This window comes from Rhinoraja longicauda, chromosome 2 (assembly GCF_053455715.1).
Source record: "Rhinoraja longicauda isolate Sanriku21f chromosome 2, sRhiLon1.1, whole genome shotgun sequence".
Lineage (NCBI taxonomy): Eukaryota > Metazoa > Chordata > Chondrichthyes > Rajiformes > Arhynchobatidae > Rhinoraja > Rhinoraja longicauda.
This window is the reverse complement of record NC_135954.1, coordinates 13,442,682-13,586,860: the sequence shown is the minus strand read 5'-3', so window position 1 is coordinate 13,586,860 and position 144,179 is coordinate 13,442,682. Positions and strand designations below refer to the sequence as shown.

Sequence of the window (144,179 nt, the reverse complement as noted above, 5' to 3'; positions counted from 1 at the left end):
ACAGTAAACAATTAAGAATAAAGCATAAAACATTAAAACATTAAGAGTACAACATTACAGTTTAAACATGTGAGTGAAACAAACCAAAGCAAAAAGAGACTAGTGAGGAGAAGGTGCCTGACAGATCTTTTGTCCCAGGATGATAATGTTAAATACTTGAGGGCATACAGTAGCTATAACACAAAGTTTAAAGGAGATGTGCAGGCCAAGTCTTTTTATACGAATAATGCAGATGCCTGGAACGCAGTGCCAGGGGTGGTGGTGGAAGCAGATATGATTAATCTTCTGAAATTTTGCTTGACTAATCTTCTGGATTTTTTTGAGGATGTGACAAGTAAAATGGATGAAGGAGAGCCAGTGGATGTAGCGTATCTGGACTTTCAGAAAGCCTTTCATAAGGACGCACACAGGAGATTAGTGGGCAAAATTAGAGCACATGGTATTGGGGGTAGGGTATTGACATGGGTAGAGAATTGGTTGGCAGACAGGAAACAAAGAGTAGGAATAAACGGGTCCCTGGTAGAATGGCAGGTAGTGGCGAGCGGAGTGCCGCAAGGCTCGGTGCTGGGGCCGCAACTATTTACAATATATATTAATGATTTAGATGATGGGAATAAAAGTAACACAGGCAAATTTGCAGATGACACAAAGCTGGGTGGCAGTGTGAACTGTGAAGAGGATGTTAGGAGGTTGCAGGGTGACTTGGACAGGTTGAGTGAGTGGGCAGATGCATGATATATGCAGTATAATGTAGATAAATGTGAGGTTATTCACTTTGGCGGCAATGTCAAGGAGGCAGATTATTATTTCAATTATGTCAGATTAGGAAAAAGGGAAGTGCAACAGGATCTGGTGTCCTTGTACACCAGTCACTGAAAGTAAAGGTACAGCAGGCAGTGAAGAAAGCTAATGGCATGTTGCCCTTCATAATGAGAGGATTTGAGTATAGGTGTAAAGAGTTCCTTCTGCAGTTGTACAGGGCCCTGGTGAGACCACATCAGCAGTATTGTGTGCAGTTTTGGTCTCCTAATTTGAGGCAGGACATCCTTGTAATTGAGGCAGTGCAGCGTAGGTTCATGAGGTTAATCCCTGGGATGGCGGGACTGTCATATGAGGAAAGAGTGGAAAGACTGGGCTTGTATTCACTGGAATTTAGCAGGATGAGAGGGGATCTAAGAGAAACACATAAAATTATAAAAGGACTGGGCAAGCTAGATGCAGGAAAAATGGTTCCTGAGTTGGGGGAGTCCAGAACCAGGGGCCACAGTCTAAGAATAAAGGGGAGGCCATTTAAAACTGAGATGAGAAAAAACTTTTTCACCCAGAGAGTTATGAATTTGTGGAATTTTCTGCCACAGAAGGCAGAAGAGACCAATTCACTGGATGAATTTAAAAGAGAGTTAGATAGAGCTCTGGATGAATTTCAAAGAGAGTTAGATAGAGAGTTAGATAAGGGGCTAGCGGAATCAAGGGATATAGGGAGAAGGCAGGCACGGGTTACTGATTGTGGATGATCAGCCATGATGACAATGAATGGTGGTGCTGGCTCGAAGGGCCAAATGGCCTCCTCCTGCCCCTATTTTCTATGTTTCTATGTTTCTATGATAGAGGCATTTATGAGGCATTTAGATTGATACCTGAATATGTAGGGAATGGAGAGATTTGGATCATGTCAGGCAGAACGGATATGCTTAAGTAGGCATCATGTTCAGCAGAGATGTTGTGGGCCAAAGGGTCTACCCTGTGCTATTCTCTATGCTATGATCAGCCATGATCACATTGAATGGCGGTGTTGGCTCGAAGGGCGGAATGGCCTCCTCCTGCACCTATTGTCTATTGACTATTGTTCATAAACATGATCATTTGCATAATTCTGTATGTGATGTATCTATCGTGGTTCTTTAGTAGTAATTTTACCAAGTCAAATAATAAAACAGATGAGTTAAATCCCACTCTAAAGGGTACATAATCATGTGCTGCTATTTCAGTTTTGATGGAGACCAGCAAAATCTCATTTCCGCACTCACGAAAATACTTTTTTTTCTCCTAATTGCTGATGGCTGCGGATTACTGTTTTGTAGTTAAACTGTATGACGCATTGGTCTTTTAAAAATGAAAGCAATACCTTTTCACTGAAGATAATCCAAACAATGTGTGAACTTTCTATTGAATAGTGTGAAAGCTCTACCCTGCCTCAACGAGAGGATGAAATCACTCAACATTTTGAGCAAAAGCATAAATAATTCACTCATGCTTAATCCCACACAGGTAGGCTTTTTTTTAAACTCTATTTTTAATTTTCAGCTTCACCAATATATTTCCAATTAAATTATGTAGAACGCTCAGTGGAGAAAGCATGATCATTAAGTTATCGTTAAGTAGGTCACATAACGGGGAATACGCCCCAATCTCTATCAACGGGGACAGTGTGGAGAGAGTGTCTATCTTCAAGTTTCTGGGCACTCACATTTCGGAGGACCTAACATGGTCCAATAACACTGCTGCGCTGGTCAAGAAGGCACAGCAACGACTGTTCTACCTAAGAACACTGAAAAAGTCTGGTCTACCCCAACAGCTGCTGACGACCTTCTACCGGTGCACCATAGAGAGCATCCTAACGCATGGCATCCCTGTGTGGTACCTCAGCTGCACGGAGACAGAAAGGAAAGCTCTTCAGCGGGTAGTCCATAGAGCTCAGAGGACCATCGGAACACAGCTACCAGACTTGGAGGGCATCTACAACACACGATGCCTCAGAAAAGCCACCAGCATCCACAAAGACTCTTCACACCCCTGCAACAGTCTGTTCGAACTCCTTCCATCGGGCAGACGATGCAAGGCCTTCTACACCCGCACCTCCAGACTCAGGAACAGCTTCATCCCCAGGGCCATAGCTGCTATGAACCGGTCCTGCTGAGCCAGATGGTCACATCGCACAGTGATCCGGCACAGATCTACTTGCACTTTATTCTGTCTTAAAACTGTTACAATTTGTTTAGTTGGGTTGTTGTTATTTAAATTAATTAAATTATTGCATCGTAAGGGAGGTGCATTCCCAATCTCGTTGTACCCCTGTACAATGATAATAAAGATATATTGTATTGTATTGTATTGTTTTTAACTGATACTCGGCATAACTGTGCAGCAATTCAAGGAGGTGGCATGAATTCAAGGAGGAGGTCTCCTAAGGGCCAGAATAGAACTCATGCATTACTTGCAATTACACAAACTGGAAACCCTGTTGACCAACTGGCTACACAGGACTTTATAGCTGAAAGCTTTCGGAAAATCCAAATAGACAGTAGACAATAGACGTACAGGTTTGTAGGTTAATTGGCTTGGTATAATTGTAAATTGTCCCTGGTGTGTGTAGGATAATGCAAGTGTGTGGGGATCGCTGGTCGTCGCAGACTCGGTGGGCCAAAGGGTCTGTTTCCATCTCTAAACTAAACTTAACTGAACTAAAGTCGGAATGACTGGATAAATTCACTGCCAATCAACCCTGTTGTCTGCATTGCTGTAAACCACTGAGATGGTTTCTGCACACGACTCTTTCACAATGAATGTTTCTGGTGAAATTAACTTGGGAGAAGTTGCAAGGGTGATTGTCATGTTTACATTTCATTCACTCTTTGAACATGCTCTGCTTTCTGACGTTCTCATTTGCAGTGCAATTAACTGCTTGTTGTAAGTCTGGACTTATGCCCCTCTCTGCCTCCAACTAATTGGCTGATAATTCTGTCAATAGATTTTTTTAGATTTTTTTAGATTTAGAGATACAGCGCGGAAACAGGCCCCCTTGGCCCACCAAGTCCGCGCCGCCCAGCGATCCCCGCACATTAACACTATCCTACACCCACTAGGGACAATTTTTACATTTGCCCAGCCAATTAACCTACAAACCTGTACGTCTTTGGAGTGTGGGAGGAAACCGAAGATCTCGGAGAAAACCCACGCAGGTCACGGGGAGAACGTACAAACTCCGTACAGACGGCGCCCGTAGTCAGGATCGAACCTGAGGCTCCGGCGCTGCATTCGCTGTAAGGCAGCAACTCTACCGCTGCGCCACCGAGTTGCAAGGGTGATTGTCATGGTTTACATTTCCTTCACTCTTTGAACATGCACTGCTTTCTGACTTTCTCATTTGCAGTGCAATTAACTGCTTGTTGTAAGTCTGGGCTTATGCCCCTCTCTGCCTCCGACTAATTGGCTGATAATTCTGTCAATACTCTTGCTCCTTTCAGCCACATGAACAAGCGGTACTGTTCCAGATCAGTAGGTGTCCTACCTGCACCTTCCCATAATAATGCTGCATCCAGCCCCATCTCAAGATGCAGTCCTTGTGGTAAACCTGAATTAACAAGCCTGAAGTGCTCATTCTCACATTGTGTCATTTGCCTTTGTGCGCTTAAGACAAACAGATAGAATTGGCAGTTTATTTTATGAATATGTGACTCAATTGAATAAGGGCAAATTACAATTATACTGTTTCTGCTACATTGTGAGTGCATTGTTCCTCATTTTACTAATGCACTCTGCTACCAAAATAATAATGCTGTTACGCTAGACTGCAGATGGCCAGTTATTTACTTCACGGTTGTTAAGCTTAAATTTTGAAAGCTATTGCTCAAGGATACAGCAGACAATACATCTAGTTTTCATCTTGTAGATCGTATGCTCTATAAAACTCGGTTTCTTTGTCAGCGTAATCTATTTATATGTTTTTTTTTCTTGGAAATCTTCTAACAATTCTTAGTTTAAGGGCCTCGGCTATGAGGAGAGACTGAGCAGACTGGGATTGTTTTCCCTGGAGCAGAGAAGGCTGAGAGGGGACATGATCGAGGTGTACAAGATCATGAGGGGCATAGATAAGGTAGATGGCGGGGAACTTCTTCCACTGGTGGAAGGTTCAACAACGAGGGGACATAGATACAGGGTAAGGGGAGGGAGGTTTCGGGGGGATGTGAGAAATAACTTTTTCACCCAGAGGGTGGTTGGAGTCTGGAACTCACTGCCTGGGGTGGTGGTGGAGGCGGGAACACTCACAGCGTTTAACAGGCATTTGGATGGGCACTTGAAATGCTACAACATTCAGGGCTACGGTCCAAATGCGGGAAAATGGGATTAAAATTAGACTGTGTTTGGTAACGGGCGGCGCGGACACGATGGGCCGAAGGGCCGCTTTCTGTGCTGTAGGACTCTATGACTCTATGACTCTAAACAATGGGAATATAGAATGTAGAACAGTACACCACAGGAACAGGCCCTTTGGCTCACTCTGTCAGCGCTGACGATGCCACGTTAAACTAACCTACTCTACCTGCATGTGAACCATATCCGTACTTTTGCTGCACATACACTGCCATATCTGACTCCACCTCTATCCCTGACAGGAGATTCCAGGCACCCACCTCTCTGTGTAAAAACACTTGCCCGCACACCTCCATTAAACTTTGCCACTCTCACCTTAAAGTTATGCTCTCTAGGCTTTGGTATTTCCATCCTCAGACAAGATTCTGATTGTTTATCCTATCTTTGCCTCCCATCATTTTATAAACCTCTATCAGGTCTTCCCTCGGCCTCTGACACTCCAGAAAAAAACCCAAATTAGAACAGTTTTAAAACAGAATAAAGTGCAAGTAGATCTGTGCCGGATCACTGTGCGATGTGACCATCCGGCTCAGCAGGACCGGTTCATAGCAGCTATGGCCCTGGGGATGAAGCTGTTCCTGAGTCTGGAGGTGCGGGCGTAGAAGGCCTTGTATCGTCTGCCCGAAGTTCGAACAGACTGTTGCAGGGGTGTGAAGAGTCTTTGTGGATGCTGATGGCTTTTCTGAGGCATCGTGTGTTGTAGATGCCCTCCAGGGCTGGTAGCTGTCGATAGTCCTCTGAGCTCTAGTGACTACCCGCTGAAGAGCTATCCTCTCTGCCTCCATGCAGCTGAGATACCACACAGGGATGCCATGTGGTGCCCTCATTTCAGGGCACCATAATGTTTGGGACACAGCAATGTCATGTAAATGAAAGGAGTTATGTTTAGTACTTTGTTACATATCCTTTGCATACAATGACTGATTGAAGTCTGTGATTCATGGACGTCACCAGTTGCTGGGTGCCTTCTCTGGTGATGCTCTGCCAGGCCTGAATTGCAGCCATCTTTAGCTTATGCTTGTTTTGGGAGCTAGTCCCTTCAGTTTTCTCTTCAGCATATAAAAGGCATGCTCAATTGGGTTCAGATCAGGTGATTGACTTGGCCACTCATGAATTAACCATCTTTTAGCTTTGAAAAACTCCTTTGTTGCTTTTAGCAGTATGTTTGGGATCATTGTCTTGCTGTAGAATGAACCGCCGGCCAATGAGTTTTGAGGCATTTGTTTGAACTTGAGCAGATAGGATGTGTCTATACACTTGAGAATTCATTATGCACCAACCATCAGCAGTTGTATCATCAATGTAGATAAGTGAGCCAGTATCTTCAGCAGCCATTCATGCCCAGGCCATAACACCCCCACCACCATGTTTCACAGATGAGGTGGTAAGCTTTGGATCTTAGGCAGTTCCTTCTCTCCTCCATACTTTGCTCTTGCCACCACTCTGATATCAGTTAATCTTCATCTCATATGTCCACAAGACCTTTTTCCAGAACTGTGGTTGCTCATTTATGTACTTCTTGGCAAACTGTAACCCGGCCATCCTACTTTTTCAGCTAACCAGTGGTTTGCATCTTGCAGTGTAGCCTCTGTATTTCTGTTCATGAAGACTTCTGCGGCAGTGATCATTGACAAATCCACACCTGACTCCTGAAGTGTGTTTCTGATCTGTCGGACAGGTGTTTGGGGATTTTTCCTTTTTATGGAGAGAATTCTTCTGTCATCAGCTGTGGAGGTCTTCCTTGGCCTGCCAATCCCTTTGCGATTAGTAAGCTCACCAGTGCTCTCTTTCTTCTTGATGATGTTCCAAACAGTTGATTTTGGTAAGCCTAGGGGTTGGCTGATGTCTCTAACAGTTTTAATTGTTTCTCAGTCTCATAATGGCTTCTTTGACTTTCATTGGCACAACTTTGGTCCTCATGTTGATAAACAGCAATAAAAGTTTCCAAAGGTGATGGAAAGACTGGAGGAAAGACTAGGAGCCTAGAGCTCTCTTATACCTACATGAAGGAGGCAATTAAACACACCTGAGCAATTACAAACACCTGTGAAGCCATGTGTCCCAAACATTATGGTGTCCTGAAATGGGGTAGACGCAAAATGCTGGAGTAACTCAGCGAGACAGGCAGCATCTCTTGAGAGAAGGAATGGGTGACCCTTCTTCAGTCTTCAAAAAGTAAACAGGTGATGATGAATTCTAAGGTTTTGATATTCCCAAAGGTTTATTCGTAGGCCAACTGAAATGATACTTTTATCACTTGTCCGCCCAAACCCCTTTCCCCTTCCAACTTCACAGTCGTCTGTGTCCACTTTCTCTCCTATTTTAGTTATACCATGTACTTTCAAAATTTTAACGGTGTTGCTTTAAGGCAACTTTCATCACAGTTTTTTCTGTCAAGTACCAATCAGGTCAAACATATCCTTACCTCTTCCTTTGGTACCCTGATGCAAACGTGATTCTAAAGCGGACCATGCAAGTGACGCGTCAGCATGTGTGGAGGGCGAAACATGTAATTTTTCAGAGAAGTGTGTTTTGTTGGCTTCACTTGACCAACGTGGGAGTCCAAGGATAGAAGTGACAGTGGTCGTGGAAACAGAAAATCAAAGTATCAAGTATCTGTGGTTCCGGGCCACTCAATTTTAAGCTATAAAGCTCGTCTTTTTATACACAGTGTGAGACTGTCTTCTGACCTTAGCATCAAGCTTAACAATGATACAACAAAGATTGTAGCCATTTACGCACCTTGTGGGTCCACCTTTTTCTTTATGCCTCATTATCAGGTCGATTTGCCTGACTTCAGAGATTTTGATATTCCAGTCCTTCATAGGCTTTGTTCTTTGCCTAAACTATTTCCTGGCTCTGCATGCGCTTTAAAGTTGCCCTTCACTTTCATCTTCCTGGAGCAAGGTCATCAACCTGAAATAACCAACTAAATTCTTCTCTCAGCAGATATTGTTTGATCATCCAAGTATTTTTAGCACTTTTAATTTAAATATCCATAGTCGACAAAACCTTACGGTTTTGCAAATTATGAGGTTGCTTGAGGTTTATCATTAGAATGACTTTCCTGTTTAGTTCAGTTTAGAGAAACAGGCCCTTCGGCCCACCGAGTCCGCACTGACCAGCGATCCCTGCACATTAACACTATCCTACACACACTACGGACAATTTACATTTATACCAAGCCAATTAACCTACAAACCTCAACGTCTTTGGAGTGTGGGCGGGAACTGAAGGTCTTGGAGAAAACCCACAAAGTAATGGGGAGATCGGAAAAACTCCGTACGGACAGTCCCAGTAGTCAGGATCGAACCCGGGTCTCTGGTGCTGTAAGCGCTGTAAGGCAGCAACTCAACTGCTGCGCCACCATGCTGTCCTGTTATGTTCTTACATAACCTATCCGTAACGAATTCTCTTCCTTTAATGCTGGTCAATAGTTCTTCATCATGTGGGTCTAGTTTATATAACACACATGGATATCTACTTCACTGACCAAAACGTCGTACCATTCATTCCCCAACATTTCTCGAGCACTTTCAAGTCGTAGTATTGTACAGCGCACAAATGGCTCCTGTCAGCCCACCTCATCCATGCTGTTCGTGATGCCTCTCTAACTTAACTCCATTTATCTGTATTTGGCTCATATCCCACTGCCTTTCTTATCTAAAAACCTGTCCAAATACCTTTTAACATTGTACTTGCATCTGCCTCTACCACCTCCTCTGGCAGCTCGTTCCTCATGACCACCATCCTCCGCATTAAAAATTTACCAATACAATACGATGCAATACAATATATCTTTATTGTCATTGCACAGGGGTACAACGAGATTGGGAATGCGCCTTCCATCCGATGCAATAAATTAATTAGCTAATCAGTATAAATTTATACAACCCAGTGAAACAAATTAGAAACAGTTTAAAACAGAATAAAGTTCAAGTAGGTCTGTGCCGGTTCACTGTGCGATGTGAGACCATCCGGCTCAGCAGGACCGGTTCATAGCAACTTAGGCCCTGGGGATGAAGCTGTTCCTGAGTCTGGAGGTACGGGCGTAGAAGGCCTTGTAGCATCTGCCCGATGGTAGAATTTCGAACAGACTATTGCAGGGGTGTGAGGAGTCTTTATGAATGCTGGTGGCTTTTCTGAGGCATCGTGTGTTGTAGATGCCCTCCAAGGCTGGTAGCTGTGTTCCGATAGTCTTCTGAACTCTATGGACTGCCCGCTGAAGAGCTCTCCTCTCTGCCTCCGTGCAGCTGAGATACCACACAGGGATGCCATGCGTTAGGATGCTCTCTGGTGCAGCGGTAGAAGGTCGTCAGCAGCTGTTGGGGTAGACCAGACTTTTTCAGTGTTCTCAGGTAGAACAGTCGTTGCTGTGCCTTCTTGACCAGTGCAGCAGTGTTATTGGACCATGTTAGGTCCTCCGAAATGTGAGTGCCCAGAAACTTGAAGCTGGACACTCTCTCCACACTGTCCCCGTTAATAAAGATTGGAGCGTATTCCCCGTTGTGTGATCTACGGAAGTTGATGATCAGCTCCTTGGTCTTGGTGGTATTTAGGGACAGGTTGTTATCAGAGCACCAGTCCGCCAGGTTCTGCACCTCCGCTCTGTATTTTGTTTCATCACCGTTGGTGATCAGCTCGATCACCGTTGTGTCGTCTGCAAACTTGACAATGGTGTTGGTGTCGAATGCAGGAACACAGTCGTCTGTGAATAGGGAGTAGAGCATAGGGCTCAGAACACAGCCCTGTGGTGTGCCGGTACTCAGGGTGATAGTGGAGGACAGGTGCGGGCCTCAAATCTCATTTAAATTTCTCCCTCTTGCCTTAAATCTGTGCTATATTGTTCTGGAATCCCCTGACCTGGGAAAAAGACTCTCCTATCTATGTCCCTCATAATTTAATATTCTTTTGTTAAGCCACCCCTCAACTTCTACTTTGTGATATGCTGCTGAAGCCAGCCGATTCTCAGCCTGCTGGTCCCATATGTGGATCTGCTGTCACTGTGAACGGCTTGATTGTAATCATGTATAGTCCTTTCATTGACTGGATACCATACAACAAAAAAGCTTTTCACTGTACCGCAGTTCACGTGACAATAATAAACTAAACTATACCTGTTCCAATAAACATAAACCTGATAAATACAGCCTTCATTCCAACATTCTGGTAAATCTCTTCATCAATGTTCCAAATGTGGTCTCACCAATGTTTTTTTGACATTGAATGTACAATGACTTCCTAATTCTTGAATGCATTGATCTACAATAGCAAGCCCAGGAAGGATTGGGTTAACATATAAGAAGCATTTGAAGGCTCTGGGCCTGTACTCGCTGGAGCTTAGAAGGATGAGGGAGGATCTCATAGAAACCGACCAGATAATGAAAAGCTTAGATCGAATCAACGTGCAGAGGATATTTTCAGTAGTGGGAGAGTCTAAGACGAGAGGGAACAGCCTCAGATTAAAAGGACGTACATTTTGAATAGAGATGAGGAATTTCTTTCGCCAGAGGGTGGTGAATCTGTGGGATTTATTGCCACATACAGCTGTGGAGGCCAAAAAATTGGTTATTTTTAAAGCAGAGATGAATAGGTTCTTGATTAGTAAGGATGTTAAAGGTTACTGGAGAAAGCAGGAGAATTGGGTTGAGAGGGAAAAATAGATCTGCCTTGATTGAATGGTTGGGTAGACTCGTTGTGCCGAATGGCCTAATTCTGCTCCGATGTCTTATGGTCTGAGCATACAAAATGTCTTCTGCACTATCCTATCCACCTCTGTCACCACTTTCAGCAACCTGTGGACTTGCACCTCAAGATCCTCTGTACATTAACAGTCCTGAGGTTCCTGTAATTTACTACATATGTTCTACCCGAATGTGACTTTCTATTTTGCAACCTTCTCCTACCTTGCTTTCATGTATGTTCCAAATGCCGAATATCTGTTCATTTATATATTCCCTTGTGGACTGTTGGGCTTCCTTTATTTCTCGCTCCTTTACTTGCTGAACTTCCACATTTCTCCTGATGATTTGCAAAAAAAGGACATTGAAAAAAAAAGCCTTTTTTCCTCTCTCTCCAATGGTGCTGTAAGACCTGTTATTGTCAGCAGTTTCTATTTTTATTCCTGACTTCTTTAACTTCTCTCAGCATTTGTCTTCACATCATGACAACCCTGTTCCTCACTGTTCAACTCTTCAGGGAATTGAGCTCAAGTTTAACACTAGCCTGAGATGGCATACTTCCTGGAAACTATTGATTTGACCAATAATGCCTCACTTGTAAGTCCTAAAAGGATTTTGGACTTTACTTTAAGGCCATGACTCACTTTTTTGTTTGGAAAGCTTACTAATTAATGGGCAGGCTCTTTTTTCGATAAGAGTTGGCTTTATCATTTGTGAACAGTCCTGCAGTACACGCATCCTATAGACTTCAAAACAGTCGCATTTCTCTTGCCAGTTGTTTGCTCCAGTTTAATTTTCCAAACAAAGGTTTGCATGTGCTTTTACTTCCTTTTCCTGCAGCTTTCAGCTTTGTTTTATTCTCACCAGCCCCTATTTTATTCTTTTGAAAATACTATTATATTTGTTGAATTCAATTTCAAATGTTTTCCATGGTGAGATTTAAATGCCTAGTCTGCTCCATGACTCCGGAGCATTTTCATTATTTATTGGCTAAAAAGAGAGCAGGAGCCAAATAATCTAGACAGTATCATTGTCTGTTTAACTCGTTTTCACCTAGCTAACAATGGACTGCTTCCTTGATCATCGTTACTTTTTTGCGTATCTTTCATTCCTGTGTTCTATCTCTCTATATCGCCGTCTATATCTCTCTTGCCCCTGACTCTCAGTCTGAAGAAGGGTCTTAGGTTTTTTTTAGATTTTTTTAGATTTAGAGATACAGCGCGGAAACAGGCCCTTCGGCCCACCGAGTCCGCGCCGCCCAGCGATCCCCGCACATTAACACTATCCTACACACACTAGGGACAATTTTTACATTTACCCAGTCAATTAACCTACATACCTGTACGTCTTTGGAGTGTGGGAGGAAACCGAAGATCTCGGGGAAAACCCACGCAGGTCACGGGGAGAACGTACAAACTCCGTACAGACGGCGCCCGTAGTCAGGATCGAACCTGAGTCTCCGGCGCTGCATTCGCTGTAAGTCAGCAACTCTACCGCTGCGCCACAGTGCCGCCTTGACACCGTCTTGACCCGAAACGTCACCCATTTCTTCTTCCACAGATGCTGCCTGTCCCGTTGAGTTACTCCAGCATTTTGTGTCCATCACCAGTGTAAACCAACATCTGCAGTTGCTTCCTACACAGCATCTTTCTTATGTTCTATATACTACCCTGAAACTGAATTCTGAAATTCCGAATTGAAATAATTTGACCATTTTCCAGTTGGAGAAAGGTTCACAAAGGCAAATTAGAGAATGGATTAAAAGATCTGAATTTTAAAAAGGGAAGAGAATGGAGGAAAAAAATTACAATAGACTATAAAAGTTAAAACTCATGCACTATGTTCCTTGTGCAATGTTAAAATGGATACACCTGTTTCAAGATTCAAGATTCAAGATTCAAGATAGCTTATTTGTCATCCAATATTGGACGAAATTCAGTAACCCACAGTCCAACAATAAAAGCATTAAATAGGCATTAAAATTACACAACCCCAAAAACACACAAAAAAAGAAACATCCATCAAAGAAACATCCATCACAGTGAGTCTCCTCCAGTCCTCTCCTCACTGTGATGGAAGGCCACAACGTCTTTCCCTTCTCCTGCTGTCCTCTCCCGCAGTCAGGTTGTTGTGGTTGCAGGCCGCGCCGGACGGTCCGCAGCGGGCCGAGCCCAAGGCGAGTCCCAGCCGCTCCCGCAGCCTCCGAAGACGGCCGGCTCCGCCGATGATAAGTCCGATCCGGGGCGGGCGAACACGCTGCTGCTGCCGCTGTTGCTGCACGTCGGGGCGGTCGTGGTTCCCGACATTGAAGCCCCCGCCCAGCAGAGAAATATCCCGCGGCCTATCTTAGGCCGCGCCGGACGGTGAAATGTCCGCGCCCCAAGCCCCGCGATCCGGGGTGGGCGAACATGCTGCCGCTGCCGGAGCTCCCGATGTCGGCATCCACGCGGCCCGAGCCTAAGGCGAGTCGCAGCCGCTCCCGCAGCCTCCGAGGACGGCCGGCTCCGCTGATGGTAAGTCCGATCCGCGGGCTCTGCGAACCGGAGCCCTGGAAGGCGCCAGCTCCAGGAGTTGGGCCGATGGTAGGCCGCAGCAGGAACGGAGACAACACCCAGAAAACAAAGGTCGGGTCTCCGTTCGGAAGGGACACCTATTTACAATTTTACAGTTCCCCCCCTCCCCCCCACATACACACATAGTACACAAACAGAAAAACACGACATCACAACTACAATTAAGACAAAAAAAACAACAATAACACAAAGACAAATGGGCCGCAGGTAAGCCGCAGCTGCTATGGCAGCGCCGCCATTTTGAGTATTTCTTCCATAAAGCCAGAAATCAATGTCAAGATTGAAGGAATAAATCTACTCTTCAACCAGGACAGCCAATATGAATTTGAACATTCAGTCTCGGGTGAGTGCACACAGTTCTTTTCCTCGGGTAGGGGAATCAAGAACTAGAGGACGTAGGGTTAAGGTGAGAGGTATAAGATTTAATAGGAACCTGAGGGGCAACTTTTTCAAGCAGACTGTGGTGGGTATATGAAACAAGTTGCCAGAGGAAGTAGTTGAGGAAGGTACAATTACAACATTTAAAGGACACTTCGATCGAAACATATTTAGGAAGGTTTTAGAGGAATATGGGCCAAACATAGATAAATGGGTTTAACTCAGACTGAAGACGTGGTCTGACCATTTCCCTCTACTAATGTTAAAATAACCCATCCTTGCCTCCTGAATCAACGGGGTCTTTAGCTATCATATATATAGATACAGCCGGAAACAGGCCTTTTCGGCCCTCCAAGTCCGTGTGATCCCCGCACATTAACACTATCCTACACCCACTAGGGACAATTTTTACATTTACCCAGCCAATTAACCTACAAACCTGTACGTCTTTGGAGTGTGGGAGGAAACCGAAGATCTCGGAGAAAACCCACGCAGGTCACGGGGAGAACGTACAAACTCCTTACAGTGCAGCACCCGTAGTCAGGATCGAACCTGAGTCTCCGGCGCTGCATTCGCTGTAAAGCAGCAACTCTACCGCTGCGCTACCGTGCTGCCCTTCATGCAATATAAACAAAGAACTTATGGAAAACTATCCAATTATAATAGTTTCAATTAACCGGAGTCTCAGTGGGACTAGACTCTGCCTCTGCTACTCCATGGAGGATCAAAGTCAAGTCATGTCAAGTCAATTTTATTTGTATAGCACATTTAAAAACAACCCACGTTGACCAAAGTGCTGTACATCAGTTCAGGTACTTAGAAACGAACATACAATGGCACACAAACATAACAGCACATACATAAACAGTTCACAGCACCCCTCAGAGGGCCTCAAACACTAGGGAGTAGAAATAGGTTTTGAGCCTGGATTTAAAGGAGTCGATGGAGGGGGCAGTTCTGATGGGGAGACAATGCAATGCATTGCAAAACACAATGAGCTGGGAGTAACTCAGACTGGAATAATATATTCCTTTATTCGTCCCACACCGGGGAAATTTACAATCTGAAGAAGGGTCCCAACCCGAAATGTCACCTACCCTTGTTCTCCGGAGATGCTGCCTGACCCGCTGAGTTACTCCAGCACTTTGTGGCTTTTTTGTAAACCAGCATCTTCAGTTAACTTTTTTCCACAATGAAATGACCTGGCTGATTCAGCTTTCCAGTTTTGGACTTCTCATTGCACAGTGCAGGTGCAAAAGTGTGGAATTTACATCTGAAAAGCAATCAATCCAATTGGGACACCTTTGCATAGACAGTGTGGTCTGGTCCTCTGTGTAAACTAGCATCCTGAAATAGAATTCCAGAAAAATGACCAAAGATCCTGCTAAATGTATAGTGCTGAGATAGCTGACTCTTTTGTGGCGCAGCCAGGTTAAAACAGACATCCTTTATTTGTGTTTTGCTCCAAATCTTCCTGATAAGTGGAATACCCATTATCACCCTATCAGTAGCTATCTTGCAATATAAATGAAGAGCTTATGGGAAAGCTATCCAATTATAATAGTTAAACAAGTTTTTAAATAACTGGAGTCATTACCTTGATACAATTAGGTCACAATTTCCAATGAAATCCGCAGGGTTCATTAATAAGTCCTGGCATTTTCTAAGCAGCAAGAGTGAGCTATCAGGCTACATTCAGTTCCAAAGAACAGTTCACAGATTAACTCTTTAACTCGCCTGTAATCTTCCAAGGCAGAAAATCTTTCTACCAGTTGTAAATCTGATCCACATTCTGAAAGCAAAACATGTATCTGGAGGCGTGGCTACCAAGAGGGTACCGAAGCCAGAATGGTGTAAGAAAATAACTGCAGATGCTGGTACAAATCGAAGGTATTTATGCACAAAATGCTGGAGTAACTCAGCAGGTCAGGCAGCATCTCAGGAGAGAAGGAATGGGTGACGTTTCGGGTCGAGACCCTTCTTCAGACTGATCACTGTGGTAGCGAGTCTGTGTCAAAATGTGGTCTTAGGGCAGGAGGGCAGGAGAAATCACAGAGGGGGAGCAGCGAGAGAGCATGTTGCTAAACTCTCGTCGAAGAGAGGAGAACTTCTTCAAAGTGGACATACCTTGAGGAGAAATCGCAGTGGAGCAACAGGTAGTGTAAGAAAATAACTGCAGATGCTGGTACAAATCGAAGGTATTTATTCACAAAATGCTGGAGTAACTCAGCAGGTCAGGCAGCATCTCAGGAGAGAAGGAATGGGTGACGTTTCGGGTCGAGACCCTTCTTCAGACTGAAGCCAGAATGGTAGCTGACAGTGAAGATTCCAACATAAAGTTGGTTAGTTCTCAAAGATTGCAGACCAAGAATACAATCCTTGGGGAAATGTTGAACGGACTGCCTTTTGCAGATGATGGTAGCCTTTTAATTCACTTACAGGAAGAAACAATAGTCGCTCTGGTACACTTTGCTGCAGTGGCCTTTCATGGTGAATTTATTATCAGCTGAAAAAACATTGAACAGTGCACTGTGCTGCACAGGAACATGAATTTGGCCCACAATCTCCATGCCAAACATGATGCCAGATTAAACTAATCACCTCTACCTGCATGTGCTCCGTATCAGTCCATTCACGTGGGTGTTTCCGTAAATAAGGATCCCAACCTGTGACATGGGTGGCCAAATTTGAAAGTTATTAAATCATAATGAAATACCACAGCATTAAAAATTGACCTACCCATGATTCTTTTGAGCTAATTTGTGATCAAAATCGACCAGAATTTGACCAAAACTTATTACTTTCAAAATTTGAAAAAAGACGAGAAAAAAGGATTATTAGTAAGACATATGGCAGTGGAGGGCAATTCTCTGAATGCATTCAAGTGAGAGCTAGATAGAGCTCTTAAGGATAGCGGAGTCAGGGGGTATGGGGAGAAGGCAGGAATGGGATACTGATTGAGAATGATCAGCCATGATCACATTGAATGGCGGTGCTGGCTCGAAGGGCCGAATGACCTACTCCTGCATCTATTGTCTATTGACTATTGCCTATATAGAAACATAGAAACATAGAAAATAGGTGCAGGAGAAGGCCATTTGGCCCTTCGAGCCTGCACCGCCATTCAATATGATCATGGCTGATCATCCAGCTCAGTAACCTGTACCTGCCTTCTCTCCATACCCCTGATCCCTTTAGCCACAAGGGCCACATCTAACTCCCTCTTAAATATAGCCAATGAACTGGCCTCAACTACCTTCTGTGGCAGAGAATTCCACAGATTCACCACTCTCTGTGTGAAAAAAAACTTTCTCATCTCGGTCCTAAAAGACTTCCCCCTTATCCTTAAACTGTGACCCCTGGTTCTGGACTTCCCCAACATCGGGAACAATCTTCCCGCATCTAGCCTCTCCAACCCCTTAAGAATTTTGTATGTTTCAATAAGATCCCCCCTCAGTCTTCTAAATTCCAGCGAGTATAAGCCTAGTCTATCCAGTCTTAGACGCTTACTGATTTGTCAGCTCCCTTACAAAATGTCAGCACCTGACCCACCACGAGGCCCGCAGTTCATGCCAGGGTCATTATAACAGCGTTGTCTGAATTTATTTTCAATCGCGAAGAGTGCAAAACAAACCCCGTTATAGCATTGACAATGTTACTCAACGGGGGGAACTACAGAATGAGGCATCGCTAAAATAGGTGAGCAAACTAGTTTTTTATTTCATGATTTTAAGTTCGATTCATTATTAAGTATTTCAATGGGAAGCTTAAACACAAAATATAATCATAATCATACTTTATTAGCCAAGTATGTTTTGCAACATACGAGGAATTTCATTTGCCATACAGTCATAACAATAAAAAGCAACAGGACACACAAACATGAACATCCACCACAGTGACTCCTCCGCATTCCTCACTGTGATGGAAGGCAAAAAAAAGTTCAATCTCTCCCTTCTTTGTCCTCCAGCGGTCGGGGGCCTCTAACCTTACGTTGACTGGACAATCTTGACTCCCGTAGCCGGCGGCAGGCCTTCCTCATCGGGGCGATCCAGCTCCTGCATCGGGGGGGGGAATCTAAGCTCCCCCGCGCCAGGCGATCAACCCCGGGTCGGGGCTTGTCGAACGTCGTGCGGTTTTTGGAGCTTCCCGACGTCGGTCTCAACCCGAGACGGCAAGTCCCTTGATGTTAAAGCCCACAGGCTGCAGTTGGAGCGTCGATCCCAGCCAAGGAATCGGCTCTGATGGAAAGTCCACACCCCGCGGAGGGGCTCAAAGTCAGTCCCGAGCAAGGCCTCCAGCTCCATGAAGTTAGGCCGCAGAACGTCCGGAGATACGATCCGGAAAACAATCGCATCTCCGGCAAGGTAAAATATTGAATAAAAGTTTCCCCTGACCCTCCCCCGCCCACCCCCCACATAAAACAAACCAAAGAACATTAACACATACTTTCTAAACACACCAAAAATAACAAAAAAAGACAAAAAAGACAGGCTGTAGGTGAGGCTGCCATCACGGCGCCACCCGGTGGAACAATTAAAAAAAGAAACAATAAAAAAAGAAACAATAAATATAAAAAACGGTTACTTACCTATTAATTCACATAATTCACATGTGACCAAATGGACACTGCTACTCACTTTCAGCTGCAAAAACTTTGGGCATCAGAAAACCATCTTATCGGGTGATAAATGACAAAAAATCAAGCATAATCAGAATTTGGCTTACATAGAGTTATTTAATTGCAAAATTAATGTAATCTTTCTGGTATAAATTAGCCTCAGGATTTGATGAAATCCTGCTTGAAAAATGGCACAAAAAAAGGCTTGCACTTCATCTCCTCTGGTGATCATTCACTACAAGTGCTTCTCTGAGATGCACACCATCAAAGGATGTAAATATTGACACAGATATAATAAATAATATTGCCACAGTAAATGTAGATTTCAGAAGATTCACGTATAACTTCAAGATTAGAGAGCGATATTCATTTACAGACCAATTCTTCAAAGTCATAGTCCCTCAGATCGTAGCTCTAAGTATGGGAAACTTGGAAGTTTTAGGTTTAGTTTATTGACACGTGCCTTTGGTGCATACTAACCAGTCAGCAGAAAGACAATACATGATGAGAATCGAGCCGTCCACATTGTACAGATACATGATAAAGTGATACATGATAACGTTTACTGCAGGATAGGGTCCAGTAAAGTTCGAGGGTCTCCAATGAGGTAGATAGTAGCTCAGGACCACTCTCTGGTTGTTGGTTGGATGGTTCGGTTGCCTGATAACAATTGGGAACTGTCCGTGAATCTGGAGGTGTGCGTTTCCACACATCTATACCTATTGCCTGATGGGAGAGGGGAGAAGCGGGAGTGATCAGGGTGAGACTCGTCCTTGGTTATGCTGGTGGCCTTGCCGAGACAGCATGAAGTGTAAATGGAGTCAATCAATGGGAGCCTGTGTGATGGTCTGGACTGCGTCCACAATTCTCTGCAATTTCTTGCGGTCTTGGATGGAGCTATTCCCATGGCATGCTGTGATGCATCCCGATAAAATGCTTTCCACGGCGCATCTGTAGAAGTTGGTGAGATATATTGGGTTGTATGCCGAACTTCGTACGCATTCTAAGGAAGTAGAGACAATGGTATGCTTTCATTGCTTCAATATGGGTGGTCGTGGACAAGTTGCTGGTGATATTTACTGCTAGGAATTTGAAGCTTTCATCCATCTCTACTTCAGTTCCGTCAATGCACACTGGGGTGTGTGTACCGCTCCGCTTCCTGAAGTCGATCATTATCTCTTTTGTCTTGCTGACAGTGAGAGAAAGGTTGGGAGAATGAACACCCATCACATGACGAAACTCAAGCATCTCCATCTCATAAGGCTAACGAGAATAAGGCGGCAAAATCAACATACAGACATAACCATCCTCCAGTATGCTGAAATGCCAAATACCAATACATCAGTTGAGACGTGCAGCAACAGCGGCAGCGTGTTCACCCGCCCCGGATCGCGGGGCTAGGGTCGGCCCGCTGCGGACCGTCCGGCGCGGCCTGCAACCACAACAGCCTGGCCGCGGGAGAGGACGGCAGGGGAAGGGAAAAGACATTGTGGCCTTCCATCACAGTGAGGAGAGCACTGGAAGAGACTCACTGTGATGGATGTTTCTTTTTTTGTGTGTTTTTGGGGTTGTGTAATTTGCCTATTTTAATGCTTTATTGTGTAATCTGCCTATTTGAATGCTTTTATTGTTGGACTGTGGGTGACTGAATTTCGTCCAAAAAAATCGTTTTTTTGGATGACAAATAAAGCTATCTTAAATCTTGAATCTTGAGAAGATAGAACTGAGATGTCAGATTATCGAGTAAGAATGCGAGATGTAATCTTTTCAAAGATAATTCTCAAAAGAATTCATAAAAGCCTTGTAGTCAAGAAGTGAAATACATAGAAAACTGTGAACTGGTTGCAAAAGATATATAAGATTTGGTACAACTTGCCAAGGGCTTATAATATCCTAGCTAAGAAATACACCAGGGATGTCTAGGCTAAAAGGAATTATCAGAAAGCTGCATAAAAAGTACAATAGTCAGCTCTTCCAAATCCAGAGTTCCCCTGAGCTTAATGTGGAAGACTCCACAGTTAAATTAAACCTCCTCACCATGAACCAAATTTTCATGCAAGAAAATGCCAGCCAGCTTTGCTCCCCAAAGACAAAAATATACATAACTACTAACAATGAATGACTAACGTATTTTCAGACCTCAAGAATGTTCCGATGCACTTAGAACCAATTCAGTGTTTGTGAAGTGTAGTCACTGTTGCAAAGGCAAATAGGAAACGTTTTCCAGAATATACAGCAATGCCACCAGTCACCATCTGTTTATAGTTGTCATGACGATGGCCTATGCAAAACTAAAGGGAATTTTAGGCGGGCTAATTCTGAGGTAAATTAACCCCATCAGAAATTATTGACCTTGATCCACCCATCACATTCCCACAAGTTAAAAGTTTCAGAATCAGTGTGCCTGGGAGAAATAGATTAGTAAAAGACTGTACTGAGAAATTAAGTAATGAACTTAATGGAATGTTAATTGTATGATTGAGAGACAAAGATGTAGATGAATCTCTTTCCTCTGAAAACTGTACCACTAGGGAAATACACTATCGAGACAAAGCAGCATCAAAGAAAAATGCCTGAAGGAACAGCAATTTTTCGATGTTTAACTCACCTTATAGGATCAAAATCTGTTAAGCACACAGTTCATTTTCAGACATTACTCACCTCCTAGGCAGATAGCTTTTAAATTCACATAAAATCATGTGGGCTCTAGTTGAATTGAATCTGGCATTACCAGCGATAAAAATCCATCAAGAATCATGTCTGTCAGAATGAAAAGGCTGATATTAGTTTTGCTTGTTTATATTTTGGCAGTGTGTACTTTATACAAATCTGAGCAATTCCATTACCGTATATAAACTTGCTTATTGCCATTTATTTTCTGCATACCAAATGCTAGATGGAGCATACATATTCTTTACAGAACAATATTAAGAGGCAAGCATGACCAGCTTGAGCAAGGACATTATCATAACAACTATCCAACTATGAATGTGAAGCAAGCAGAACAAACAACTAGGTCGGATGAGATAATGCAATTACTTAGAAAATTTACCATTATTATAATATAGGTATATAATTGAAAAGTATACAACAACAATATCTAAAATACTTCATTCATAGAAACATAGAAAATAGATGCAGGAGGAGGCCATTTGGCCCTTCGAGCCAGCACCACCATTCATTGTGATCATGGCTGATCATCTACAATCAGTAACCTGTGCCTGCCTTCTCCCTTGATTCCACTAGCCCCGAGAGCTCTATCTAATTCACAACTCTCTGGGTGAAAAAGTTTCTTCTCACCTCAGTTTTAAATGGCCTCCCTTTAATTCTTAGACTGTGTTCCCTGGTTCTGGACTCCCCCAACATTGGGAACATTTTTCCTGCATCTAGCTTGTCCAGTCCTTTTATAATTTATAATTTTATACGTCTCTATAAGATTCCCTCTCATCCTTCTAAACTTCAGTGAATACAAGCCCAGTCTTTCCAATCTTTCCTCATATGACAGTCCCGACATCCAAGGGATTAACCTCGTGAACCTACGCTGCACTGCCTCAATAGCAAGGACATCCTTCCTCTAATTAGGAGACCAAAACTGCACACAATACTCCAGATGTGGTCTCACCAGGGCCCTATACAACTGCAGAAGGACTTCTTTGCTCCTAGACTGAAATCCTCTCGTTATGAAGGCCAACATGCCATTAACTTTCTTCACTGCCTGCTGCACCTGCACGCTTACTTGCAGTGACTGGTGTACAAGGACACCAAGGTCTCGTTGCACTTCCCCTTTACCTAATCTGACATCATTGAGATAATAATCTGCCTCCTTATTTTTGCCGCCAAAGTGGATAACCTCACATTTATCTACATTATATTGCATCTGCCATGCATCTGCCCACTCACTCAACCTGTCCAAGTCACCCTGCAACCTCCTAACATCCTCTTCGCAGTTCACACTGCCACCCAGCTTTGTGTCATCCGCAAACTTGCTGGTGTTACTTCTAATTCCATCATCCAAATTATTAATATATATTGTAAATAGTTGCACCGAGCCTTGCGGCACTCCACTCGCCACTGCCTGCCATTCTGAAAAGGACCCGTTTACTCCTACTCTTTGCATCCTGTCTGCCAACCATTTCTCTATCCATGTCAACACCCTACCCCCAATACCATGTGCTCTAAATTTGCTCACCAACCTCCTGTGGGACCTTATCAAAGGCTTTCTGAAAGTCTAGGTACACTACATCCACTGGCTCTCCTTCATCCATTGTACTTGTCACATCCTCAAAAAATTCCAGAAGATTAATCAAGCAGGATTTCCCCTTCATACATCCATGCTGGCTCGGATCAATCCTTTTACCGCTATCCAAATGTGCCGTTATTACCTCTTTAATAAATGACTCCAGCATCATCCCCGCCACCGAAGTCAGGCTAACTGGTTTATAATTCCCCGTTTTCTCTCTCGCTCCCTTCTAGAAAAGTGGGATAACATTAGCTATCCTCCAATCCACAGGATTAATCCCATCCTTTATCCTTGAGTGGTCCTTCTTTCTCCTCGGTTGCCTTGTTTTTGATGTATGTATAAAAGCCATTGGGATAGGTAACGTTCCAGGTCAGGACCCTTCTCTATATTTTTGGTTCGTAACTGGGCCTGGAATCCTGGTGAGTTGAAGGCCTTGGTTTGCTGGCGGCCAGGGGACAGGCGAGGATTGGCGGAGTCATTGGTCGCGGCCTGCGGGCGGCTGAAGTGCAGGTAAGGGTTGCAGGTGGCAGTGAAGGCAGGCATGGTCTGCAAGCAGCTGGGGTGGTGGTGGAGGTAGTCGCGGCTGAGATCAGGTTGGTTGAGGCGGACTGAGCGAAGGTGTTGAGCGAAACGAGGGTTGAGGCGGACTGAGCGAAGGTGTTGAGCGAAACGAGGGTTGAGGCGGACTCAGGTGTTTCGCTCAACACCTTCGCTCAGTCCGCCTCAACCAACCTGATCTCCCAGTAGCTGAGCACTTCAACTCCCCCTCCCACTCCTAGTCTGACCTTTCTGTCATGGGCCTCCTCCAGTGCCTTAGTGAGGTCCACCGTAAATTGGAGGAACAGCACCTCATATTTCGCTTGGGCAGCTTGCAGCCCAGCGGTATGAACATTGACTTCTCCAACTTCAGATAGTTCCTCTGTCCCTCTCTTCCCCTCCCCTTCCCAGTTTTCCCTCTATCTTCCTGTCTCCACCTATATCCTTCCTTTGTCCCGCCCCCCTGACATCAGTCTGAAGAAGGGTCTCGACCCGAAACGTTACCCATTCCTTCTCATCTGAGATGCTGCCTGACCTGCTGAGTTACTCCAGCATTTTGTGAAATCGAAAACCTTAGTCCTCACTCTTCTATGGCCACTGGAATTTAAACAATGTAACCTGTATTTTTAGAAAGAGCAAAACTGCATTTATATAACAGTACTTTCATAACTTCAGAATGTTCCAAGTGTTTTAAATGGAATGGATTACACCTGTAGGGCATCACTCTGATAATGCAATAAATGGAACAGCAAATTTGTACAGAGCAAAATGATTAAGGTACCATAAACTGCTTGAGCAATGTTAATTAAGAGGAAATCAGTGCTTTGAGATTTTTTTCATCTACCTGAAAGAGCAGATGGGACCATTATTGAAAGTTTAATCTGATAGACAGCACATCTGATAGTGTCATTGTCCCTTGGTTCTGCATTGCACCAGCCTAGATTTTTATCTAAAATCCAAAATGGGATGATCTGACAACTTAATCGCAGAGTGCTATCAATCAAGTCACAATGGTGCTGCCGGAGCCATTTGTTTGTACTGCCGACTGTTAGCATATCATATTATTTTGTCTAGATATATCTTGCCATATTATTTTGGACACTTGGGGGCTGTCATTAGCTGAATATATATCTGGGCATAATGGACTGGGAGGAGCCAGAACAAAGTGGTATATTTATGGATACAGGGACTGGGAGGAATTAGACACAGGGAGGGAGAGTATACAGTTCTTACCAGACCTGCGACGAGAGCTGTGAGCAGACGGGGGAACAGAGCAGCCAGCTATGACTTGTATGCGAGATAAGTACAGCCTGGTATGTTCATCACCTTGTTTGTATAACTACTTCAATAAACAACTAATTAAACTGCAAAATCGACTGGAAGATCTATCTGTTGGGGCTTGCGTTAAGATCACTCCGACTCCCTGTAGAGTAATGGCAATTAGAAAAGAGTTTTCTGGAAAAGACTGAAAGTTGCCATTACATTCTAAGTAAGAATTAGCTCTATGAGTGAGACTGGAACTTGTGAATCAACGACGGAACAAGGATTGTTTTATTTCACAAGCCTGACGCCGAATTCCACAGACTGGGCAAGGTCGCCACCTGTGCTAATCGAACTAATCGCACCTGGAGTATTGTATGCAGTTTTGGTCTCCTAACCTGAGGAAAGACGTTCTTGCCTTAGAGGGAGTACAGAGAAGGTTCACCAGATTGATCCCTGGGATGGCGGGACTTACATATGAGGAAAGACTAGATAGACTGGGCTTGTACTCGCTGGAATTTAGAAGACTGAGGGGGGATCTTATAGAAACATATAAAATTCTTAAGGGGTTGGAGAGGCTAGATGCGGGAAGATTGTTCCTGATGTTGGGGGAGTCCAGAACCAGGGGTCACAGCTTAAGGATAAGGGGGAAGTCTTTTAGGACCGAGATGAGAAAACATTTCTTCACACAGAGAGTGGTGAGTCTGTGGAATTCTCTGCCACAGAAGGTAGTTGAGGCCAGTTCATTGGCTATATTTAAGAGGGAGCTAGATGTGGCCCTTTTTGCTAAAGGGATCAGGGGGTATGGAGAGAAGGCAGGTACAGGCTACAGAGCTGAATGATCAGCCATGATCATATTGAATGGCGGTGCAGGCTCGAAGGGCCGAATGGCCTACTCCTGCACCTATTTTCTATGTTTCTATGTTTCTAATAGAGATTGGAAACTTCAAAAGCCAACGTGCAGGGAAAATGAGTACGGCTACTATTAAGCTTTATTGGAAAACAACTGCTGTAATGGAGAATTGAGAACAAAGAAGTGACCTTGAGAATCGTACGAATACAGTTGTTTTGAATACTTGTGCTGCAATGACTTTACGTCAACAACTCTTAAAGGGATAGTGTACAAGTATGTCTGTAGTTAGATCTGATGTTCAGCCACAAGATGGCGATATCAGAAAAGGAAAGGAGGATTATCAAACCCACTGCCAAGGGCTTGGAATCGCTCATTGAGAAACACCAGAAGAGAAAAAACTCAAGATATAAACAATAGACAATAGACAATAGACAATAGGTGCAGGAGTAGGCCATTCAGCCCTTCGAGCCAGCACCGCCATTCAATGCGATCATGGCTGATCACTCTCAATCAGTACCCCGTTCCTGCCTTCTCCCCATATCCCCTCACTCCGCTATCCTTAAGAGCTCTATCCAGCTCTCTCTTGAAAGCATCCAACGAACTGGCCTCCACTGCCTTCTGAGGCAGAGAATTCCACAACTTCACCACCCTCTGACTGAAAAAGTTCTTCCTCATCTCCGTTCTAAATGGCCTACCCCTTATTCTTAAACTGTGGCCCCTTGTTCTGGACTCCCCCAACATTGGGAACATGTTATCTGCCTCTAAGGTGTCCAATCCCCTAATTATCTTATATGTTTCAATAAGATCCCCCCTCATCCTTCTAAATTCCAGTGTATACAAGCCCAATCGCTCCAGCCTTTCAACATACGACAGTCCCGCCATTCCGGGAATTAACCTAGTGAACCTACGCTGCACGCCCTCCATAGCAAGAATATCCTTCCTCAAATTTGGAGACCAAAACTGCACACAGTACAAGCTATCAAGTTAATGGAAATGATGAAAGAGCTCATGGAATCAAGTGAAAATGTAAATGAAGTACAATCTAACCTGATTCAATTAATCAAGCTCTGTGATGAAGTCAAAGAAAATTACGAGGCTTTGGTGAAGTTACCACTGCCTGAAGATGAACTCGAAAGGCAAGATTAGTGGATTCACCAAACAATGAAAACATTTATTGGGTTTACACAAGATACTAGGGTGTGATTATCTAAGGTTGGTCAGCAAACTACACACTCCATTGCTGGGAGTGCCACACAACAGAGTGATGTAAATTCAGATGACATTGGACCTGATGACAGTGTTTCAAATATCTTGAAACCTAAATTGAGCCACAAATCTTGTTCTTCATCATATGCATCTTCAACGCTCTCTGTTCACATGAAAGCGCAGGCAGATAAAGCTGTTCTCATAGAACGAGGTGCCACCATGAAAGGCAGGCATGAGATTGAGGCACAAGAGGAACAAATGGAGGAAGAACAGAAGAGAAGACAATTGGAAATGGAGGAAGAAAATAAGAGAATTGGAAATGGAGGACGAACAGTTAGGGGATTGGACACATTAGAGGCAGATAACATGTTCCCAATGTTGGGGGAGTCCAGAACAAGGGGCCACAGTTTGAGAATAAGGGGTAGGCCATTTAGAACGGAGATGAGGAAGAACTTTTTCAGTCAGAGGGTGGTGAAGGTGTGGAATTCTCTGCCTCAGAAGGCAGTGGAGGCCAGTTCGTTGGATGCTTTCAAGAGAGAGCTGGATAGAGCTCTTAAGGATAGCGGAGTAAGGGGGTATGGGGAGAAGGCAGGAACGGGGTACTGATTGAGAGTGATCAGCCATGATCGCATTGAATGGCGGTGCTGGCTCGAAGGGCTGAATGGCCTACTCCTGCACCTATTGTCTATTGTCTATTGTCTATAAAAGGAACAGCTGAGAAGAAAGAAAGAACAAGTGGAACTAGATACTGAACTGGCAGCAACCAATGCAAGACTCAATGCACTTGAGGCCATGAGAACAAGATGCAGTTCGAGGGTATCTGATGCGATGAACTCGTATTTGAGAAAAGAAACTAATCAAAAGGAAACATCAGTTAAATTAGAGCCACATGCAGCTGAATATTTGCCTGGTCAAGTGCAGCAGGTTGTTGGACCAAAACAAACAACTCAGGGACTATCTGTTAGATCTCATGATAGGACAAATCTAACTCAACACTCTCTTCAAAGGCAAAAGGCAAAGACTCATGAGAAAATGGGTGTGCAGGGGCATGTGAGCAGCCAGCTACGACTTGTATGCGAAATAAGTACAGCCTGGTATGTTCATCTCCTTGTTTGTATAACTACTTCAATAAACAACTAATTAAACTGGGACTGACCGGGCCGACCGCCACTTACCCGGACTCCAGGTCCCCGCGGGCCTCCCCCAGCGACCGTGCCGACCCGCGCCGCTCCACTGCCCAGCAGCAGGTCACAGCCGTCGATGTACCCGGCCCCCGGGACCAACAACAGGCTGCAGCTCCACCCGGCCCACACACACCGCGCTGGGCCCACAGCCCCCACCAGGCAGAGCCCCTCAGCACTGCTGGGTCCTACTGCCCACCCTCTACTACAGGTAACTGCAGCAGGGGTTCCACTGGGTCTCCCCCTTCCCCCTCCAGCCAGTTGACCCCCAGTACGCCCCACATCGGTCCTCATGCCCCCCTCTGCCCAGCTAACCCACCACCCCCCCACCATACATCCCCTCCACCTACCCCCCCCCCGCCTCCATCCGACCCCAACCCCCACCTTTGCCGGTTGTTCACCATCGCCCCTGACCTCCCCCTTTCAGACACCGAACGGTCGGTCCTCAGCAGAGGCCTTACCTTTGTTCCCCTCCGCCCCCACATCAACGAGTTCCACATCCGCCATGACGTGGAGCTCTTCTTCCGCCGCCTCCGCCTCCGAGCCTTTTACCATGGTAAGGAGTCCCGACCCCCCACTGATGACCCCTTCTCCCGTCTCCAACGGACCCCCTCCTCTTTTACCCCCCAGTGTGGCCAACTACCCTCACTAGAACTTTTTATCTCAAACTGCCGGCGTGACATCAGCCGCCTCAAATTCTCCACTCCCCTGACTAACTCCAACCTCTCCCCTCCTGAACGTGCAGCCCTCCACTCACTCCGCAACAACCCGGACTTAATAATTAAACCCGCTGACAAGGGAGGGGCTGTGGTAGTCTGGCGTGCTGACCTCTACCGCACCGAGGCCAGATGACAACTATCAGACACCTCTTCCTACCTATCCCTGGACCATGACCCCACCGATAAACACCAGACCTTTAACAGCAGCACCATCACTGACCTCATCACCTCCGGCGATCTACCCCTCAGTGCCTCCAATCTCATAGTTCCCCAGCCCCGCACGGCCCGATTCTACCTCCTACCCAAAATCCACAAACACAACTGTCCCAGCAGACCCATTGTCTCTGCCTGCTCATGCCCCACCGAACTTATCTCTACCTACCTCGACTCCATCCTATCCCCCCTGGTTAAATCCCTCCCCACCTACGTCCAAGACACCTCACACGCTCTCCATCTCCTGGATAACTTCCGGTTCCCAGGCCCCCACTCCCTCATTTTCACCATGGATGTCCAGTCACTCTACACTTCCATCCCCCACAAGGATGGTCTCGAAGCCTTCCGTTTCTTCCTCGACCGTAGAACCAGCCAATCCCCATCGACCAACACTCTCCTCCACCTAGCGGAGCTGGTTCTTACCCTCAACAACTTCTCCTTTGACTCCTCCCACTTCCTCCAAACCAGAGGCGTAGCTATGGGCACTCGCATGGGCCCTAGCTACGCCTGCCTCTTTGTCGGGTACGTCGAACAATCCCTGTTCCAGACGTACACTGGCCCCATCCCCGAACTCTACCTCCGCTACATCTACGACTGCATTGGTGCTACCTCTTGCACCCATGCAGAACTCACTGACTTCATACACTTCACCTCCAATTTCCATCCTGCCCTTAAATATACCTGGACTATCTCTGACATCTCCCTCCCGTTTCTGGACCTCACCATCTCCATCACAGGAGACAGACTAGTGACGGACATTTACTACAAGCCCACCGACTCGCACAGCTATCTGGACTACACTTCTTCCCACCCGGTCCCCTGCAAAAAGTCTATCCCCTACTCCCAATTCCTCCGTCTAGGCCGCATCTGCGCCCGGGATGAGGTGTTTCAGACTAGGGCTTCCGAGATGTCCTCGTTCTTCAGAAAACGGGGCTTCCCTTCCTCCATTATAGATGAGGCTCTCACTAGGGTCTCTTCTACATCCCGTAGCTCCGCTCTTGCTCCCCCTCCCCCCACTCGCAACAAGGACAGGATCCCCCTCGTTCTCACCTTCCACCCCACCAGCCAGCGGATCCAACATATCATCCACCAACATTTCCGTCACCTACAACGGGACCCCACCACTGGCCATATCTTCCCATCCCCTCCCCTCTCTGCGTTCCGCAGAGTGCGTTCCCTCCGTAACTCCCTGGTCCACTCGTCCCTTCCTACCCAAACCACCCCAACCCCGGGCACTTTCCCTTGCAACCGCACGAGATGCAACACCTGTCCCTTTACCTCCCCCCTCAACTCCATCAAAGGACCCAAACAGTCTTTCCAGGTGAGACAGAGGTTCACCTGCACCTCCTCCAACCTCATCTATTGCATCCTCTGCTCTAGATGTCAACTTATTTATATTGGCGAAACCAAGCGCAGGCTCGGCGATCGCTTCGCTGAACACCTGCGCTCGGTCCGCATTAACAAAACTGATCTCCCGGTGGCCCAGCACTTTAACTCCCCCTCCCATTCCCAGTCTGACCTCTCTGTCATGGGCCTCCTCCAGTGCCATAGTGAGGCCCGCCGGAAATTGGAGGAGCAGCACCTCATATTTCGCCTGGGCAGTTTGCAGCCCGGTGGTATGAACGTCGACTTCTCCAACTTCAGATAGCTCCTCTGTCCCTCCCTTCCCCTCCTCCTTCCCAGATCTCCCTCTATCTTCCTGTCTCCACCTATATCCTTCCTTTGTCCCACCCCCGACATCAGTCTGAAGAAGGGTCTCGACCCGAAACGTCACCCATTCCTTCTCTCCCGAGATGCTGCCTGACCTGCTGATTTACTCCAGCATCTTGTGAATAAATCGATTTGTACCAGCATCTGCAGTTATTTTCTTATATAATTAAACTGGAAGATCTCTCTGCTGGGGCTTGCGTTAAGATCACTCTGACTCCCCATAGAGTAATGGCAATTAGAAAAGCGTTTACTGGAAAAGACTGAAAGTTGCCATTACAGGTACTCTGTCACTCTGAATCTGTGCTGTACAGCCTTCAAGGCTTCCTTCCAGATGAGCAGTCTCTCGTACTACAAACAAGATTATCGATCAACATAGAGAAAATAATGTTTTACGACTCAAGGCAGAAGCAGAATTCAACAGATTTTAACCTTGCCTTCTGCATTTGAAAATACTATGATGTATCAGTGAAGCGCAATTTTTAACAATATAGAAATGCTCTTACAAATCTCTAGTGAAATTTGACCAGAATATTGAACTCTTAAAATCAAAACATCCACAAAATACATTCCATATAAATCATGTTCTAAAGAAAGAATTTGGCAAGCTTCCTCTGACTCCAAGAAAGTAAATTTAACAAACCTCCAGAATGCAAGATCTCTGAGCAAACTTTGAGAATGCTTTCACAATCCACTATGAGGTGAGAAGATTGTAGTTAAGGCCTGTCACAACGTTTTCAGCTTATAATGTCTGTTAACATTTCATGCAGTCCTGAGGGAATTATGCATTCTTAAAAGATCAAAGATCAGTCTTTCAACTGAAGTATTAATCACAGACTCTGTCTGTCAAGTGAAGGTAAAGAATTTCATGGGATCATTCAACAAAGAGCAGAAGATTCTCATCAATTCTGCTCATTATTTCTTCTGCAGCTTAAAATCAGCAAAAGGACTTTATTTAGTCTTTTAGTTCATTGGTTGTTATATTTCCCAGAGTTCAATGGCATCTATACTGGATAAAATATTACATTATTTCAATTTATTGGAAACATACTGACAGTAATATATAAAAGTTCAACCTTTTTTCTTGGTTCTAATACCAGATTGTATATAATTACTGACCAATTCGCTATTTGGCATCAACATTTGCAAATTTAGCCTATATATCTGGCCCTTTAAGCTCTGTCTGTTGTTCATTAAGATCATGGGTGATCTTCTCCCTCAACGGCATTTATTTGCACCATACGCACGAATCTTCATTCCTTTATGATCCAGTTTTCTACAGATCTATTTGGAATGAACTCGCTGAACCACAGCTGTGTGGGGTACAGAATTCCAAACGTTCACCAATCACTGAATTAAGAAACATCTTCTCAACAAAGTTCTAAATGACCGGCCACTTATTTCGAGCCAATGACAATGATCAAGACTCCTCATCTGGGGAAACCGCCTCTCCGTTGAGTCCTGTAAGAATTTAATAGGTTTCAATGAGATCTCATCTCATTCTTCCAAACTCTAGAAAATGCAGGCCAGATCTGTGTAAATCTTCCTCGTTCAGCACACCCACAATCCCAGTTACGCATCTGGTGAAAACTGTTGCACTCCCTCCATGATGTGGACATTAAAAATCAAATAATTCAACCTTTTGGGACTAGGGTATTACCAGATTTTCAAATGTTCTGGACCGTAGGATGTTATTCGTAGTAAAAGCCAACATGCTTATTTGTTTTTTTAAATGTTACCCAGTAGCAGTGCTTTTTTTAGTGACTGTATGCGCTAATACGACAAACAGGCATCTCTAAAATGTTAAACGTTATTATTTTGTTTACCGGCCATGTGACACATATGTTAATTAATCATGAATATAGGCCCCTTTTTAGCGACAAGAAAAGCACTGGCTAGTAGCACAATATGTTTTTTTTCAGTGAACACAGTGAGTTTAAAGGGAGGGGAAACCTGAGCCACAGTGAATTTTTAAGTGAGCAGAAAATACAACCTGCCGTGAGTCAGCTTATTTTGACAACTTGAACCATACAAGCACTCGAGACTCTGGCCCTGTCACACACCCAGCCTGCACTCCCGACACAAGGACTCCAAAACTACTCATAATACAGTCTACCAGTCTCACCATGCCCCCATATAAGTACATTGACATGTTTACTCTTCTAGTCAAATCCTTTTCTATTACATACGTCATTTATCTTCCTAATTATTGACGTCACCTTGCATATTAGTTTTCAGTGGCAAGGATACCTCAGCCCATTTCTACAGTTCCCTCCATAATGTTTGGGTCAAAGACCCTTTATTTGTTTATTTGCCTCTGTACTCCACAATTTGGGATTTGTAATAGAAAAAATCACATGTGGTTAAAGTGTACATTGTCAGATTTTAATAAACGGTATTTTTATACATTTTAGTTTCACCATGTAGAAATTACAGCTGTGTTTATCCATGGTCCCCCCATTTCAGGGCATCATAATGTTTGGGACACAGCAATGTCATGTAAATCAAAGTAATTTGGTTTGGTTGTTTTTATTTAAATTTATACTGATTGTTTTTATTTAAATTTATACTGACTAGCTAATTAAATTATTGCATCGTATGGGAGGTGCATTCCCAATCTCGTTGTACCCCTGTACAATGACTAAAGATATATTGTATTGTATGTATTGTATTGCATGGTTCCTTGAAAGTCGAATCACAGGTCGATAAAGTGGTCAAAAGGCTTTTGGCACATTGGCCTTCATCAGTCAGAGTATTGAGTATAGAAGGTGGGAAGTCATGTTGCAGTTGTATAAAACGTTGGTGAGACATTTAGAATATTGTGTTCAGTTCTGTGCACCATGTTATAGGAAAGATATTGTCAAGCTTGAAAGGGTCCAGAAAAGGTTTACAAGGATATTGCCAAGACTAGAGGGTCTGAGCTATAGGGAGAGGTTGAGTAGGCTGGGTCTCTATTCTATGGAGCGCAGGAGGATGAGGGGTGATCTTATAGAGGTGTACAAAATTATGAGAGGAATAGATAGGGTAGACGCACAGAGTCTCTTGCCCAGAGTTGGGGAACAAGCTGCCAGAGGAGGTAGTTGAGGCTGGGACTATCCCATCGTTTAAGAAACAGCTAGACAGGTACATGGATAGGACAGGTTTACAGGGATATGGACCAAGCGTAGGCAAGTGTGACTAGTATAGCTGGGACATTGTTGGCCGGTGTGGGAAAGTTGGACCGAAGGGCCTGTTTCCACCCTGTATCACTCTATGACTCTATTTGTATACACCCCACTCGAAAAATGGTCCCATCGTTACAGAAAACCCTTTGACATGCCATCTCTCTAGCCACACATTCATTTACTCTATGTTTCTATTTCTGATGTTACATACAGAAACATGTCACAAGTTTCCATAACAACAGAAATAGAAAGGTAAAGTAAATGAATGTGTGGCTGGAGAGATGGTATTAGTCAAAGCATTTTAAATTTCTGTAACAATGGGACCAGATGTGTCAGTATTACTGAAGGTAGACAGGAAATGCTGGAGTAGCTCAGCGGGTCAAACAGCATCTCTGGAGAAAAGGAATAGGTGACATTCCGGGTTGAGGCTCTTCCTCAGACCCGAGTCGGAGTTAAAACGTGGTCGTAGAGCTGGAAAGCAGGAGGAAGCACAGAGGGGGTGCAGCGCACAAGCACAGAGGGAGTGTTGCACAACTCCCGTCAGAGAGAGGAAGAGAACTTCTTCAAAGTCGGTATACCTTGTGGAGATTTCGCAGTGTCAGTATTATTGTTGAGTAAAGGTAACTACAGAGGCATGAGGGAGGAGATGGCTGAAGTCGATTGGAAAGGGACCCTATCAGGAAAGACAGTGGAGCAGCAATAGCAGGAGTTTCTGGGGGTAATTTAGAAGACGCAGGATCTTTTCATCCCAAAGAGGAAGAAAGATGCTAAGGGGAGAATGAGGTGACAGTGGCTGACAAAGGAAGTCAAAGACAGCAAAAAAGTAAAAGAAAAGGCATATAATATTGCAAAGATTAGAGGGAAGCTAGAGGATTGAGAAGCTTTTAAAAACCAACAGAAGGCAACTAAAAGGCAATAAGGGGGAGAAAAGATGAAATATGAAGATAGACAATAGACAATAGACAATAGGTGCAGGAGTAGGCCATTCAGCCCTTCGAGCCAGCACCGCCATTCAATGTGATCATGGCTGATCATTCTCAATCAGTACCTCATTCCTGCTTTCTCCCCATACCCCCTGACTCCGCTATCCTTAAGAGCTCTATCTAGCTCTCTCTTGAATGTATTCAGAGAATTGGCCTTCCACTGCCCTCTGAGGCAGAGAATTCCACAGATTCACAACTCTCTGACTAAAAAAGTTTTTCCTCATCTCTGTTCTAAATGGCCTACCCCTTATTCTTAAACTGTGGCCCCTGGTTCTGGACTCCCCCAACATTGGGAACATGTTTCCTGCCTCTAACATGTCCAACCCCTTAATAATCTTATACGTTTCGATAAGATCCCCTCTCATCCTTCTAAATTCCAGTGTATAGTTAGCTAATTAAATGAAAGAAGCTAGTCAGTGTTTCTTCAGATATAAATTAAAAGAGAGGCAAAAGTAGACACTGGACTGCTGGAAAATGACGCTGGAGAAGTAGAAATGAGAAATAAGGAAATGGCGGTCAAATTGAACACTTTTTTTTTGCGTCAGTCTTCAAAGCGGAAGACACCAGCAGGCCTGAAATTCAAGAGAGTCAGGGTGCAGAAGTTAGTGGAGTTGCTATCACTAAGAAGATGTTTGGGAAGCCGACAAATTTGAAGATGAAAAAGTCACCTGGACCAGATGGACTGTCCCCCAGGATCCTGAAAGAGGTAGCTTTGGAGATTGTGGAGGCATTAATAGTGATCTTTCAAGAATCACAAGAGTCTGGAGTGGTCCCAGAGGACTGGAAAATTGCAAATGTTACTTCACTGTTCAAGACGGGAGCGACGTAAAACAGGGGAATCTATAGGACGGTTAGTGTCTATGGTGAGGCGCCTATAATGAGGCTCCACTTTCAGTGGTTGGTAACATTTTAGAGTCCATTATTAAGGATGAGGTTTCTGAATACTTAGAAAAAAGGTGATAATATAGGCCGAAGTCAGCATGATTTTGTGAAGGGGAGATCTTGCCTGACAAATCTATTGGAATTCTTTGAGAAAGTAAATAGCAAGATAGACAAAGAGTCTTGGATGTTGTTTACCTGGATTTTCATAAGGGCATCGATAAGGTGCCGCATGTGAGGCTGCTAAGCAAGATAAAAGCCCATGGTATTAGAGGGAAGATACTAGCATGAATAAAAGTTTGGCGGAATGGCAGAAATCAAATAATGGGAATAAAGGGGATTTATTCTCGTTGGCTGCCAGTTTAGAGTTTAGAGATACAGTGTGTGTTGTGATATTGCCTGGGACTACTTTGTGTATCCCAAGGACTACTTTGTTTGCATGTGCAGGAGTGCGTATATAAGAGGTTGGTGTGATTGGGTGGTCACTCTGGATCCAGATGACCACGGAATAAACAGCCTGGAGTTGAGCTCCAGCATTGTAACCTTTTATACACGTGTACTTGTGGTCCGTCCAGAGTCACTAAAGGTACATCAGGTACCGGACCACGAAGTACAACATGGTGGCAGCGGTTTGGTGATTTGCCTAGAAAGGTAAAGAGAAACCCAAGCGGAAAAGGTTCACAAGTCAAAAAAAAAAAAAAAAAAAAAATTTAAATTTAAAAGAATTTTTTTTTTGGTGAAAACTATACTACGAAAATAATTAAACTAGTGCCCTAGGGGAAAGAAACAGAAATAAAGAGTAGTTTCCAGCTCGTACGGGACGCTGGATTGCCTCTCGACAGGGCCTACCGTGTATGTGCACTTACCTGATCTGTAGTCAGCGCTGAGCTGCCGACGGGACGTTGCAAGCTGCTGAGGGAGGTGTGTGAAGGCCCACACCGACGACGACACCGTCACCGACAGGGACCGGTGAGACCCGACATCGCGGGGGTGCAGAGACCGGTGAGATCCGACATCGCGGGGGAGTGCAGAGACCGGTGAGACCCGACATTGCGGGGGAGTTCGGCGACCGGAGGGACCGACCACCCACGGAGGCGCGACGACCGGTAAGGTCGAGGCACTGCATCCTTACCCAGGCGCGGCGACCGGTGAGTCGGGAAGGCCCTGGGCCCGAGGCAGCGGCAGCACGCGTCGACTGAGTAGCAGCGGCCGGGAGCACCTGTGGGCGGGGCCAACGCGCACCGCAGCCGAGGCCCGATCGCACCGCGGTTACAGCAGCTGGGAGCTGCATCGTTGCGAGCCCATCGTTGCGAGCCCATCGTTGCGGGCCCATCGTTGCGAGCCCATCGTTGCGAGGCAGATCATCGCAGTGGAGCAGCGACCTTCACCCATCTAGAGCCTACACTACGCTGATCTACACGGCCAGTCTGCTTCTTGAAGGGAAGATTTGGACATTGCTTTGTGTGCTTATCTGTGTGTAATACTGCAAGATTACTGTTTGCATTTGATACTATGGTATATGTATGTTTATTACTGTGAATGCATATAGTGCTATAGATTTGCTGATAGCAAGGGTTGGGGTCCTGTGATACGGTTGTTTTTGGTTTTATTTATAATTGTTCAAGTTACCGTGTTTCCGCCATATAGTGCAAATAATATGTCTCGGTTACCTGAAATGAACTGGCAAGTGCTGGACATCCCCACTGAGTTCTCCCTGTTCAAGGAAAGGTTGCAACTGTGCCTGGAAGACTTAGAAGTTGCATCGGAATCTAAGCAGGCCACGAAGATAAAAATCGCTTTGGGAGTGGAAGGCCTTCGTCGTTTGAATGCGTCAGGTCTGAGTGTGGAGGATCGGAGCAAACCGGAGTGCATATGGGCATTTTTTGAGGACCAGCTGAGGACGAAGGTAAATTTCAGGGTCCACAGGTTGGAGTTGATGCGGTATCGCCAGAAGCCGGGGGAGTTGCTTGCTCAGTTTGTGACCCGGTGTCGCGAAAAAAGCCTCCAGTGTGACTTCACTGAGCAGGAGCTCACTGACAGAGTCATGGAGTTGGTAATCACGTCCACGCCCCATGAAGGTCTACAGCGAGAGCTTATACAGAAGCCTAAAGGTCACACCATTCCAGAGGTGCTTATGTTAGGCAGGCAGTATGAGGCCATTGCAGCGGGCAGACAGCGCATTGCAAATTTAGAGCCCGGGTCTAGCCATATTGATGCTGTCAAGACACGAGGGTCGACGAAACAGAAGTCGCAGGATGAGAGACAAAACCCTTGTGGCTACTGTGATTTGTTTCATAAGCCCAGGCAATGCCCGGCGTATCGCGACACATGCAAGAAGTGTGGCAAGAAAGGGCATTGGGCAAAATGCTGTAGGAATAAAGTGGATCCTGTGCGCCCATCTAAATGGTCCAGGGGCAAATACAAGCGAGTTGACGAGGTGCAGCAGCAGTCCCATGACGGTGATGCATCGTGCTGTGACAGTCAAGAGGAAGGATCGGATATGTATGTCCATAATATCACCATTTCAGGTATGGACAGGATGCCTCCAATGGGTGATGAGGCATTTGCGGTGTTGAACATCAAATGCCCGTCAATGAAGGGGCAACATCGACTGAAGGTGAAGATAGACACCGGGGCTGGAGGAAATACTCTTCCCCTTCGGATCATACGAGACATGTATCCCACTGACAAATACAAGCAGCACCTACGACCATGCAAAGTCCGTCTGACAGCATATAATGGGACGGAAATCATGTGTGTTGGCACTATATCCGTTTCGTGCCGATACCAAGGGTCGATGTGGTGTCCTCAGGAATTTTTCGTGGTAGACGTGGCAGGATCCGCTGTCATCGGCCTCCCAGGTATTAAGCAACTTCAGGTTGTCACGATACATGCTATGGGAACAGAGGAGCACCCATCAGATGCTCGGAAGGAGCAAGACAGTTTCAACTCGGTGGGGGACCTAATGAAGAGGTGGCCTAATCAGTTTGATCGGATTGGCAACTTCAAGGGGCCAGCCACCCTTCATCTCAAGGAGGAGGCCACACCACACATTGATGCGCCAAGGAAATGTAGTATCCATCTCAAAGACAAGTTGCGGGCTGAGTTGGACAAAATGGAAGATGATGGAGTCATCCGAAAGGTGACTCACCATACGGACTGGTGCAGTTCAATAACCACCTCCGTTAAGAAGGATGGGTCAATCAGGGTATGCCTAGACCCGAAGCGTTTGAATGCAAGTCTCAAACGTTGCCCGCACAAAATCCAGACACTTGAGGAGATCAATCCGGCTTTTGCCAATGGGAAATTGTTCTCCAAACTCGATGCTAAAGCGGGTTATTGGTCTGTCCGACTTGATGAGGCTAGCCAGGAACTTACCACGTTCCGCACGCCTTTTGGCAGGTATTGCTATAGGAGGTTGCCTTTCGGTTTGTCGGTGAGTCAGGATATATTCCAGCAGCGTATGGACACGATCATAGAACAGGTTCCTGGATGCGTCTGCATTGCGGATGATATTGTCATAGTGGGATCCACAGCGCAAGAACATGATTATAATCTACAGAAGCTGTTAGAGGCAGCGTCCCGGGAAGGACTAGCTTTCAACAGTGCTAAGTGCGTAGTGAAGGCTAACTCCATCAACTTCTTCGGGACAATGTATTCAGACACAGGCATTCGGCCAGATCTTGGTAAGGTGCAGGACATTCATAAGATGCCAACACCACAAGATAAGGAAGATTTACAACGGTTCCTGGGGATGATGAATTTTTTATCGCCCTACATCCCAAAGTATGCTGACCTGGTCGCCATTTTGAGGGATTTGTTGAAGAAAGATGTCCCATTCTTGTGGCAAGAAGACCACCAAACGGCGTTCTGTAACCTGAAGAGCTGCATACAGGGGGAATCTGTCCTCCAGTACTATCGCCCTGATGCTCCTGTCACCCTTGAGGTAGATGCGTCAATGAAAGGAGCGGGAGCATGCCTTTCGCAGGAAGGACGGCCTGTTGCGTACGCTTCGAAGGCACTGTCTTCATGCCAGTCCAACTACTCCAATATTGAATGCGAGACCCTTGCATTGGTTTTTGGCATCACAAGGTTTCATACATACCTATTTGGGCGGGATTTTAAGGTGCTGACTGATCACAAGCCTCTTGTCACTATCTGCGGCAAACCACTCACGAGTGCCCCACCCCGACTGCAGCGGTTGCTCATCAAGGTGCAAGGATACAACTTCACCATAGAGCACAGACCTGGGGCTGAGATGATCATTGCTGACACTCTCAGCAGGCTGCCCAATCCGGAGAAGACAGAGAGCATAGATCTCGATGTACATGTAGAGAGCATCTTCTTCGACAACATCGAGGACACGCTAGGTGTCGACTTGATACACTTCGGCAAGCTCAAAAGGGTGGAGCTGCAGACAGAAACTTGTCGTGACCCTATACTGCATAGGGTTATGCAGTATGTCCATTCCGGATGGCCGGCGACCCTACAGGAGATACCTACCGACCTGCGGCCCTACTGGTCTTTTCGAGATGAGTTGGGCATGTCAAATGGGGCCATTTTCAAAGGACGGCAAGTAGTCATTCCTGAGTCAATGAGACAGGATGTATTGCAGCAACTTCATGTTGGCCACCAAGGCATTGAGAAGACGAGACTTCTAGCGAGATAAATGGTCTATTGGCCCAACATGAACCAACACATTGATGACCTTGTCCGAAGGTGTAGTCCATGCCAGATGCACATGCCAGAGCAAATGAGGGAAACACTCATGCCACATGAGATACCAGTCACACCTTGGACCAAAATAGCAATGGACATGTTTGAAATTGACAACGTTCAATATCTTGTCATGGTGGATTACCATTCCAAGTTTCCGGTGGTCAACCGACTGACTAGCACCACGAGTGCCATGGTTGCTAATATGGTGACTGGAATGTTTGGTCTGCTAGGAGCACCGACGGAGATCATCTCCGACAATGGTCCACAATTTGTGGGTGAAGCTTTCCAGTCCATGTGCAAGCAATGGGGAATCACCCATACAACGTCGTCGCCTAGGTACCCTCAGTCGAATGGGCTGGCTGAGCGCATGGTACGAACGGTGAAGTCTGTTATCAAGAAGTCCTTGGCAACGAGACAGAGTGTAGCAGCAGCTTTACTCAACTTGCGCACTACACCGATTGATTCCAAGTTACCGTCACCGGCGGAGATGATGTTTGGAAGACAGATTCGGACGCCTCTCCCCACGAACCTTGACATGAACAAGGCATACGAAGGGCAGAGGACCTTTGAGCGACTTGAGGAGCGTAAGCAGAATATGAAGGCACAGTTTGACAGTTCGGTCAAGAGACATGACTTGTTGCCATTGCACGCTGGACAGAAGGTCCGGGTTCTGGATAAAGCGAATCAGGTCTGGGTTCCAGCAGAAGTGAGATCGGTCTGCGACGAACCCCAGTCAAGGTCTTACATTATTGAGACGCCGAATGGAAATCGGTTCAGAAGGAATCGAGTGCAGTTGAGAGATCTTCCACTGGAGAAGCCAGGGGTTGGTCCCCATTGTGTCCCCCCAGACAGCGATAGGGTTGAGACCCAATGTGAAGCGGAGGAACGACCGGCCCGTAATGATGATGGGGATTATGTGACACGCTCGGGACGTGCCAGTAAGAAACCTGCACGTTACCGTTGATATTTGTTAATGTTATATGGTGTTTCAAAAAAAACGTTTGTGTTTAGAGTTTGTTGTTACATATATATATATATATATATATATATTTCTTTTATAAGACAAGGGGGATGTTGTGATATTGCCTGGGACTACTTTGTGTATCCCAAGGACTACTTTGTTTGCATGTGCAGGAGTGCGTATATAAGAGGTTGGTGTGATTGGGTGGTCACTCTGGATCCAGATGACCACGGAATAAACAGCCTGGAGTTGAGCTCCAGCATTGTAACCTTTTATACACGTGTACTTGTGGTCCGTCCAGAGTCACTAAAGGTACAACAGGTACCGGACCACGAAGTACAACAGTGTGTAAACAAGCCCTTCAGCTCACTGAGTCCACACTGACCCTGGATCATCTTGACACTAGTTCTACCTCCAACACACTCAGAGCAATTTGCAGCATCCATTTTTATAACTTTCACTTCCTGCTTGGTTGCTTTCCTTACTGAATTCTCTCCAAAATTCGACAACCGGCTGTCAACCTCGTTTAACTCCCCCCACTGCTAGGTTAGCGGCCTTGCTCCTGCTGAAGAGTAATGCACGTCTTTGGAATGTGGGATGAAATCGGAGCACTTGGAAAAAAACACGCGTGTGTCACAAAGAGAGTGTACAAACTCCGCACCGACAGCAGCCTGAAGTCAGGATTGAACCTAGGTCGCTGTGAGGCAGCAACTCTACCACTGCACCACGGTGCCACTCCAACATTGGGTCAGCTACTTTTCACATTGTATATGAATGATTTGGATGATGGAATTGATGGTTTTGTGGCCAAGTTTGTGGGTGATACGAAGAAAGGTGGAGGGGCAGGTAGTGTAGAGGAAGCAGGGAGTCTGCAAAATGGCTTGGACAGGTTGGGAGTGTGGGCAATGGAATATGGCTTTGCAGTGTACGGTCATGCACTTTGGTAATAGGAAAAAAGGCATAGACTATTTTCTAAATGAGGAGAGGATTCAGAAATCAACGGTGCAAAATAATTTGTGAGTGATGGTGCAGGATTCCCAAAAGGTTAATTTGCAAGTTGAATCAGGAGTAAGGAAGGCAAATGCAATGCTAGCATTCATTTCGAGAGGACATCAGGGATGTAATGCTGAGGCTTTATCGGGCACTGGTCAAGTCAAGTCAAATTTATTTGTCACATACACATACACGATGTGCAGTGAAATGAAAGTGGCAATGCCTGCGGGTTGTGCACAAAAAGAATTACAGTTACAGCATATAAATAAAGTTAATAAGTTACTATTAGTGTCGACAAAAATTTAGTCTCTGGGGTTATAAAAGTTGACAATCCTGATGGCCTGTGGGAAGAAGCTCCGTCTCATCCTCTCCGTTTTCGCAGCGTGACAGCGGAGGCGTTTGCCTGATCGTAGCATCTGGAACAGTCCGTTACTGGGGTGGCAGGGGTCCCTCATGATCTTGCTTGCTCTGGATCTGCACCTCCTGATGTATAGGTCCTGCAGGGGGATGAGTGTAGTTCCCATGGTGCATTCTGCCGAACGCATCAGACTGCATTTGGAATATTGTGAACAGTTTTGGGCCCCATATCTGAGGAGGGATATGCTGGTGTTGGAGGGAGTCCAGAGGAAGTTTACAAGAATGGTCGCAGGGGTGATTAGGTTAATATAAGAGATGAATTTAACTGCTCGGTCCTGTACTCATCAGAGTTTAGAAGGATTAGGGGATCTCACTGAAACTTACCCAATAATGAAATGCCTAGATGGAGTGGATGTGGAGAGGATGTTTCCACTAGTGGACGACTAGAGGGCACAGCCTCAGAATAAAAGGACATACCTTTAGAAAGGAGATGAAGTGGAGTTTCTATAGCCAGAGGATGGTGAATCTGTGGAATTCATTGCAACAGATGGCTGTGGAGGCCAGGTATTTTTACCAAGTAAAATACCAGGGTATTACAAAGCGGAGGATCTTGATTAGTAAGGGTGTCAAAGGTTATGTGGAGAAGGCAGGAGGATGGGGTTGAGAGGGATAGGTCGATCAGCCATGATTGAACGGCTGAATAGAGTTGATGGGCCGAATGGCGTAATTCTGCCCCTATGTCTTATGAACCTAAGAACAAGCTCAGAAGTATTTACATATGGACTGGGTTAGGGTGCAGAAGAGAAGGTAATAATCTACAGACAACCTAACTGCAAAACTGCTGACCACTTGATACAATTATTGCAGCAACAAGGAGTTTGGGCTAAATGACATGTAAAAGCTATCAGTAACTTCATGTTGATTAACAGAAGACTCCAAAGTCCCAAGAGTTCATACTGCAAGATCCCTCATGGAATGTTCAGCCTACACAAAAACATTGCAAGAAAAATGCAAAAATCTATGAAAATCATGAATCGCAATAGCGATACACATTGGTCACCACCGGCAAAGAAACTCTCAAAATAGTCCCCGCCTCAATCTCAATTTTGCCTAATTTTTATTGAACAAAACCGTTCACAAATAAATCCATGGGTGAAAATGAGTTGAACGGCAGCCCATCCATCGTGCTTCGCACAATGGAGGCACATGAAGTTGCAGATGCTGGGAAAAAAACCCTGATGGCAGGGCTCGACCAGAAACATTTGCTTTTGTTTTAAATACAGCTGAACTATCTAGAATTAAGCGCATTAGTTGATAGGCTGAATTCTACGCCGTTCTATCACTAATGAACGAATAGAAGGAAACCGAAGCACCCAAGGAAAACCCACGCGGTCACAGAGAGAAGGTGCAAACTCAATACAGACAGCACCCGTGATCAGGATCGAACCCGGGTCAGTGGCGCTGGGAGCATCGATTCTTGCTATTGAGGGCGTGCAGCGTAGGTTTACTAGGTTAATTCCCGGAATGGCGGGACTATCATATGTTGAAAGACTGGAGCGACTAGGCTTGTATACACTGGAATTTAGAAGGATGAGAGGAGATATTATCGAAACGTATAAGATTATTAAGGGGTATAAGAAAATAACTGCAGATGCTGGTACAAATCGATTTATTCACAAAATGCTGGAGTAACTCAGCAGGCCAGGCAGCATCTCGGGAGAGAAGGAATGGGTGACGTTTCGGGTCGAGACCCTACTTCAGACTGATGTCAGGGGGGCGGGACAAAGGAAGCATATAGTTGGAGACAGGAAGATAGAGGGAGATCTGGGAAGGAGGAGGGGAAGGGAGGGACAGAGGAGCTATCTAAAGTTGGAGAAGGGGGTTGGACATGTTAGAGGCAGGAAACATGTTCCCAGAACAAGGGGCCACAGTTTAAGAATAAGGGGTAGGCCATTTAGAACTGAGATGAGGAAAGTTGTGAATCTGAGAGTTGTGAATCTGTGGAATTCTCTGCCTCAGAAGGCAGTGGAGGCCAATTCTCTGAATGCATTCAAGAGAGAGCTAGATAGAGCTCTTAAGGATTCAAGAATCAGGGGGTATGGGGAGAAGGCAGGAACGGGGTACTGATTGAGAATGATCAGCCATGATCACATTGAATGGCGGTGCTGGCTCGAAGGGCCGAATGGCCTCCTCCTGCACCTATTGTCTATTGAGGCAGCAACTTTAACAGCTGCAGCACTTTGAATTGAATACTTTATTGTCACTTGTGACAGGTCACGGTGAAATTCTTTGCTTGCATATACACAAGCTTTGCAAATAGTCGCCCATAAAAGACGCTGCCGGTTACAAATCCCTTTTAACCTCCTGTCACACTAACTGACATGCATGCACACTGTCACACCTCTACTTCTTTCTTGCTCCACGGGCCATTCCTCCCCCCTTATCTCCGGCTCCAATGACCAGGCACCACGCCACGGCCGCTGCAACTGGCTGCCGTCCATTGGAGGCGCCGGGTGACGCCCCGTTGCTAAGGGCCCGGGCCCAGGAAGCCCGCCGGCTATTGGCGGACGGGGCGGCGCCGGCGCCAGCTCCAGCCAATGGGTGGATGGGCGGGATGCAGTGCAGTGCAACAGCGGCTCCCTTCCGTCGTCGTCGGCGGCGGGCGGGCCGGTGTTACCGGTGACTTCCTTTCCCCCCTCCTTCCGCTTCCTCTCCGTTGGTTCCGAGGCTGCGGGCGCTTCGTCCCCACGCTGTGCGAGGGAAGGAGGAAGGAGATTGGCGGGGAACGCGCGGCCCCGGACTCCGGCGCGGCCGCGGTGCGAGTGATGTCGGTGCGGGATTGAGACACGGAGCAGCTCCAGCTTCCTTCCTTCCCTCCCTCCCTCCCTCTCCCGGCCCCCTCCCACTGTCCAGCCGTCCTGGCTGAGGCGATCGTGTGAAATATCACACTGAGATATCACGGACGCTGCGGCCACCAACACCAACCCACCCTCCGTCTCTTCCGTTCGCTGTTGTAAGATGGCGGAGCGATCGGCGCTGGAGGCGAAGAGCCTGGTGTCTCACCCGGCCGGCTGGCAGTCCCTCCTGTCCTTCACTGTCCTCTTCCTGGCCTGGCTGGCCGGCTTCAGCTCCAGACTGTTCGCCGTCATTCGCTTCGAGAGCATCATCCACGAGTTTGACCCGTGGTGAGTGCACACGCGGCGGCGGCGGCTCCCATTTTTGTCTGCCAGGGACGGGGTGCGGGAGGGGGAGGGGGGAGAGTGGGATGAGGGTTGATAGGTGTTGGAGGACAGAGCGAGGTCGGGGCAGGTGGAGGGGGGAATAGGGACTGGGGGGTCGGGGTGGGAGGACAGAGGGACCCCTCTGGTGGGGGGATAGGGACGGGAGGGGATTTGGGGGTCAAGGTAGGACTTTTGGGGGGGGGGACTGGGAGGTGGGAGTTCAGAGGGACCCCTCTGGGGGGGGGGGAGGGACGGGAGGGGATTTGGGGGTCACGGTAGGACTTTGGGGGGGGGGGACTGGGTGTCGGGGTGGGAGTTCAGAGGGGTCTGGTGGGGGGAGATAGGGACCGGATTGTACTGGGAGCCGGGGTGGGAGGACAGGGGTCTGAAAGGGTAGGGGCCAGAGGGGACTGGGGGTCGGGGTGGGAGGACACAGGGGTCTGCGGGGGGTGTTAGGGACCGGAGGCTACTGGGGATCTGGGTGGGAGGACAGGGTCAGGATCTGGAGAGGTAGCGGCCAGAGGAGACTGGGGTCGAGGTGGGGGGAAGGGAGCGCCCAGGCAGGGAATGGGGTCGGGAGGATAGAAGTCGACGGTGGACAGGAGGGTAAGGTTTGATGGGGTAGGAGAAGGGGGTTGGGGGTCAGAGGGTACAGGGGGTAGGAGTCGGGGTTGAGGGGTGGTTGGGTGCAGGGGATGGGTGTCAGTGTGTTAGGAGTGCGGGTGTCGGATAATGGGAGAAAGGTACTGAGGTGGGAAGTCTTTGAGGGGGTGCCAACAGGACGTGCAGAGGTGGGGGTGGTGGACAGTTTTGACATGATGGGATGGGGAGAGAGTCTGAGTTCAAATCTGGTGAGTGTTCTGGAAAGATTGGAGCTGGGGGAAGGAATGAGTGGTATATGGAAGCAAGTTAATGGCGATCTGGAGGGGGGGGGGGGCGCTGGGATTTGGAAGGGGCAAGGCAGGGGGAGATTTGTAAGCAGCCACAAGCTCAATTGGAGTGGAATCTTGAAAGGGTCAGAGGGTGGGGAATTGGAAGAGTGGGGGAGAGAACCTCCTGGAGTCCATGGAGGTGATGACGGAACAGAGTAGGAGGTTATGGAAGTGGGCATGGGGCCAGAAAGAGGAGGATGATTAGAAGGAGATGGGCGGAGGAGGGGGGGTACAGGGGAATATACTATGGGATGGTGGGGTGGGGGAAACAAGGAGGTCCAGGCATTGTTTGAGAAAAGAGCGGAATAGAGACCGTCACAAGGGATGTGGGAATTCAGGGAAGTACGTGATGTGGAGTTTGAAATGGAAGGGTGCAGTTGTGCTGGGAATGAATGGATTGGGAGGAGCAGGATTGACAGCAGAAGTCCCGAGGTACATACATTTTCTCATGGAGGTGAACTGGGAAGGGAACGTGAATGGTGGTGGAAGCAGAGGATAAGCGGCGAAGAGGAATCAAAAGATAGATGGGAGCGTATGAACATACTGAGATGACTACTAGTTTGGATCTGATAAGAAGCTGGTTATCAGCAAATGCATATCAAATTAAAGACATATCAATTGAAATGCGAAAAGCAGGAAATTAAGTCGGGGTCACGGGCCAGATGATAAGTTTTGGTGTAACAAACCATGGGGTGCAGAAGCTGGGGGTACATTGTAAAACCACGACCATGACCGTTTTGACCCTCCTCCACATATCCGATACAAAACTCTTGCTAAAAATCTGTGTACAATCATTGTTGCATGAGTGTGTTATTGCAAGTTATTATTAAGGGGTCTAATTCACTTGGGATCCTCCTGAATGGGAGTATTTTTTTGCTACCAACAAGTGCATGCTAAGAAAATACTGTTTGGAGATTGAGTCGAAACAAAATCTGTCTGTTAACCATGTGGCTTAATGCATTTGCACATTCTGAAAAAAATGTAGCTAAAAGTATGAGCTCAGTCCAGCTCTTTCGGTAAATCTTTTCCGATTTAGTTGAAGGTGAGCAAGATAATGTCATTCTGCAGAGGGCAAAGCTTTTTTACAATTGAGAAAATAGACCAAATTTGTTCGCAGTTGATTGGATTAGATCTAATAGGCGTGTTGAATGTGTGCCATGTTAATTATTTTTAACGGCTTCCATCTTCAAAAATTAAAATATTGCAAAAATGTTGATGTCCAAGTCTTGCATAACAATATGGATGTTAAAAAGTTTTGTGCTTGCAAAACCTGTGGGTGTGTTGAAACTTGTTCATGGTGTGCTGTTCATTACTTTTACATAAGGCAACAAATTAGTTAACAAATGATACATTATGATAAGCAGCACAACTGAAAGATTGTAAGGAAAGGGTTAGGATAAGTATATCCATATTTGGTTGTGATATGCTCAATGGCAGCTTAAGATTCCAAAGAACAGTTTGGAGAAGATCCAAAGTGTTCAATATGAACGATCTGTTAAAAGATAATGGCATAAATAACTGAGAGATAATTAAATCTAATGCATAAGCTGAGAATCATATCATTATCAGGTGTTTGCAAAACATGCTCATTGCACCACCATCTTCTTTGCCAACATTTACCACCACTATTTGAAAATTGAAGACTGGACTTTTGCTCTATCAACAATGCTTGGAAAAAAATACCCTGCAGTGTTTCTTTAAAATTTTTGACAGAAAAATTAGCAAAGGGTTGCAACTGAAATAGGTTAGTGACACATCACTGTAGCAGATTAACAACTTGGAATATATTACTGAAATGTTGGCGGTATTTTTTTTAATGGTGTAATGGCATAGTTTATCATTTTGAGGGTTGATTATAGAATGTTATGTGATGGGCAAAGTCTCTTTATCGCATGATTACTTCAGCTATTGCCCCCTTAGTACAGCACCAGTGAAAGCACAAATATTGCCCACACCATTTATGTTTTTCACCCCAAACTTAAACCCTTCCTCTATGGCACAGTAGTTGGGACACATATAGATTTAAGTTCCAATGACTTTGTGTTGGATGTGAAGAATTGCAACCTTGTTTTATATTCGAGAATGTCCAGAGGCTGTCATCTGGAGGCCATAACTCAGTCTCCAAGTTCTCTGCTGGTGTTATAAAGTAAAGTTTCTTTGTTGTTTATTGTATTGCAAGCATTTCACTGAATTATACTTTGTGATCATTCGGTATAATGTTTCCCTCCACACAGGGCCATAACTCACTATCACTCTGTTCAAAAATGCTTGCATTTAAAATTTATTGCTTCTGGTTCTATTTATCTGCCGTTCCATTTCAATTGTGTAGATACGTTCTTTACCTGTTACAAGATAAAATTTGTCCAAAGCTTTTTGTCTATAAATACAGAGATTCTTATTTATTTTTGGGCAGTTTGAGTTTGAGGAGGAGGTGTTGGGGCCCTGGAAGAGCATTAAGAAGGATAAATCGCCAGGGCTTGATGAGATTTATCCCACTTTATTGAGAGGGGCAAGAGAGGTTTTTGGATCTTCTCTAGCCACAGACGAGGTCCCAGAGGACTGGAGAGAAGCTAATGTTCCTGTGTTTAAGGAGTAGAGAGAATCCAGGGAACTATAGACCAGTGAGCCTCACGTCAGTGGGAGGGAAGGTTTGGAGATGATTCTGGGGTAGGATTTACTCCCAGTTGGAAAAGAATAGATTAATAAGGGACAGTCAGCATGGCTTTGTACACAGCAGGTTGTATCTTACTAACTTGATCAAGATTTTTGAGGAGGTGACAGGTGATCGATGAGTGATATGTTGGTGGATGTTGTCTACACGGTTTTTAGTAAGGCTTTTGATAAAGTCTTCCATAGTTGGCTGAACCAGAAGATTAAGATGCACGGAATTAACAATGACTCGGTTGGATAGATTCAGAACTGGCTTACTGATAGAAGACGGAGGGTTGTGATGGAAGGACAATATTCAGACTGGAGGTCTTTGACCAGTGGAGTTCTGCAGGGATCTGTGATGGGACCTCTGCTGCTTGTGATAAATATGCAGGTATATGAACGACTTGGCTGTAAACGTAGACAGGTTGGTTAGTAAGTTTGCAGATGACACCAGGATTGCTGGGGTGGCGGGCTGTGGGGAAGGCTGTCAAAGTGTACAGTGGGTGGTCAGATGTGCTATCCAATTAATAGGATGACCTTTACCAACATTAATGCATTGAAGGATCTTGAAGTCCAAGTTCATAACTCTATGAAAGTGGCAATGCAAGTATATAGTGGTAAAGAGTGCATATGGTATGCTTGGCTTCATTGGTCGGGGTATTTAGTAAAAGAGTCAGGAAGTCATGATGCCGCTTTGTAGGGTTTTCATAAGGCCACATTTCGTGCAGTTCTGGCTGCCCCATTAAAGGGAGAATGTGAAGGTTTTGGAAAGGGTGAAGGGGAGGATTAACTGGACGGATGCCTGGATTAGGAGGTATTAACGAAAGGGAGAGGTTGGGCAGACTTGGACAATTTTCTCTAGAATGCCGAGGTTGTGGAGAGACCCGATAGAGGTATATAAAGTTATGAGAGGCTTAGATAGGTTAGACAGTCAGAATCTATTTCCCAAGACAGAAATATCAAATACTGGAGGGCATAGGTTTAAGGTAAGAGGGGAAAAGTTTAAAGGAGATGTGTGGGGAAAGTTTTTTTTTACACGGAGGTGGTGATGTCTGGAATGTGCTGCTGGGGATGGTGATGGAGCTAGATATCATAATGGCATTTAAGAGACTTTTGGATAGGCATATAAATATGGAGGGATATGGATTATGTGCAGGCAAATAAAAGTTTGTCTTGTATCATGTTCGGTATAGATGTTGTGGGCTGAAAGGCATGTTCTAGTGTTCCTTGTTCTAATGTTGCCTGTGTTGCATTCAGTTATCATAAATTTATCAGTTCTTTAGACTACCTAAATTTTAATCAGTCTTGCCAAATAAAATTGACCAACTTGCATCCGCTACATCATTCCTGTTCTTATTACTTGAATTATTTTGTTAGGAAGGCATTGTGTGATTACAATATTGTTTCCCTGCAAGTTGTACCTGCCAAGTTGTAAGTTTTCGGACAAAGCTGTCTTTTGTTCCCATTTTGAAAACTCGAAACCAGGGGCTCCATTGTAATTAGTAACTCAGCGGGACAGACAGCATTTCTGGAGAGAAAGAATAGGTGACGTTTCGGGTCGACTTAACGCATCTACACTAGTCCCACCTGCCTCCAAATCTTTCCTATGTACCTTTCCAATATTTCTTAAACGTTGTGATAGTACCTGCCGCAACTACCTCCTCTGGCAGCCTGTTCCATATACGTATCACTGTTTGTAAAAAAAAAACGTTGCTCCTCGGGTTCCTATTAAATCTTTCTCCCCTCACCTTAAACCTATGTCCTCAGGTTCTTGATTCCCCTACTGTGACTAAGATACTCTATCTCATCCTCTCATGATCTTTTACACCTACATAAAATCATCCCTCACCCTCCTGCACTCCAAGGAATAAAGTGCTAGCCTGCCCAAACTCGCCCTGTACCTCAGGCTCTTGAGTCCTGGCAGCATCCTCGTAAAATATCTTACCTGTGTTATTAAATAAGTGCTGTTGTTTTTTTTCCCTTAGTTGCTTGATTGCTGCTCGGGCTTTTCAAAAATAAACTTTGACTCGTAAACAAAATGTTTCAATAATCATTTGAGTATGTCTTTTGTAAAATATTGCTCTTATTTTCATCTGTTGACAAGAGAAGCTATCGGTATTGAATTTAAATAATTTAAAACTTGATTACACTTGCAATCTATGTAAATGCATTGTTTCTGGTTAACTCAGTTAAAGATTTATGTATTTATTTCACAAAATGCTGGAGTAACTCAGCAGGTCAGATTTATGTCATAAAGATTTATGTATGTTTATTATCACATATTAAATTAGGATTGCAGTCATTACATTCTGAGAATCAGGTTTTGTTAATGTATCATGCTTTTTTAAATGGAAACCAGACATTTGTACAGAATGTTCAGTTGCAAACTGACTGGTAATGTTTTTGAAACAAAGGCAGCTAACAGAATTGTAATAACGTGCAGCAAAAATACTGGTTGGTGACCGATGAGAGAAATCAAATTGAACCCACATAGAACATCATGCCTTTGGATGAGACCTTTGATGAAGTAAAAAGTGTACTCTCTTTAGGAGCATGATGCATAAGGAAGGAATTTCAAAAGTTGAGGCCTGGATATCAATAGACAATAGGTGCAGGAGTAGGCCATTCAGCCCTTCGAGCCAGCACCGCCATTCAATGCGATCATGGCTGATCACTCTCAATCAGTACCCCGTTCCTGCCTTCTCCCCATACCCCCTCACTCCGCTATACTTAAGAGCTCTATCCAGCTCTCTCTTGAAAGCATCCAATGAACTGGCCTCCACTGCCTTCTGAGGCAGAGAATTCCACACCTTCACCACTCTGACTGAAAAAGTTCTTCCTCATCTCCGTTCTAAATGGCCTACCCCTTATTCTTAAACTGTGGCCCCTTGTTCTGGACTCCCCCAACATTGGGAACATGTTTCCTGCCTCTAATGTGTCCAATCCCCTAATTATCTTATGTTTCAATAAGATCCCCCCTCATCCTTCTAATATCTGAAGGTCACCAAAGATGGAACAAAGGGAAATTATTGTTTCAGAGCTCTGCCATTCTTATCTTTTGGAGGAACCTCTTGCATTTTTGAATAGTGTAGGAAAGTTTGAACCTATTTTATTTTTCTGATTTGCATGGCTTTGAATTGGGCAAATCCAATTTTTCAAACTACATTTGCCACGTCCTCGCTATTCAAGTGATATCGGAGTATACATCTCAAAGTGCAGAGCTGCTGAGCTCTTCATCTGCAGGGCACGTTTGCTGACTGGCTGTACTGTGGGGAAGTGCAGAAGCCATAGTCAACTCCTTAAGGCAGGGTTTCCCAAACCTTTTCGTCCCATTTGCCCCTTTGCAACTTTTCGAAAGTAAATTTACCCCCACCCTGTTTTAGATTTAGAGATACAGCGCGGAAAAAGGCCCTTCGGCCCACCGAGTCCGCGCCGCCCAGCGATCCCCGCACATTAACACTATCCTACACACACTAGGGACAATTTTTACATTTACCCAGTCAATTAACCTACGTACCTGTACGTCTTTGGAGTGTGGGGGGAGACCCGAAGATCTCGGAGAAAACCCATGCAGGTCACGGGGAGAACGTACAAACTCCGTACAGACGGCGCTCGTAGTCAGGATCGAACCTGAGTCTCTGGCGCTGCATTCGTTGTAAGGCAGCAACTCTACCGCTGCGCCAAATGTTCAGTAATTTGAGTTTTTACTTCTGCCATAATAAAGCAACCAACAAAGGGGAAATTTTAATATACTGTTTTTAACATTATTATTTTCAGTTCAAATAACAGTAATAAAAGCACATAACAATGTTATCTGACTTTTTTTTAAACAACTAATGATGAACAGATACCACCGGTATACCAGAACCAAACACAGTCAATCAATATGTACAAATCCAGAATCAACAAATTTACTCCAGATTGGGAACCCTTGCCTTAAGGTAATCCCTTGGCTTTTAATTCACTTTCATTAAATCGCTGTGCTTTAACCCATTACCACCCCTCTTAAATTCCTGCACCATCTTTTTCCCATTAACCTCGATCTGAATCCCATCTTTTTCCCTGATATCCTACTTCCTAAACTGTTACCCAAACATTAGCCTTGCTTGTCAGAGAAGATACCTGGAAGATGTAGAGTGTGACAGCGCTGCACACTGGGGAATCTTTTCATGTGTCCTTGGATTGTGGTAAATTGAGGGACTGTGAATGCAGTAGATGCGGGGACATCGCATCAAAATCGTATTGGCCCACAGTATTGAATGACAATTAATATGAAAATTGTCGACATTTGGTGTTTCTTTCTTGTGACCCTCGTCCTGTGAGGGGGAGAGAACAAAGGAGGACCCAGCTGGGAGGGCCGGCCATGAGGTGGGGGGGGGGGGGTAAGAACACAGGAGGATCGGGGGGGGGAGGAGAACAAAGGAGGACCCGGCTTGAGATACTTTGTCAGCGCCCCTTATGTGGCGACTATTTGCATACCTTGGGTATGCAAGCAAAGAACTTAACTGTGACTTGTCACAAGTGACAATAAAGTATTCATTCATTCATTCAATTCCCTGAGTCTAATACTGGCCTCAGTTGTTAAGTAATGGCAGTGGATTTCTTCGTCATCACTGGTAAAATGCCTTTATAGGAGAGAAAAACACTGGAGGAACGGACGTCTGCATTATAGAAAATTGCAACATGGATGGTTTTCAAGGAAAACAACTCTTCCATAACACGGGGGTTGTCTGAAGAAGGGTCCCAAACTGAAATGTGGTCAGTCCAGTTCCCCTCCATGGATATGTTTTGTCATCAGTTTGTTTTTTACTCAAGATTGTGCTATTTGCGATCTTTTGGGGAATGGGATTCCTCCGTCATCCAATATATGCTTGATAGGATGTGTGATGATCTATGTCATCAGAAAATATAAAGAAACAAATAAAATTCTTATAGAAACATAAAATTTCCATCCGAAACGTCACCCACTTCTTCTCTCCTGAGATGCTGCCTGACCCGCTGAGTTACTCTAGCATTACCACTTCGTCAATTTCACCACTAATTTCCATCCTGCTCTTAAGTATATTTGGACCATCTCCATACCATTTCTAGATCTCACCATCTCCATCACAGGAGACAGACTAGTGACTGATCTCCTACAAACCCACTGATTCCCATAGCTATCTTGACTACATTTCTTCCCACCTTGTTTCCTGTAAAAACTCTATCCCCTACTCCCAATTCCTCCGTCTATGCCGCATCTGCGCCCAGGATGAGGTGTTATATACCACGGCATCGGAAATGTCCTCATTCTTTAGGAAACGGGGGTTCCCCTCTTCCATTATAGATGAGACTCTCACTGGGGTCTCCTCAATATCCCGCAGCTCCGCTCTTGCACCCCCTCCCCTATTCATAACAAGGATAGAGTCCCCCTTGTCCTGATCTTCCACCCCATAAGCTGTCGCATACAACAAATTATCCTCCAACATGTCCGCCACCTCCAATGGGATCCCACCACTGGCCGCAACTTCCCATCCCCACCCCCTTCTGCCTTCCGTAGAGATCGTTCCCTCCGTAACTCCCTGGTCCACTCGTCTCTTCCCACCCAAACCGCCCCCTCCCAAGGTACTTTCCCCTGCAACCGCAGGAGATGCAACACCTGTTCCTTTACCTCCCCCCTCGACTCCATCCAAGGACCCAAACAGTCTTTCCAGGTGAGGCAGAGGTTCACCTTCACGTCCTCCAACCTCATCTATTGTATCCGCTGTTCCAGATGTCAACTTCTCTACATCGGCGAGACCAATCGCAGGCTCAGCGATCATTTCGCTGAACACCTCCGCTCAGTCCGTCTCAACCAACCTGATCTCCCGGTGGCCCAGCACTTCAACTCCCCCTCCCATTCCCAATCTGACCTTTCTGTCTTGGGCCTCCTCCATTGTCAGAGTGAGGCCCAGTGCAAATTGGAGGAACAGCACCTCATATTTTGTTTGGGCGGTTTACACCCCAGCAGTTTGAACATTGACTTCTCCCACTTAGGTAGTCCCTGCTTCCCCTTTCTATCCCCTGCCCCTTCCCAGTTCTCCTAGTAGTCTTCCTGTCTCCGACTACATCCTAACTTTGTCCCGCCCCTCTCCCCTGACATCAGTCTGAAGAAGGGTCTCGACCTGAAACGTCACCCATTCCTTCTCTCCTGAGATGCTGCCTGACCCGCTGAGTTACTCCAGCATTTTGTGTCTACCTATAATTCTTAAGATATTGGACAGGTTTGATGCAGGAAAAGTGTTCCCCGTGTTGGGGGAGTGTAGAACCAAGGGTCACAGTTTAAGAATAAGGGGTAGGCCATTTAGGACTGAGATGAGGAAAAACCTTTTCACCCAAAGAGATGTGAATCTGGAATTCTCAGCCACAGAAGCCAATAGAGGCCAATTCACTGGATGTTTTCAAGGGAGAGTTAGATTCGCTCTCAGGGCTAATGGGATCAAGGGATATGGGAAGAAAGCAGGAACAGGTACTGATTCTGGATGATCAGTCATGATCATATTCGAATGATGGTGGAAGGGCTGAATGGCCTATTCGTGCACCTATTTTCTATGTTCTAAAGTTAATATTTCGGGTTGTTGACCTTGCATCAGTGCTGGGAAATGTGGCAACCCTCTTTAAGAGGCAGACAACATGGTGGTTAAATTTAGATGCATTTGATTTTGCAATGAGTTTTTATGGAGACGTAAGAAGCTTCAGATGCTGATTACAGAAAAAAACATGGAGGTCATAGATAGACCAGGTTTAGAATCTATCCATGTCCTCTAGAGATGCTGTGTGACCCGCTTACTTACTCTGCTACTCTTTGTGGAATTTTTTTTAATGGTGTTTGTACTCTCTTGATTGCTTTATCAATTGTTTTGGAACATCAGGATCTTTTCTAAACTGGAGAGAAAATAACAATGTTCTTGCATCTTGCGCAGTAAATGATTGAAATGCTTGATTTGTATGAAACCACTTTGTATTAATTACTTGTTCCTTCAATCAAAGTCCTAGAAGTGTGAAGAAGCATACCTCCAGATTGAGGGACAGTTTCTTCTCAGCTGTTATCAGGCAACTGAGCCATTCTACCATCAACTCGAGAGCAGTCCTGAACTACTATCTACCTCACTGGAGACTCTCGGACTATTTTTGATCAGACTTTGCTGGCTTTACCTTGCACTAAACATTATTCCCTTGTTACTCCCTTATCGTGTATCTGTACACTGTAAATGGCTCGATTGTAATCATGTATTGTCTTTCTGCAGACTGGTTAGCACGCAACGAAAGGCTTTTCACTGTACCTCGGTACACGTGACAATAAACTAAACTAAACACAGATGTTAGCTGTGGTCAAAGAGGATATCAAAGATTGTATTGTGCAAGTTGCACAGCAGGCACTTCACATCATTCTTGTTTGTTTTATCAGGAAGTTCTTTGCAGTCATTGTCTCTGTTGATCGGCAAATTGTATTGACAAGGTGTTTTCTTGCAGTACTGTTTTGTTCTAAGATTTTCTGCACTTAATAAAAGGCTTGGTGTTCCACAGTACTTCAACTAATTGTCTAGTAGAAAGCCAGTGCAACTCGCGTGGGAAGAGGGTGAGTTTGATTGGCACCCAAGGCTCTGATTTTGATTTGGTTCTCTGAGTATTGCAACATCTTCTTCTTCTTGCGTTTGATGCAGCAGAAATTATATGACGCCCTCCAGGCGCTGTAGCCAGTGCAATGTGCTGTTGCCGAGGGCCGTGAGGTCTACCCCTCCACCAGGGGGACGGAGGACAGTGCGGTTGAAAATGCCGTGCTGCGCTGTTTGCTGGTCTGCTCCACACACGCAGGCTGCTGATGAACGCAACCCCCAACGATGCATGTTGTCGTTGAACCGGCCGACCCTTGTGTGGAGCCGGTTCAGGGCGACCCACTCTTTGCGGGGCATGTCCGAGCCGGGTGGGGCTGTGGTGTTCGGTGCGACAGTGAATTGAGGAGGTGGCGATGTCTGTTCCCAGCTGGTTCTCCATGCTCCTAGTATGTTGAAACCGGAGCCACAGAGGGTCGCTGCATGACGGGAGAAAGGGTGACGAGATGACAGGCATTGAGGTCCCAGTTGCTGTGAATGCTGGGCAAGGTGGTGCAAAGGATGTTTGGCATCCGATGGGGCCTTGCACACCAGCCTATGAGTGAAGAACTCTCTGCGAAGCTTGGCGGGCGCGATAACTGCGAGCACTGGCAGGAGATCCGTCGGATTAGGGCATAGGCAGCCAGTGATGATCCGCATGGTGTCGTTGAGGGTGACGTCTAGCTTGCTAGTATGAGCACTGCGGCATCATGCTGGGGCGGCGTACTCAGCGGCGCTGTACACGAGTGCAAGAGCATTGCTTTGGAGAGTAGATGTCCTGGTGCCCCATGACGATCCGGCCAAGCAACGCAGGAGGTTGTTCCGTGCCGGTCAGCTGCTGATCTAGTTTCACCCCGAGGTATGTAGGAAATGGGTTGTAGGGTAGGGGTGACCCATTGAGGGTGACGGTTAGCTGGCGTTGAGCTTCCTTGTTCAGGTGAAAGGCCGTTGTGGTGGTTTTGGCCGCACTCAGTTTTAATCTCCAGGTAGCCCGCGACAAGTTCCATATCCACCAAGAGCACATCCTCAACATTTGACCAACTCCTGTCCGAGTGCAGTAGGGCCAAGTCATCTGCGTATCCATACCGGCGCGAGGTCATGCGTGGCAGATCGCTGATATAGAGATTGAAGAGCATTGCAACATGAAGGACTCTGATATTCATTTTTAAGCAGGTCCTGCTCCACAAAAGGCAATGTGAACCAGGATTGTGTTAGTAAAGTTTAAATACTTGAGTTATTTAGGAGCTATTATAGCTTTATAGAACTTTGAGTCTGCATTTGGAGTATTGTGCAATTCTGATGGTCCCATTACAGGATCAATGTTGGGGCTTTGGAGAGGGTTACTAGAATGCTGCCCGGGTTAGAAGGTATTAGCTATAAGGAGAGCTTGGACAAATTTGGATTGTTTTCTCTAGAGCATCGGAGGCTGTGGGGGAGACCTGAAAGAGCTATTAAAAAATAATGTGAGGCATAAATAGGGTAGGCAGTCCTTTTTCCCCAGAGTGGAAATGTCAAAGACTAAAGGGCATGGGTTTTAAGGTGAGAGAGGCCAAGTTTAAAGGAGGTGTGGAGAGTGGTGGGTGCCCGGAGTGTGCTGCCAGGGGTGATGATGGAAGGAGATGCAATCGTGGCATTTGAGCGGCTTTTCGATGGGCTAATGGGTATACAGGGATTGGAAGAATCTTGATCACATGTAGAGGAGATTAGTTTAATTTGGCATCGTGTTTAGCATGGACACTGGGCTGAAGGGACTGTTCCCATAGCTGTATCTTTCTATGTAGTCCCCTTGCAGGAAGTGACACCTTCACTTCCTATAAGGGAAAACCAAGTGGTAGCTCAAGTGACATCGAATCATCTCTCCCAGATAACCTTAATGTGTTGTACACATGCTTCGAAAGGGACTAGACTGGTGCCTTTTTGGGCCCCCATAGTCCCTGATGTCAGAAGATCCTTCATGTGGGGAGAGTCTGATGGTGTACCTGGTCACATTCTCAAAACCTGTGTGGACCAACTAGCAGGAGTTTTTGTGGACATCTTCAACCTCTCATTATTGAGGTCTGCGGTTTCCACCTTTTTAATAGGGCATCAATAATACCGGGGCCGAAAAGAGTAAGGTGACACACTTCAATAACTACTGGCCAATGGCATTAACGTCCATGGTGAAGTAGTTCTTTAAGAAGTCCTGGACACGCTTAATGCTTTCTACGCAAACTTTGAAAGGGAGAGCATCAGTACACCTTCTTGGACATCCACATTCTCTAGCAATACTGTAATCTCCTTCACCTAGGCTGATGTCAGAAGATCCTTCATGAGGGTGAACCCTGAGAAAGCATCTACCCTGATGCTGTACCTAACTGCGTTCTTAAGACCTGCATAGTTTCTGCCAACATCTTCAATGTCTCTTTACTAAGTTCAGATGTTCCCACCTGGATATCAATAATGTTGGTACTCAAGAAGAGTAAGGTGATGTGCTTACTGACTACTTAATGACTACTGACTGTTTGGCATTTAACGTCCATGATGATGAACTGCTTTGAGAGATTAGTTATGACGCAGTTTGAAGAAGGATCCCATCCCAAAATGTCATCTAAAGAAGGGTCTTGACTGGAAACGTTGCCTATCCATCCCCTCCACAGATGCTGCCTGACCTGCTGAGTTACTCCCAACTCCTAGTTTTGCCCAAGGAGGTGATTGTTTACTTCAATAATTAATCAACCCGTTATCCCCAATTAAAATTTGTTTTAAGCTATACAGCTAATTATGCAAATCTGAAATAACTGCAAATTCTTGATGCTCCATCAGCTCAGGAAATAAAAAAGTAGATTTCATTATTTTGTCACAGATATTTTTTAATTGAGTTGGCAGAATGTTCCAGAAGTGAAAACAGCAATTTGATGGTATTGTGTGTTGTGGCGGTTGCATCAAAAATCCATCGATCCTGGTAAATGGAGAGAATAGTTTTGTGCACTTTTATTCATGAACTCAAACTTTACGGATTAGCAATGCACGTGTGTGTGCCGGTTATGTAATGGAATGGAAATTCACCCGTCACAAATTGTTACCCAAAAAGTTGACTATGGAATAAAATTCGATCTCATAGAATTTCTTCGGGGGAGGGGGATTACATTTATTTTTTAACTGTCATTTCTTGATGCCTGCATAATGATGAGGCTTGGCGTTACTGAAAATTGCAATAGAGTGTTTTCCAGGAACACAACCTGCCCTTCCCCGTACCACTTAATGGAAAATGACATCTTGAGATGTGGGTAAGAAAGGTCAGGTTGAATTTATGTCCTCTGTCAGCACTTCGGCTTGCAAAGAGATAATCATATGGAGCATAAATTGAGTAGAATGATTCACAAACCGGGGACGTGATGAATTAATTTATTTGAAGCAGGTGCAGAGTAGGAAAACAGTTTGTTCTGGGAGCCATAGACATTCTCAAATCTGGAAAATAGGGTTGTGACATCTGTACCTGGTAATTTTTCAGTCAGTTTTGAGAATTTTTCTTAAATATGCCTGCTTAATCATGTTGAGCAGGATTCATTTCAGAAGATAAATCTGATTCTTGCAGAGCCACTACACTGTGCCATTTTTATTAAATGTTATGCCTCAGGGTTTTGATGAAAGTACAGATTGCAAGATGGAAAAAATATGCTTGAAAGGAAAAATATGTGAAGACTTGGAGAAAAAGTTTGTGAAAACTGAGTAAACCTAGCTCTTGGTTGTGACACATGACTCCAAAATAACTGTTCAAATTGTTTGTTTTTTCCTATAGGTTAAGCCTGGTGTAAATTACATTAGGACACATACTTCCCAGCATCCATGACAGCTTTTCTTTTACAATACTCCGTCCTACAGAGATTTGTTAGTTCTGTCACGGTCCTGCGCCTAGCTTTTAATCATTTTGGAAATCCCACGAAAATGTTCTGTCACACTTTAAGCCCATGAGGTAACAGTCCAATTATCTTACCCACTTTTATGAGAAGAGACAGTAAGGCATTGTGTCACTTTTGGAAATGGTGCCTGTGTTAGGTCTAATTTGCATTTACAACAGCTTTGAAATATTGATTTATATGTTGCTTCACAAACTCTGCAACTCTTCATTTTTGGGTTCTCCGCGTATGTTTCATATTTTCGTGTTATGTGTTAGTCTGGTTTTGTAAATGAGCCGCGGGTCTGCGAATCTTAAACATTGAGCATAATGTTACCTCAAAAACAGGTTGCAGTTGGGTGGGATGCCATGTCTCAAGCCCTTTTCAATCTCATCCGCTTACAGCTTTAATTGAGATGGACTGTTCCCAGATAGAAGGCTTGCAATTTAAATATAAGGTTGTGATCTTCAGGGCTGCTGTGTCCCTACTCCACAGTCAGGGTTTCTTCCTACTTCCTCTCCTGGTGTGCAGTTCTGATCTAGATATGGAGGCTTTGGAGAGAGTGCCAAAGTGGTTTACCATAATGCTGTATGGACTAGAGGGCATTAGCTATGAGGGTTGTTTTCTCTGGAATGGCGGAGGTTGAAGGGAAACCTGAAAGAAGTGTATGAGAGGCATAATTACCAGAACATTTTTCCCCCAGGGTGGCAATGTCAAAGACTAGAGGGCATGGCTTTGAGGTAAAAGGTAAACATGCTGCCTGGGGTGGTGGTGAAAGAACCTATAGCGGTATGTGACAGGCTCTCAGATAGGCACATGATAATCACGTGTAGGCAGGGAAGATTATAGAGTCATAGAGTGATACAGTTTGGAAACAGGCCCTTCGGCTCAACTTGCCCACACTGGCCAACATGTCCCACCTACACTAGTCGTACCTACCCGCATTTGGTCCATATCCCTCCAAACCTGTCCTATCCATGTACCTGTGTAACTGTTTCTTAAATGTTGGGATGGTCCCTGCCTCCACTACCACCTCTGGCAACTTGTTCCATACACCTTTTGTGTGAAAAGGTTACTGCTCAGATCCCTTTAAATCTTTTCCCCTTCACCTTAATCCTATGATCCTCTGGTCTTCCATTAACCTACTCTAGGCAAGAGATTCTGTGCATCTACCTGATCTATTCCTCTCATGATTTTATACACCTCTATAAGATCACCCCTCGTCCTTCTGCCTCCAAGGAATAGAATCCCCGCCTACTCAACAACTCCCTATAGCTCAGACCCTCTTGTTTTGGCTACATCCTTGTAAATCTTCTCTGTACGCTTTCTAGCTTGACATCCTTCCTATAACATGGTGCCCACAACTCAACATAATACTCCAAATGCGGCCTCACCAAAATGTGGCCTCACCAAAATGTTTTGTGCAACTACAACATGACCTCCCAACTTCTATACTCAATATTCTGACTGATGAAGGCCAATGTGCCATCTACCTGCGACGCCACCTTCAAGGAACCATGCACCCGCATTCCTAGATCCCTCTGCTGTACAACACTCCCCAGAGCCCTACCATTCACTGTGTAGGTCCTGCCCATGTTAGACTCCCCGAAATGCAACACCTCACTGCGACATTAGTTTAACTTGGCATCGTGTTTGTAACAGATATTGTGGTCTGCAAGGCCTGCCGCTGTGCACTACTACGTTCTATGTTCCCGCAGCAAAATTTGCACTGAGACAGGCTCTCAATCTGCCGTTGGAGACGGGTCCTCCAAAGAACTCCCCACTCGACGGCGCCACCCCGCTCATTCATGAATTTAATTTAAAACCACTTTGCTCTCTGTAACCACCTGGTAAATGTGTAGGAAAGAACTGCAGATGCTGGTTTAAATCGAAGGTAGACACAAAATGCTGGAGTAACTCAGCGGGACGGGCGGCATCTGGAGAGAAGGAATAGGTGATGTTTCGGGTTGAGACCCTTCTTCCTTAATTTGATGATGGGGTGGAAGGTGAGGACAAGGGGAAGAAGGGTGTTGACCCGAAACGTTATCCATTCCTTCTCTCCAGAGATGCTGCCTGTCCCGCTGAGTTACTCCAGCATTTTGTGTCTACCCACCTGGTAAATAACAGGATCATTATGGCCAATATGCTGATGATAAAAGTATTATGGCATTCGCTTTCTAGATTATTTTTTTTTAAACAGATTACTCTTTGGAACGACTAATTGAATCTGTCTGGTGACAGCACAAAGCATGCTCTCTTTTGAAAGGCAAAGGTCATCTTGACTTTGGACCTTGATTTAGTTTTAACTGCCACGCAAATATTTAAATAGGCAAATAGTCGCAGTAGTACAATGTAGAATTGTAATTTAACTTTTCTTTAAAAGATTGTTAAGTAAAGCTGCAGGCTCTAAAATTCATTATTTAAATCAATTATGTTTCATGAATTCTTTCCTAGCTAACAATGGCAGGGTTTGGTGCTTTTGTCGATTTTCTTCAACAGGTGATTCATATATTCATAGTTCAGGATTTGAACAGATTCCGTTCCTTTATGCGGCCTCATCTCATATCTTTGTCATCACACTCTTAAACCCTGTGTCTCTAGGCACTAGCCAACTTGGCAAAATCTCTCCCGCAACAATTTCAAGTAATCACTAATTCTCCCACACACACTCACCTGTCCACCGAGTTTTTCCTCCCTTTGTACAACTCTCCCACCCCACCTCCCTCCACCCACTCCATGTGCCCATTATCTCCAAGTCTGTTTCCATCTATCACCTATCAGCTGCTATCTACCTACACCTGCACACCCCATATAGCTATATACTGGCAATCTTTCTTCTTCCCTCTCAGAACTCTGTCAGTACGGAGTTTGTACGTTCTCCCCATGACCGCATGGGATTTTTCTGGGTGCTCCGTTTTCCTCCTATACTCCAAAGACGTACAGGTTTGTAGGCCAATTGATTTCGGTAAAGATTGTAAATTGTTCCTAATGTGTAGGATAGTGCTAGTATACAGGGATTGCTGGTCGGCGTGGACTCGGTGGGCCGAAGAGCCTGATTCCAAGCTGTATCTCTAAAATAAACTAAAAAAACTAAACTCATGCAGGGTCTTGACCCAAAACATTGACCATTCTTTTGTTTCCACGGATACCGCGTTTTTCTTATATTCTGGCTTTTAATCCATCCCACCATTGCTGAATTGTTTAATTCATTTCCTTTGATCATCTGGGGCTTGTGTTGTGGCTGAGAATGCTGTGGTAAGTTGTGTATGCTATGCATGACTATATCTGCCATTGTAAAACCACTCACTTTCTTTGCTAATAATTTTGCATCCAATGTGACCTTCCCTGCAGAATATAAATAAGATTGCAAATGCCCAAATCTGTGGCAGTGGAGGTGGCCACAGGCAGATAAATCATAAACGGAATTGGATTGAGAATTATTAATGAGTCTCTTTCATCACCATCCTCCTTTGCCTCGTCAAATTGTCCTTATTTTGAATGGTGCCTTCTTTATTTCCAGTGACTACCTCCGGATAAAAGGTTTGCCACTGGGCATCCATATGGGTGCAAACTATGCCTGCTGCTTTGTGGGGTCTGTGTGAAGCTTTCTCACTTAAGTCTTTTCACTTGCAGTGCCAGTGTTGTGTTGATCCTGCTTCCTGTTTTTATACAGACCACAATGTCTTCAACACCTTAGTTGCCTTACTTCTATCCTTCTCTCTCACATGGTCAATCTCTAAAACTTTTCTTAAATTCTCTATTGACAAAAATGGAGGTAGCAACTCATATCTATTCGGAGTTCACGGGCTCCATTTTTACCTCGATTGCTCTTCTTCCCACTCAGCTTTCTGTAAAGACTACATTCCATTCTCCCAGTTTCTCTGGATCTGTCACCTCTATAGTAGTTAGGCCACTGTTTACACCAGTATTTCCAAAATGTCTTTTATCCCAACCACGGTTTCTCCATCACTGTAGTTAATAGAGCCCTCAGTTGTATCTGTTCCATCTCCTGCAATTCTGCTGCATCCTTCCTTCCCATAACAGTGGGATGGGACTTCCTTGGTCTCACCTTCCACATTAACAGCTTCTGTATGCAATGAATCATCCTCTGCAATTTCTGACATCTTTCATATGATGCTCACACCTGACTCATCTTTCCCTCCTCTTCCATTTCAGTGGGACAATTTCCTCAGCTATGGGCCATTCTTTCATTGCTTCCAATACCCAATCCATTTCTTGTGGCACATTCCCATTTTATCTCAAGATTGGGTATTAGCCGAAATGAAATAATGGACTAGAGCAGAGGGAGTGACAACACTTGCCTCTTTTCCTTCTCCTTCCTGCTGTTAAAATGGTGGAACATACTTCTCCATTCAGTCAGAGGCAACCAAGCTTCTACTTTGGTTCTCTCTCATATTCTCACTCCAACCTCTGCCTGTGTTCTAAAAAAGCTCTATTCCAGCCTTGAGTCTTGCATTTCCGCATTTGCAATTTTTTTTTGTTCTCATGCTGGAAATGTTATAGTGAATACATCTCCAATTACAGCCTCCTTGCCCACACCAAGGCAACGTTTGTTATTTATCGGCTTCTTTCACCCAGCTCCACCAGTCATTCAAACGCTTCTGTCTTCCCTTTCATTAATCTTTCCTTTTGATGTCTCCAATCCTCTGTCTCAAAGTTTTGTCTAGGTCTGACTAAAGTTTGTTGACTGAAACTTTTACTTTATTTCTCTCTCCTTAAATGCTCTCTGACCGATGTACATTCAGCACTTATTCCAAAAATATTTTGTTCTATTTTTCATTTAAATGGTATAGGTTTTGTGAATGTTCTTGCTGCGATGTTTCCATTTGACCCCACCTGAGATGGTACATCTCCTCACTCTTCCTTGATCAACTTTCACCCAATTTTTATCTACTCTCAAGTTTCTTAACACCCACGTAAAAATCCATGTTTATTAAGCGCAAAGGACTTTGAATAAGCGCCCTTCTGCGATTTTCAAAAGACATGCTTCATTCTTCCACTGTCTTCAGTAATGGTCTGACATTTAACTTCCCTTTTCTCTTGAAAATCCTTGCATGATCATTGCTGCTTGAATGCATTATCATTTACAAATTCTGTGCTATTTTATCCCCCCGTGACCTTAATTCACTTTTGGCCACCCAGCCTCTACCCAGCTTTTGCAAACAGCAGCTTCACTCAAAATAGAGATTGATTTGCATGATGTACTGGGCCGATTCTACACTCTCTGTAAATTATGGTCATGGTCTGAACACTTGCCAAACCAAGCTGTGCTGCATCTTGAATGGATGGTTTCTATGATGCATCTGTAAAAAATGGTGAATTGTTGGAAACATGTCAAATTTTCTTTGCCTTCTGAGAAAGTGAAGACATTGATGTGCTTTCTTGGCTGTGGCTTCAGTGTGGTTGGACCAGGACAAATTGGTGGCGATATTTTTGCCAAGGAACTTGAAGCTTCTAACCATGTCATCTTCAGCACCATTGATACAGACTGGGGTGCATATACCATCCCACTAACTGAGGCAAAATGTATAGGAAATAAAACTGCAGACGCTGGTTAAAATCGAAGAGAGACACAAAATGCTGGAGTAACTCAGCGGGTCAGGCAGCATCTCGGGAGAGAAGGAATGGGTGACGTTTCGGGTCGAGACCTTTCTTCAGTCTGAAGAAGGGTCTGGACCCGAAACGTCACCCATTCCTTCTCTCCCGAGATGCTGCCTGGCCCGCTGAGTTACTCCAGCATTTTGTGTCTACCACTAACTGAGGCTTTGGTTTGCTGACACTGAGGGAGAGATCATTGTCTTGACACCGTGTTACTAAACTTTCTATCTCCTTCCCGGACTCCATCTCATCATTCTTTGGGATTCGACCCACTGCGTGTATTAACTACGAACTTGTAAGTGGAGTTTAAGCTGATTTTCGTGGCACAGTTGCGAGCGAAAAAGGAGTACAGTAAGGGGCTGAGAACACAGCTTTGTGGGGCAATTATCGTGGAGGACGTTTTATCACTTATCCGACTAGAGTTTGAAGAGGTGTTTAGTTGTAATTATGTTGAAACTGGAGCTTAAGTGACTGAATAGGAGTCTAGAAATTACGTAAATGGGGGAAGATGCTTAGCATGTGAATTTTAATGCTGTTAGATGTTTGCATCAGTCGGAAGAAGGGACCCAACCCGAAAAGTGACCTAAGTTCTCCTGAGATGCTGCTTAACCCGCACTTACACCAGTTCTGTGTCTTTTTTCTGCAGATCCTTGTTTCGAGATTTTTGCATTCTTTAGTTTGACCAAATGATGCGAATTAGTTAAGGAATCCAGCTTGTGTTGACAGAATGAATGCATTCATTCAATCTATAAGTTGCTCCAAAACCTCTCTCAGTTCCATCTTCAGAAATATACCGTGTCCCTAATTCAGGGTTATGTCTAGTTCTATTCATTTATGCTTAGGCTGCTAACTCTCATTTTCAAATCCCTTCACTGTTACCTCTGTGTTTCTTCAAACATCTCCCTTTTGTAACCTTCCAAATCCATTTCTATTCTTCTATATTTCATTATTGCAAAGGGTTGTGCCACTTTCCATGCATAAGAATTTGTGTGAGTTACTTAAATGGAATACAGCAATGCCTTGATTTATGAACACACAGTTTAACAACTTTTACTACATTACCTACTCTTTGGGGTATACATCTTCAATTTGCAAAGCTATTTTTCATTAATACAAAGGGTTTGTGCCACTTTCCATGCATAGGAATAAACTATATCAAAATGCCCAAGAGCACATCCGTTTTGTAAATCAAAGGTGGCTGTAAATTATACTGCAAAAGTCCAACAAAAAAGCAGCTAAACCATTTTGGAAGAACATTTGAAAATGTTCAATAATTTAAAGTTCAAAGTTTTTCCAACAATGACTTTAGACAACATTTGCAAGAGGTCTTCTTCTGGCTTAAAGTTTTCATCAGAAAAAAAGATAAGAAAATGCTTACCCTTCAGCTCTTTTTCTAAAAACTTTGAAATGCTGTACTGTGTAAAGTATTGGAAGCACGAATATGCCAGTTCGAGCAACCTAAAATTTAGAAATAACTCAAAGTTCAAATTTAAGCCCTGTCAGGTTGCCACATAAAAGACATGAGAATGAAGAAAAGTGTTTTCCTCATTCTTTTGATCATTCCCATGAATCTCTTCTGATCCTCTGCAAGACTTTCACATCTTAACTAAGCATGGTGTCCAGAACTCGATACAATAATCAATTGTTGCAGAACCACTGTTTTATAATTATTTGTCATGAGTTCCTTGGGCATTTTGCTATAGTTGTGCCTCTATGCCTCAATTTATAAATCCTAGGATCATGTGTCTTTTAAAAAACCCCACAGTTTCTCAGTCTGCCCTGACTTTCAATGAAGTATGTACACGTACACACAGATCTCTGTTCCTGTACCCATTATAGAATTAGCTTACAATGCCTCTCATTCTTCCCGCCGAAATATAACTCTCCACATTTTTGTGCATTAAATTTCAACTGCCCATTCTGCTAACCTCTCCACATCTGTTGTAGCCTATTAACATCTTCCTTTCAGCTTACTATGCTTTCAGGCTTTGTGTGGACTGCATCATATTTTAGATAAAACAACGATTCTGGTTCCAGTTCCTGGTCAACATCACAAAATGGCCTGCCATTAATCTGTTTAACCTTCCTAAGTTATCAAGCCCATAGCAGCTGCCTTCCTCCAGCTTTGATAACCAGAGTTTTGCAATGATGCATCATATTTTCTAAGCCTAATGTTAGTTCTAGTCTCTGCATTTATACTGTATGATTTAAGTAGTCAACCCTGTCTGCTCTTCTGCTTTAATGCTTGTTCATTTCCTATTCCTTTTGATTTTATCACTTTATAACTTATAGTCCTCCCCTCTTCTGTAGAATTTCTGATAAATATTTTGTCATTCTCTTTTGTTTTATAGCTCCTACTTACATTTCCTGTTCCATGCACCCTAACCGCAATTTAACAGCTCTTTTGACAGAATTAAATAGTTCACTTTACACTTTCATGTAATTACTTTTTATTGCAACCTATCCTTCCCTGTCAAGGGAACAATGCAGAAGTTGCAAGATCAATTCATCCCAAAGAGGAGGAAAGATTCTAAGGGGAGTAAGAGGCACCCGTGGCTGACAAGGGAAGTCAAGGACAGCATAAAAATAAAAGAAAGAGAAGTATAACATAGCAAAGAAGATCAGGAAGCCAGAGGATTGGGACTCTTTTAAAGAGCACCAGAAGATAACTAAAAAGGCAATACAGGGAGAAAAGATGAGGTACGAAGGTAAGCTAGCCAATAATATAAAGGATGATAGTAAAAGCTTCTTTAGGTACGTGAAGAGGAAAAAATAGTTAAGGCAAATGTGGGTCCCTTGAAGACAGAAGCAGGGGAATTTATTATGGGGAACAAGGAAATGGCAGACGAGTTGAACCGGTACTTTGGATCTGTCTTCACTAAGGAAGATACAAACAATCTGTAATAACACCACCTTTGGTGGAGGATTGTAAATGATTGAATAAACCACAGTGCAGCTGTGCAACCATGAGTTAACTTGTTATTCTGTGTCTGAGCTCAAGATATCACAAATTGGCGACGAGAGTGGGATTGTCGAGTCCCCCCTTGTGTAGATAAGGAATTCTACAGAGGCACGGAGAAGGTTGTATAACTTTTGGTGTCAAGGAAAGCTGGAAATCGGTTCACAAGTTGAATTCTGTGAGACTGTTAAAAAATATATATCTAAAATGGTGCTGCCCAGTGGATATATCAGAAGATTGGGTGAGTTCCAGCAAAGCTGGGAAACGTTCAGTGCTTACATCGAACGTTTAGAGATGTTTTTTGCTACAAATAACATCACTGAAGTTGAAGCTTTTAATGCAGAATCAAGACGGTTGAATGAAGCAACTCAAACTAGGAAAAGAGCAATTTTTCTCACTGAAATGGGTCCTGATGTTTATGATACAGTAAATTATTTATTAGCTCCAGCCAAACCAAAGGACACGCCTTTGAAGGATATTCTGAAGAAGTTAACAGAACATTATGACCCTAAGCCCTTAGAAATAGCTGAAAGCTATCGTTTTGGAACGAGATGCCAACTTCCAGAGGAGGATATTAGTAATTTTATCGTGACACGCAAGGGGTTATCAATTCATTGTAATCTTGGAAATTTCCAAGACCGGGCGTTAAGAGACCGTTTCGTGTGTGGACTGAGAAGTGAGCGGATCCGAAGTAAGCTGATGACGGTATATGACCTGACCTTTGAAACAGCTTGTCAATGGATATGGCAGAAAGGGGTTCTAGAGAAGTCAGGACAACTTCTAGACAACCAGCGGAAGAGTTGAACAAGCTGCAGTCCAGCAAACTAAAGACAGATAAGTCGACAAAGCCACCAGAGAATCGTTATCCAAGTAAGGGTAGCAAGACGACAAAGTCATGCTATCGCATTTACTACAAACCCACCGACTCGCACAGCTATCTGGACTACACTTCTTCCCACCCGGTCCCCTGCAAAAAGTCTATCCCCTACTCCCAATTCCTCCGTCTACGCCGCATCTGCGCCCGGGATGAGGTGTTTCACACTAGGGCTTCCGAGATGTCCTCGTTCTTCAGAAAACGGGGCTTCCCCTCCTCCATTATAGATGAGGCCTCACTAGGGTCTCTTCTACATCCCGCAGCTCCGCTCTTGCTCCCCCTCCCCCCACTCGCAACAAGGACAGAATCCCCCTCGTTCTCACCTTCCACCCCACCAGCCAGCGGATCCAACATATCATCCACCAACATTTCCGTCACCTACAACGGGACCCCACCACTGGCCATATCTTCCCATCCCCTCCCCTCTCTGCGTTCCGCAGAGACCGTTCCCTCCGTAACTCCCTGGACCCTTCCTACCCAAACCACCCCAACCCCGGGCACTTTCCCCTGCAACCGCACGAGATGCAACACCTGTCCCTTTACCTCCCCCCTCAACTCCATCCAAGGACCCAAACAGTCTTTCCAGGTGAGACAAAGGTTCACCTGCACCTCCTCCAACCTCATCTATTGCATCCGCTGCTCTAGATGTCAACTTATTTACATCGGCGAAACCAAGCGCAGGCTCGGCGATCGCTTCGCTGAACACCTGCGCTCGGTCCGCATTAACAAAACTGATCTCCCGGTGGCCGAGCACTTTAACTCCCCCTCCCATTCCCAGTCTGACCTTTCTGTCATGGGCCTCCTCCAGTGCCATAGTGAGGCCCGCCGGAAATTGGAGGAGCAGCACCTCATATTTCGCCTGGGCAGTTTGCAGCCCGGTGGTATGAACGTCGACTTCTCCAACTTCAGATAGCTCCTCTGTCCCTCCATTCCCCTCCTCCTTCCCAGATCTCCCTCTATCTTCCTGTCTCCACCTATATCCTTCCTTTGTCCCGCCCCCCCCTGACATCAGTCTGAAGAAGGGTCTCGACCCGAAACGTCACCCATTCCTTCTCTCCCGAGATGCTGCCTGACCTGCTGAGTTACTCCAGCATTTTGTGAATAAATCGATTTGTACCAGCATCTGCAGTTATTTTCTTATATATCATGCTATCGCTGTTTGTGCTCACATCTAGCACAATCTTGTCCGTTCTTCAAGGCAGAGTGTTACTCGTGTCACAAGATGGGACACCTAGCGAAGGCTTGTCGAAAGGCTAAGCTGAAAAAAGGTTCAACAACAAGTAAGCTGCATTCTGTGGATCAACTGTAGGCAGAGGAAGAGCTTCTCGAGATATACACCATCTGCAGCAATGAGCTCGTAAACCGGAAGACAAAGAATGTGTCCGTGCAAGTCCAGTTGAATGGAGCTCATGTTAGCATGGAAGTCGACACAGGAGCATCTGTGAGCGTGATTCCAGAATTTGTGTATCGGGAGAAGCTGAGTCAAATTCCTTTGGAAGCTAAGCGAATCGAGCTACGTGGTTACTCTGGAGAGAAGATTCCAGTGTTAGGATGCGTACATGTACTAGTTAGGTGTAAGGAGCAACAGGCGGATTTGCCCCTCGTAGTTGTAAAGGGAGATAAACCTGCGTTGCTAGGTCGGAATTGGCTGCAGATCTTAAAGCTCAACTGGAACGAGATATTCCTCGTTCGTGAAGAATTAAAGTGTCCGGAGGACATAATCGAGCAACATCCGAAGGTGTTTAGCGACCAGGGGGAGCCAATCAAGGGGTACAAGGCGAAAGTAGGCGTGAAGCAGGATGCGACACCAGTGCATTGCAAACCACGGGTTGTGCCGTATGCTCATAAGGACAAGGTTGAGAAAGAACTGAAAAGACTTGAAGTGGAGAACATTATCAGTAAGGTAGAAAGTAGTGAATGGGCAACACCCATTGTAGTTGTACCTAAACCTGATGGTAGTGTTAGACTTTGTGGGGATTATAAGGTGACCGTAAACCAGGTACTTGAAGATAGCATACCAGATACCCTACCAACGGCAGAGGATTTGTTTAGCACCCTCACAGGCGGCCAAGTTTTCACAAAAATGGACTTGACAAATGCCTACTTGCAGTTGGGTGTAGGTGACGAATCTAAATCCAAGCTAACTATTAACACGCATTTGGGATTGTTTCAGTTCAATAGGCTTCCATTTGGTATATCATCAGTCCCAGGGATTTTTCAAGGGGTAATGACACAAATTCTAGAGGGAATTGAAGGTATGGTGTGTTACTTGGATGACATCCTCATCTGAGCCCCTGACAGGCGGACACATGATGAAAGGTTGGAAGTGGTACTCAAAAGACTTGAAACACACAGTGTAAGAGTAAAGGCACAGAAGTGTGAGTTCTTTCAGAACTCGGTAGAGTACTTGGGTCATAAGGTAGACAAGGATGGTCTACACACTACCAAGGGTAAGGTTGATGCGATCAAAAATGCTCCCAGAAACATATCTGAGATCCGATCCTTTTTAGGATTAGTGCATTATTATGGGAAGTTTGTGCCAAATCTGTCCACCTGTTTACATCCCTTGAATGAGCTTTTGAGAAAAGATGTACCATGGAAGTGGACACGTAAATGTGATCAAGCTTTCAAGTCATGTAAAGCTCAGTTGGCAGAGAGTTCAATGCTTGTTCATTACGATGTAAATAAGCCGATGAAGTTAGCATGTGATGCTTCACCATACGGTGTTGGTGCTGTGATCTCTCGTGTGTTCGAAAATGGAGAGGAAAGGCCAATAGCATTTGCGTCTAGAACACTCAATGCCAGTGAGAGAAATTATGCGCAAATAGAGCGAGAGGCTCTTGCATTGATTTTTGGCGTTAAGAGGTTTACAAATACTTGTCTGGTAGAAGGTTTGTAATCGAGACAGATCACCAGCTGTTGACAGTGATCCTAAATCCAAAAGCACACACACCAACTCTGGCAGCAGCCAGAATGCAAAGATGGGCATTGATATTGTCTGCATACCACTATGATATTCAGTATCGTAAGGCAGCAGAGCACAGCAATGCTGATGCCATGTCTAGATCATTTAAAAGACATTCAGAGAGGTATATGGAAAGGAAAGATTTAGAGGGATATGGGCCAAACATGAGCAGGTGAGACTAGTGTAGATGGGGCATCTTGGTTGGTATGGGCAAGTTGGGCTGATGGGTAGAAGGCAGGAGAATGGGGTTAGGAGAGAGAGATAGGTCAGCAATGATTGGCCTAATTGTGCTCCTATGACCTTATGAAAATATTCACACGGCCGGGTCTAGTCCCATCAATTATGAAAGCGCAACAGTATATATCCAAATTGGGCTGGTGGAGGATGTGGAAGAAAATGTTGAGATTTTTTGTATACAACTATGAGTGATGCCTTTTCACCTCATTCCTTCACACGCTCTTAAGGATCCAAGCGTTAGTTCCAGGTGAAGCAATAATTGTCGTACTTTTTCCAATCTAGTCGACTGTATTCAGTGCTCACAATATGGTCTCCCCTATGTTGGGAGAACCAAACACAGAATGAATGACAACTTAGAAACATAGAAAATAGGTGCAGCAGTAGGCCATTCAGCCCTTCGAGCCATGGCTGATCATCCAAAATCAGTACCCCGCACCTGCTTTTCCCCATATCCCTTGATTCCGTTTGCCCTAAGAGCTAAATCTAATTCTCTCCTGGAAACATCTAGTGAATTTTCTTCCATTGCCTTCTGTGGCAGAGAATTCCACAGATTCACAATTCTCTGGGTGAAAAAGATTTTCCTCATCTCAGTCCTAAATGGCCTACCCCTTAAACTGTGACCCGTGGTTCTGGACTCCCCCAACATGGGGAACATTTTTCCTGCATCTAGCCTGTCCAATCCTTTAATTTTATATGTTTCTATAAGATCCCCTCTCATCCTTCTAAATTTCAGTGAATACAAGCCCAGTCGACCCATTTTTTCCTCATATGACTTTGCAGAGCATTTTTGTTCGGTATGCAAAAGGAACACTGAGCATCCAGTCTCTTCTCACTTTATTTCCATTATGCTCCCACTCTTACAGACTCAGTCCACAGATTCCTATGCTGCTTCAACAATACATAACAGAAGATTATGAAAGAGCATTTCATCTTCCTTCGACACATTCTAACCTTCAAGAATTATTTCCCCAGCCATAAATGTGGCAGTTCCATTTTTTTCAATTTTTCTTTTCTTCACTCTTCTCTCTAACCTTTTTAAAAATAAATAAATGTTGCTTTAATAACTTTAGTCTGCACACCATCACAGACATTCCTTCTGCTCTTTCCACCCTTTTCACACTCTGCAACTTAAAACAAACTTGTTTTCCTACGTAAAGATAGACACAAAATGCTGTAGTAACTCAGCGGGTCAGGCAGCATCTCTGGAGAAAAGGAATAGGTGGCGTTTTGGGTCGAGACCCATCTTCAGTCCGAGAGTAAGGGAAGAGGGAAATTAAAGATATGAAAAGGTATAAATAACAAATGAATGAAAGGTATTTCCATGTTCTAATGAAAGAATCTGACCTTCCATCTATAGTTAGTACAGTTGGGAACCATTGTAAATTTTATGGAATAACATGCAGAGAATAACTTACACTTTATAAATCATGTTTGGTCATTAAGCGATATAAGTGGGAGATGACAAAGAAAATTGTGAAAACACCTCTATATAAAAACAAATCCAACTGGATTTCACAGAGGAATTGGTTGAATTATTTTAATGCTGTTATTACCTGACATAAGTTCAGCTCTCCAGCAGTGACATAGCACTTGATGCAATCAAGAATTTAGTGGGAAAAGTTGGTATTTTCTCATATTGCTTTGTCGAATAACTTTTCAATTTTATAGCTTTTGAACAACACATGGGAAATGCTATAGGTTTCATAATAGGATAGAAATATGGGTGAATGTTTTATGCATTTGCCAGCTATTTAAATGATCTCAAAATTTGCAGTTGTGCCTATAGCCATTGTATTTCAAGATGAGTCACCACAGGTAAGATTGATCTTATTGTTGCATAATTGTAACCGTTATTTTTATGTTTTGCAGGTTTAATTACCGATCTACACATTATCTTGCATCCCATGGATTCTATGATTTTCTAAATTGGTTTGATGAAAGAGCATGGTATCCTCTAGGAAGAATAGTTGGAGGAACGGTAAGAATGGAATATTCTAAAAATATTGGTGTTTAAATATTCATGCAGTCAACATGAAGTGAAAATTTAAAACTTTTCATGACTGGTATTATTACATTGTTGGGTAGAACAAGTTGTACCATAAAATACAGGATCTGATTTATTTTGTTTAGTAACATTTTTATCAACAGGATATGATAATTCCTTAAATTATCCCAACATTCCTTATCACTAACATGAATAAATCCATTGTCATGTTTCGGAGTATTCCATAAAGCTGAATAAGCATTTATGAATATTGTATATCATGATGTGGTGGGAAGAGTGGTTAGTTTGAAGATTGGAAGAGTCGTAGCAGCAAGTAGTAATTACACTGAGTAATAAGTTACATTCAGCAATAAGTAAATTGAAATAATTTGCATCGACTTGCGTACTCTAAGAGCCTTCACATTGTGTGCGGCATTAATCATCAGTGAGTTGAATTTCCTTGAATGTATTTTTACAGGCACTTGACTGTCCCGCAAAGAAGGGTGTCTCAACAGGACTATTGTAGGCTGGGCGCAGCAAGATGAGGCACAGAGGTTGAGTTGGTTTCTTAGAAATGGCAGTTCATAATTAGAGGAAAGCAAAGAATGGCACAGGTCCAGCGTGTGGAGCTCCTGGAAGGCAACATTTGAAGCCTTTGTCTTGTTGGGATCTTCCTTCACTCAATGCTTTCTTGCATCTTTTTGAATAGAAATTTGTGGTCCATCTCTCTTTTTTCATTGGGATGTATTTTCACATTTCCGAAGTTTATTTTTAGTACACACTAACCAGATAATTAAAGACAGTTATATGTAGGAATATTCGCATTTTCTGTTCTGTTGTCTACTATTCCTCTCTCTAGACTTCATTAACACAATAGTTACAAATAGAGTAACAGCATTCTCAAGTATTGTATTGCTTAGCTGTTGCTTTCATCCAAAGAGTGGTCAAATAGGAAATGTCAAAAATATTACACTTCACATGTCAAATGTCTACCATAGACTTCAGATCAACCAGTCCTCAGAAAGGACTTTTAACAGTCAGAATCTTCTTCCCAGGATGGAAAAATCAAATACTTGAGGGCATAGCTTTAAGGTGAGGGGCAAAGTTCAAAGAAGGTTTGCAGGGCAAGTTTTCTCTTCCACAGAGGCGGGGGGGGGGGGGGGGGGGTAGTGCCTGGAACCCCTTTGCGGAGGTGATGGTTGAAGCAGATACCTTCGTGGCATTTAAAAGACTTTCCATTAGGCATATGGATATGAAGGGATAGGGGCTGTGTGCAGATAGAAAAGTGACAGCCTTGACATCATGTTTGGCACATACATTGTGGGCCAAAGGGCCTGTTCTTGTGCTGCACTGTTCGATGTTCTATAAGTGAGCCCATCACTTGAAATGTGAATGAAAATGAAAATTAGCGGAGATGCTGCCTGTCCCGCTGAGATACTCCAGCATTTGTGCCTACCTTCGATTTAAACCAGCATCTGCAGTTCTTTCTTACACATTTTGTCTGCTCCACTGTGGAATTTCTTCACGGTATTTCTACTTTGAAGAAGCTCTCCTCCCTCCGATGTGATTCCTCTTTCCCTCTGACTCTACGACCACATCTGAACCCAGACCCGTTACCACAGCCACCTCACTCAGACCTGCAATGGACCCCAACTGCACTTCATTCAACACCAGATCCACGCCCTCAACAAACGCTTTCTTTCCTACTTGGACTCCACAAAGGATCACAAACTTGCCCGCCTCCATCCCCCCTGATCTCCCCGTTTCTGCTATGGAACGTTTTTTTAATCTTCTCCCCAAAATAGTCCTCGTGCCCCCCTCCTCTCTGAACACCCACCATCCCCTCACCAGACATCACCTCGGCCTCCATCTACTCACCTGCCTTCCTCCGACCCCAACCCCCACCCTTGCCGTGTTACCTGATCTTCCGGTTGCTCAGCACTTCAACTCCCCCTCCCATTCCCAATCTGACCTTTCTGTGACTTCTCTAATTTCAAATAGCCCTTGCTTTCCCTCTCTATCCCCTACCCCTTCTCAGTTCTCCCACCAGTCTTACTGTTTCCAGCTACATTCTATCTTTGTCCCGCCCACTCCCCTGACAAGGGTCTTGACCCGAACCATCACCCATTCATTTTCTCCAGAGATGCTGCCTGTCCCGCTGAGTTACTCCAGCATTTGTGTCTACCGTCGAAAATTAAAAAAATTGTTCCTTTTGTATGGTAATCGTTCTTAACAAGTTGCTTTAAGTGCTATTATTATGGGGCGGGGTGTGTAATTTAAGGCTGGAAATTACAAACATGCCAGGTGGAACTGGACCCGATAGCCTTCAGCGAACAAAAGCAAGCTGACTTTCATATCAACTGCATGGATTGGATTTGAACTTTGATTTGAAAGGACATTGTGGAGATTTGTCATTCAATTACCCAAATTTTAAAAGTTCTCGATCTGGTCTTCTGCTCTTGGTACAGGTACAGTTATAGTTTAATTTATTGTCAGGTATACAGTGAAAAGCTTTTGTTGCGTGCTATCCAGCCAGCAGAAAGGCAAAACATAATTACAATTGATCTTGGGAGAAGATCATTTCTCTGTTAAAGATCTAAAACATGGCACATTCTCATCTCCCAATATGGAAACTGGAGAATATAACAGGGGATCTAGGTGATGGCTAACTCAAGACCATCTTCAAGCTTTGTACAAGGTATTGGTGAGACCACATTTAGAGTGTTCACTGGAAGGATGTCGTTAAGCTGGAAAGGGTCATAAGTGATAGGAGCAGAATTAGGCTATTCGGCCCATCAAGTCTACTCCGCCATTCAATCATGGCTGATCTATCTCTCCCTCCTAACCCCATTTTCTTGCCTTCTCCCCATAACCTCTGACACATGTACTAATCAAGAATCTATCTATCAAATAAGATTCTCCAGAAAGGATTTGCCAGAATGTTAGCGGGTCCAGAGGTCTTGAGTTATAAGAAGTTGGATAAGCTGGGGCTTATTTCCAAGGAGTGGAGGCTGAGGGATGTCCTTATAGTGGTGTACAGTATAATGAATGGCATAGATAAGGTGAATGGTCACAGTCTTTTTTCCCAGGGAACAGGAATCCAGAATTGGAGAACATAAGTTTAAAGTGAGAGGGGAAACATTTAAAAAAGAGACCTGAGGAGCAACTTCTTCACCCAGAAGAAGCAATACATTGTCAATGTTTAAATGGCATTTAAATAGATACATGGAAATGAAAGGTTTAAAGAGGTGTGGGCCAAAAGCAGGAAAGTAAGTCTTGCTCAGCTATAAAACCTGGTCGGCATGGACAAGTTGGGCAAAAGGACTTGTTTGTGTGCTGTATGACTGACTCGAAAGAGACAAAATTAATCAGAGGGCTCTCCCTCCTCTTTGCTATTTGGAAAGTCGAGAGTTCTTGACTGCTTTCCTTCATTAGCTGAAGAGCTGTTCCCTGAGCCACAATGAGAATTCTGTTCACCTAGAGGCTTAATAAATATAATCTCCTTGCTTGAAGAGCACAGTGATGCAGCTAGCAAAGCCACTGCCTCCCAGCAACGGAGACCCAGATTCAATCCTGAACTATGTGCAGTTTATGACCGTGGTGGTTTCTTTCAGGTTTCAAGTTTCCTCACACATCTGCAAGATGTGCAGGTTGGTAGGTTAATTGGCTGCTGTAAGCTACTCCTGGTGTATAGGTGAGTAATAGAATCTGGGGGAAGTTGATGAAGATGTGAGGAGAATTTTTTAAAAATGGGAGTAATGTTGGATTAATGTAAATGGATGGTTGATGTTTAGCAAGACCCTGGTGGGCTCGAGGGCCTATTTCTGTGCAGTATCCCTCTATGACGATGTGACTTAATGCAGGGCAAAGTGCGATTTACTCTATGGGCCTTTTGTTTTGACCTTGACTCAATCAGCCAAGAGACACTGAAGGTGGAAATCCTTCTCAGTTTTAGATGCCCAAAGAAATTTGATCCTGTCTTGCGTCTGCTTTATGCCATATGGTCTGTGATTATACCCCTTGGTACAGCAGCAGTTCCAACCTCAGTGAAGATTGGTGTCAAGTAAAGCTAGGTCATTGTCTCAGCATTTAATCTTTCATGTTGCCATACAACATTTGGCCTCCCACAGGTTTCTTGCTGGAATGGGGATAATCTACAGGCCAAAAAGAAACTGTTGAACCTACATTCCCTACATTCCAGAACCAAGGTCACACCAGTTTTTATCAGGTGGCTGCAGTTTGCAGTTTTGTCTTGTGCAAGTGGATGTTCAGAGCTCCCAGTCGTTGGTCTCTGGAACAGCCTCTTCCTCTTCTAAATAGTCCTTCAATAAGATAGGATTCACCTCTACCCTAAGGGACTGTAGATGCTGGTTTACAAGAGAAGGATAGCGGAGTCAGGGGGTATGGGGAGAAGGCAGGAACGGGGTACTGATTGAGAATGATCAGCCATGATCACATTGAATGGCGGTGCTGGCTCGAAGGGCCGAATGGCCTCCTCCTGCACCTATTGTCTATTGTCAATCAATCTGGAGAAGGGTGCCAACCTGAAACACCACCTATGCATGTTCTCCAGAGATGTTGCCTGACCCGCTGAGTTACTCAGGCACTTTCTCATCATTTTTTTTAAACCAGCATCTCCAGTTCCTTCTTTCTACTTGTCTCTGGAACTGTTGTGCTACAATGCTGAGAATTATATTCTGCAGAATCTAGCATTTCCTTTGCTCTACCCATTACCTGAGTTCGGCTTGATGTATCTATATATAGTATTATCTGATTTGATTGGATAGCATGCAAAATAAAGCTTTTCACCTTACCTCGGAACATTTGACAATAGTAAACCTAAATCTTAAATAAGTGCCATTGCATTGTGACTGACCGCTACCTAATCTAAATTGCCAGTGTTATTTTCCTAGCATTGTTTTTCAGCCCTTAATTTCCTTTCAGTTTAAAATACTGGTGTTCAATTCATTTTATGATCACTGGTAGCTGGAAGTGATGGTCATTAACTAATCTTGTCTCTTTGCCCAATACTCCTTAGATACAATAGTGGTGCTTAAGAAGCTTTCAGATAGGCACTTGGCAGTGCATAGAGGGATATGGATCATGTACAGGCTGATGAGATCAGATTAACTTGGTATCATGTTCAGCACAAACATTGTGGTTCCTGTGCTGTACTGCTCTAGAGTCATAGAGTCATACAGCATGGAAGCAGGCTCTTCGGTCCAACTTGATCACATTGGCCAATTGTCCCGTCTACACTAGTCCCAGCTGCTTGCATTTGTCCCATATTGCTCTAACCCTGTCTTATCCATGTACCTGTCTAAATGTTTCTCAAATGCTGTGATAGTACCTGCCTCAACTACCTCCTCCGGCAGCTCATTCCATACACCTACCACCCGTTGCATGAAAAAGTTATCCCTCAGGATACTAGTAAATCCTTCTCCTCTCACCTTAAACCTATGTCCTCTGGTTCTCGATTGTCCTACTCTGGGCAAGAGACTCTGTGAATCTACCCGATCTATTCCTCTCATGATTTTGTACACCTCTATACAATCACAGCTCATCCTGCGCTCCAAGTAATAGAGTCCTACCCTGATCAACCACTCTCTGTAAGAAAATAACTGCAGATGCTGGTACAAATCGAAGTTATTTATTCACAAAATGCTGGAGTAACTCAGCAGGTCAGGCAGCATCTCAGGAGAGAAGGAATGGGCGACGTTTCGGGTCGAGTCCCTCTCTCTATAGCTCAGGCCCTTGAGTCCTGGCAACATCCTCGTAAATCTTCTTTGCACTCTTTCCAGCTTGACGATATCTTTCCTATAACATGGCGCTCAAAACTAAAAACAATGCTCTAAATGTGGCCTCGCCAACGTCTTATACAACTGTAATATGACCTTCCAACCTCTATACAGTGCTCTGACTGGTGAACGCCAATGTGCCAAAAGCCTTTTTGACCACCTGAGATGCCACTTTCAATGAACTGTGTATCTGTTCTCTTAGATCCCTCTGCTCTACAACACTCCCCAGAGCCCTCCCATTCACTTTGTAGGTCCTGCCCATGTTACTTCCTAAAATGCAACACCTCACATTTCTCTGTATTAAATTCCATCAACTATTCCTCCGCCCACTTGCCCCACAGATCAAGATCCTGCTGCAATTTTTGACAACCACCTTCACTATACAATACCGCCCACTTTTGTGTCATCTGCAAACTTGCTAACAATGCCATGTACGTTCTCATCCAGATCATTGATATAGATGACAAACAGCAAATGGGCCCAGCACCGAACCCTGAGGCACACCACTAGTCACAGGCATCTAGTCTGAAAAGCAAGCTTCCCCCATCACTCTCTGCTTTCTTCCATTAAGCCACTTTTTTAATCCATTCAGCTATTTCTCCTTGAATCTGATGGGATCTAACCTTCCAGAGCAGCCTACCATGCGGAACCTTGTCAAATGCCTTACTAAAATCCATGTTTACAACGTCTACAGCTCTGCCTTCATTGACTTTTTTGCTCACATTCTCTAAAAGCTCAGTCAGTTTTGTGAGACAAGACGTCCCACATACAAAACCTTGTTGACTATCCCTAATCAGCCCTTGTCCATCTAAATGCATGTATATCCTATCCCTCAGAGTACAGTAGTCACTTTCTGACCAAGATATTAAGCTCACTGGCCTGTAGTTCCCAGCCTTTTCCCTGCAGCCTTTCCTGGATAGAGGCACAACATTTGCCCCGCTCCAGTCATCCGGCATCTCGCCTATATTTAACGACGACTCATAAGTCTCTGCTAGGGCTCCTGATTACTCTCTAGTTTCCCACAGTGTCCTCGGATATATCTGATCTGGCCCGGGAGATTTGTCCACCTTCATACTCATCAGGACCTTCAGCACTTCTGCGACCATTCTATGTTAATACCATGTTTTTATTGGGTTGTCAACAATTCTTCTCGGTTCCAGAAAGTGCTGTTCTAAGAAATTATCTTGAATACCCTACTCGGTAAACTCCTAATCTAGTTTACCTTTGCCCATCTTATTTTTCTTGTACATGTGTAGATTAAAATCCCTTCCTTCATCTACAAGCGCACTATTAATATTTAAGTTCTGGTGAAGTTGTTTCATTTGGCCCCCGCGTGGTGACATTGTGTGTCTGATCATTGAAAACTTAAAACATTTCCAGTACTTGGAACATTTGCATCAAACAAAAGACCTTACTTAGGAGGCAGTCCCATAAACTTGTTTATTCAATGGGGTCATGATGCCTCTTTCATCCATGAACCTCTTAACCCTCAATTCCCTTCATCTATCAGTCTCTTTCTTGAATATGATCAACAACTGAAACTCCACATTCCAAAGATTTACTACACTTTTGGCCAGTAATTTTGCATCATATCTGTCCTGAATAGCAGACCCCTTATCGTGATACTCTTTACTACTACTTCTCAACATCCTAGTCAAGGGAAACGTCATCTCTATTTATCCCCATTAAATCTTGTTTAAAAGAAAATGTAGATTACAATGACATTTATCTTCAAATCCTAGAAAGTATAGACCAAGAATCCATAATCTCTCTGTGTAGCATAGTCATCCCTCCCATCTCTGGAATCAATTGGCTGCACATTTGCAGTTGCATACATGTCCTACTTTAGGTAGAGAACCCAAACCATATGCCAGGTGCGATAACACCACCATCCCGTGTAATTGCATTCGGGTGGCGCAGAGGTAGAGTTGCTGCCTTACAGCGCCAGAGACCCAGGATCGCGCCTGACTAAGGGTGCTTGTCTGTACTGAGTATGTACGTTCTCTCCCTGACCTGCATGGGTTTTCTCCGGGAGCTCCGGTTTCCTCCCACACTCCACAAAGACGTACAGGTTTTTAGACTAATTGGGTTGGTAAATTGTAAATTGTCCCTAGTGTGTGTAGGATTGTGTTAATGTGTAGGGATCGCTGGTCAGCGTAGACTCGGTGGGCCGAAGGGCCTGTATCTGGGCTGTATCTCAACTAAAATAAATGTCTTTGTTAGTCCTGTCGAATCATCTTGTGCTCCTCTTAAATGTTTATGGCATCTAGACATGACTTTTTCATGATTTGTTTACAAGAGAGGATGCCATGGTCCCTCTGGAAATCAAAACTTTTCAGTCTTTCACTATTAAAAAATATATATCTTTTCAATAGTGTTTCAATCATAGTGGATGACTTAGCATTTTTTGCAATATGTTCCATTTGTCATCTGTCTTTGCCCATTCGCTGGTCTTTCACTTGATCTGCTCACTCAGTGCCAATTCCTTGTGCTTTAATTTTTTAGATTTAGAGATTTTGGTGCCTTCATTGAAGGGCTTCTGAAAGTCCAAATGGACCACATGAACAGTTTAGCCCATATGCATTCTACTTGTCACAACTTTAAACGGGTCTAAAAGACTTGTCAGACATAGTTTCCTTTTCATAAATCTGTGTTGACTCTGACCAACAATATTATTTATCCCAGATGTCCTTTTGCCATTTAATAAAGGATTTTTCCAAACACTGGTATCTGACCAAGTTTCCCTTGTTCCTCATTTTCACTCGCTCTCTTGCTTTTACATAGTGCGATTATATTTGGTACCTTCCAACCTGTGAGGGTGAAAATTATTCTGAAATGTGTGGACTTGATAAAGATGGCAACCATGGCATTCACTGTCTACATTGCCACCTCTTTCAAAACCTTAGGATTCAGATCACCAGGTCCTGGAGATTTATCAGCCTTTAGTTCCCATTAATTTCTCCTTTATTGCTCTACATACTCTGTAGAACTGGTATTCCACATTACTTCTGGTGTATGTTTAGTGTCATTTCTCGTGATGATAGTCACAAGATATTTTTATTTCTATGGTTTTATTTTGTAAGGGACCTACATAAATTTTCCTATTTCATATATATGACATGTAACATCCTGATTTTGTAATTCTTGCTAAATTACTTTTGTATTCTACTTTCTCTTTCTGTGTTAATGTTCTGGTCCTCCTTTGCTGAATTCTGGAATTATCCTTCCTGCTCTTTTTTGGCAATCTTTTAGCCTTTTCCTTTGTTCTAATGCAATTTGGAACATTGCCTTGACTTGACTTGATGTAGTCACAGCCATGGTTAGAGCACTTTTTCAGTTACATTTTTGTGATTTTTTTTTTCTCTGTTGTGAATTGTTCATTTATTCTTTAAATGTTAGTCAATTATATGATCTGTTAATTAGTTTTCCTTTTGTAGTTTGCTTTGTTTAGATTTAGGAGCCTGATCTCGGGTTGAATTTTTTTTTAAAAGTTTCATTTTGATTTAACTTAATTAGGTAATACAGTCATTGCTGAATGAAGAACCAGTGCAAAGTTCTTGGTAATTTGTGATAGGGACTTGGCACCCTGCTATGCAAAGGATGTCGTTAAACTGGGATGAGTGCAGCGAAGATTTAAGAGGATGTTGCCAAGACACTAACTAGGGCCTGAAATGTAGGGAAAGGTTGGCCAGGCTAACACTATACCTTGGAGCACAGGAGGATGAGGGGTGATCTTATAGAGGTTTATAGAAGCATAGAAAATAGGTGCAGGAGGAGCCCATTCGGCCCTTTGAGCCAGCACCACCATTCATTGTGATCATGGCTGATCATCCACAATCAATAACCTGTGCCCAACTTCTCCCCATATCCCTTGATTCTACTAGCCCCTCAGAGCTCTATCTAACTCTCTCTTAAATTCATTTATAAGACCATGAGGGGGATAAATGGACTAAATGCACAGTCTTTTACCCAAACTAGGGGGATCAAGAACCAGGCTGATACCTGGTTTAAGCTGAGAGGGGAAAGATTTAAGAGGAACCTGAGAAGGTAACCTTTTTGCATGGGTATATAGAATGAGATGCCAGAGGAGGTAGTTGAGGCAGGTACTATAACAACATTTAAAAGACATTTGGGCAAGTACGTGGATAGAAAAGGTATGGAGAGATATGGGCCTAACACGGGCATATGTGACCAGTGGGGCATCTTGGTCAGCATGGGCAAATGGAGTCGAGGGGCATGTGTTAGTGTTGTATGGCTCAATGACACAAAGACAGAAATAAGAGTTTTGGATGAACTCCAACCAGGTTTAGGTTTATTATTATTGTCGCATGCACAGAGGTACAATGAAAAACATTGTTTTACTGTTGTCCAGTCAAATCAGATAATACTGTATGTAAATACAATCAAGCTGAATTGAAGTACAATGGGTAGAGCAAAGCAAAAGATACAGATGCAGTATATGGTTCTCAACATTGTAGCACACCAGTGCTAGAGACAAAGGCTGATGTCCGTGGTAGGGTAGAGCTGAATCAAGCAGTACCTTAGCTTATGGAAGAACCGTTCAAAAGCCTGATAACAGGGTACGAAGCTGTTCCTGAGTATGGCGGTGCATACTTTCCTGTTTCTGTATCTTCTGCCTGACAGTAGCAGGGGGAAGAAGGAGTGGCCTGGGTGGGACAAGTCTTTGATTACATTGGCTGCATTTCTGACGCAGCGTGAAGTGTAGATGGAGTTAATGGTGGGGAGTCTGGTTTGTGTGATGGACTGGGCCACATCCACAACTCTGGAATTTCTTGAGGTCTTGGACAGAGCAGTTCCCATACCAAGCCGACAGTATACTTTGGAGCAGTCTGCAAAAAAAGCAGCAACCACGATCAGAATTCCTGACAATGCAAAGCTGTCATATATTACCAGTTCTGGCAGCGCTGTGCGAGTTCCAACAATCTTCATACATGCCGCTATAATCATAGCAGAAAATTAAACTGCATTGTTAATCCATGAATTTTGTTACCTATTCACCAGTTTCTTTCTCATTAAAAGATGAATGCATGTCAAGAGGCCTTGGCAACATTGACACTTGTTAGATTTGGGACAGTTGGAATTTAAATTTCTGCATGAATGCGTCCCTGTTGGCCTGCTCGACCGTATCTGTATATTCACATAAATTAATGAACAGGCTTGTAAATCAGCATCGGATCCAGTAAATTAATTCAAGTAATTGATTTTTGTTTAAAATATATTGTTTTTCTATTCACTAAGCTCCTATAAAATAAAGCAGCCTACTTGTGAATCTCTGACTCTCCAAAGCTGCAGATCTGGGCGGTTTTGTCATTCTTTTTTTTTTTAAATGTCACCAATTCCTTCTCTCCAGGGATGCTGCCTGTTTCTCTGAGTTACTTGAGCATTTTGTGTCTATCCAGAGGAGTTTAATTTATTCTGACTTGTGACATGTCAACAGCTTCACTTCAGCAGTTCCTTGCAAAGATTATCAAAATCTGTAACTCTGTTAGAGAGTGGGGCTCAACTTCATCCGGCAACATGATGGGCCTGCCTCAGAGGGCACCCTGAACCTGCTACAGAACACAGACTGGAAACCGAGCCACTTGCAGGAAGGCTGGCTGCTCATTTTGTAATTTGCATTCAGGTGTTTAGTCATGCCCTTTGTTTACTGAGCTCAGTCACAGTCTAATTTTAAATTGTCGATTCCTGTTGCCTACTGAATTAAGATTTAACAATATGCAAATGGGAGGCATGGCAGAGTTGCTACCTCACAGCGCCAGAGACCCAGGTTCGACCCTGACTACGGGTGCTGTCTGTCCGGAGTTTGTACGTTCTCCCTGTGACCGCGTGGGTTTTCTCCGAGACCTTCAGTTTCCTCCCACACTCCAAAGACGTACAGGTTTGTAGGTTAATTGGCATGGTATAAATGTAAATTGACCCTAGTGTGTGTAGGATAGTGTCAATGTGCAGGGATCGCTGGTCAGTGCAGACTCGGTGGGCCGAAGGGCCTGTTTCCAAGCTGTAAGTCTAAACTAAACTAAATTGAAGGGCATTGTTTGAAAAGACAGCTGAATCTTTTTATGCACATTTTTATCTGTTAAGAACCACAATGGATTTGGTGAAGATGATGTCTGCAAAACGTTTGACAGTAATTCCCTGATTTCCACATTTCACGGTGCATGTCCTGCCAACCACAACACAATAAAATGCCCATAGGAATTCATCAGGTCTATGCAATCAAAATTTAACACTGAACCCTGAGCTTCTACCAAAGGCTTAGCCAGAGAAGTATATTTGAAATGAGAGGCTAAATGCTGGAAACTAACAGGCCAGATAGAAAGGTTCAGATTCAGTATTCCAGAGAGGGAAGGTTGAATGTCCAATAATAAAGGTGAAGAAAGTCAAAGGAATAACTTAATTTCTGGAAGGCATGAATAAGAGAAAGTATAAATTGCTCAGCTGAGTGCCCCAACACAATGAAGAGACAGCGCAAAGTGATCATTATGACCACCTTATTGTATAATCTAATTATAAACCAGTTTCCATCTTTCTCCATGTAAAATTGGAATCAATCACATATACATATGGCTCATACTTGTTACATGCATCAATCAGTAGCTTTAAAACCATCTGGCAGGTGAGAAACCTTCACAATTACAAGGTACAACTGTAACACACAAAACTCATTTGTGACTTGCAACCATCCATTTATCCCGTTTAAAAGATATATAGATGTAATATCTCTGCAGCCACACACCTTGTTAAATTTTGAGGAACCTCTACTGTGCCACTCACTCAGTTGTATAAAAGTTCATTACAGTTTGGGTTTTTTTAAGACACCGGTCATAATGAGTTTACATTAATTCCAAAAGTCTACTAATTCCATCTGCAGGAAACCCGTCACTAAATACACCATGGCTTCTCGCACAGTTGCTGGCACAAAATTATAGCCATGCAAATATTGACCAGACTAGCTCTTAGATTTTAATACGTTATGCACGTCTCTGGATGTCAATGATGTTAATCACTGTTCAAATCTGTTATGGCTTTGACAAAGCAAAGCTTCAAACCCAGCTGGAGCGACAAAATCTGGTTGAGTATCAACACCAAATCTTTAGAAACTATGCAAACTTTAGGAACTGTAAAATTTAATCCTACATTTCTCGTGCCCAGAGTGGGGGAATAGAGGACCAGAGGACATAGGTTCAAAGTGAAGGGGAAAAGATTTAATAGGAATCTGAGGGGTAACGTTTTCACACAAAGGGTGGTGGGTGAATGGAACAAGTTGCCAGAGGAGGTAGTTGAGGCTGGAACTATCCCAACGTTTAAGAAACAGTTGACAGGTACATGGATAGGACTAGTTTGGAGGGATATGGACCAAACACAGGCAGGTGGGACTAGTGTAGCTGGGATATGTTGGCTGGTGTGGGCAATTTGGGCCTGTTTCCACACTAGCACTCTGTGACTGTTTGGCTTTTTCTTAGATCTTTACAGTTTTTTTTAATTAAGTGCATGCAAAAATGTCATTAATTTAAAAATAACTTAATGTGATTATTGTGTTCCTATTTTCCCCTGCAGGTGTATCCTGGTTTGATGGTCACAGCAGGCTGCATTCATTGGATTTTGAACACGCTTCATATAACAGTCCACATACGGGATGTCTGCGTCTTTCTAGCACCTGTGTTCAGTGGTCTTACGTCAATATCAACTTTTCTCCTCACAAAAGAGTTGTGGAACCAGGGGGCTGGACTACTTGCTGCCTGTTTCATCGCCATAGTGCCTGGCTATATATCTCGATCGGTAGCAGGCTCGTTTGACAATGAAGGAATAGCAATTTTTGCATTACAGTTTACATATTACCTGTGGGTAAGTCATCTTACAAATCCAGCTCTGAAATCTGGAGAATGTTTATTCCCCTCTGTGCAAAATTGATGAGCAAGTTCCTATTTTTGTGAAGGTAGGAGCGATGGATAAAATTGGAATGATTAATCATTAAAATGGATCTACTCATTTAAAAGTTGGAACTTGGATTTAAATTGGTTTTCCTAGTTAGCAGCAAAGTTACATGGTACGGTATTGGCCAATGGATTTGTGTTTTCAAAACTGCTCTTGAAAATCTTTCTATGGGCTCAAATTAATTTGATATAGACAATAGACAATAGACAATAGGTGCAGGAGGAGGCCATTCGGCCCTTCAAGCCAGCACCGCCATTCAATGTGATCATGGCTGATCATTCTCAATCAGTACCCCGTTCCTGCCTTCTCCCCATACCCCCTGACTCCGCTATCCTTAAGAGCTCTATCTAGCTCTCTCTTGAATGTATTCAGAGAATTGGCCTCCACTGCCTTCTGAGGCAGAGAATTCCACAGATTCACAACTCTCTGACTGAAAAAGTTTTTCCTCATCTCAGTTCTAAATGGCCTACCCCTTATTCTTAAACTGTGGCCCCTTGTTCTGGACTCGCCCAACATTGGGAACATGTTTCCTGCCTCTAACGTGTCCAACCCCTTAATAATCTTATACGTTTCGATAAGATCTCCTCTCATCCTTCTAATTGATTAACTTCAGTTACTTTTTAACCTACATTCAAGGGCACATTGGTGATTCTGTTTGATCTAAAAATGGAATAAGTTCACTTTAAACTTTGCAACTGTTTTGTAATCATTGGTATTAAAGAAGATTAATAACACACTCTGATTTTGGAAGTTTACATTTGATGATGTGTGTTAAAATGTAAGGAATCCGCACAGTGATGGCCGTAACATCAGATTCCTATCCGTCAGTGTACTGGTTTTTAATCGTTTTTCTTTATATGCATTGTCCCTGAGCCACGTTTGTTTTGCGGGTCCTCGTGATCTGGGGCCATAGATTGTTAACTCCTATAGCAAAGCTAATGAGAGGCGGAAAGTTTCTATCTTTAAATCTTTACCAAGATTCTTGGGGGAGGGGGTGATGGAACAAAAATTATCAGGCTAGAAGGTAGGAAAATGGACTTTGTCTGCAAGAAACAAAGCAGAACTGCACCAACACTTATTTAAAAATGCTAGCGAAGCAGCTCCGGCAGCCTGATTTTTTTTAATGGGTTGTCCTATTTAAGAGAGAGTTAGATAGAGCTCTGGAGGCTAGTGGAATCAAAGGATATGGGGAGAAGGCAGGCACGGGGTATTGATTTGGGGACGATCAGCCATGATCACAATGAATGGCGGTGCTGGCTCGAAGGGCCGAATGGCCTCCCCCTGCACCTATTTTCTATGTCTATGTCGGCAGAGATAACTGCCTGAATGGATGGTAATTTATAGACCCTTAAATCGTTAAATTATTCATTTTAGGGAATGTACCATGGCAACACTTTTTTTATCAACCTACCTTATTGTTTTACTTTCCCCACAGTAAATGCTTACACAGCCATCCAATTTTGCAATCAAAATGTTGATTATATTTTAAAATGTTCTACTGGCAAGCCAAGATAGTGTTTGCTGATTTGCCTAATGTGGGGATTTGAGGTGGAAACTGTATGTCATCTAAATTTGAGTGCCACTTGTTGAAATATTTCAAGCTCTATGCACATTTTGCCTGATACTGGCTGGCAATAAAATTAATTGACTACAGATTTGTTCCCATTATGCACCGAAAAGCTGCATTCCAGAGAAATGATGAGAGTGTCTGTCCTTTATCAGTACGACATTTGACCAAAATTTACCAAGAGGCCCTGTTAAAACTGAAGTAAATGGGCATTGGGAGAAAACACTCCAATGTTAACATTTACACCATAACGCCAGGCATCAACCCTCTCCAGTCACCACCCATCCTTGACATACAGTATCATTAACACCATTGAGTATCCCTAAAACAGCCAAAGAGTCATCTTTAACTAGCTGAATCAGGTGCATAAACACAATGACCACAAGAGCAGAGAGGTGCCTCACCTTCTAACCAGTCGAAGCCTTTTGATCATCTGCAAAGCTTAAATAAGAATGTAGACCCTTCTTGACCTGAAACGTCACCCATTCCTTCTCTCCAGAGATGCTGTCTGACCCACTGAGTTACTCCAGCTTTTTGTGTCTGTCTTCGGTTTAAACCAGCATCTGCAGTTCCTTCTTACATAGATAAGAATGTGATTGATTACACTCGATTTGCATGGATGAATTCAGCTCCCAAGAATTTTTTTAAAGCATGACAAAATCCAGAATGTAGCACCAACTTGATTGGAACCACATCTACCATTCTGAACATTAATTCTCAGCATCACTGGTGCAGAGTAACTAGTGTTTGCAGGTTAGGAAATGTACCAATAGACAATAGGTGCAGGAGGAGGCCATTCGGCCCTTCGAGCCAGCACCGCCATTCAATGTGATCATGGCTGATCATTCTCAATCAGTACCCCGTTCCTGCCTTCTCCCCATACCCCCAGACTCTGCTATCCTTAAGAGCTCTATCCAGCTCTCTCTTGAATGCATTCAGAGAATTGGCCTCCACTGCCTTCTGAGGCAGAGAATTCCACAGATTCACAACTCTCTGACTGAAAAAGTTTTTCCTCATCTCAGTTCTAAATGGCCTACCCCTTATTCGTAAACTGTGGCCCCTTGTTCTGGACTCCCCCAACATTGGGAACATGTTTCCTGCCTCTAACGTGTCCAACCTCTTAATAATCTTATACGTTTCGATAAGATCTCCTCTCATCCTTCTAAAAAACCATGTTTGCTACTCCAACAGCGTTTCCCTTACTCATCTTCTACTGCCAAGAATGTCTGTGGGCAGCATATATGCAGACATAAGAAAGTGCAGATGCTGGAATCTTGAGCAAAGCATAAAGTGCTGGAGTGGGCCAGGCAACATTTGTGGAGGGAATGGATGGGTGACGTTTTGGGTTGGGACCCTTTTTCAAACTTCAGTCAACATATATGGGAAAGCCACCTATAAATCTATCGTATCCCCGTACCTATCCAAATGTCTTTTAAATGTTGTGATAGTACCTGCCTCAACTACTGCCTCTGACAGCTCGTTCCATATACCCACCATCCTTTTGTAAAAATGTTGCCCCTTGGGTTCCTATTAAATCTCTGCCCTCCCCCCAAGCCTATGTCCCCTGGTTCTCGAGTCCCCTACCAAGTCGTACTTGAAAATATATTCTCATTCTGTCATGGTCAATGAATCTTAAATCTTGGAAGATTCATAATGCTGTTGAATTGGGAACACAATACAATACAAAAATTCATTAGGAAAAAAAACAAGTCCATTGTAGTACAAGGGATGGGCTGAGGCGTTCCATTGAGGTTTAGTTTGTGTAGCTTTGTTCAAGAATCTGATCGTTTTCAGTAGAAAGATTTTTTTTTGGTGATACAGTACATGTGGACTGTGATGGCATGGTTTGATAAAGTAGGTACTTTATCTGCCTTCTATTTAATCATTCATTTGCACAAATATCCAATTTAGCAGCTTGGACTTTCATTGTCAGATGCAGACTCTGATGGATTTCTGCAGTTAAAATGAAACCTCATGCAGTATGAATGTTTTTGTCACTGTCCCCTTTTCAACTGGCTGGACAAGATTGTGTTCACCAACCTATCAGTAATGTAGAATGTGAAGTAAGGTGATCCAGTTGTAACACTGGAATAAGCAGCTCCTTCTGCAGTGAAAATGTACAAGAAATCTGAAATAAAACAAAATGCTGGAAACACTCAACAGGCCAAGCAGCACGTATAGGAAGAGTTTAGTTTAGAGTTGAGAAAGAGTCAATGTTTCAGGTCAAAGACCTCCTAGGGCTTTATTCCTTGGAGCGCAGGAGCATGGGGGGTGATCTTATAAAGGTGTATAAGATTATGAGGGGAATAGATGGGGTCAATGCACAGAGTCTTTTACCCAGAAATCGAAAACCAGGGGACATAGGCTTGGGGGGGGGGGGGGGGGGGGGGGGCAGAGATTTAATAGGGACCCGAGGGGCTAATTTTTTACAAAAGGATGGTGGGTGTATGGAACGAGCTGTCAGAGGAGGTAGTTGAGGCAGGTACTATCACAACACTTAAAAGACATTTGGATTGGTACATGGATAGGATAGGTTTAGAAGGATATGGGCCAAATGCAGGCAGGTGAAACTAATATAGGTGGGGCATGTTGGTCGGCATGGGCAAATTGGGCCGAAGGGCTGGTTCCATGCTGTATGACTATGACACTATGACCTTCATCAGGAATTTTTGGGTCTACCTGGGATCTTTGAAATGCAATAGTAATGCATGATGTTTTGAATGAATCTGTCCCACTTTACGGAAAAGCAAAGATGTTTAATTTGTTTCCCGTAATTTAAAGAATTGAATGGGACCAAATTGGTGGGTTTACTTTATTTTTATTCACTGTCACCAAATATGACATTGAAAATTATTTATCATCTGAAATTTCTCAAATGAATTCAGTGATTCAGTGGAGCAACGTAGCAAACCTTAACTAAAACACAAGCAAGTTTGAACCTAGTATATGATATTTCTGTCACTCTCCCTTATAGAAGACAAGTGAAACATTGTCACATCGGATTGTGGGGATGTAGAATTGTTGAGATAAAACAAGATTGCATGGAGTCCTGCGGGTTCAGATTGATGGTGAAATGGCAGGACTTAGGTGTTTTATTTTTAACCGGTCGAAATTTACCCTTGTCGATGACGTTTTAAAAAAGAGAAAAGGAGGAAGGAGGAAATAAACCCTAGCTCTTCCTTTTTTTCCCATTGCTTACTGCTTTTGAACCCTGGGATGCACTTTGGAACAACTAATAAGGGAAGAATATAGACAATGAATGAGAGAGCCCTCGTAATTTTGAGGAACAAAGACCAAGAATCCCTGGTGGCAGCATAAGGTGGTGAAGAAGGCATGCGAGATAATTGACTTAATGGGAAAACTTTAAGTTCCGTAAAACTTTATAAAACACTGCCAAAAGCCATAGTCGAGTAATTCAAAATTCCCAAAAAAGAAATGACTCAGTCTGAAGAAAGATCATGACGCAAAACACGTCAGTCATTTCCCTTTACAGATGCAGCCTGACCTGCTGAGTTCCTACTTCAACTGCCTTCAACCACTGAAGGTCACCTCACCCTCTGTCTCCTTTCTCTGTTCATTTACTTATTTATCTATTTATTCACTTCCCTATGTTCTTTAAATCCCTGTAAAGCATCTGAGTGTATGAAAAACGCTATATAAATGTAATGCATTATTACTTCCTACAGCACGTTAATTTTACACGTTTCTGAACGTTTATTATAGGTTTTACAGAGTATTATGCTTGCATATCTGCTGCAATTAAGAATTTCATTGTTCCGTTAAGGGACATATGACAATAAAGCACCTTTGTCTCGTATTGATGTGGTAAAGGATGGGTAGGAGTGCCAGTAAAGTGGAATGATCAATCAGGATGGGGCCCAATACAGAATGCACGAATACCAAGGCTACACATTGAATGCACAGTCCAACAGAATACCTGTGGTCAAAGGGAATTAATTGTCACCGTGAACCAGATTTCAGACAGGTTCTGTATGTCAATAGATTTATCTAAGTTGAGGTTGTGAATCTGGTTAACTTTACTTACAATAGACCAAATACCCATGGTTCACCAATACTGAACAATGCTGAATAAGAATTTAATTCACCATGTAGTCTATGGAGAAAAAAAATCTATACACCTCCGAGGGATAGCCTTTAAATTCTGTTCAAAGACAAACTGCAATCCATTACTAAATTAAACTCATTTTTCTTACCTTATTGCTTTCATAGCATGCATCTTTGTTGTTTATCTTAAAATTAAATCACTTTTTTCAAAGCGATTGAACACAATATTTCACTAGACTTGTTGGCAGTAAAGTGATTTAAAATGAACTTCAGTCCCTCAGGATTAAGGAAGCAGAATGTACATAAAACTTTTGTCATATCTCTTACTAGATTGGAAATATGTCATGAAATCTTAGAAAATAAACCACATCAATCTGTTCAGAGCTATTCTCTGTACTGAGAATTTTGCATGCCGCTATAAGCAATAGCGGGCTGATTGATAGGAATGGTTCCAGCCACAGTTTTAGTGACTGGAGATTTATTCTCACTATAGACATCACGCCTGAGATATTTCCAACTTCGTTAAAAAAAGACTGACAAAGTCTTTTACCCAGGGTAGGGGAATCAAAAAACAGAGGACATCTGTTTAATGCGGGAGGGGCAAGATTTAATACGAATCTGAGGGTGGTGGGTATGTGGAACGAACTGCCACAGGCGGTCCTTGAGCCAGATACTATAACAGCATTTAAAAGACTCTATGATAGGTACATTGATATGAAAGATTTAGAGGGGCAAGTGCCAAATGTGGGCAAATTGGACTAGCTTAGATGGTTGGCATGGACGAGCTGGGCCAAAGGGCCTGTTTCTGTGCTCCATCATTCAACGACTCTAAAAAATGAACTGTGCATTAAAATAAAAGTGAATACCTACATCCATGGCAGTAATACCTCCCAATACAGAGCAAAATGTCTTTGTGTGGTGTGCCTGACGACAGACCCAAGATGAAAATTAGAACATGTTTATGGGTGGTGATAAGAAGGTAATTATGTTATCACAAGGCTCAAAGGATTAGAGTTCAAATAGGTTAAGTCATTTGAAGACCTCTGAGAACAGGCCTCTTAGAATTATCAATAGAATTTCAGAAGAAGTATATTGCCAGGATGCAAAGTGCTTGCACAATAGCCATGGAAATTATCTAAAAACAATATTTAATTTTCTCCTCTGCAATATTATTGCAAGTAATCGAATACTGGGTTAAGATCCTGAGGATATGTCACTGGTGTTAATGATGAAAGTAATTAGGGGAGTAAATTGAAAGTAACAGTGAAGAAAACTAAAGCACTAAAATCAGTGCAAGTAATCTGCAATCTCTTCCCTTTCTTGCCATTGTGGATACGATAGTTCCCATTCATGGATATTAATTTGGGGCTTATGCCACTTATTCGATTTCCCACTTCCATCAGCGATATTAAAAACATAGCATTACCTACGTTATTCATGCAGATAAATTAAATAGGTACTGAAATATAAAGCATGATTACTGAAAATGCGATTATCTATAAACATTTAAGGTGTTTTGCAGATTATGGTAATGGAAAGATATTGATTGCAATGGAGAAGGAGCAGAGATGACTTACAAAGATACAGCCAGACTGGAAAATGCAGCTCTGAGGAAAGATTAATTTTGTTGTAACAGGAAGTTAAAGAGATACTTAATTGAAGAACCTATTTTCTGACTCGGGGGTTAAAGTCAGCATGAATCGAATTAAAGTAATTGGATTAGAGGGAAATTTGGGAATAGAAATTTCACTCAATGTGTTGAAGATCTGAAACGCACTCCCTGAAAGCATGATAGAGTTAGAAACTGCATCACATTTAAACACTACTTGCTTTGTACTCGAAGAGCCATGACTGCAGAATTAGAGACCATGGGGTAGAATAATAATAATAATAATATTCATTTATTGTCATTGCAACGAGTACAACGAAATTAAAAAATAGCCAATCCTGACGGTGCGTACAAACATATATGCAATAAATGCAAAAACAAATAAATACATAAATACAATTAAATACAATTATATTAAGTACAAGATTTTTTAACGGTGTTGCCTAGTGCAAAGGTAGTGTTCAGTTCTCGTATGGCCCTGGGGTAAAAACTGTTCTTAAGTCTGTTTGTTCGGGATTTGATCGACCTGAAACGTCGACCAGAGGGCAGATGAACAAACAGACGGTGGCCGGGGTGGGATGGATCTTTTATTATTTTGCCTGCTCTACTGAGGCAGCGTAGGCTGAACAGGTGCTCCAGGGAGGGCAGTGAGCAGCCGATGATCTTCTGGGCCGTCGTGATGACCCTCTGAAGGGCCTTCCTGTCCTTTTCTGAGCAGCTGGCATACCATGTGGTTATACAGTATGCCAGCACACTCTCGATGGAGCAGCGATAGAAGGACAACATGAGCTTCTCCTGCAGGTTGGTTTTCCTGAGGATCCTCAGGAAGTGGAGTCTCTGCTGTGCCTTCTTTACTGTGGTGATGGTGTTGGTAGACCAGGTAAGATCCTCTGCGATGTGCGTACCCAGGAACCTGAAAGCTGGTACCCTTTCCACACAGACCCCATTGATGTAGAGTGGGTCGTAATCTCCACTGGTTTTTCTAAAGTCAATTATAAGTTCCTTTGTTTTGGAGGAGTTCAGGACCAGATTGTTCACTGAACACCATGCTGCCAGCCTTTGGATTTCATCCCTATAGGCTGTCTCATCTCCTTCTGAGATGAGTCCAACCACAGTCGTGTCATCCGCGAACTTGATGATGGTGTTGGTGGGATGGGTGGGGGCGCAGTCGTGAGTGTAGAGGGAGTAAAGGATGGGGCTCAACACACAGCCCTGTGGTGAGCCGGTGCTCAGTGTAATGGTGGAGGAGAGGTGAGGGTCTATTTTAACGGTCTGGGGGCGGTTGGTCAGGAAGTCCTTGATCCATTGGCAGATGGTTTGGGAAAATCCAAGGTCGGAAAGTTTGGTGACCAGTCTGCTCGGGATGACCGTGTTAAAGGCAGAGCTGAAGTCGAGGAAGAGCATCCTCACATAGCTCCCCTGGTGTTCAAGGTGGGTCAGTGCAGTGTGAAGAGCAGTGTCGATGGCATCCCCTGTAGACCTATTTGCTCTGTAGGCAAACTGGTGTGGGTCGAAGGTGGGTGGGAGGCTGGCTTTGATGTGCTGCAGGACCAGTCTCTCGAAGCACTTTGTGATGACCGGTGTGAGTGCTACCGGACGGTAGTCGTTAAGACCGCTGATGACAGACTTTTTCGGCAGTGGGATGATTATGGCGGACTTCAGGCAGGGAGGGATGGTGGATTTTAAAAGGGACAGGTTGAAGATTTTTGTGAAGACCTCAGATAATTGGTCTGCACATTCCCTCAGCACTCTGCCCGTCACACCATCGGGGCCTGCAGCTTTCCTGGGATTCACTGCTCTGAGCACGCGCTTAACATCATACTCCTGCACAGTGAAGGTGTTGCTGTCAGGTGCTGGAGAGGGTGTTATGTCTGCCACTGTAGCTTTCACCTCGAAACGAGCAAAGAAACAGTTAAGTTCCTCTGCCAGCGAGGCGTCGCCGTCGGCAGTCGTGCAGTTGCTGGTCTTGTAGTTGGTGATGTGCTGGATGCCTTGCCATACCCGCCGTGGGTCATTGTTGGAAAAGTGGTCCTCAATCTTCCTCTTGTAGGACGCTTTGGCATCCTTGATGCCTCTCTTCAGGTTGGTTCTAGCAGCACTGTATAAGATGCAACTAACTAGGTTAGGCAAGTCTTTTTGGTGGCACTTTGGTGGCAAGAACAGGAAAGCAGACTATTACCTGAATGGTGGCCGATTAGGAGAAGGGGAGATGCAACGAGACCTGGGTGTCGTGGTACACCGGTCATTGAAAGTAGGCATGCAGGTGCAGCAGGCAGTGAAGAAAGCGAATGGTATGTTGGCATTCATAGCGAGGGGGATTTGAGTATAGGAGCAGGGAGGTTCTGCTGCAGTTGTACAGGGCATTGGTGAGACCACACCTGGAGTATTGCGTACAGTTTTGGTCTCCTAATCTGAGGAAAGACATTCTTGCCATAGAGGGAGTACAGAGAAGGTTCACCAGATTGATTCCTGGGATGGCAGGACTTTCATATGAAGAAAGACTGGATAGACTCGGCTTGTACTCGCTGGAATTTAGAAGATTGAGGGGGGATCTTATAGAAACTTACAAAATTCTTAAGGGGTTGGACAGGCTAGATGCAGGAAGATTGTTCCCGATGTTGGGGAAGTCCAGAACAAGGGGTCACAGTTTAAGGATAAGGGGGAAGTCTTTTAGGACCGAGATGAGAAAGTTTTTTTTCACACAGAGAGTGGTGAATCTGGAATTCTCTGCCACAGAAGGTAGTTGAGGCCAGTTCATTGGCTATATTTAAGAGGAGTTAGATGTGGCCCTTGTGGCTAAAGAGATCAGGGGGTATGGAGAGAAGGCAGGTATGGGATACTGAGTTGGATGATCAGCCATGATCATATTGAATGGCGGTGCAGGCTCGAAGGGCCGAATGGCCTACTTCTGCACCTATTTTCTATGTTTTTCAACCAGCAGAGACGCAATGAGACAAATGGCTTTCTTTAAAAATCTACTTCAATTCTATTCATTGATATTCCTCCAAAATTAAAAATTTGAAACGATGAAAATGATCAGGCAACGTTTGTAGGAAAAACAACAGTTTGCATCTCGAGCTGATGACCTTTCACCAAGCATGAGAAATGCTGCAGAAAGGGGTGGGATAGGGTTGCAGAGTGTTGTGCCATTAATGTACATTGCAGCGGTGATGACTTAATGCAGCACTCATTGAAATTGAGTAACTCGGATGCAATTTCCGTAACGGGCACATTAGCTTTTAAATAGTCAAAAGGGTTTGCTTGAAAATTAAAGCACAAAACAAACCTTCAGAGGTCAACTTGCCTATTCCTGGAATTAATCATGTGCCTCTAATGCAAGTATATCCTTATTTAAATCAGAAATCAAAAGAGCATGAAGCACCTGTCTTGTTTGTGCCTGTACAGTCATAGCAACATTTGCACATATTTGCATCCCCTTTTTAATAAAGATCTACATTTCACTGACTTCTCAAATAGATGTTCTACCTGCATGTTAATTGTGTTTACGGAGGCACTTAGCAGTCCAGGCTATGGAAGGAAAGAATTGGTAGAGATCTTGTTATTGATTACCACAACATGTAAATTCTCTCCATGTGAACAATATTTTTTCTAATCTTCCAGCCAAAGGAGATAACCTCACATTTCCTCACATTATGCCCCATCCAACAAATTTATATTTAGTTGGTTAACCCATCTACATCCCTATGCAGACTTTATCATCCTTTCAAGGTACAATTTGCACTTCTTTGGAAAGCCCACCAAATCCACGGCAACCATCGATAACCCATTCAATTTGGTTCTATGTTATCCTGCTTTCGCATCTTATATATATTCAATTATATAGCGACCAATTAACGTATGATCCCGCAGGTCTTTGAGATGTGGGAGGAAACTCGTGCACCCGGAGGAAACCCACTCCGTCACGGGGGGAATGTGCAAACTCCACACAGACGGAACCTGCGTTCACGATTGAATCAGTGTATCTGGTGCTGAGAGGCAGCAGGTCTACAAGCTGCACTACTGTGCTGCCCTCATAGCTTCCTGTGTGATCAGGAAATTTGGCTGCAATACATCTGGTCATGGAATCATAGAATTGCACAACACAGGAACATGTATTATGCACATCATGTCCTTGCCGACCAACAAGTGTCTATCTGTACTAATCATATTTTCCAGCACTATATCCATATCTTTCTCGGTGTTGCTGATTCAAGTGCACATCTAGATACTTAAGTAGTTAATCTGTAGAACTCTTTGTCACAGAGGGCTGTAGAGGCCAAGGCAAGTCAGTGGATATTTTTAAGGCAGAGATAGACAAGTTCTTGATTAGAACTGGTGTCAAGGGTTATGGGGAGAAGGCAGGAAAATGGGATTAGGTGGCGGAGATCAGCCATGATTGAATGGCAGAGTAGACGTGATGTGCCGAATGGCCCAATTCTACTCCTATAAATTGTGAACTTAAATGCTGTGAGAGTATCTGTTCTCCACTCAGCCATGTGTACTAGATCATAACCACGCTGGGTGAAAACGTTCTTCCTCAGGTTTCCTCTCACCTCCTGCCACAAGTCTATGCCGTCTGATTTCCGGCACCTCCACTATGCAGAAAGGTTTCTTACTATCCACTTTTCCGATGCCTCTTGTAATTTTCCAATTGCTCCCCTTCAGTCACCTCTGCTCCAAAGAAAACAAGCCCAAGCCATCCAGTCACTCTATATAACAATTGTCATATACTTCTCCAATGCAATCATGTCCTTCCTTGGTATATTGATCAGAACTGCACAGAGTACTTCAGCCTAATTAGTGTTTTATTGATTTGTACCATAACTTCTCTACATTTATATTTTTATGCTCTTGCACTTATTTGGATTAAATTCTGTCTGTCGTTGACCCAATAGATCCATTTCACCAACTGATCAACATCACCTGTAGCCTATGACTCGTCCTTGCCATCAATTTTTATATCATCTGAAAATTTACTAATCATCCCTCCTGCATTCATATCCAAATGGTTAATGTGTATAACTAACAGTAAGAATTCCAACTGTAATCTCTGTGGTACATCACTAATCTCAGATTTCCAATCACAAAAGCAACCCTCCACCATTATACTCGGCCTTCCATTATCAAGTCAATTCTGAATCCAATTTATCGACTTGCCCTGACTTAAATGGGCTTTAACCTTTTGGACCTGTCTCCCATGTGGGACCTTGTCAAGGGCCTACCCTATCCTGAAGTCCAAGTAGATTACATCAACCTCACCAATATATTTTGTTTTTTCTTCAAAAAAATTCTGGACAATGCATAGCTTCATTGGAACAGTACCAATTACTGTTATGCTAAGGCTCATCATTGGAGCTAGACTGAGAAATATATGAGCATTTTAATGTAGAAGATGTTCGTAAACTCTGTTTCAGTGTCCAATAGCATGATATATGCTTTGATTGATGAAGCAATAATGCTGATCCTAGCAGCATAAAGCATTTGCCATCATTTAGATGCTTTCACCTGCCTCGTTTCTGAACCAAATCTTGAATTGTTTTGATATCCTTCAACTGAAACAATGCAAAGCACCGTGACTCTTCATTTAATACCTTGCATCTGTACATTAATAATGGTTATATCAGTATAATCTGTATGTTCCTCAAGAGAGTAGATGGTCTTCATTTCACTGAGCTGGGCTTGCCATCCACGCATCGCAAAAATGTGCTATTCTTCTGAATTTGCTGAAACTTAACCCTGAAGAACACATTTTTGGCACATTCCAGATCTGTTTGTTAAGCTCCAAAGTGGGACTGACTTGTATGATAAATCAGGTCCCTTCAGAAGGACCAAGGAAGTCCAGCTCATTAATAATTGAGCAATCCTTTAGCAGGGCAAAGCCATATCCCGATCTTTGCCGAATGTTTGGAAATCTTAAACTATTTTATCGAGAGGGTGAATTCTTATAAGTACCTGGGTCTCTACCTCACCAATAAACTGGACTGGACTGAAAACACCGATGCACTATACCGAAAGGGCCAGAGCAGACTTTATCTGCTAAGGAGACTCGGGTCCTTTGGAGTGCAGGGGGCACTCCTAAGGACCTTCTACAACACGGTGTTTGCATCGGCCATTTTTTTATGGAGTGGTCTGCTGGAGCAGCAGCATCTCAGCGGCGGAAGGGAAGAGACTCGACAAGCTGGTCAGGAAGGCCCCCTCGACTCAGTGCAGATGGTGGGAGAGAGGAGGATGATGGCAAAGCTAACATCGCTGCTGGACAACGACTCCCACCCCATGCAGGACACTGTCACTGCACTGAGTAGCTCCTTCAGTGACAGACTCCTTCACTCCTAGTGTGTGAAGGAGAGATATAGGAGGTCCTTCCTTCCCGCTGCTGTGAGACTGCACAACCAGCACTGCTCCCAGCAGACCAGTCAACAATAACAGCTAAGAACACACAGAAAACTGATGATAATATATGTATCTTTTATTTATAATGAATGATCTCTTGCTATCCACGTTGCTGCTGTAACACTGTAAATTTCCCCGGTGTGGGACGAATAAAGGAATATATTATTATATTTTTGAAAAGGTTAAAAAAATGTCATTAATACATCAAACGAATTAAATGAAATAATTTGAAAATACCTACAACACTTTTAAATATTTGGAAACTTCACAGGAAACATAGTTTTTTAAAAATTGACGCCTTACCTTACTTTCCTTTACTCCATACAACTGTATATACTCCATTCGCATGAATGAGTTGGTGGATTACATTGCCAAATCTAACATGGTGTGTAATTTGAGAGCAGATACCATTTTTGTAACTGCTGAGCTACTCCCATCAAGCTCCTGCTCCACCAAAACCAGACAGGCTGGGGTCAAAATGGTTTATTTATGTGAAATATTTTCCTTTTATGCTCTAAACCACTGTACACACTAGATATTCCTCTTCATTTGGTTTTTACTTTTAAGTTGCCAAAATAGGGAAGTGGTCTAAGGAAGATTGATCACTTCAAGTCGTAACAGTTGTTGGTGTAGTTTCTTTGATAGCTGGTTAATTGGATGGAAAATAATGTAATCTTGCGTGAAAATAGGTATTGCTTTGCTACATCAGATGACTGACATATTGAATACTACATGTTTTGAGCAGAGCTCTGAATTGTATCAGATACAAACAAAGGAGAAAAGTTTGATCTGAACTTGGGATTCTTTTTAGATTTAAAACTCAAAAATCTTCACCTGATACCCTGAAAGCGGTACTTGGATAGTGACTTCATTTTTAGTAAGAAGAGGAGAATAAGGAAGATAAGGAGAATAAGGAAGATTTTTCAGTGGAGTTCCCAAGGCCTCCAATTTTTTAAATACTATCCGACAACATGATATCTGTAAATTTTTGCATGTTTTATGTTCTTTTTGCAGAAGATTAAAAAATTTCCATCATTTAAGTTAATCACGTTAATTTGATTTTGGCGACTGACTTGAATTTTTCAGGATCTATCAGTGGTTTTGAATCAAAAGAGTGAAAAAAGAAGTTTCTGTTGCCTTCTAATGGTGAAAGATATGCAAGTAATTTTGTTGTAATGTTTAGCTTAATCTTTGCATTATTCGTTTTAGGTCAAATCTGTGAAAACGGGCTCTGTTTTCTGGACTATATGTTGCTGCTTGTCCTACTTTTACATGGTAAGAGATCCAATCCTGTTTTCGTATTCCATGGAGTTCTATTAATGCTAAAAATAATTTGATGGAGTGTGCTTCTCTTGTTACTTGTATGAATAAAGCTTGTGCATGGTATTTTGTCCCCTTCCCAGAGCACCATTTCCTATTTTTTGTTGTAAAAAGATGTTTCTAGAGATTCAGGGTAGCATAATGATTATATGGGTATATCTTGTATATGTCACTTCCTAATATGTGTGGGTGATCCACAAGGATCTTGAGGATTAATTATCAAGGACGCCAAATCTTCAATCATTTCAGTTTACACCATGTGGTATAATAACCAGTGGACATCATGAAGTCTTGGACCTTGATATGTTTTCTGTCTGCATTTCTGGACATGGTCCAGAGCTTGCTGTGCTCCTTGCCAAGTTGTTCCAGTGCACATACAACGCAGGTATCTCTCCGAAAGTGTAGAAAGATACGCAGATATGTCCAGTCCACTAAAATCAGGTGAAATCTAATTATTACCCAATTTTTCAACTGTTCATTATCAGCAAAGTGATTGGCAATAAAAATGCTATGAAATAACACCTGCTCATCAATAATGTACTCACTGATGCTCAATGTAGATTTAACCAGAACTGCAGCTCCAGATATCAATACAAAACTTGATCATGGGTGAATGAGTTGAATTTCAGAGGTGGGCTTCGAGAGGCACACTTGACCAACTTTAATATTTTTAAAAAAACCTTGATCAACTAAAAGTTCCAAGCATACACCACAAACACGTTACTAAAAGACATTCTTGCAGGAATCTAAAAGCAAATAAACTACAGAAATAAACTAATAACTACAGAATAAACTACAGAAATAAACTAAACTAATAAGCAAATAAACTGCTGGAATACTAGACATAAGGATTTGGCCAGGCAGCATCGGTGGGGAGAGGAACAGAATTATTGTTTGAGGTTGATGACCTTTCATCAGTTTGTTTCAATCATCAGCAGATTGATGAAAAATGTTAATGGTGCAAGGTTGCAGAATATTTCCGGCAGTTTTTTTGTTTTTATTACATACCTGCAGGAATTCCTGCAACAATGTCATAGATCCAACTGTCTTGCGATGCTTTCAGGACCTTCCCTCCGTCATGAGGTCAAAAATGGGTTGTTTGCAAATAATTGCACATCGTTAAATTCTGTTTATAAATCCTTACAATGAAGAAGTTCATACCTGTGTGCAGAAAGACCCAACTAATATTAAGGGGCTGGTATCATTAACACTGCACGTGTGTCAGGGTTCCCGAACATCAATGTCCTGATTAGAAAGTTAACCAGACTATCCACATAACGACTCGTGTAACCAGCAGATGAGAGCCTGGATGCCAATGAGGATAAGGTAACCTTCTTGATTAGCACAAGACCTATTTCCCAGATTGTTAACTACGATTAGTAGAGTTCTTGTGACATAACATATGTCATGGAGAAACACACTTGTGCAGTTCATCATGGTTTCCTGGATGGATTTAATTAGTTTAGGAGGTGGAATCATCTGGAAGGACAGTGACAAAGTGTATGGCAATAACTGCACTTAGTAGTTTCCCCCCATAAACCCTGTACCATCTGAGCTTTTAAATAAGGACCTGCCACCTCATTATCACTTATTATCACTTCTTCTTCAGAAGAAGGGTCCCGAATAAAAACAACAAATTGCCTATCCATGTTCTCCAAGAGATGCTGCCTGACCCATTGAGTTACTCCAGCACATTCTCTTTTTTTGTAAACTTGTATCTGCAGTTCCTTGTTTTTACACGGTTTAAATATTTGGTTGCAAATATTTTGTTTACCTGGTGATTAAAATTAGTTTGTGGCTTAGGTTTTCCATTCTGTACCTAAATTCAAGAATGTTACGTAACTTTGTCAACTATCACGTCAATTGTGAAAGATAAAACACTTTCCCAACCCAAAGTGTTTAGTTCAAGGGACCAAAAGCCAAAACTGAAACTCAGAGGCATGGAACATATCAAGTGAAGTCTTCATGGTTCAGTACTGGTCTTGAGGATCATTGTATTTTGTCTGTCATGCTTTGAAGATTTACTTGTATTTTATATTAATTTTTATTTTTGCACCTTGGTTTCAGGTATCAGCATGGGGTGGCTATGTGTTCATCATCAACCTTATCCCACTACACGTATTTGTATTGCTACTGATGCAGAGATTCAGCAGAAGGGTTTATATAGGTCAGTAAAGAAATCTACAGACTTATGTTATTTGTTCTACCATTAATTACCTTAGTGTGGTTATTTTAGAATGTATCCTAATATATTGGCCAACTTTGATCTACCGTGGAGTAGCATATGGCAGTCTGGGGTCTGAAAATCTCTTGCGATATCTAGGCTTCATCCATACTAGATTGGAAACTAATTCAGCGATGGCGGTTTACAGTTAAAATCATGGATGTCATGAATATGAGACCAATGTTATTTTCCTTCAGATGCTCAGTACAGGGCCTGCTCTACAAAAGCAATATGTGTATGCATGGAGTCAATTGAATGGTAGTTGTCAGAAAACTATGACCCAGAATATGGAGTCAGTGGCAAACGAGTTCTGACAAAGATTTAGTACAATATTTTGGTGAGGACTTGGCATGTTTCTGCCATTTCTTCTCTCAGTTGAAAGTACGATGGAATACCTAACCTTCTGTGGTTGGCATGCCATCGGGCAGACTGAATAGACAATCATGGTGCAAAATTCTCAGACAGCACATCAAAGCGCATTTCCTTGACATATTTAACTTCTCTATAATGTTTACTAAGGAATGAAGTATATATTAAAGCTGAAGCTGAAAAATGAAATAACTTGAAATGAGGGATTTTATTTTCGTAAGTTCTATCTTTTACCTGAATACATTTGTTATGTGCACCAAAAATAATCTGCTGCCAGAACTCAGCAAATCAAGCAACATCTGTAGGGACGGCGGGAGGGGAGGGAGGGGAGGGAGGAACTTTCGATCTCGGGTTGAAATCATACACCAGTGCACAGTCGCGCAGCGGTAGAGCTACTGCTTCAAAGTATCAGAGACCCAGGTTACATCATGACTATGGGTGCCTGAATAAGCTGAATTCTGGGAATTGTTATCCACGAAGGTAAAGTGCAGAGAGTGGCTCCAGCATTCTGGAAGTGATACGCAATATAGAGCTAAGTCATTAAAGGGAATAATGGAAGCTCTAGGAGGGTGAAGAACTCAAGCCTCCAGCCCTGAAGAGCTAGTCAGCACAGTGACTTCATACACTTCACTTCCAATTTCCATCCTGCCCTTAAATATACCTGGACAATCTCCGACATCTCCCTCCCGTTTCTGGACCTCACCATCTCCATCACAGGAGACAGACTAATGACTGACATCTACTATAAACCCACTGACTCGCACAGCTATTTGGACTACACTTCTTCCCACCCTGTCTCCTGCAAAAATTCTATCCCCTACTCCCAATTCCTCCGTCTACGCCGCATCTGCGCCCGGGATGAGGTGTTTCACACTAGGGCATCAGAGATGTCCTCATTCTTCAGGAAACGGGGCTTCCCCTCTTCCATTATAGATGAAGCTTTCACTAAGGTCTCTTCTACATCCCGCAGCTCCACTCTTGCTCCCCCTCCCCCCATTCGTAACAAGGACAGAATCCCCCTCGTTCTCACCTTCCACCCCACCAGCCAGCGTATCCAACAAATCATCCGCCAACATTTCCGTCACCTACAACGGGACCCCACCACTGGCCACATCTTCCCATCCCCTCCTCTTTCTGCGTTCCGCAGAGACCGTTTCCTCCGTAACTCCCTGGTCTACTCGTCCCTTCCTACCCAAACCTCCCCAACCCGGGCACTTGCCCCTGCAACCGCAGGAGATGCAACATCTGTCCCTTTACCTCCCCCCTCAACTCCATCCAAGGACCCAAACAGTCTTTCCAGGTGAGACAGAAGTTCACCTGCACCTCCTCCAACCTCATCTATTGCATCCGCTGCTCCAGATGTCAACTTCTTTACATCGGCGAAACCAAACGCAGGCTCGGTGATTGCTTCGCTGAACACCTTCGCTCAGTCCGCCTTAACCAACCTGATCTCCTGGTGGCTGAGCACTTCAACTCCCACTCCCAGTCTGACCTTTCTGTCATGGGCCTCCTCCAGTGCCATAGTGAGGCCCACCGGAAATTGGAGGAACAGCACCTCATATTTCGCCTGGGCAGCTTGCAGCCCAGTGGTATGAACATTGACTTCTCCAACTTTAGATAGTTCCTCTGTCCCTCTCTTCCCCTCCCCTTCCCAAATCTCCCACTGTCTTCCTGTCTCCACCTATATCCTTCCTTTGTCTCGCCCACCTGACATCAGTCTGAAGAAGGGTCACCCATTCCTTCTCTCCTGAGATGCTGCCTGACCTGCTGAGTTACTCCAGCATTTTGTGAATAAATACTCCAGCATTTTGTGAATAAATAAATACCTTGTACCAGCATCTGCAGTTATTTTCTTACACTAGTCAGCACAGTATATCCCCATGGGTGAGATAAATTATTTAATATGCTTAAATGCTGTTTTTCACCACATTATGCATGTTGATAAAGATGGCAACGCCAAACACTTTCACAAAATGTTCCAAGCTCTTAGTTGCTTTATATGTTGTTTCCTTGTGGTTTAATTACTGAATGGTGCCTTTCCTGCTGGGTTTGTGTCATTTAGTTAATTGGCTTTTGTTTTTTTGTGGAAACATCATTCCAAATGTGAAGGATACATTAAGTGATATTTTGAAATGTGATGGATCTTAATGCCGTCGAGATGTGCATACTAAGCTAAACTTCCAATTATATCGGAGGATGGTTTTGCAGGCAGAGTTGTGAGGCTACTTTCATAGCAATAAGAGAGACTGTACAGTAGTCTTTCAGCAAATAATTCATTCATAATTTGTGAACGGGTAGTTGCAATTTACTGGGTTTATTTTCTGTTTGTTCTAAAGCCTGAACCTTTCCCATAACACCTGAAAAATCATGGCTGTATTTTGCACTTATGTAGTCATATCTTTCGTGAATATCAGTTGGATTGATAGTAAGGAAAGCAAGTGCAATATTACCATTAATGAATGAATGAATAAGTTTATTGGCCAAGTATGTGCAGATACAAGGAATGTGCCTTGGTGCTCCGCTCACAAATGACAACACAAACATACAGTTAATAATTAAGAATAAAGCATAAACACATCAAAACAATAAGGATACAACATTACGGTCTAAGCATGTGGGTGAAAATAAACCAGAGCAAAAAAGAGACTACAGACTTTGGTTATTGAGTACAACTATTACTCGTGGAAAAAAAGCTGTTTTTATGTCTGGCTGTGGCTGCTTTGACAGGACTTTATTTTGAGGGGACTAGGATATAAAAACAGGAATGTAATGCTGAGGCTTTATGAGGCACTGTTCAGACCGTATTTGGTGTTTTGTGAGCAGTTTTGGGTCCCATATCGAGGAGGGCTGTTCTGGCATTGGAGAGAGTCCAGAGGAGGTGGGACGTTAACGTTTGATGAGCGTTTGACGGCACTGGGCCTGTACACACTGGAGTTTGGAAGGATGAGGGGAGACCTCATTGAAACTTACCAAACAGTGAAAGGCCTAGATAGAGTGGATATGGAGAGGATGTTTCCTCTAATGGGAGAGTCAAGGACCAGCCTCAGAATAACAGTACATACCTTTTGAAAGGAGATGAGGAGGAATTTCTTTAGCCAGAGGCTGATGAATCTGTGGAATTCATTGCCACAGGCTGCTGTGGAGGCCGTCAATGGCTATTTTTAAAGGGGAGATTGACAGATTATTGACTAGTAAATGTGTCAAAGGTTATGGGGAGAAGACAGGAGAATGGGGTTGAGAGAAAAAGATAGATCAGCCATGATTGAATGGCAGAGTGGACTCGTTGAATGGAATGGCCTGATTCTGCTCCTATGACTTATGAACTTATGATTTTGATGTCAAGTTGCAGTTGGATGATGTGGGGAAAGGAAAGAAACAAATTCCACAAAGAAAAAAATCTCAGTCATAAAGTCACAGACTAGTCAGTTTGAAAGCAGGCCCTTTGGCCCACCATGTCCATACCGACCAAGATGGTATTCTGAGCTAGTCCCATTTGCTTGAATTTTCCCATACCCCTCCAACCTTTTCTATCCATACTTAGTATTTTCTCCCCATACCAGCCTATTTGCGAATTAATATTTGCAATATACAGGGGCGGGGGTGTGTTTGTGTGTGTGTGTGTGAGAGAGAGACAGAGACAGACAAGTATTCAAATATTAATATTATAGTTGGATTTTGACCTTGAGTTGTGTTGAGGCGATCTGGGCAAAATAAAAGAATTAATTCTTACTAAGAAAAATTCTCAGACTAGTTGTATGTGTGTGAGAGGGAGGCATATTTAACAGTATCATTGTATGCAAGTATTCAAACTTTAGTATTTTGGCCAGATTCCATTGTTGCAGTTACTTCAAAGTGTGGCTAAAAATAAATATGCTGCAAAATTAATTAATACAATAAATAACATTTCAGAAACAATTTACTTGAGATGGGATTGTTATGAATATTTTACGGTAAAATTAAGTAACAGCTGTCATTGGGGGAAGAAAAATATATTGGTGGTAAATGTATTTGCAAACAATAATACGAACGAAAGGATGATTTAATTGTTGTGCAGCTTGAACAATAATGTATGTGTGACTGGGAATTGTGTGATATACTTCAAAATGGCAAACTAATTACCTAATTAAGGTTTTCTTATGCTGTTAAAATCTGTTGTGCTTGAAAGCTCATTGAAAAACGTGGCCAGAAGGTTGTGGAGAATATTTGCAGTAATTTGATTTTTGATGTAATGGCATAATTTCATAATATTGTAAAGAAAAATAAGGCAGTAAATTGAACTTGATGAAAGCTGAACAGAACTCTCGTTTACAGCATTTCCCAAATATTTCTAAAGCAAAATTTCTGACTGCATTGGTTGATAAAGCCATAATTGTATACATAGTGTGATCATTCTTACACTGCTTTGAGCCAAATCCTGATAAAATTAAATTCAACCCACATGGTGTAAAATAGTTTTCATTAAATGATTGAACATTGCCATTTAAAAAAAGCAGCTTGAAGAACAAAATGCTTACTGTTCCACTCGCATCGTTGCGGTAGATGGGCAGAGTAGAGGATGAAACATGCTGGGATTCATCTCAGCAGTAAATTGTCCAAGCTTTGTTCTTTATCAACCAATGCACTCAGAAATGTTACTCCCAAAATATTTGGAAAATGCTTTAAACACAGAGTTCCTCGCAGCGTTTATCAAGTTCAACTTAATGTCTTATTATATTTCTCTGCAATATTATGGAATTATCTAACCCTTGGACACCTTGTCTTAAATTATACACTTGTCGCAATGATTTTACAATGGTTACAATAGACAATAGGTGCAAGAGTAGGCCATTCAGCCCTTCGAGCCAGCACCACCATTCAATGTGATTATGGTTGATCATTCTCAATCAGTATCCCGTTCCTGCCTCCTCCCCATACCCCCTGACTCTGCTATCCTTAAAAGCTCTATCTAGCTCTCTCTTGAATGCATTCAGAGAATTGGCCTCCACTGCCTTCTGAGGCAGTGAATTCCACAGATCGGTTACGGTTGTATATTCTTGGTCGGCAGTAATAGTTGTGCCTTTTAAAATCTTATAGATGAGATTTTTTTGGAGAATTATCATTTCTGTGCATGACGTTGTTTGCGTTAAAAGTAAAATATTCTGAGTTTGAACATAAAAACTTATAGTCAGTTGGTCAAGCAGCAGGTGAAACGGGGGACTGAAGGAGACCAAGGCAGCTCTGAGAATGAGGGAGAATAAGAGAAGGTAAGCCCAGATTCACAGTGAGTGTAGGACAGTACTGGGTGCTTGGTTATAGGAACATAGAAAGATAGAAAATAGGTGCAGGAGGAGGCCATTTGATCCTTCAAGCCAGCACCGCCATTCATTGTGATCATGGCTGATCGTCCACAATCAATAATCTGTGCCTGCCTTCTCCCCATATCCTTTGATTCCACTACCCCCTAGAGCTCTATCCAACTCTCTCTTAAATCCATCCAGTGATTTGGCCTCCACTGCCCTCTGTGGCAGAGAATTCCACAAATTCACAACTCTGGGTGAAAAAGTTCCTTCTCACCTCAGTTTTAAATGGCCTCCCCTTTATTCTAAGACTGTGGCCCCTGGTTCTGGACTCGCCCAACATTGGGAACATATTTCCTGCATCTAGCTTGTCCAGATGCAGATCCCCTGCCGGATCCTCTACAGTTTGCGTCTAGGGCCAATAAATCGGTGGACGACGCAGTCAATCTAGGCCTGCACTTCATCCTCCAGCACCTAGACCGCAAGGGGACCTATGCCAGGATTCTGTTTGTGGACTTTAGCTCTGCTTTTAACACCATTGTGCTACACTACAAACTCTCCCAGCTGACTGTGCCTGAACCCCTCTGTCAGTGGATCATCAACTTCCTGACAGACAGGTAGCAGCATGTGAGGCTGGGAAAGCACATCTCAGACCCGCAGACCCTCAGCATAGGAGCACCGCAAGGCTGCGTACTCTCCCCTCTCCTTTACTCTCTACACCAACGACTGCACCTCCACAGACTCCTCTGTCAAGCTCCTCAAGTTTGCGGATGACACTACCCTGATTGAACTGATCCAGGATGGGGAGGAATCTGCCTACAGAGGGGAAGTGACACAGCTGGCGTCCTGGTGCCATCGCAACAACCTGGAGCTCAATGCTCTCAAGACAGTGGAACTAATTGTAGACTTTCGAAGAGATCCCCCTCCCCTCCCCCCACACCATCAACAACACCATAGTCACATCTGTGGAGTCATTTAGGTTCCTTGGAACCATCATCTCCAGGGACCTTAAATGGGGGCCATCATCGACTCCACAGTCAAAAAGGCCCAACAGAGGATGTACTTCCTGCAGCAACTGAAGAAGCACAATCGGCCACAGGCAATGATGGTCCAATTCTATACTGCTATCATTGAGTCCGCCCTCACCTTCTCCATCATGGTCCAGTTTGGCTCAGCCACCAAGCACGACATCCGTAGGCTGCAACGGATCGTTCGCACAGCTGAGAAGGTTGTTGGCTGCAACCTTCCCCCCATTGACGAACTGTACACTGCAAGGGCCAGGAAGCGAGCGGGCAAGATCATCTCTCACCCCGCCCACCCTGGCCACAAACTCTTCGAGGCACTTCCCTGTGGAAGGCGACTCCGGATTGCCAAAGCAGCCACAGCCAGACATAAAAATAGCTTTTGTCCACGAGTGATAGTTCTACTCAATAACCGAAGTCTTTAGTCTCTTTTTTGCTCTGGTTTATTTTCACCCACATGTTTAGACCTGTAGAAATGCAGACCTCCCAACCCTTCCGAATTTTGCGGAAAGTTTGCGCTTTCTTATTTCATTTCCGCCATTCCGATTTCGCCTTACATTTTCCAGCAAAATACATGCCTCTCACCTTGCCCCGCCACTGGCCCGGCCTCGCCGCTGTACTCGTCTCGCCTCGCCGCTGGCCCGGTGTAGAGGTGTAAAATCATGAGAACTATAGATGAAGCTGAATAGTCTCATTTTTTCCCCCAGGATAGAGCTGTTCAGAACTGTTGGGCATTGGCTTAAGATATGAAGGGAAAGACTTTGGGGGAGGTGACGTGTGTATGGAAGGAGCTGTCAATGGTGACATGTAAAAGATATTTAGACAGGCTCATAAATAGGAAAGGTTTGGAGAGAAAGGAAACAAATTCAGGCAAATGTAACTAGCTCACTTATTGGGCTGAAGGCCCGTTTTTTATGCTATTCAACTCTGACTTGAAGCTTCTTTTGATTCTGTCAGGAGAATGACTGATGTAGGCTGCTGAAGATAGATCATTCTCTTATTGAATGAGTTAGTCTCGTGAGCCTCTGTTTCCACTTCAGGTTGCAATTAAAGAGTCCACCTGTATGTTTCTGAGTTCTGATTTCTTCCCGGCTTGGATTTTCATAAAGACGAGTTATCTAAGACTCGGGGATGAAAACCACGTCTTTATTCTCTGACAAATACCGTCAAATGTTATGTTTGACATATAATCCTGAGTCAATTGCTTCCTGGGGACTATGTAGGTTTTGTTGCAGTCTGAAGGCTGAGTACTAATGAGGCAGACATTGCCAACATAGGTTGCTAGTTCAGATTTATTTATAAACAAAATAATGCATGAAAAGAATATAACAACAAGACATACAATAACTTGAGCAGCAACATCACAAGTAGGCACGCAGTAGTCCATAAGCAAAATGTGGCATCTGTTCAAGATCTGAAACAAAAACAAATTGCTGGCATTATTCAGCATGTTGATTAGCTCCTGAGGAGAAAAAAGCAGTTGACGTTTAATGACCCTTAATCAAAACAGGACAGTGATACCTTCAGGGACCCAGGTTCATTTGTGACTTTGGATGCTGTCTTTTCCATCATCTCTTGATGGATGTGATGGGAAACAATCCTCACAGAGAAATCTCTGGGCTGGGAAGAGCTCTCTGCAGCCAAATATTGATTGATTGATATTTTATTGTCACGTGTACTTGGTACAGTGAGATTCTGTTTTGCATACAGTAAAAGTATGCAAGAGTCACCATGTAAACGGCGCCGACAAAGTTATAAAAGTATTCGATATAATTCCTCTTCCTTCTCCCCCAGTGCCTCTTTGTTCTCGGTGGCACACGCCACGCCGCGTCCCTCTTTGTCCTTGGCGCCCTCCGCCCATGCCGTGTCCCTCTTTGTTCTCGGCAGCTAACCCCACTACGGGTCCCTCGCTGTTCTCGGCGGTCTGCCCATGCCCGGTCCCTCTTTGTTCTCAGCAGTGCACCCTCCACTGCCCGTCCTCGGCCGTCTGCCAGCACTATGCGGACGATAGCTCTCTGACTCGCACCGACGTCCTTCCTGTTCGCTGACGTCCCTACTCGCGCTGCCGGCTGCCAAGAGGCGACGACAGAGACCACAGAATTTGCATGATCTGTCAATAAGCGGGGCGGGTGCTGCCAGTGTGGAACAACAGGCCAGACTCACCTTGCTGGCCAGCTCCCCATCTCAGCACTAAGCGGCAACTCCACCTGCCCTGTCTCACCCAGCACCAGATGTCACAGGCAGCCTCGCCACACTGAGCCATGGAGCAATTCACTGGTGTGGTGAACCAGTAGCACACTGCAATTGCAGGGCTGGCTACAGGGGTGACACGGTGGCGCAGCGGTAGAGTTGCTGCATCGCAGCGCTTTCAGCGCCTGAGACCTGGGGTCAATCCCGACTACGGGTGCTGTCTGTAGAGTTTATACGTTCTCCCCGTGACCGCATGCGTTTTCTCCGAGGTGTTCGGTTTCCTCCCACACTCCAAAGACGTACAGGTTTGTAGGTTAATTGGCTTGGTATAAATGTAAATTGTGCCTAGTGTGTAGGAGTGTTGATATGCGGGGATCGCTGGTGGGTGCGGGCTCGGTGGGCCAAGGCAACACAGGGAGGGTCGCGGTTTACATCAGGATCTTTGTAGTGAAGTTCCCGGCTCAGCTTTGCACTGTTGTAATTTATTCTCTCACATATCCATCAACTTCTCTTTGAATCATTTACCTCTTACTTACATCAAGAGGTAATATGTAGTAACAATTGACCTACCACCATATCCTTCAAAATGGTGGGGAAAGGGGGGGAGGGGGAAGAACCGGAGCCCCAGGGGAGACCCACACAATCACAGGGAAAATGTGCAAATTTCACAAAGACAGCATCCAAAGTCACAAATGAACCTGGATCCTTGGAGGGTTCACTTCTTCTTCTTTCGTGTCCATCATCCATCTTTCAAATGTTACATCACTGTCATCGTCCTTCCTGAAAAGGGCACAAGCTTCCGGTGGCAATCAATGGGAGCCATCACTTGTACAATAGATGATGGTGGTAGCAGAATTAGCTTAGGACACTTCCAGTTTCCAACCCCGCGACGTGGACACTTCTGCTATGGGGCCGGAGGTATCACTGCTGTTTTGATTATAGGTCATTAGACGTCAACTGCTTTTTTCTCGACAGAAGCTGAAAATACCTAGTTGTTTATCTAGCTGTTGTTTGTGGGTCCTTGTTTTATGTAAATTGTTTGTCCTATTTACTTACAATAATGAATATATTTTGCAAGTACTACTTCAATAACAATATTCCCAATTAATGTTAGGAGATCTATTGTCCTCCAAATTTTTTATTTACTGCATGGAAAATCCTGCTTATTTGGCTATGTCAAACCCTAATGATTAAATTGCTAACAGCCATGCACCTACTTATTTGGATTGAAGTTTGCATTTTAAATTCTCTGTTCCCTGACACAATTGCTTTCTTCCTCAAAATGTCTCTGTAAAATAAATATGTTTTACAATCTTAATCAAAAATAATTGTAATTTGTTTGCGGACTTTTCCCAGTACTTAGAAATGAATTTTTACAAGTTTGTGTGCGTTTGAATAAATCATTTATAGAACGTTTGAATAAATCATTTATAGAATGTATCCTGCTGAACAAGATATTTGTATGGAATTTGATTTAGGCCAAAGGGATAACATATGAAGACCATTTAAAGGCACAGGGCCTGTACTCGCTGGAGTTTAGGCGGATGAGGGGATGCCTCATTGTAACTTACCGAATAGTGAAAGGCCTGGATGGAGTGAATGTGGAGAGGATGTTTTTCCACTTGAGGGAGAGTCTAGGGCCAGAGGCCATAGCCTTGAGGGAAAATGGGATATACCTTTAGACAGTTAAGGAGGAACTTCTTTAGGCAGAGGGTGGTGAATTCAGAGGCTGTGGAATTCATTGCCACAGATGACGATGGAGGCCTTGACAATGGATATATTTGTACGGCGGAGACTGACAGATTCTTGATTAGCATGGGTTATGGGGAGAAGGCAGGAGAATGGGGATAAGAGGGAAAGATGGAACAGCTATGATTGAATGGCAGAGTAGACTTGATAGGCCTAATGGCCTAATTCTGCTTCTAGAACTTGTGAATGACATTTGGTTCCTTAAAATGTAAATGTTCACAGCTTACAGCACCTTCTACATTGTTGGCTTGATCTTATCAATGCAAGTGCCATTTGTGGGGTTTCAACCAATCCGAACAAGTGAACATATGGCGGCAGCAGGTAAGTGACTTTGTTTTACAGTGCAGAACAACTTGGCTCTGAACTCTGCAATCCTAGGCTGCAAGCCGTTCAACCCTATAGTATGAATGCCATAAATCTCAGTTAGTCGTGCTGTCACTTGCTCTTTCCTCCTTTGGCTATATTAATTAATTCTTCAGAAAAGCATTCAGCATAATAAATCCAGAAAGTAGCAGCTGAAAATTCAAAATGTTTACCTTATTAGAGATGCAGCAAATCCAGGATGTTTGCCTTAAGCCTAGCTTTCAAGGTGGATTTGGTACAAGAGGTCGGAGGTGAGGTCTTAGCAACCACAGTTCTGACATAATTATTTCTAAGCAGCTAAATGATTTTTGAATTGGTTTCCTATATTAAATGGACATTGTTTAACTGTCCAAATGGCAGTATTTACTCTAAACACCCTGCTAATGCCCTCTTTATATATATAACTTAAAACCTGAGTAAGACGTTGCGTTCCCAGAGTGAACATTATGTACTTTTGCCTGCACTTGCTCATAAATGCTTTTACATAGGATTAAGTGTGGCAACTAAATACTGTTGAATGTAATCATTGTAAGGACTACTTTGCCATTAACGTAGTACCTCCTACTCCCACCCCCAAGCCCCAACTTCCAGAAAAGAGCTAGGAAATGATGGTCTAAAATTTCCCCTAAAAACTCAACACCACCACGTGGAAATGCCAAACTTGTCCCTCGTAACATTGCATCAGTTTGGGACCAGCGCACAACAGTGTGGAAATGCAGAGTCGTCTCACTGCACCTCAACGTTTGCAGTAGCTGGTGTGATTTTTTGGAACCTCTCAATAGTAGTGCTAGGAGATCTGCCTGCTGGACCGACACTAGATTAGACCCGAGAGTCGGTCACACTTGAAAGCCCTGTCTGTTTCAGTGGAGTGAAATGGTGCATTGAGATTGCTTTGGTCAGCCAAGCGCAACTTTTATAATGACGAAGATAGACACAAAAAGCTGGAGTAACTCAGCGGGACAGGCAGCATCTCTGGAGGGAAGGAATGGGTGACATTTCGGGAATTACCCCTAAATAAATATTGTTAGGTGCCACTCACATGTTATAGTGATACAAATACCGTAGCCAGATAAAAATTCAGCTTTTTAAGCGTCACACATTCCTTCTCTCCAGTGATGCTGCCTGATCTGCTGAGTTACTCCAGCATTTTTTTTGATACATTCGATTTGTACCAGCATCTGCAGTTATTTTCCTACAAAACATTAGCTTTTATCAGGTTGTTACAAAATACACAAGTTTCCAAATTGAGTTAAATTTTAATGATTAAAATAATATTAATACAAGCTATCCCATGCTTCCCTCGCTACATCTCCAATGTTCCACCTTCTCATGCTCTTCTAAGATGCACTCAAGTCTCTCTCTGATCAGAATGAGTCCAATCAAACCTGCAGATGCTGGTTTAAACCGAAGACTTAGTCTGAAAAATGGTCTTGACCCGAAACGTCACCCATTCCTTCTCTCGAGATGCTGCCTGTCCTGCTGAGTTACTCCTTCATTTTGTGTCTATCTTTGGTCAAAATAAATGCTGAATGTCATGGGCCCTTAGGTTGAGAAACTAATTGAACAATGTTACGGGCTTTATTTTTTTAACATGTTTGTACCTCTTCTTTGGGAGAGTAGATCATTTCACCCTCTTGTTCTCTTGCAATCAGGTGTATTTGCCCTGCTCCAGGCCTATGCCTTCTTGCAGTATTTGAGAGACAAGCTGACAAAGCAGGAGTTCCAGACATTGTTTTTCTTGGGAGTGTCTCTTGCAGCTGGAGTGGTGCTTCTAAGTGTTATTTGCTTAACTTATACAGGTGAGTCCATGTACGCGGTGTTATTGTACCACCTATGTGTTCCTACCCCCACCTCTCGTTCTAGTTGCCTGATCATATACAAAAGTAGGACAACTTGGTTTTCATTTGTGCGGCATGCTGGCTCAACGGTAGAATGGCTGCTTTACAGCACCAGAGACCTGGGTTCGATCCTGACTACAGGTGCTGTCTGTACGAAGTTTGTACGTTCTCTCCGTGACCTGCATGGGTTTTCCCCGGGAGCTCTGGTTTCCTCCCACGTTCCAAGATGTACAGGTTTGTAGGTTAATTGGCTTTGTAAAATTGCAAATTGTCCCTCGGGTGTGCAGAATAGTGTTAATGTACAGGCATCGATGGACGGCGCGGACTCAGTGGGCCGAAGGGCCTGATTCCGCGCTGTATCCCTAAACTAATTTTTTTTTTTTAATTTGAGAGATACCGAGTTCTTTAATGCAGCAAAACATTTTGCTATCTTGGTGGTGATGCCTTATCATGACTTTCAAAATAGGGTTCTTGAATGTATATGTTCCTGATGGATACAATATTTTATCAATAACCATCACTACACAAATCCTTTATTTTTATCCTGTCGTTGTCCTTTTTGTTGCTGAAATAATTTTCAAAAACCAACCGTGAGAGTCAACTTTAAAAACATAGAAGTGAAATATAATTGAAAGAATGAATAATATGATTTGTTTAAAAGCTTGAATGAAGATATCATGGCTTTAGGGACAGCTGGTTCAAGAAGATTACTTTTATATCCATTGATTATTGCATTTCTGATTTATTATTTTGTAAAAAGCATGATAACATTAAATCAATGGAGGCAGTAGGGAAAATTCTGTTGTAAACAGATTGAACTTGCATTGTTATTAGGATGTGTCTTCAGTAGATCAGACAGTTACAGTGACTGAGAGACAATAAATGGAATTCTATTCATCACTCTTAGCTATCTCTGATTACAGGCAGCTGAGATAAAGTCACTGACATTTCAAAGAAGAAAATAATAATTTGGACAGTTTGAAATCATTTTTCAAAAGAACAATTTTGGTCATATACAGTACAGCACAGGAACAGGCTGCTCGGCCCTCAGTGCCTTCGCCAAACATAATGCCAAAACAGACTAATCACATCTACCTGCGTGATATCTATATCTCTCCATTCCCCGCATATCCATGTGTCTGTCTTAAATGCCCCTATTTGATATTTGCACTGTCCAGCCTCACCATATGGCAAATACACTCCAATCCAGGCAACATCGTAGTCAACTTCTTCAGCACCCTTTCCAAAACCTCTACGTCCACCCTTGTGTGGTGGCCAAACTGCACACAATACTCCAAATGTGACTAAACTAAAGTTTGATACAGCTGTAACATCATTTCCTAATTTGTATACTCAGTGGCACAAACGATGAAGGCAAGCATGCCATGTGCCTTCTTTGCCACCCTATCCACTTGTTCTGGGAGCTGCCGACCTGCACCTCAGGATCACTCTATAAATCATTGCTTCTGAAAGTGCCTGCCATTTACTGCAAACTTTCCTCTTGCATTTGACATCCGAAAAAGCAACACCTCATATTTGTCTCAATTAACCTCCATCTGCCATTTTTCCACCCAAACTTTCAACTGTTTGATATCCTACCTCGCGACCTGCAACTTCACCAATTTATTATTCTTTGAAGTGTCGAAAGGTGTAAATCAACGTGTTAGATGATAGAGGAAGGCTCGAGCTGAAGTAAATTTCAAGAAGCCGTTTCCCTATAAGGTTTGTGGATAAGTGGAATGTAAATCTTATAAAGAGCTAAGCAAATATCTGGAAATCAGATTTATGAATAAACATAAATCCGGGGAAAGGTTTCTTTCATTCTGAGGTAAGAGTGTTTGTATGGGTAAGATTAACTAAATATTGAGCAGCTTCAGAGACTTACTGAGGTCAAGAGGAAGCCTTGGAGAAACTTTATCTGGAAAGTATTTGTACCAATTAAGTTGTACATCATTAGAAGGGACAAATATTTCTTATTTTATACTTGTTACTGCTCTTGAATGTCCAGTGACCTATGCACCACTCTTTCTCCAGTGGTAAATGTTTGGAGTTATAGGTATATAAGTGGAGAAACGTTTTTCCAAGTGTTGCTGCTGTTTTTGTTTCAGGATATATTGCACCATGGAGTGGAAGATTCTACTCACTTTGGGATACAGGGTAAGAATGTTTAAGATCTCTCTTATTTAAGAGATTAAGAAGATGCCGATTACAGTCGGGATTGTAATACCAAGTCCTATAAACTCAATTTATTTTTTTAATTTGGGTTTGGCTTGGATAATGGGCAATGTTTATAATCATGATAATTGCACTTAAATTTCAGGCAGAGAGCTGATGTAATTAGGATAGTCCGGTTTTAAGTTTAGTTTAAATGGCTTTAACACATTTAACTTGAAGGATGAGTTGTCTCTGCATACCAGTAGTTGTGGCATGTTTTCAGAACAAAGCACCTTAATGAAAGTCTGTAACTTTTATTAAATTTGAGTGTATACCTCTCGTAGTTCTCCTCAGAGTATTCATCCAGATGGTTGTTTCTGTAGTGGTGAAGATATTTGGGGGATTGGCTGATCCTACAAAGCCACTTGGAGCGTCTTGTTGGGACATTTAACTAGTAATTGAAATAGTTTACCTGTGGATACTCATGTGAATGCTCATTGTTCATTTTGGTCGAATGACTGTCAGTGTTGTCACCTGTTTTTGATCCTGATGCATCTATTTTCATTCAGACATGGGGATGAGCATTAGTTGCCTAGCCAATAGGTGCTCTCTTTTCTTTATCTGAGAAAGTGGTGTGCTGCCACCGCAGTCTTTCTATTTAAGGGACTCCCATTGAGTTGTTAGTTTGAGGGATCTAGAGTTTCGATCAAAAGGATTATTTATATATATCCACATCAGGAAGGGAACTTGATATCGGAGATCCCCATCAATTCCTGTTAATAGCGCAGCAATGAATCGTGAACTGTATGACTTGACACAACCAGGCCTTGAATTCTTTACCTGCAATTTCGCTTGAAACTGCAGAACGGTGGCATAGTGGTAGAGCTACTACCTTACAGCGCCATAGACCCGGGTTCGATTCTGACTACAGGAGTTTGTACATTCTCCCCATAACCTGCATGTGTTTTCTCCGAGATCTTCGGTTTCCTCCCACACTCCAAAGACATACACGTTTGTAGGTTAATTGGCTTGGTATAAAATGTAAATTGTCCCTAGTGTGTGTAGGATAATGTTAGTGGGCGGGGATCGCTGGTCGGTGCGGACTGGGTGGGCTGAAGAACCTGTTTCCATGCTGCATCTCTAAATTAAACTAAACTAAAAAATTGCTGAAACAGTATTGGATACTAGTTTTGGTTCATCCTGTTTCCTATTCACCTTGTGGGGACAATTGATGCCAGACAATGTAACAGTTCCCTGATGGGGGAAAAAGAGATGGGAGTTTCAAATAAATACATAAAGTGCAGTGGATGGATAAAGGTGGTTTTAAGAATAAGAAATCTTGAAAATGGTATCAAACCGCCCATCATACTTGGTGAGATTTGCATTTGGTTGAAAATATGTTATGTAACCTAACGTAACAAAATGCAGGGTTGATAAGACACAACATATAACTTAGCATGATTCCGTTGGACATTCTGTAAGTGAAATGTGTGCCATCTAATTTTCAGATTTATTTTACAGGTATGCAAAAATCCACATTCCCATCATTGCCTCGGTGTCTGAACACCAACCCACAACATGGGTTTCCTTCTTTTTTGATCTTCACATACTGGTCTGCACATTCCCAGCTGGCCTGTGGTTCTGCATCAAAAACATTAATGATGAAAGAGTGTTTGGTAAGGATACCAGTCAGTAATCAGGTTGGCTTCCCGTTTGAAAAAGATGCAGGATAGATTTGCATCAAAAGCCCAAGTATGTAGTTAATTACTTGTAACACCAGAGTTTTCATCGGATTTATGTTCAAGAATTATGCTGTAAATCAAGTCTGTCAGTTGAAAATATTCTTTTTGTGAGAGCATAGAAATCAAAAAATGGGGAGGGAAGGCTTATTATATAGGAAGGCTATTTTATAAGTAGGAATAATAACTGCAGATGCTGGTTTAAATCGAAGGCAGACACAAAATGCTGGAGTAAGTCAGCGGGTCAGGCAGCATCTCTGGAGAGAAGGAATGGGTGACGTTTCGGGTCGAGACCCTTCCTCAGACTGATGTCAGGGGAGGGGGCGGGACAGAGATAGGATGTAGTTGGAGACAGGAAGACTAGTGGGAGAACTGGGAAGGTGGAGGGGATAGAGAGGGAAAGCAGTGACTATCTGAAGTTAGAGAGGTCAATGTTCATACCACAATCATGTAAACTACCCAAGTGAAATATGAGGTGTTGTTCCTCTAATTTACACTGGGCCTCACTCTGACAATGGAGGAGGCTCAGGACAGAAGGGTCAGTTTGGGAATGGGAAAGGGAGATGAAGTGCTGAGTCACTGGGAGATCAGGTTGGTTAAGACGGACTGAGCGGTGGTGTTCAGCGAAACGATCGCCGAGCCTGTGCTTTGTCTCGCCGATGTAGAGAAGTTGACATCTAGAACAGTGGATACAGTAGATGAGGTTGGAGGAGGTGCAGGTGAACCTCTGCCTCACCTGGAAAGACTGTTTGGGTCCTTGGATGGAGTCGAGGGGAGAGGTAAAGGGACAGGTGTTGCATCTCCTGCAGTTGCAGGGGAAAGTACCTGGGGAGGGGGTGGTTTGGGTGTGAAGGGGCAAGTGGACCAGGGAGTTTTGGAGGGAACGGTCTCTGTGGAAAGCAGAAAGGAGTGAAGATGGGAAGATGTGGCCAGTGGTGGGATCCCGCAGAGACCGTTCCCTCCAAAACTCCCTGGTCCACTCATCCTTTCCCACACAAACCACCCGCTCCCCTGCAACCACAGGAGATGCAACACCTGACCCTTTACCTTCCCCCCTCGATTCCATCCAAGGACCTAAACAGTCTTTCCAACTGAAATCTGATAAGGAAACGAAGAGGGAGATACTTGCCTACTGGTAGTCTGGCAAGGATCAGCCAATAATCTCTTTGGGTGCTGATGCATATAAGCAACAAACAAGTAATATGAGGGTTACGGACATCCAGTGTCTGATTTAGTTTCTTCCTAGCCAAGATGGTTGACAATGTATTGGTGTGAGAAAACTTCACTCTTTGTAAGTAATAGATTTCATGGCATTCTTGTGATGATTGATATTTAGAATGGAAGGCCTTTTCCTGAGAGATGTTTTTAAGATCAGAGCTTCTGCTGTGAGTGTCGTGAATCCTGATATGTCAGCTTCAACTGTACCAGCATCCGCAATATTTATGAATTAACCTCCATTTATGATTAGGGTGCACCAATATTTGCAGAAATGTAATGCTTTCTAACATATCTGAAAATAATTATCAGCATAAGTGAACCATGATAATATGGATGTAAATGTTTGTGCCAAATCGATTCATTGAGATCTGTAGATTGAACACTCAGATTGCTGCATTACCACTGAGCTCATTTCATTTGATAAACAGTGTTGTGCCTCCCCCAACAAGCGACATGTGTTTAAAGGCCTTCGTTTTCTGCAGTAATTTAAATTTGATTAAAATGTGCCGTTAGTTGGAGGAAAAGGTCAACTCGTTGATCTGGAAATGTTAATGTGCTTTTAAAATGATTGCAGATATCTGAAAATATAATATTTTCCTGAAGTGATTTGATTATTTTCAGTCAAATGGTGGTGTATTAGATTTACTATTTTGCAGTTAGAGACATTTTGTTTGTCTGAAAACAAGGACAAAAACATGGAGAAGTGAAGAGCACGGATTAATTTAATTTCCTAGGATTCATTGAAATCCATCATTCTTATTTTGAAGGTTTAAAAACAATTCTTGTACCTGAGCCAAGGTGTTCACCCTTTAGGGCAGATAATTTCCAAAGCTCAAAAGTGAATGGGTTAAGAAAACTACGCAATGTATTCAGTTTCTAGAGCTCTCGCTCTTTAGTTCTGCTTTGCTATTTGAGATACGGTGGCACGGTGGCGCAGCGGTAGAGTTGCTGCCTTACAGCGAATGCAGCGCCGGAGACTCAGGTTCGATCCTGACTACGGGCGCCGTCTGTACGGAGTTTGTGCGTTCTCCCCGTGACCTGTGTGGGTTTTCTCCGAGATCTTCGGTTTCCTCCCACACTCCAAAGACGTACAGGTATGTAGGTTAATTGGCTGGGCAAATGTAAAAATTGTCCCTAGTGTGTGTAGGATAGTGTTAATGTGCGGGGATCGCTGGGCGGCGCGGACCCGGTGGGCCGAAGGGCCTGTTTCCGCGCTGTATCTCTAAATCTAAAAAAAAACGAAATACCAGCGTGTGAATTTGGAGAATAGCCCATGTAGGCATGTGCATTTGCAAACTAGCAAAATGAACTCAAATTTATTTCTATATACATTGCGGTTCCTTTACATTCCATGTTAGTGACCAAGGGTGATGACTTTTTCAAGCACTGACTTTGGGAGGGAAAAAGGATGGACTTGTTTTCACTTTTGTGACATTGTAGAATTTCACTTTTATAACATCTTTCGGCCCAACTTGTCGACGCTGACCAACATCCCCCACTTACACTAGTTTCACCTGCCTGTGTTTAGCCCATATCCTTCTAAACCTATCCTATCCATGTACCTGTCCAATTATATTTTAATCAATGTTATAATATCTGCCTCAACTATGTCCTCTGGCAGCTTGTTCCATATACCTACCATCCCATTATGTAAAACAAAATGTTCCCCCCTCCCACCCAAAACCAATGTCCTCTGATCTCGATTTGCCTACTCTACGTAAAAGACACTTCTGCATTTACCCTATCTATTCCTCTCATAATCTTATACACACCTCTATAAGATCACCACTGATCGTCCTGCGCTCCAAGGAATAAAGGCTCAGCCTGCTTAACCTCTTTCAATAGCTCAGGCCTTTGATTCCAGGCAACATCCTCGTAAGTCTTCTCTGCATCCTTTCCAGCTTAGCAACATTTTTCCTATAACAGGGTAATCGAAACTGAACATAATACCAAAAATATGGCCTCACCAATATTTTGTACAACTGTAACATAACCTTCCAACTTGGTTCCACCAAGATGCAGGACAGAATGCCACAGGAGATCCTTCTTCCCTGTGGCTATCAAATTGTACAACTCCTCCCCCCTCTGTTGTGGGGTAGACTGAGACTGACCCCGCCCCTCCCAATCTTTGCACATCCCCAATCCTTTCCACCTGTCACTTTAATTTCATGTATTTTGTGTTTTTATGACTGTTGGCAGATCAATTTCCCTCCTGGGATAAATAAAGGTCTATCGTATTGTTTACTCATTACTCTGACTGATGAAGGCCAATGTGCCAAAAGCCTTCTTGCCCATCCTTCCAGTCCGTGACGCCACTTTCAAGAAACTATGGACCTGCATTGCTAGATCCCTGTGCTCTACAACACTCACCAGAGCCCTGGCAGTCACTGTGAAGGTCCTGCCCTGGTTTGACTTTCCAAAATGCAACATCTCCCACTTGGCTGTATTAAACTCCATTAACCATTCCTTAGTTAGATGTGTTAGATTGAGTTAGATGTGGCCCTTGTGGCTAAAGGGATCAGGGGGTATGGAGAGAAGGCAGGTACGGGATACTGAGTTGGATGATCAGCCATGATCATATTGAATGGCGGTGCAGGCTCGAAGGGCCGAATGGCCTACTCCTGCACCTATTTTCTATGTTTAGCCCATCTGCCCAACCGATCAAGACCCTGCTGTGATTTTTGATGAACCGTTGTGAAAGTGAGAACCATTAGCTAACACTGGGAATCTAATCTGTCCACAGTTGCCCTTTATGCAATCAGTGCTGTTTATTTTGCTGGAGTCATGGTACGCCTGATGCTGACTCTCACACCAGTTGTCTGCATGCTGTCTGCCATTGCTTTCTCCAACGTCTTTGAACACTACCTGGGTGATGACACGCAGAGGGAAAGTCCACCTGTTGAAGACAGCAGCGATGAAGATGATAAGAGGAATTCTGGCAATCTCTATGACAAGGTAAGGATAAGGGACGCAGATGAATATGTTCCCATGATACCACTAGATGCAAGTTTCTGCCGAGTTCCTGCTGTCAAACATCTAAAACTTTCTTTGCTGCCAGCGAGGCAGCTGTGGATATACCAACATCTGTTGGTTTTTTTATAATTCCAGAAGTACATCGGTGTTGGGTTTAAAGAAGGCACTTTTTTTTTTTTTTGATGTAAAGAGAAAGAAGCACAAATAATGGAGTAGCCTTGTGTTCATTAAACTTCCCTGAGGCTTGCCATTTTTCGATGTACCTGTCTTTTTGAATTTTTATTTAAAGATGAACCATTTTATGCAGAATCAAAGTTTGGGGATGCATGCTTTATCAGGAATATTTCAGGAGTTTGGTGCAGAGCTGACAAGATGGAGCACTTAGCACATGGTTCATCATCTCTTCCCTCTTAGAATAATTTATGGACAATGGCGTACAATGGAGAATTCCACAAGCCAGCCATGATGTGTGTAAAGGACCTTTCCTCTTACTTTTGCGAGTGATATACACCGATCAGCCAAAACATTATAACCACCTGCCTAATATGCCGTTGGTCCTCTGTGTGCCGCCAAAACAGCACCGACCCGCCAAGGCATGGACTCTACAAGACCCCTGAAGGTGTCCTGTGGTATCTGGCACCAAAACATTAGCAGCAGATCCTTCAAGTCCTGTAAGTTGTGAGGTGGAGCCGCTGTGAATCCGACTTGTCGATCCAGCACATCCCACAGATGCTCAATCGGAATGAGATCTGGAGAGTTTGGAGCCCAGGGCAACACCGTGAACACTTCATCATGTTCCTCAAACCATTCCCGAACAATGTGTGCAGTGTGGCAGGGCACATTATCCTGCTGAAAGAGGCCACTGCCATCAGGGAATACCATTGTCATGAAGAGGTGTACCTGGTCTGCAACGATGTTTAGGTAGGTGACACGTGTTAAATTGACGTCCACATGAATGGCCGGACCCAGGGTTTCCCAACAGAACATTGCCCAGAGCATCACACTCCCTCCACCGGCTTCTTGTCTTCCCGCAGTCGGTTCTGACCAGACAGGATAGAGTTCATTGCCCTCGGGCATCGATGAGCCTTGGGCGCCTAATATATCCCACCCCTTGACAGGTTCCATTGTAACAAGATAACGAATGTTATTCACTTCACCTGTCAGTGGTCATAATGTTTTGGCTGATCGGTGTATATCGGTGCATATTTGTTCGGCTGTTGCTAACCTATAGAGATCACATATCACTATTTTCCCTCTTTACATTACGTAGACCTTCACGAAGTCATTCTTTAATACTCTTGTGAAAGGAAAGCCAAAATGAAGCAAGTCCTTGTTCAGAAGCACCAACGTCCTAATGAATCTACATGCGCTTATGCCAACGTGTCCATATTCCTCCTCTAATGGAACACTCAAAATTGCATACAATGTTCCAACAATGACTCAGTTGAGGTCCTGAATGTGTAATATCTTCTCATAGTATCAAATACAATTTTCAAGCAATCTGCTTTATTTTTTATGAAAGAAAAGATAAGGTGCTGTAGTAACCCAGTGGGTCAGTCATCATCTCTGGGGGGCATGGATAGGTGATGTTTTGGATCGGGGCCCTTTATCAGACTGATTGTGGCCTGGAAGAGAGAAATTACGCGGGGCCGGGACTAAGCCAGGCAAGTGATAATTGGATACAGGTGAAGGAGGGTTTAATCGGTATATGGGAGGACAAAGGCCGTGAGATAAGGATATATGAAATATGATACAATACATGAAGTTAAAGGAGGTGCATCCGAACATCTGTGTTCCTGGAAAGGCTGCTGGGGTCCTATTTTTATGATCTCATCTACTTATGGTGCCCACATTAAAGCCCCACATTAAAGTCTGTTCCCCTCAAACTTTACCATTTAAGAAATGGTTTGATAGCTTTGAGCAAGTCAGTCAGAAGACATTTCAAACACTTATGAACGTTCAAGTTACTTATTGCTTGCATAGCGCGGCACGGTAGCGCAGCGGTAGAGTTGCTGCTTTACAGCGAATGCAGCGCCGGAGACTCAGGTTCGATCCTGACTACGGGTGCTGCACTGTAAGGAGTTTGTACGTTCTCCCCGTGACCTGCGTGGGTTTTCTCCGAGATCTTCGGTTTCCTCCCACACTCCAAAGACGTACAGGTATGTAGGTTAATTGGCTGGGTAGATGTAAAAAATTGTCCCTAGTGGGTGTAGGATAGTGTTAATGTACGGGGATCACTGGGCGGCACGGACTTGGAGGGCCGAAAAGGCCTGTTTCCGGCTGTATATATATGATATGATATGATATGATAATGCAAAAGACTCAGTTCTGCATGGTATATCTTTCATTATCCATCCATAGCGAATGGATTCGGTATTTAAGCACAAATGTGGCATCAACTGCAGATCACACTTGCCAAGCTTTATCTTGCTCTGCTTGGTATGCACTCATTTGTTAAAACCTTCTCTAAACAATTCACAGCTGGCATTGCAGATTCAAGTTGACTTTATCTCATTGCAGCATTTGCTTTGTATTCTTCCAGAGAAGTCTCTCCCAACTACTGTTGTGCCCATTTGTTCTGAGCATTCCATTTTATTATTTAAATTGGATAGAACAGCATTTGCTGTATAAATTATTCTAATAGATTTTACTTAAAGCATTGTTTTCCTTGTCTGCGAAATAATTTTTAGGTTACTCTTTTGCCGTCTGTCGTAAGAAGTGGAAAATGTGTGAAATGATATAACTGAAATTGCTTTGTCTTAACGTTCAATGTGACATTTTTTGGAAGAAAAAAAATCTGACAGTCTGTCTCAATGATTCCCCATAGGCGGGTAAGGTGAGAAAGCATGTGTCTGAACAGGAGAAGACGGAAGAGGGACTAGGTCCGAATATCAAGAGTATTGTTACCATGCTGATGCTGATGTTATTAATGATGTTCGCTGTGCACTGTACCTGGGTTACAAGCAATGCCTACTCAAGCCCCAGCGTTGTCCTGGCATCATACAATAACGATGGGTAGGAAATTCGTTTATTTCAATTATTTTTATATTTTGTTAATTGATTTTTTTTTTCTCAATTACATTTTGGCTTGAGTTACGATCAATATTTCATTAGTAGCATTGAAAAAATATAGCATTTTTATACGTAAGGTATTGTTTCAAATCATTACTACCCATGGGGATTTCTGGTATTCCACAAAATAAAACGGAGACATAAATTGTTGACATTTTGTGGTTGTAATTAATTAAGAACATTTTGTGGAGCCAGTGGTGATGCATTCTTTAGCCTTGGAATACAACTTTATGTATTGTCTTGTTCTTTCTTCTGTTGTTCTTTCTTCTGAACATTTTATTGTCCAGCAACCTTTTGGAGCAGATAAATGCCAAACGCTAATACGAATCCATTGTATCCCCAGGGTAAGGAGTCACCCAAGATGTAATCATTTTAAGTATCTCATGGCATTGTAGATTCATGGAGTTATACGTCCAGAAAGAATCCCTTTGACCCAATACATCCATGTCAATCAAAACACCTATTTGAGCTAATTCTATTTGCCTGTGTTTAGGCTCTATCCTTTTAATCTTTCATAGAGTCATACAGCACGGAAACTGGCCCTTTGGCCCAATTTGTCCATGCCAACCAAGATGCCCCATATAAGCTAGTCCTTGTTTGCCTGTCCATATCCCTCTAACCCTTTCCCTATCCATGTATTTGTCCGAGCGTCTTAAATGTTGCAATGTATCTACCTTAACTCCCTCACGGCAGTTCGTTTCACATACCCTCTGTATGAAAAAGTTGCCCCTCAGGTTTTTATTATATCTTTCCCCTCTCACCATAAACCTATGCTCTCTCGTTCTTGATTTCCCCTACCCTGGATTGAATACTCTGTACATTCACTTGTTCAATTCCCTTTGCGATTTTATACACCTCCATAAGGTCACACCTTATCCTTCTATGCTCCAAGGAATAAAATGCTGCCTTACACAATCTTCCCCCTATAGTTCAGGCTCTCAAGTCCCAGCAACATTTTCGTAAATCTTCACTGTAGTCTTTCCAGCTTAATGGCATTATTTCTTATCAATGTAAATGTCCACATTTATTTTAAACCTTGTTTTGTTACCTGACTGTACGAGCTCCTCCAGCAGGTGGTTCTGTCTACCTACCATCCTCTGCATGGGAAAACCTGCAGCTCAGACTTCTTAACTTCATTCCCCTCTCACTTTAAATCTGTACTCTAGTTTTCGACTTAGATTTAGAATAGTGAAAGGCCTGGGAAACTGGATGTTTCCACTGGTGAAAGAGTCTAGGACTAGAGGCCATAGCCTCAGAATAGTCAGAAGGTGGTGAATCTGGAATTCATTGCCATTGGTGGCTGTGGAAGCCAAGTCATTGCGTATTTTTAAAGAGCAGGATGACAGATTCTTAATTAGTAGGGGTGTCAGGGGTTATGGGAAAAAGGACTGAGAATGGGGTTGAGAGGGAAAGACAGATCAGCTGCAAATGAATGATGGAGTAGACTTGATGGGCCGAATGGCATAATTCTGCTCCTACAATTTATGAACTTCCATCCCTGGGGAAAAAGTCTGTGATCTTCTACCCTATCTATACTCCTTATAATTTTATAAAGCATAAGGTCATAATAATTCTTGATTAGTAAGGGTATCCTAGGTTACAGGGAGAAGGCAGGAGAATGGGATTGAGAGGGAAAGGTAGATCATCCGTGATTGAATGGTGGAATAGACTTGATTGGCCAAATGGCCTAATCTGCTCCTGTGTCTTTTGAACATGAACCTCCTTTGCTGCAAGGGAAAAAGTCCCAGCTTTAGTTGTTTATTGTCACGTATACCAAGGACTTAAAAAAAAAAAAAAAAAAAATGTTGTAAACTGTTGATAGAGAGCTGTATATTTGTTGAAGTTTTGAATATTTTGAAGTTCTCTACATGTCTAATTTGAAATGCATATTGGTATAATAATTTTAACATTTATTTTGAAAAAAGAACACGCAACATCCTGGATGATTTCCGTGAGGCATATTATTGGCTGCGACAAAATACAGATGACCATGTTCGAGTGATGTCTTGGTGGGATTACGGGTATCAGATTGCAGGAATGGCAAATCGGACAACACTAGTAGACAATAACACGTGGAACAACAGCCATATTGCACTGGTAAGTAGCCCAAGGAGCTGCAGATTGGTCCAGGGAGTTCATCTTAAGAAAAAGTGAATCTTTAGGTTCGTTTACTTGCAGGAGCGGCATTCTTGTTTGACCCAAGTCCCCACCATCTCTCAATAATAGCCACGCTTTAAAAGTAAATTGATCGCAAAATATTTAAAGACCAATGTCTTTTAAGTCACAAAAGGTGCATTAAATGCATGTTCATAGAATCATGGACTGCACCAGCACATTAGGAGATATTTGGCTTACTGTGCCTCACGTCGCCAATGCATAAACGGGCACAAAGTGCAGGGGTAACTCAGCAGGTCAGGCAGCATCTCCAGAAAACGTGGATAGGTGACAATTCGTGTTGAGACCCTTCTTCAACCTGAAGTCTGAAGAAGGGTCTCGACCAGAAACGTCAACTGTCCATGTTCTCTCGAGATGCTGCCTAACCCGCTGAGTTACTCCAGCATTTTGTTTCCTCTTGTGTATTAACCAGCATTTACAGTTCTTTATTTCTACATGTCGTCAGGGCATAGATGATCAGCAGGGCTTCCTTTGTATGAAACCCTCTCATGCTAATTGAGTTGTTTTTAGGTGGAGTTTTTAGTCAGTGGTAGAAATCTGACATGCTCTGCCCGGTGAGAGAGTGGTGGAGGTAGAGGCAGGTACTCTCACACATGTAAGAAATATCTCGACAAGCATTGTTCTTCAATATAGTTACCCAATTAGTTTATTTCTTTCTGCGTGGTCTTGCAAAACGTATCTTTTACATGAGCTTGCTTTCTTTTGAATGATGTTATTGAATTTGCTTTGCCTGTCTTTTTATGCAGCATTCTATAATCAGCATTACTAATTATAGAAATGTGCATCGTTTTCATTCATTGTGATAGTGGTTAAATCCCACAAGTTTCCATTTACCTTTCTCAGTTCCAGTCACTTCACTTAAGTATTGCAAGTCCTATAACTCTTGAATCATCTCTATTTAATCTCTTGTGACAATAGCAAACCTAAACCAGTACGTGTACCGAAGGTACAAAGGAAGATTTTCAGTGGAACATACAGCACGTTTTGCATGCCATCCAATCAGACCAAATAATACTGTACATAAATACAATCAAGTCAAACTCCAGCGCAAAGATAGAGCAAAGGAGAAGATACAAAGTGCAAAATATAGTTCTCAGTAGCACATCAGGTCCATAGACAAAGTCTTTTGTCCGCAATGGGGTAGAGGAGAATCAGATACTACCCTAGTTTGTGGTAGGAGCGTTCAGAAGCCGGATGACAGAGGGGACAAATCTGTTGGAAGGAACTGCAGATGCTGGTTTACACCAAAGGTAGACACAAAATGCTGGAGTAACTCAGCGGGACAGGCAGCATCTCTGGAGAGAAGGAATGGGTGACTCTTTAGAGTTTGAAGAAGGGTCTCGACCCGAAACGTTTTATAGTGCAACAATAAACAGGATATACAGTGCCTTTTTAACAATGTAGATTGGCACACATCCATCAATCGATCCATATTATTGAATTGGCGTTAAAATTTATAGTTTAAAATAATTAAACCAATTTAAATAAAGTTTAAATTGACTCTCCTTATTCATCCTACTAAAGTAAATCATTTCACATATCCCTTCAGTGAATGTCACCTGCCACAGAATGAAGGATTTATAGCATGGTGTAGACCTGTATCAATTGTACATAATTTTTCCTCATAACTCGGTCAATTCTTTCCAAGAATCAGGTTTACAAATATTGGTTACGCCTCACTGCCACTATTCCCCTCCTGAGTGAAGAGACCAGAACTGTCTGGCACGGTGGCGCAGCATTACAGTGGCAGAGACCCGGGTTCAATCCTGACTACGGGTGCTGTCTTTACGGAGTTTGTACGTTCTCGCCGTGACTTGCGTGGGTTTTTGCCGGGATCTCCTGTTTCCTCCCACACTCCAAAGACGTACAGATTTGTAGGTTAATTGGCTTTGGTAAATTTGTAAATTGTTCCTAGTGTGTGCAGGATAGTGTTAGTGTGTGGGGATTGCTGGTCGGCGCGGACTCAGTGGGGTGAAGGGCCTGTTTCTGCACTGCATCTCTAAACTAAACTAAAACTGTACATGATGTTACAGGTGAAGGATTTGTCAAAACCTTTTATTACATCAAGACTTTCGACCTGTTGTATTTCAACTTCATTGCAAAAACATGTCATTTCCATTAATGAGTGTTTGCCAAGCCCTAAATGAGGAGCCCTAAATCCTCCCCATTTACTAAATATCACCTTTAAAAATAAAAAAAAAGTAATCTGCTTTTCATAGAATTTGGTGGAATCCAGTTTCCCCCTTCTTATTGACTATGATTAAAAGTCGTGTGAATGGGGAACCTGTGAGTTTAAAGGAAGAGTGGCAATTAGGGCCCTGGTGGATTTAAAAGGAGTGTTTAAAACACGCTGTGTTCAGTCATTTTCACAAAGGGAGTCTAACATTGAGCATAGAAGGAAAAACAAAACTTGCAGATGCTGGTTCAAATCGAAGGTGGGCACGAAATGCTGGATTAACTCAAGCGGGTCAGACAGCATCTCTGGAGAGAAGGAATGGGTGACGTTTTGGGTGGAGACCCTTCTTCAGACTGCCTAACATTGAGCATGCTTACCTTTCAGGTTGGGAAAGCGATGTCCTCCAATGAGAGTGCTGCCTATCAGATAATGCGGAGTCTGGATGTGGACTATGTTCTCATTATATTCGGCGGAGTGATCGGCTATTCTGGCGATGACATCAACAAGTTTCTTTGGATGGTCAGGATAGCGGAAGGAGAGCATCCAAAAGATATCCGGGTACAGTGATGCCTTTTAGTTTAAAAAACGTATAATTAAAGGCCTTCTGCTGCATTGCTAATAAACTGTGATGTTCAACCTTAGGAAAGCGACTACTTCACGCCCCAGGGAGAGTTCCGTGTCGATAAGGCTGGATCGCCAACATTACTCAACTGCCTAATGTACAAGATGTCCTATTACAGATTTGGAGAGATGCAGGTGAATGGGGATTATAAATGCTGTTACTTCCAATGCTACTGGTATTTTGATTATCGGTTCACTGGTTTAAGAATATGAACAGTTCCCTAGTACCTTTTTTGAGAAGTTGACTATGAGTTTAAACGGGGGGGGACGACATATTCTAGTGCAGAGTTGGTTTTGGTAAGTGCAACAGATTAAATCTCAGTACAGTTAAATTCTGATACGCTGCTTCGTTATTGTTTGAAACGCCAATTATGTAGCACGAACCATATCCGGTTCTGTTTCCTGCACTGGGGTCCCAGTTCCCCCACACCCTCTAAACCCACTGGGGTCCCAGTTCCCCCACACCCTCTAAACCCACTGGGGTCCCAGTTCCCACGCTCCCTTTAAACCCACTGGGGTCCCAGTTCCCCACACCCTCTAAACCCACTGGGGTCCCAGTTCCTACTCTGCCTTTAAACCCACTGGGGTCCCAGTTCCCCACACCCTCTAAACCCACTGGGGTCTCAGTTCCCCCACATCCTCTAAACCCACTGGGGTCCCAGTTCCCACGTTCCCTTTATACCCACTGGGGTCCCAGTTCCCAGGCTCCTTTTAATTCCACTAAAGCCCTAATTGCCACACTTCCTTTAAACTCATCAGCTCCCCATTCATTACCCTTCGCTACCTGCTTTAAAATCACTGGTGCCCTAATTCCAACCCTTTTAAATCCTACCTCTAAACCCACCAGTTAGCATTACATTAGAAAAATAGCTCTGGCTTATCCAGAACGTAAAGTTGAGGCCAGCTGAGCAGAGATTGACAGCGGAAGGTGGATGTTGCTGGCACACATGGAGAAACTAATTGGCAAAGGGCGACATGTAGACGAAAACTGAGAAAGAGTCGGATTCTGGAAGCTTTGCCAGCTGTGGTAAAGTCATTGCAGGAGTTGAACTGGCTTTGTTGAGGCATGTTTAATGGTGAAAGTGCTTGGAATGGATGCCCATTTTGAAGATCCAGAGAGCAAAAAGGAAGCAAATAGTAGTCCTGGTCGTATGCATGTCATTGAAAGCTTTGGCCAAGGCAAGCTCTGTTCTGTGGTTAGCAGAGAAACTAGAATGAAGGATTTATAGCATGGTGTAGAAGGAAGGTGTTGCGAACTAATTGGTTGAAGACGTTTGGAAAAGAAAGGGAACTTTGAGACAAGATTATGCTTGTGAATCCAGGTGAAAAATTTGAATTTGTCTCAATGATACTTTTCGATGTGTCTAGCGCCGACAATTATTAAAAGCTTACCAAACATTTCTATCTTCTGCTCGTAGCAGAAAACTAGGCCTGCCGCTGCACATGGCAGCAGTCGGCCCCCCCCTACCACACCCACCTTCGTTCTCGACGGCCCCCACTGGGTAGCTCTCGGCAGTGCCGGTCCCCCTAAGCTGTCGACGCTCCCACCTCCCTCGCGGGCTCCCTCCTCACTCTCAGTGCTTACGAATGGGGTTTGGAGATATGGCAAATGTCACAGAAGTGTTTTGATTTACAGCTGGATTTCAGAACACCTCCAGGGTTCGACCGCACTAGAAATGCCGAAATTGGTAACAAAGACATCAAATTCAAGCATCTGGAAGAAGCCTTCACTTCGGAGCACTGGCTAGTGAGAATTTACAAAGTCAAGAAGCTGGACAACAGAGAGAAACTTGACCATAAACCAAGAGTAACTAACATAATACCCAAACAGAAGTATTTATCAAAAAAGGTGGGGTAGGCTTTTAAAAACTGAACTTTGTACATAATAATGGCTTGCTTCAGTTGCCAAAATGTTCCTGAAATCCAGTGTGTTGCTGAATGCAGTCTGGCTTGTGAAGAAAACATTGATATAATTTTTTCCCATTCTTCTCTATCCTGGGGCAAGTGCCATTTGTGTCCCCAGTGGGCGAGGGTTTTGTAGGGAGAAGTATTTTGCCCTGGGGTGGGGGGAGGGGGGGGTCGATTTTGTTCCTCTCTCATCAATGAAACTGTCATTGACATTTTGCGCCTATAAACGGCTACCTTATCTCACACCATTCAACTTGTGACTGTGATAGTTCGCTCATACATGATACTGGGAGAAACTAATGAGTTTGATAAATTTGGTACTATGGAAACTCCTGGGTGTGCTTAAAACCAGATTTTTTTTTAAATGCATATGAATTAAGCACCTCCAGTTATTTATTTTTGATTTTTCAAGACGTGTTTCAACAGAATATTATTCGTACTTTTATTTGAACGTAGAGGGGAGAAAATGGCTAGCGTTTCTGCCAACCTTCTGCCTTTTACCTCCATCGCTTTTCCCCCGGTCCCTGACCAAGAAAGAATTGTGGCAAGACTGGAAGAAGGCCTTTATTTTCTAATGAATGTGCGGCGCTGTATATATGGGCATTAAAGCAACAAAATTAATAATGCTGTTCATCTTTATGCCCTAGACTTCTAAAAGAAAGCGTGGGTATGTGAAGAACAAACTGGCACTGAAGAAAGGCAAGCGGCCCAACAGGAAGACCAACTAAATCATCTGCCAGTCCTGACAACAGGCAGTTGTCCTATGACAACCAGTCTTTGCCTTTTACCTGCAATCGGATTCAATTGCAACACAGAGTTGCATGCATTGCTCAAGAGATTCAGACAGTGTCAGCCCCGAAAATCTATTGGTTGTATATTGGCACCTGTTTTATAGAGCCACATTTGATTGTGTTGGCAAGGCAGAGAGCTGCTGTCCAGGGGTAGCAGCAGAATTCTCATTGGTACATATTATCCTTCATTTAATTTTTTTTAAATAAAAACGATAATGGGCTAACTGCACCAAAGAACCCTGCTCTTTGTTTTGCCTGTACATGTGTACTTTCCATCCATTTGAATGGGGCAGTGGAGAAGGTTTTCTCACGATTTGTTTTGCTAGGGTGAGGTTAATCTTAGATGATGAAAACGAATGACGTCAGATAAGTTAAACCTGGTGTACAAGGTTGTTTGGCATCAGCCAGACTTGTGTGGGCACAGTGTTTTTAGCTCGGTATACTGTTGGCAAACCTGAAGGAAGAGGCCAAGAGGTTTCCCAGCATCCTCCTTCCACTTTGCCCTCCTTGAACACGCACGATGGGATGGACACGTGTCTGATTTGGGACGGTGGGTTGTTTAGAATTCAACAAGAGGATCAAAAGGATCAGTGAGGAACTTTGCACTGCAGAAAGCTGGCAGCTACACATGTGCTTTCTTTCTTTTAGATTTCAAAACGAGAGGGTTTCCTCCTTGCCGCGGGCATGTTCATTTCGTTCCCATTGACATACACTTTTCTTTCTGCTTTTTCCTCCTATTTGCCTTTTAAAGAATGGTTGGCCTCTTAATGAGAGAGAAGAATCATTGACATTTCCATGCTACAAAACATTTCTGTGGAGAAATTCATCTTTGGTTGCTGGATCTAAATGCTTATGAGAGCTTTGTCTGTCAGCTTTATTCGCTTCTGAACATTTGATGTCATTGAAGTCAGCAGTTGAAACTGGTGTGTGATTTAGCGCAAGCAACCAAAGCCTCTTTTTCTCTCCTTTGATTAGTTCAGGCTTAGACACCTTTCTTTTTTTTCTAAATTAAAAAAAACTAATATATTAATCCGAGAGCAATTCAAGAGGATCGGTGCACGATTGGTAAAATCAGAGGCAGACAAATCTTACTGTTGTGTTTTTTTGTTTTTGTCATTTTACCTCTGTGTAGAGAAGGCCCAGTCTTGATACAACCTTTAGAAACGTTCCTTTACCATAAGATGACAAGTGAGTAATAGAGGCTGTTGGATGAAACTTGCTCTAAACAGTTAGTTGATGTTCCCCCTTCTTCCGGCGAGGGTTAAAATTGTAATTTTCTATGTACGCAGCTCTCTTCAATGCAAAAAAATAGCTGCAAATGCTATTGGTGTAAAAACAAATTAAAGAATAGTATGTACCGTATTTTGGAAACATTTGTAAATTAAACTGTGCAGTACATGCCTTATTGCTGCTTCTGGATTGTAATTTTTTTACCATTTTGTTTGAGTGGGTGGGGTTGTCTTCATTCTCAACTTTTTTTAACATTTCGGACTTACGGTCACAGTGACGTTAGTCTGTGGTCTAAAGTAAACTAAGATTATGACTGCATTTATTTCTTATGGGGTGGACAAAGGCACGGGAAAGCCATTTTTACGTATTGTTTAGTTTTCAGTTTGATCTGTTGTTCAACTGTAGCCAAAATAAATGTTAAAATGAAATTTTGTGTTAAGAAAAAAGATAACCGTCGTCTTTTATCCAATTCTAACATGATGCACGATTTTATGTCTGCATGCGTGGTTTCATTATAGTTTTGCACTGTGCCTGAAAACTGTTCCGAGTTGTGAAAAATACATTCCAACTAAAACCTGCTGCTCCTCCCTCTCCTTGTTTAGGACCCGGTGTGGTGGGATCCCAGGATCTGATCCAGAACAAGGGATGTAATGTTGAGGCTCTATAAGGCGCTGGTCAGGCATTTTGAATATTGTGAGCAATTCTGGGCACCATATCGGAGGAAGAATGTGCTGGCTCTGGAGAGGGTCCAGAGGAGGTTTACAAGAATGATCCCAGGAATGAGTAGGTTAACCTATGATGAGCGTTTGTCGGCACTGGGCCTGTACTCGCTGGAGTTTAGAAGAATGAGGCGGGACCTCATTGAAACATACAGAATAGTGAAAGGCTTGGATAGAGTGGATTTGGAGAGGACGTTTCCACTAGTGGGAGAGGCTAGGATTAGAGGTCATAGCCTCAGAATTAAAATATTTTCTTTTAGGAAGGAGATGAGGAGAAATTTCTTTAGTCAGAGGGTGAAGAATCTGTGGAATTATTTACCACAGACGGCTGTCGAGGCCAAGTCAGTGGATACTTTTAAGGCAGAGATGAATAGATTCTTGATTAGTACAGGTGTCAGAGGTTATGGGGAGAAGGCAGGAGAATGGGTTTAGGAGAGAGAGATAAATCAGCCATGATTGAATGGCAGAGTAGACTTATTGGGCCGAACGGCCTAATTCTACTCCTATTCCTTATGACCTTAAGGCAAGGAAGATCCCACCTGCACCAGCTCCAAAACTGTGGACATAGTTTAATACTTGGTTATAACTCGTCCACATAATCTTGGGTTAATTCATATTGTACAGTTTGAGTTGAGTTTATTGTCACATGTACCGTTACAGTGAAAAGCTTTTGTTGCGTGCTAACCAGTCAGCAGAGAGACCATACATGATTACAATCAAGCCATCCAGAGTGTACAGGGATAAAGGGAATAACTTAAATAACATTTAGTGCAAAATAAAGTCCAGTATAGTCTGATCAAAGATAGTCGGAAGGTCTCCAAGGAGGTAGGTAGTAACTCAGCACTGCTCTCTAGTTGTTGGTAGCATGGTTCAGTTGCCTGATAACAGCTGGGAAGAAACTGCCCCTGAATCTGGAGATGTGCGTTTTCACATTTCTATACATTTTGCCCGATAGAAGGGGGGTGATGTCCTTGATTATGCTGGTGGCTTTGCCGAGGCAGCATGAGGTGTAAATGGAGACAATGGAAGGGAGGTTAGTTTGTGTGATGGTCTAACCGTGCTGGTAATAATATGTGTTCATAGATAACCACTGACATTGTAAAATGTCCGAGTACTTCACAAGAGTGTTAGGGGAATCTCCGTCAAAGGGATGAATTCTATGGAGCATCTTAGAGGAGAGAGAGATGGAAAAGGTTAGGATGGCAACTCCTGGGAGCCAAATGCCCAGTGACCGATGGTGGATGTCGACAGAAGACCTGAAGTGGAGTATCACAAGATTACACAACTGGAGAAGATCAGAGCATATAAAGTGCCCTCGAAAGTACTTGATTATGAAGAAATTCAAATGCATTCATGTGGAATTAATGTTCTGGGCAGGCGTCAATGGTCGTTTATTTGTCACATACACATAAATGTGTAGTGAAATGAAACATTACCCGCAGTTGAAACATTAAGACCAATAAGAATAATCAATAAAAATGCAATAACATACAACCATACACTAACACCAAACAAAAGAAACATCCATCACAGTGAGTCTCCTCCAGTCCCTTCTCACTGTGGTGGAAGGCCAGAATGTCTTTTCTCATCCCTGCCGTCTTCTCCCGAGGTCAGGCTGTTGTAGTTGCCACGTCGGGGCGGTCGGGGCTCCCGACATTGGAGCGCCGCGCCGGACGGTGAAAGGTCCACGGCCTATTCCAGGCCGCGCCGGACGGTGAAAGGTCCGCAGCGGGCCGACCCAAGCCCCGCGATTCGGGGCGGGTGAACACGCTGCCTCTGCCGGAGCTCAATAGACAATAGGTGCAGGAGTAGGCCATTCAGCCCTTCGAGCCAGCACCGCCATTCAATGCGATCATGGCTGATCACTCTCAATCAGTACCCCGTTCCTGCCTTCTCCCCATACCCCCTCACTCCGCTATCCTTAAGAGCTCTATCCAGCTCTCTTGAAAGCATCCAACGAACTGGCCTCCACTGCCTTCTGAGGCAGAGAATTCCACACCTTCACCACTCTGACTGAAAAAGTTCTTCCTCATCTCCGTTCTAAATGGCCTACCCCTTATTCTTAAACTGTGGTCCCTTGTTCTGGACTCCCCCAACATTGGGAACATGTTTCCTGCCTCTAATGTGTCCAATCCCCTAATTATCTTGTATGTTTCAATAAGATCCCCCCTCATCCTTCTAAATTCCAGTGTATACAAGCCCAATCGCTTCAGCCTTTCAACATACGACAGTCCCGCCATTCCGGGAATTAACCTAGTGAACCTACGCTGCACGCCCTCCATAGCAAGAATATCCTTCCTCAAATTTGGAGACCAAAACTGCACACAGTACTCCAGGTGCGGTCTCACCAGGGCCCGGTACAACTGTAGAAGGACCTCTTTGCTCCTATACTCAACTCCTCTTGTTATGAAGGCCAACATTCCATTGGCTTTCTTCACTGCCTGCTGTACCTGCATGCTTCCTTTCATTGACTGATGCACTAGGACACCCAGATCTCGTTGAACTCCCCCTCCTCCTAACTTGACACCATTCAGATAATAATCTGCCTTTCTATTCTTACTTCCAAAGTGAATAACCTCACACTTATCTACATTAAACTGCATCTGCCATGTATCTGCCCACTCACACAACCTGTCCAAGTCACCCTGCAGCCTTATTGCATCTTCCTCACAATTCACACTACCCCCCAGCTTAGTATCATCTGCAAATTTGCTAATGGTACTTTTAATCCCTTCGTCTAAGTCATTAATGTATATCGTAAATAGCTGGGGTCCCAGCACCGAACCTTGCGGTATCCCACTGGTCACTGCCTGCCATTCCGAAAGGGACCCATTTATCTCCACTCTTTGCTTTCTGTCTGTCAACCAATTTTCTATCCATGTCAGTACCCTACCCCCAATACCATGTGCCCTAATTTTGCCCACTAACCTATGTGGGACCTTGTCGAAGGCTTTCTGAAAGTCGAGGTACACCACATCCACTGACTCCCCTGTCAATTTTCCTAGTTACATCCTCAAAAAATTCCAGTAGATTTGTCAAGCATGATTTCCCCTTCGTAAATCCATGCTGACTCGGAATGATCCTGTTACTGCTATCCAAATGCTCAGCAATTTCGTCTTTTATAATTGACTCCAGCATCTTCCCCACCACTGATGTCAGACTAACTGGTCTATAATTACCCGTTTTCTCTCTCCCTCCTTTCTTAAAAAGTGGGATAACATTTGCTATCCTCCAATCCACAGGAACTGATCCTGAATCTATAGAACATTGAAAAATGATCTCCAATGCTTCCACTATTTCTAGAGCCACCTCCTTAAGTACACTGGGATGCAGACCATCAGGCCCTGGGGATTTATCAGCCTTCAGTCCCATCAGTCTACCCAAAACCATTTCCTGCCTAATGTGGATTTCCTTCAGTTCCTCCGTCACCCTAGGTTCTCCGGCCCCTAGAACATGTCGGCCCCCACCCAGGGGCCTGCGGGCTTCCGACGTCCACGTGCTGCATTTTCTGCATGGCTCTCCATCTCTGAACAGCTGTCGGGAGATGAATATCAGGTCAGGTCCCCGTCCCCCCGTCCCCGTCCCCCCCACCAGAAGTTGACCCATTGTTCTCATTATGGAAAACTTGACATGCAGTTGAGTTGTGACTTGGGATCTTGTCACATTGGTAACGCAAACTGGTCTTTCCTGTTTGAATGGTTGCAATGAATATCAGTCGGTACTTTTATTTTCAATATATGACTCTTAATAGTATTCTGAGTTTCTTCTCCTAAATCGCCTGTTCATGCACATTCTGGGAATCCCTTAGAGATACTGAGTAAGCATCATTTTATAACCAGAGCAACTCGTCTCCCTGCGACCAGTGTGCTGTTCGCAATTCGTTAACATTCAAACAAACCCGTTCGCAATTCGTTAACATTCAAACAAAAAGTAAAAGTGCTTGTGTAGGAAGGAACTGCAGATGCTGGTTTACACCGAAGGTAGACACAAAATGTTGGAGGAACTCAGCGGGACAGGCAGCATTTCCAGAGAGAAGGAGTACGTGATGTTTCGGGTCAAGATCTCTGAAGAAGGGTCTCAACCCGAAGCGCCTCCCATTCCTTCTCTCCAGAGATGCTGCCTGTCCCACTGAGTTACTCGAGTAAAAGTGCTTACTGCACAGCGCTGCCATTCTCTTTCAGAGGGGCCTTTCCTAGTCATTATGATGTCCACTGAAAGCCTCAGATTCTTACCTTGAGACCTGTAGTTCTTAGCAGGAACACTTTTAATCAACTCAGAGTGAGGATTAGATGCGAGTATGATTGTATTTAACTGAGTTTTTGAAAAGCCTGCAGCAGTTCTCCAGGCAGCTCTACTCATTGCT

General features: G+C 43.6%; 1 protein-coding gene across 1 annotated transcript; it reads left to right on the top strand.

Annotated features, from left to right (window-relative positions):
• The first annotated feature begins 45,033 nt into the window (after window positions 1-45,033).
• stt3b (STT3 oligosaccharyltransferase complex catalytic subunit B) lies at window positions 45,034-139,500 on the top strand. Its single transcript, XM_078415120.1, has 16 exons — window positions 45,034-45,561; window positions 75,190-75,298; window positions 88,681-88,968; window positions 103,899-103,964; window positions 106,077-106,176; window positions 117,062-117,160; window positions 118,855-119,001; window positions 121,149-121,197; window positions 122,716-122,870; window positions 126,895-127,106; window positions 129,952-130,139; window positions 132,122-132,293; window positions 134,932-135,105; window positions 135,190-135,303; window positions 136,805-137,017; window positions 137,724-139,500. The coding sequence occupies exons 1-16, from the start codon at window positions 45,395-45,397 to the stop codon at window positions 137,802-137,804; spliced, it is 2,334 nt and encodes a 777-aa protein (XP_078271246.1). The 5' UTR covers window positions 45,034-45,394; the 3' UTR covers window positions 137,805-139,500.
• The last annotated feature ends 4,679 nt before the right edge of the window (window positions 139,501-144,179 follow it).

Excerpts from the sequence above, each read along its gene's own strand:
- stt3b (XM_078415120.1), top strand. The coding sequence starts at position 45,395 with ATGGCGGAGCGATCGGCGCTGGAGGCGAAGAGCCTGGTGTCTCACCCG. Across the intron at positions 121,198-122,715 it reads TACTCACTTTGGGATACAGG|GTATGCAAAAATCCACATTC; the intron begins GTAAGAATGTTT and ends TTTATTTTACAG. Across the intron at positions 130,140-132,121 it reads GCATCATACAATAACGATGG|AACACGCAACATCCTGGATG; the intron begins GTAGGAAATTCG and ends TTTTGAAAAAAG.